Source organism: Magallana gigas, chromosome 8 (genome assembly GCF_963853765.1).
Source record: "Magallana gigas chromosome 8, xbMagGiga1.1, whole genome shotgun sequence".
Lineage (NCBI taxonomy): Eukaryota > Metazoa > Mollusca > Bivalvia > Ostreida > Ostreidae > Magallana > Magallana gigas.
This window is the reverse complement of record NC_088860.1, coordinates 20,268,454-20,403,230: the sequence shown is the minus strand read 5'-3', so window position 1 is coordinate 20,403,230 and position 134,777 is coordinate 20,268,454. Positions and strand designations below refer to the sequence as shown.

The window sequence follows — 134,777 nt, the reverse complement described above, 5'->3', positions numbered from 1 at the left end:
AATGTTTTTGTTTTTTTGTTTTGTTTTGTTGTTTTTTTGTGTTTTTTTTTTTTGGGGGGGGGGGTTAATACGCTGTAGAATGAAGTTTGGTTTATATTCGAATATAAATTTGGGTCAAAAGGTATACCAGTGAATATTTGGCGAATCATTCGATGAAGGCAAATAAGTTATAGTTATTTGTGTCTTACAACAATTTGATATATAGAGTAGCAAGAAAGTTTCGGTTCGTAATTTTTAGATAAGAGATCCAACCAAGAGATTTGCATGGTTTTGTTCTTTAACTCTCAGTAAAACCATATTATTTATTGTAGGTTTTAAAACTTGATTAAAGTGCATAATAATGCATGAACAAGTTAAAACTTATTTTGATATTTAATTTATTTGTATAAGGAAAGGTAAATATTAATTGCTTATTATTTACAAAGCAAACTACTATAGTATTAGTCATTTTCGTAGCAGGTGGTTCTCAGTTTTTAGCTAAAACTCGATTTGAATGGTCTAATGAATTAAAATATTGCCCTACGAACTTACAGAATATGCTAGGGCTTTTGAGAAAAACGCCAAAGTTTTCTCTGGTGGCATGGATAAAGTCGAAATCATTGATTACTATAATATGTGGGATGACTATGAAAAGGTATGTACATGTTTCGTTTTGAGATAGATACTTTTTCAAACTCATTTATAAATCAAAAAGTAACAAGTATTTACTCTTGTTACACTGTTACAAAGCTTTTTGTCACATGAGAAAATTATCTTTTGTCAATATTTTTTCAGTCAAGCTTAAATATTTAATTTACATTTTAAAAACTTTAATTTAATTGAACTTTAAGATGATATTGATTATCAAAGAATAATGTGATGACAGTGATATATTTAAAAGTTTGAATATCTACACGGAGTGGGAAAAAGTATCTATTTGCAGCTGTAACTAACAGCTCTTTGTTGTCGTGGTCATGTCGAGGATTTTTTTTTTACTTTCTTTTGTATTGAATAATCTGCGTAGACATGTATGAAAAAATAACGAATAGTTCTCGATTGATCACATAAATATTATTGAAAACTCACAACTGCATTTGAGGAAACATACATTTCAATTTCATATAATTCAAACAGAAAGAAAATTCTCTCGTAGCAAACTAGCTGGATATGAAGAAATTGGTTTAGTCAATGATATAATCTGTTTGATTTAATTAATTAGAATTAGAAATATTGTATTGAATAAACCTTATTGTCATAAATATTTAAACTATCCAATCTTTTGTGATATCAACACATTTAGTACCGTTTAATGGTCTTTTGCTAATACGTTATGAATATCACATTTAGATAGCAATTACTTATAATTGATGATGTCTTTATAATATTCTAATTGGCCTATATGTTTACCTAGAGGCTCCCTCAATGAATTCCTATGCACCTTTTGAAATCTCCTATATTATTGCTTGAAAACAGCTACCTTAACAACTGGGTCAAAAGCGTTAACAAACATTTAAGTTCTCCACACTACAAACCAATAATTTATCGTTTTTCATTTTCCCATTCAGTTAGTGTTATTTCGTTAGTAATCGAAATATGCATCATCTTTTTTAAACTGCTTTAACCTTGTATTTCGATAGCGTCCAATGCTTGCATAGATTTTGATAAGGTCTCAACATACAGATAACATCTGAACTACTTTCATTCAGTATTTTGAGGGATAACGTCATCTCGGCCGATCAGATTTTGGTATATAAGTAGTTGTGTATAAAGATCAAATATGATTATGTGATTATTTTAAAGATTCTCTGTGACGAGACTTTTTTCTCTCTAAATACTAAGCTTCGTGTAACACAATAGATCACGTGTCCAAAGTAATGATTTGGCACAAAGAGAACTGTAGGTAGAATATGAAGCTGGCAAGATAGCAAGGGATATTTTAAATTGAAAATTAAAATTCATGGCGATAGGCAAACACGAATTGCATGAATATGAACCACCAACTTTTCTTCATTTTTTCCAAGCCGCTTTTACCAAAAAAATATTCGCTACTTATAATCATTATATTTATATTCAGATAACTAGATACTAGCTGGGTATTTTAAAATAATGTTTTATTTCTTAAACGCTCTTTAAAACCTTGAAATAACATTGTTTCATTTCAGTTTCTAGTATGTAGTCTATGTTACAATGGTATCAGTAGTCTGTAACCATTCGCTACGCAGTTGGATAACTAAGGTAATAAAACTTTTCTTTCCTTTTTATTACTAGGACCTACAGCATTACTACAATGGCCCTGCTTATGCCGCTGAGGCCATTGACCGGAGCTTTCCGAGCAACAAGGACAAGGTTCTGATCCTGGATGTGGCAGCTGGGACAGGATTAGTGGGAGAAGAGGTCAGTCATAATTAAATATTTACATATTCTCTGTTAATACCTGTATGCATTAATTTCATGTATATGCTACATGGAAATCAATGAACTTCGTGCTAAGATGAAACCGATCTTAACCTCAATGATATATAAAGAACAATTATTTCACATTGATAATCACACTGTGGTCACAATTTTGCTGGTAAAATAGCTAGATATAATTGTAATTTACGAGTGTACATTATTAACACAAAAATCTTTTAATAAATTATAAATAGTTTGGGATGTATTTACAGTCTTTTTTATTACTTGCTTTTGGCAAACGATTCATATGTTAAAATATTGTTATTTATCTATCATTTAATCTTCAATATAATTTTTTTTTTCATCTATGAAAATTTAGTTGCTGAAACGAGGTTTTAAAGAATTACATGCTTTGGATCCAAGTGAGAGTATGCTCATAAAAGCAAAAAAGAAGAATGTCTACAAGAAGTTTTTGTGCGAGTTTGTAAACCCTGAGCCATCTCCAACAGTTGAAAATGGTCAGTGGTATAACTGAAAAAATATAAACCAGACATGACTTTTTATCTAATTAAATACATTTCATCTCGTAATCTGATCTGTTCTCTTTCAATTTTCAAAAATGACGAACTTTGAATACTTTCTGAATAATAATGTTATAAAAATTAGATACTTACCATTGCGTGGTTTGTTCGGGAGGATTCGGATGTGGACACATCCCTGCGGGTGCCCTGAAAGAAATGATACGAATAACTAAACCTGGTAATTCTTTGACTCAGTTTATTTTATTTACTTTATAATTTTTACGCCATCATACGGTTAATAAGTATACATTTTTAGTTAGACTGATGTTTAATGAATCTTTTGGCGTCATTGTTGGCACATGGTATCAAAATGTCCAAATTGACAACAGACGTATGCTTACTTTACAAATTATTTCATATCTTGTAAGATCAACTGGTCATTATCAAGTACAAGTTATATTTCCTTCTCTCGATACAACGTCTAAGGCATTTAGATTTGCATGATGTAAAAAGATACGGAGTCTGACCTTTACTATGATGGGGACCGTGGAATCTGAGGCTAACCTAGGTGATATGTCAAGAGTTTATTTGATTTTTATCTCCTTTTGTTTGCACTTCGTATGGTTGTTGAGGAATTGCGATATTTTTTTTATCATACTTATCTTTCTCGGTTGTTGAGGCTGAATTAAGGTGATATTGCAAGAGTTTATTTCACACATCTTTTCATTTTTTGTTTTCAGGAGGTATGATTGTTGTAGTCATGCGAGAGGAATACCTTCACATCCCCGAACACAGCGACAGTCTGGAACCCCTCATGAAACAACTTCAGAACGAGGGACTCTGGATGTGCATAGAGAGGTCGGTCGTTCACAAGTACTTCTGCGACAAGGACGGCGTCATATTCCGGTACAGGGTACTTGATCGTCAATTATGAGAACCACATGACATCGCTATCTAATAAATTACCGAATTCGTGGAAATGAGACAAAACAAAACCAAAGTGCACGTTTGGGTTTTTAACGCATACATGAGCTCTGTGAAAAAATGTACTAACCTTCATCTTTATAATTTCGATCTATAAACTATGGATTGGGGTTTTTCATAAAAATTTTTATAGTTTCATCTTTTTTGATGGAATAATCATCAGAAAAAATAACTACATATGTAGGTTTTAGGAAAACGCCACGTGTTATCAACTAGCATGGGAATGCAGTAACAGCCCATTACTTTGTCTTCGTGTACATGCACCTTTTGCTCTAAATATTAAGATGTAAAACTTGAATAAGGGTTTTCAACAGCATTATCACAGATATTAACTTATTTAAACAATATCAAGTGCTAAACACAATGTACTCAGATATATTTTTAAAACAAAATGTTAATGTAATGCATTTATTCACTTGTTCTTTTAACACGTGTGATAAGAGAAAATTCAGACGACACATCGATGTAGAACGTACAGTTTAACTGTTAAGATTGGATTGATTTTGATATAAAATCGCTTCATATAGACATTTTGAACTCTGTATACAGGGAAATATTCGCCCCTCTTTATTTTTGGTTCTTTTCGCCCTCGTTGTCAGCGGGCGAATTTAAGACTAGGCGATTTCCTATGTCTCAAACTATTTTTCTTTATTTCCAACTTTGTTGGGGCAAATTCAACAATGGGTAAAACCGTTTACAAGTGAAAAAGGGCGAAAATAACATGGAGCAAAAAAAAACCCTGTATACAGTAGTAAGATATTCCAAAAACTAAGATCAATTCTGACTGATTTTTTTATTTATTTGTGTATTAATTTGCTTTCTGTGCATGGGATAATTAGCATTCACGACCGTAGGTAGACTGCGAGCCCCGGTAGCTTTCACACGTCTAAAAATTTAGCCCCACCCTCATCTGAGATTCACAACCCGGTAAAATAGTTTGCCTTTAAAGGGACTTGGACACGATTTTAAATCAAAATTTCTTTTTCTTTTTAGCTCACCTGAGCTGAAAGCTCAAGTGAGCTATTCTGATTACATTTTGTCTGTGGTCCGTCTGTTTGTCCGTCTGTCCGTCTGTAAACTTTTCACATTTTCAACATCTTCTCAAGAACCACTGGGCCAATTTCAACCAAACTTGGCACAAAGCATCCTTAGCCTAAGGAAATTCAAAGTTGTGAAAATTAAGGACCACGCCCTTTTGCAAAGGGAGATAATTAGGAATTTATGAAAATTTTCGAGAATTTTTTTAAAATCTTCTTCTCATGAACCATAAGACCAGGAAAGCTGAAACTTGTGTGAAATCATCCTTAGGTAATGTAGATACAAAATTGTGAAAATCATGACGCCCGGGGGTAGAGTGGGGCCACAATTGGGGGTCGAAGTTTTACATAGGAATATATAGAGTAAATCTTTAAAAATCTTCTTCTCAGAAACTAATCAGCCAGCAAAGCTGACATTTGTGTTGAAGCATCCTCAGGTAGTGTAGATTCAAAGTTGTGAAAATCATGACCGCCGGGGGTAGGGTGGGGCCACAATGGGGGGTCGAAGTTGAACATACCGGTATGAATATATAGAGTAAATCTTCAAAAATCTTCTTCTCAGAAACTAATCAGTCAGCAAAGCTGAATCTTGTGTGGAAGCATCCTCAGGTAGTGTAAATTCAAAGTAGTGAAAATCATGAGCCCCAGAGGTAGGGTGGGGCCACAATGGGGGGTCGAAGTTTAACATATGAATATATAGAGTAAATCTTTAAAAATCTTCTTCTCAGAAACTAATCAGCCAGCAAAGCTGAATCTTGTGTGGAAGCATCCTCAGGTAGTGTAAATTCAAAGTAGTGAAAATCATGACCCCTGGGGGTAGGGTGGGGCCACAATGGGGGTCGAATTTTAACATATGAATACATATAGTAAATCTTTAAAAATCTTTTCAGAAACTAATCGGCCAGGAAAGCTGACACTTGAGTGAAAGCATCCTCAGGTAGTGTAAGTTCAAAGTAGTGAAAATCATGACCCCCGGGGGTAGGGTGGGGCCACAATGGGGGGTTGAAGTCTAACATAGGAATAAATAGAGTAAAGCTTTAAAAATCTTCTTCTCAGAAACTAATCAGCCGGCAAAGCTTAATCTTCTGCGGAAGCATCCTCAGGTAGTGTACATTCAAAGTTGTGAAAATAATAACTACTGGGGGTAGGGTGGGTCAACAATGGGGGGTCGAAGTTGAACATATGAATATATAGAGTAAACCTTTAAAAATCTTCTTCTCAGACACTAATCAGCCAGGAATGCTGAATCTTGTGTGAAAGCATTCTCAGGTAGTGTAAATTCAAAGTAGTGAAAATCATGACCCCCGGAGGTAGGGTGGGGCCACAATGGGGGGTCGAAGTTTTACATAGGAATATACAGAGTAAATCTTTAAAAATCTTCTTCTCATGAACCATAAGACCAGGAAAGCTGAAACTTGTATGAAAGCATCCTCAGGTGGTGTAGATACAAAGTTGTGAAAATCATGACCGCCGGGGGTAGGGTGGGGCCACAATGGGGGGTTGAAGTTTAACATAGGAATATATAGAGTAAATCTTTAAAAATCTTCTTCTTAGAAACTAATCAGCCAGCAAAGCTGAATCTTGTGTGGAAGCATCCTCAGGTAGTGTAGATTCAAAGTTGTGAAAATCATGACCCCCGGGGGTAGGGTGGGGCCACAATGGGGGGGGGGTCGAAGTTTAACATATGAATATATTTGTTGAAATAGCATTCACAGTGTTTGTTTAAATGTATCTCTGATAGCTTTTAAAGATCTGCAGCTATGAATATTATTTACCATTATGTTCCATTAAAATTTATGATCAAATGTATAGCTGTCTTGTTTTGTATTTTCATCAAAAGGGCATTTTACGTTCAGAAATTCAGTGCAGATTGTTAGATCGCATTATTTTTTAATGGAATTCTGAATATAACAGTCAACACATATCTGCATACTGCTTGGTGCTTAATTATGACCTACTTTTCAGTAAATCTTTAAAAAATCTTCAGAAACGCTGAATCTTGTGTGGAAGCATCCTCAGGTAGTGTAGATTCAGAGTTGTGAAAATCATGGGGTCGAAGTTTTACATAGGAATATATAGAGTAAATCTTTAAAAATCTTCTTCTCAGAAACTAATCAGCCAGCAAAGCTGAAACTTGTGTGAAGGCATTCTCAGGTAGTGTAGATACAAAGTTGTGAAAATCATGACCCCCGGGGGTAGGGTGGGGCTACAATGGGGGGTCAAAATTTTACATAGGAATATACAGAGTAAATCTTTAAAAATCTTCTTCTCAGAAACTAATCAGCCAGATGATTCTTTAAAATTGTTAAAACTTTGGCCCCAGGACAATTCTTTGGCCTCACAAGAAGGTTCAGAGTTTGATGTACGTTTATATCCCATATATATGGGGTTAAGGATCTTTTTGAGAACTGCAATACTCTCTAAAATGGATTTTATTTATACAGGATCTACATGTATTATTGTACATTGTCCAGATAGTTTGTATTATGACTCCATTAAGCTGATTTTATCATAACTATTGTTCCTCAGGTGAGCGATGTGGCCCATGGGCCTCTTGTTTCATGTATAATATGGTTAACCTGCTCGTGTTGAATGATTGACCAAAATTTGAATGTTGAAAGTCAAGTTATAGGAGAGATACACAGGTAAGAAATCATTGTTATGTAAACAAGACTCGAGTCTTATATTTGTTTACAAATAATGTAAAGTATGGAATTACCATTTTTTTTTACCAAATGACTCATGGCAAACAAGGTCAACTGATCCAATGGGTTCACAGATAATATGATAAACAGAAAAAAGCAACATTTGATCGTGACTTATACTAATAAAACACATATGTAAACCAGAACAAAGCTCGAATTTATTTTGTTTACAAAACAAAGATTTTCAAACGCTATAATGCCTATAACTCAATATTTGACTTTCACATTTTGACAAAGCATTAAAAGTACCCATATTAACCATTTTAAACATTAAAATTGGTAAAAATAAAATTTTGTATTCGGAGCTCAAATCGTGTCCAAGTCCCTTTAAGTAAAATATAAAGTAAAATACTAGTAAGTGAAAAAATCTGCCATATGTAATTTCCATTTACGAAAAACACCAAAATAAGATAGGATTTGCTTTGACTTCCTCGATCAATTCATTTATTAAAATTTCTAAAACGAACATGGGTACAACACCATTCGTAAGGATCAGTGAGTGAAAATCTCGAATGTCGAATCGTGTACCTGCAAAGAAAAGGAATGCAGAAAATATTGTACATTATACTTCTATAATGCTTAGTTCAATTGAAATCATGTCATACAGACCATGAGCAAGAAATGTTGACATGTACAGTACTTTCAATTTTGAAAAGAACAGAATATAGAAATAGTAAATACAGCAAAAATATAAAAGTAAAGTGTCATAATTCTGTTTCTGCTTTTTCAAAAGGTCCTTCATCTTGATATCTCCAATTTTGTATGCGCAAGCTTGTCCGGCCACGTGATAAACCTGTTAAACTCCATTTCCATAGCCTCAAAGGAGTACGCGGTGTAATTTACATATAGCGTATAGTCAACTGTTCTCTGCTTATTTCAACTAAAATAAAAGATCAACATGCCATTTCATATTTTATAGGAAACTTCTATTTTTTGGACCTTAGAAACAAATCAATTTTACTTAAAGCAATACAACCACGTATCAACCACAGGTACACAGGCTCGACGTATCCCAGCGCTACAGCGACCCATTCTGAAGAAGGGATTATTAATGAAAAGGGAATAATTTTCAACAAATCGAGTGTTTAAAATACAATAAATTGTTACAGTATTTCTGTTATGTGACAAGCAACTTATAACTCATAATGAATTTTGTATAATCCTATTTTTACTCTAAGATACTAAAATTATAGTGCCCATCTCTTAAAAAAACAAAATTTGGTAATATATGTAAAATCTTGGGAAGACTAGGTGGTCAAAATATTAACCGTTTTTGGATATGATTTTTTAGGCTAAAAACTATTGTATAGTAAAGAAAAACTCCATACAATTAAGCTTTAACATTTGAACATTTTTCTATATCTTTAAACTATACTCTTCTTCTAATGGAGATTCCAATAGTCTAAAAATGACCCCGACCATAATATCTTGATAAGGGTTAACGCAGCAAAAATCCCTTTTCAAATAGTTTGCTAACTCTTGTTTTTTAACAATCTTTATCTTTACCTCATAGTAAGCAGAGTAAAAAAGAAACCATACAAGAACGTCATAAAAGGACAAAAGTGTGTGTCGTCTGTGGTCTGGGAGATCTGCCATCATAGCGTAACAGTGCTGAATCATTACAATACCTTTGTCGAAGTCAATCTCAAAAATAGATTCATGCTAAAAAATTTAAACTGTTGGTATTTGTATAAAAATAATAGTATTATAAAAAAAAAACTCACATGTATATTAAAAGGTTTTTTTTTAATTACACTTACACAATATAGTTTGTTTAAGGATTATTTATATTGATAATAACTTTGATCGTGAGATTAATGTTTACAATGCTTGAATTAGACATTTTGAATAGGCAATCAAAATTTGAGTGTCATTTGTTGAGTTATACGCGAGTTACAGAGCTTACAATTTTTCGCTATGTAAACAAAGCTTTTGTTTACATTGTGAATGTTGAGGTAAAACTTCCAGTTTTAAACCTAAAATGAATGTATTAATCGTAAGGAACTGTTTATTTTTGCTTAAAATGAGTAAGAAAACAGACAAATCAGCTTGAAAATTTTTTTTTACTGGTATATTGAACAAAGACAGGGCACGTGCCTTGTCTACATGAAGAAGAATTTTGAGCCCTGTATCTTGCTCAAAAATCATCGACTGGCACCCAAATTTTATTTATTCATTAGAAATGCATTCAGAAAGCATTGTTAATAATATAAACAGAAAAATAAAATTTGACCAAAATCGTGACCATGCCCCTTTAAAAAAAACGACGATAACTTTTGGTTGATTTTTTCGAAAACGATCTTTTGTACTCACCAACAATTTTTTTCTTGCCAAAAAACCTACGTGATCGATATTTAGGTTATCATAACTACATATAAATGGTATCATTCCAGTTTCAAACAAATTATTATATATACAATATATACTTACAAAATCATTGCACGAAGGAAATCTTGGGGTTGTTGACAAGGTTATTAAGGAATTCTTTAACTGTTCCGTTATGATTACATGTAAGCCGTTCTCTGAAAGAGAAAGGCATCTTAGTTTGATAATTCATGGTATGAAATGTACTTTTCCCCTACTTCAATCGTCATGTACACAGCGCTTGAAGTCTCCTTTCTCTTATTCAAGGTCTGCAAGAATTAAAATGACAAAAGTGAGGAATAACTTAGAAATGTGATATCTATATGTGAAAGTGGATGCGGTATAGCGTGGCGTGAGGAAGTAGAAGTAAAATAATATCGATACTGAGGAATATATATTCTTCAGCCCTACTAATGTACAACTAAAGTGCCTCAAAAAGACTAGGCACAACAAACGAATTTTTTAATATCTCTTATTTACCTATTCGGAAGCACTCAAAACATCTACATGTAACTCAATTTTTAACATTATCATCCCGATATATATATATTTTTTTGCAATGCAGAACCTCCGAAATCCTTTTAATTTAACGAAGTTTTTCAACCTGACGCAATAAAGGGGTTGTTTTAAAACAAAATTCCTGAGGTTTTTTTACCTTCTTGTGAATAAATGTAGTTTTGATGTAATGTTATAAATGAATATTAAAATATTTAGCAAAGTTTTGATGCAATTGTATAAATAAATATTAAAATATTTAGCAAATTATTATTATTTTAAAACAAATAAATGAGATTTACAAAAAAATAACTTATGCCATATCTAAGCACTCTGGATTTTGCCAAAGAGTTGCTGAATGGAGAATAAAAATTAGCTATCATAGATTCCATAAGGAGCTGCTGTATTATATCCTAAACGCCAGTCTGCAGGAAGGAAATTATTCATTGATAAAAAGTTTTAAAAAATAGTCATAAATCTTAAACAGATTTTATATATAAGGTATGCAGAAGGTTGTTCGAGGTATTGCTGTTTTAAATAAATAAGTTTGCAATTAAATACTTCAAGATCGTACTACTTTGTGTGCCTAATTTGTAGCTTTAAAATATTTTTAAAATATATAGATGCATTTGTTTCAATGACTTACTATGGAAATATTATGGTATGTTCTGTTCGTCTAATGGCCTCTCGAAAGCTTTTCTTTACTTCTTCCAGCTAAAAATTATGCTAACCTTCAAGCAATATTCAGAATCGATTGATAGAAGGGTGGAAAACGGCCGAATTGTACACAACCTGATGTGGTATAGCATTCAGTCTGGCAGTATAGTTTTCAAAATCCCCTCTGGAGTTGGTCGATGCTTTAACAGGTCGGGTACACTACCTTATATGGATAGCATTATTTAACATGTGACAATATTTGCGTCAACCAGATTCTCCAATCCATTGAATGAGTCGCAAAGCAAGACGGTGTACTACGTGTTTACGTTTCAACAGACACACGTGGTTTTTGTCTGTTTTATACACAATATTTAATTGCTTGCCGGAAAAATTGTACAACTTGATTTTTACTTAAGAAGGTAAAAAAGGAAAGATTACGTACCGTATACTTTGTTTCATGCTCACATTGAAAAATACTGTTGTTTTAGTTTATCAATTGCTGCTTCAAAAGTCAATCAGTATCAAAAGACTGGCAAACATACGCATACAAGTACAAACAGATTTTGATAAGAAAAAACTGCATAATTGTTTATTGGTGACTTAATCAGTGTACACCAGAAATAAATACAGGTAACTGTACATTTTTAACGTACGTAAATAGCCATGATAATAGAAATGCACAAATATACAAATACAGAAGTACAATTAAGTTATATACATATAGCATGTAGTATGTTGTACGCTTGGCAGTCTGATGATGTCCCTGAAGAAACTTCAATGCGAATTCTACTAATGTTGTCCCAAACCCGGGGTATCACGTGAAAAACGTACTCACTGCTTCTAATTCAATAGGACGTACCTCTCTTTTGAACTTTGACAATGGGGTATTCAAATAGGTTGATATAAGGCCTCATAGGCAATGTTTTTTAAATGTGAGCATAGAAATGAGAGATCAGACATTATTTTCCATATTTATTTCATAAATTCTAAAAAAATAATTGAAAGTGAGTTTCCAAACGACGATTCAAAATGGTATATATTTTCAATACGCTTTGTGTACACTGAAACTTGTAGTAGCCCACAATGCCTTGCAACTCATTCATCTGATTGGTCTGTCGATGAAAGTGATAGCTAAATTAGTATGCAAATTTATGCCGAAATCTAGTGGTCTCAAACTGTTTAAGAGCACTTACATTTAGCTGTGCTCCTTCCAGAATATCCATTGGATTACGGGCCCCGTATCTCGATCAATATATTTTCAAAAATTTATTAAACATTCTTCCATATTTGTAATAAACTATTTTATTGTGTATTTTTAGGAGGACATGAAAACATTGAGATGTAAAAAGTGCAATTAAACATGTTCTTATAACTTTTGAAACTTTTTTTTTATGTTAAAAAACTAAGATGTTGAGTCAAGGTGATGGTTTAGATTTTATCTTACATTATTAGAGGATTCAAAATCTGTTTACTTATGCCACACTTTGGGGTTTAAAATGACTATTCATGTAGTCAGGATCCGCCTACTTGCCATATTTGGAATAAGATATCTTGTCAATGTTTATCACTGACGTCACAGCAAGTATAAAAGCAAGTGCTTGCAGTCAATCTACCTTTGCATTCTCAGTTTGAGTGCGTCTAGACGTATCGGTATACATAGAGATTATATCTGAAAACGATTGCTTTTTTTGTTTTGTTTTTATTATAATTAGAAATTAACACTACATTGAAATTATTGAATTTAATTGATTTTGTTAGTTGCAGAGTAAATAGTAATTTTTTTAATTGATTAAAAGAATGCGTTCCATTCATTTACTTTGTTTTTCACATGCCTATTTTTTATTACAAAAGAAGAACACACAACCCAAAGGTGCATCGGGATGTAATATACAGCTAGTGCAGTCATCTTTGGGAACAAGACGAGGACAAAACCAAATTATAATTTTCATATATTCAATAGAAACAAAATTTACTTGTGCATGTTGTGTTAATATTTGTGTCTATTTGTCATATGATTGTAATGATATCGATGTTATGCCAGTGGAGACTTGTTTTTGATTTGTCTTGTTAAGTGGATCAAAGTCAGCAAAGGTAGCGTACAAAGGCTGCTATATAAACCTGGTTACTGACGCCGTGACCTCATTTTTTTTTTTAATTTACTTTTGAAAAGTCCCTGTTTGTCCAGAATCGAATGCTGCAACTGAAGATATTCATTGTTCAATGCTATTCTTCATTAATTAGTTAAGATATGTCAGATGCTAAAATGATTTAGATTAGTGTGAGGTGTGCATTTTTAGCAAAATTTGTTTTTGCGACGCGAATCAGTGGTTTAAATATTAGGACACTGAGAGATATGGATGTACAGTTGATACCAAAAATGAAAAGACAAAATCAGTGTACGAATTGCACAATTCAAACTTTTAAATCTAGGGACAAAAATGTAGTTTTGTTGACTTTGTATTCTTTGAAAACAATAGTTTGGAAATAACTCGTTATTATGATACATGTATTTGGTGTAATACTATTAGTTTTGTATATGTTGGAGTTTCTCTTCATATTTACATGTATAAATAAGGGTTGGATTGATTTGCACTTTGCAGAAAGAAAACGTTAAGTGTGACTTTAAAAATAGATATTGAATGCTCAAAGATATGATTATAGAGCGAAAACGACGGTTAAACGCATGGTACTTGTAAAGTACTTAGGAAGACACCAAGCGTAAGATAGTAGTATACTACGTCCTTTCACATCATCAAAAGACAGTCATTACTCAATATATCCAAAATATTTCCTCTCTGTTTACTTTGAAGAAAAAAAAATAAAATGAGACGTTATGTTCTAGAACTTTATACAAGCTGTTGTAGTAGTTGCTTTTGGTATTACACTGTATCGATACAATCTGCATATAAGGAGCTCTCACTCCCCGCTGGTGTCACTGCTGACTGGTACTCAGACAAAATGGGTAAATAGCTTTTTCGATGTTCAATGTTTTAATAATTTTTCATTATGTTTTACAACTTTTTGTTGAAAATGATCTTATTATTAAGAATATGGTTTTTTTTTTCAATTTTTTTGTAAATTTTTTTGTTATTTTTCTATAAGAAAAAAATGAATGTGAAAAGATTACTGCTTCTGACATTACTTTTTCATGCAATATATTTTCGATATTATGTCATAATTGCAGTTACTATCAATACTTTTATTGTAATTAGTATTATTTGAGAAACAATGTCATGTGATATTAAAACTGATGATCTAAATGAGATTGTCAATATCTAATAATATTAAATTTTCACGACCCGATAAAAATCAATTTTACTTTATACCAAGAAATGTTTCAAATTTTGAAACCTCTGTATAAATATGTATAAATGAAAATACCGGATTTCAATATAAGATCTTTTAAGGGAAAAGAAATCGATCATTCGCTGGCCATAGATGAGTTTATTTAAAGATTGGGAAGTATTATTTCTAGTGTTTTCTTAAATATTCTTACGTCAAGATGCTTGATTGTTTTTTTTTAATCACAAAACCTTGGCCCATTTTCTGTATGTAATTTACTAGCTTGTCTCAAATCTAGGACTACAATCTTCGTTTCCTTCACGTTCACATTTGTGTCGAGTTTTACAGGTGTGCAACACTGCTGTTTTGTTTAGAATGTTTTTGGGGGTTTTTTTTTTGGAGGGGGGGGGGGTTGGTATCTAAAATAAGTTCTGGTTTAAATTTGTAACATTATTTGGGGTCAAAAGAGACACGAGTGACTGTTTTAAGAAATATGCAATGACGACAAATAAGCTATAAATAGTTGTGTGTTAATCTAAACTCTCATATATAGAGTTGCAAGTAAGTTATTTTTGTTCATAATTGTTAGATGAGAGATCCCATCAAAGCAATTTGCAGATTTTTTGTTTTTCAGCTCTAAGTTAAATCAAATTATTTATTGTAGGTTTTAAAACTTGATTGGAGTGCCTAATAATACATAAACAACTCAACTTATTTTGATAATTCATTCATTTGTATAAGAAACCGTAAATATTATTTGCCTTTTATTTGCAGAACAAACTTCTAATATAATGTTTATATGCCATGATTAACAATCGTTTTCATGGCAGATGGTTCTCAGTTTTAGCTAAAACTCGAATTGAAAAGTCTATGGATTAAAAAAATGCCCTGCAAATTTACAGAAAACACAGAAGATGCAAGGGCTTTTCAGACAAACGCCAAAGTTTTTTCTGGTGGCATGGACAAAGTGCAAATCATTGATTACTATAATATGTGGAATGACTATGAAAAGGTACGTACAGTTTTCGTTTTAAGATGGATGCATTTCAAGCTCAATTATAAATGCAATAAAATAAAACATTTACCCTTGTTACACTGTTACAAACTTAAAACTCTTTGTCAAATTGGCAATTATCTTTTATCAATATTTTTGTAAAGTCAAGCTTAAATATTTGAATTTACATTTAAAAAACTTTTTGAAAATTTTTGCGGATAATGACTCACAAAGTGTAATGTGATGATAGCAATATATCTAAAAGTTTGAATATTTTTATCACTTTTGCTACAAGGAGTGAGAAAAGGTATCTACTTGCATTTGTAACTAACAGTTCTTTGTTGATCATATCGTGTATTGTTATTAAATTTTCTCTTGTAATCTACGTATACATTTAAGGAAAATAACGAAAAGCATTAATATCAATGAAACTCATAGCTTTGTTTAAGGAAACATAATTGTCAATTTCATAAAATGCAAACAGACAGAAAATTCTTTCCTACCCAACTAGCTGCATATGAAGAAATTTAATTTGACTCTGCTGTAGTATAATCAATTATAATTAGAAACTTTATAATGAATAAACCTTGTTAACATATATACTTAAACTATCAAATCGTTTTGGGGGATGTCAGCACATTGAGTACCGTTTAATGGTTTTTTGTTAATACTTTAGCAGATGGATATCAATATTTAGATAGCAATCACTAATGGTCACGGATGCTGACTAGATAATAATCTATTGGGGTCCACATGTTTACTCAGAAGCTCCCTTAACTAATTTTTATGCATCATTTAAAATCTATTCTAAGATTGCTAGTCAACAGCTACCTAAACAGTAAATGAATGTATGGGTCAAAAGCGTTTGCAAACAAGGTTCTCCACATGACAAAACAATAACTTATTGTGTTTCATTTTCTCATTCATTTAGTGTTATTTCCTTAGATATCGAAATATGCATCATTTCCTTTTAAAAACCTGTTTAGAAATTAGATGCTTGTAGCTTTGTATTTCGAGCGCGTTCAATTATATACAGGTAACATCTTTTTTATACCGTTGTTATTGGGAAATGTAACCTCGTCGTATCTTTGTTGGTATATTCCCTGACTCATTTCAAGTTATTGCATAAAGGACAGCAACTATAAACCGAATATGGGCATGCTAATATTTTGGTAGATCCTCCGTAATATGACGTTTGTCTAAATAAACGGTTTGGCATTTTAATAAAACTGCAAGTAGAACATATAGCTGGCGAAATTGCATAAGATAATTTATAATTGGATTGAAATTCTTTGGCAAGATGTACACACGAATTATATGAAATTGAACTACTAGAACCACCTACATATACTATTCATTTTTAAACAACTTTTTACATAGAAAAAAATATTCGCTACTAATAATCATTATATTCATATTCAGATAACCAGATACTATTAAAGCTTTTTATTAAAATGGTTTTATTTTTAAGCGCTCTTTAAAACCTTGTTGTTTCATTTAGCATCTAGTTATCACTAGCTACTCTCTCTCTCTCTCTCTCTCTCTCTCTCTCTCTCTCTCTCTCTCTCTCTCTCTCTCTCTCTCGTAGCTACATGTAATTCTTAACAGTCAGTTAAATTTCCCTATCAGACGCAGTTGGATACTTCAGGTCTAAAACTTTTCTTCTTTATGCCTCCTAGGACCTTCAGCCCGGGCGTTACAATGGCCCGGCTTACGCTGCTGAGGCCATTGACCGGAGCTTTCCGAGCAACAAGGATAAGGTTCTGATCCTAGACGTAGCAGCTGGGACTGGATTAGTAGGAGAAGAGGTTAGTCAAAGCATTAGTTTCATGTACATGCTACATGGAAATCGTCGAACTTTATGTTAAGATTAAACGAATCTTAATAATAATGATAGATAAAGAACAGTAACTGTTGTTTCTCATGGATAGTTACATTATCTATATCGTTACAACTTGGCTGGCAAAGATTACTACAGATCATAGCAGTTTACAATTATATATATTTATTAACATTATAAATCTTTCAATAAAGAATAAAAATATTGGAATGTAATTACACTTATTTTATTGGTTTTGATAAATGATTTTATATTAAAAAAAATGCTTTTTGTCTCTATCAGTTGATCTTCACTATTATTATTTTTTATCTCTAAAAACTTAGTTGGTAAAACGAGGGTTCAAAGAAATACATGCTTTGGATCCAAGTGAGAGTATGCTAATGAAAGCAAAGAAGAAGAATGTCTACAAGAAGCTTTTGTGCGAGTTTGTAAATCCTGAGCCATCTCCAACAATTGAAAATGGTCAGTGGCTTAACTGAAACCAGACATGATAACGTATTTCTTAACTAAGGAAAATACGTTGTATCTTGTTATTTGATCTTTATTTTTAAATACAAACATGTCTTCAATTTTTAATACCTTATACATAATATTTTTTTAATTAGATGCATACCATTGCGTGGTTTGCTCAGGAGGATTCGGAAGTGGACACATTCCTGCAGGTGCTCTGAGAGAAATGATACGAATAACTAAACCAGGTAATTCTGAGACACATCTTATCTTAACTACTTAATAAATCTACGCAATCATATTCTTTGTAGGTTTATTTTTTCTGCTGTTGTTTAATGACTATTTTGGCGTTGTTTTTTGCACTGGAATCAAAATGTCTAAAATGAAAAAAGACGTATGCATACTTCAAAGATTATTATACATCTCTGTTAGATCAACTGGTCATTATCAAGTATATTAAGTTAAAGTCCCTTCTTTCGATGCAACGTCTTATGCATTAAGATTTGCATGATATAAAAAAAATAAGGAGTGCGACCTTTTACTACGATAGGGACTGAGGTGAAATTGCAAGAGTTTAATTCACACATCTTTTTCTTGTTTTGTACTCAGGTGGAATGATTGTTGTAGTCATGCGAGAAGAGTACCTTAACATCCCCGAATACAGCGACAGTCTGGAACCCCTCATGAAACAACTTCAGAACGAGGGACTCTGGATGTGCATAGAGAGGTCGGTCGTTCACAAGTACTTCTGCGACAAGCACGGCGTCATATTCCGGTACAGGGTACTCCATCGCCATTTATGAGAACCACGTGACATCACTATCCAATGAATTACTGAATTCGTGTGCAATGAGATAAATAAAACACAGAGTGCACGTTTGGGTTTTCAACGCATCGCAGAGCTATGTGAACAAAATATTTAATGTACAAACCTTCGTCTGTAATATTCTAATCTAAAAATTATGAAAGGGGGGTTTTCCCATCATTTAATATTTTTGTTGATAATAATTTTATCATTTTTGATGGAATAATCGTCAGAAAACTAAGTTTTAGAAAAAGGTCCCATTTTATCAAGTTCTGGTTGGGTTGTAACCATATTGAGACTAACATGGGGTTGTGGTAACAGCCCATGACTTTGTCTTCCTGCACATGCACCTTCTGCTCTAAATATTAAGATGGAAATCGGCGTACTTGAATAAGGGTTTTCAAAAGCGTCATCACAGGGGTAAACACTTAATTACTCATGGATTAAATCAGGGAAGTATGTACTATATTGTTATTTATATCAAATAAATACTAATATTGTTGATATTTGTATACAGAGTGTAACATTTTTATCACTGACATTGGTATTTGTATTTAAAATCATTGCTTTTCTTAATAAAGTCTTTACACGCAATATTCAAGCTTTTGATTTTGTAATCAGAACTGTTCTTTTTATATTACATTCCAATAAACCAAAAACAAATGTCAAAATTTTAAAATTGTTATATTGGGTGAAGTCGCATAAATCACCCTCGAGATTAACAAAAACTCAATGACATCAATATAAAATAGGCAGTTGATCTTCAAATTCTTTATTCAATTTCCTTCCGTCTTAATTTCTTCTAATAAAAAAACAATTCACAAATCAATACATCAAATGACCTGATTGTCATGGTAAACTATACATTTATGTCAACAACAGGAAAAAATCGTCTCAAATCTTGAGATGCTTTGGTGAATCTTTACATTATAAATCTTAAACGGATATGTTTTACATCTTTCAGAGATATTTGAAACAATACTCATTCTTAAATCAAAATTAATATGCATTCTTTCCATAAATTTAATTCACTGATAAAACAATATACTCATATCACATCCATAAATAGAAACATTTTATCAAAACAAATTTCGGTTATTCAAGAAATATGCCTGCAAATGATAAAATGATGATAATGAAATCCAATACATCATATATTCATAATTTTCTTACGGTGTAAAATAGTCTGTATTGACCAAAATTACAATCTCAATAAATGTAGAACAGATCAAGTTTAATTTTGAGTACAAAATTTTCAGTTGTATATAAGTTGCTTCAGAAAAACGCAAGAGCATAGATAAAATCATAGTCATTAAGTTATTAAGGTCATATTGTATCCATTTGAGTATTTTTCATTTGATTTCCAATAAAAATGTTGATAAAATACAGGGAAAAATAATACATCTAATTGAAATCCACTTAAAGGTTCTTTAGATTAAAAAACATTTCAAACAAAAACATCATTCGAAAATTAAAGCCTTTACATTTTGCTTCATATAAGAATTGAACGAATAACAGAGAGTCAAACTATGTATGAACTCTTTAACTATGCCTGCAAATACTGCTTTCACAAAGAAAATTAGTCTTACACTACCAGTTAAATAAAATGTCACTGCGTAGAGTCAGATTAGCAATTTTGAAGTAATCCTTCAATTGCTCATCTGAAATTCTTTAAAAAAAAATATTAACAGACACAACAGTCTCATTTTGAAGGATGTATCCAAGAAAATGTGGTAATCTTTTTTTGTCTATGTGTCACACAGGTATTTAGTCAGGCAATATTTCACATTTCATAAAAATTGCATGAAAAAGTTAGTAAAAATTGATATATGAGAATTATACATCATGTCACTTTAAAACAATCCATTTCTGGCGATCTGCTACCAAAATACAGCTCATTTAACAATGACAGGAAAGGCACTGCAATAAATAAATACTCATGATATTTTACAAAATATATATATATCTAAATAAATCAGCTCAAATTGAAAAAAACGTGGTATCAGAGAGCTGCATTGTATAATTCAAGTATCATCTATAAGGTCTATGAAAATAAAGTTCATAATATTGCTGTTCTTATTGCAAAACTAAAAATTATTATATATGGCCAGATCTTGAAGATACAAAAATAAATAGTCAAAGAGTGATAAATTCCATACACATGCAGAGCAAATATTTATATAAAGAGAATTTTGCTTGGGTAAATTTTTAAAATAGCAGAACAAATATTGACAAAGACGGTGATACAAAGGAATGTCAATACATTTTCGTTTTGTGTGTATATTTTTGCATATGTGCCATGCTGAGCAATATCGTATCCATACAAAGAAAGTGACAGTGAAAAAACAACGGAAAAATAGACATGAAATGCAATAGAGTTACCTCCCTTGACAAATATCTTACTTGAGTAATCTCTATGATGTCAAGAAAAGGTTTCTCTATGTGATTAAAAAAATCAACAATTACCAGATCTGAATTCTAAAAAAAAGTACATAAAGAGTACCAGAAATTGAGTACTACGAGCAAATTTACAACGTCCATTTTCTACGATGCAATGCTTAACAAGAGAAATGGTTGAACACGTGACTGTCATGGATACGGTAGTTTTTACAGCTACAGACCACACCACACATGTACAATACTGTACAGTAAAGATGCCTGACCTGTCATGTGACTTTCATGTCATGTGACTGTCAGAGTACAATATACTACACAGTACTGAGTTAGTCTCATTCGGACCTTTTTTTCCATAAATTCCTAAGTAACACTCAATATCTACTAAAATATACCAATTAATGTTCAGGTATCATAAGCTATTTAAAATACATCATTTTTGGAGACAGATTGTATTACTATCACAATGTTTTCGGTATTGATGCAATATCATTCTTTTAGAATTTGATCTACATTTATGTTGTACACTAGTAAAACAATCATGCTTGAACAATGCAGAGAACCTTGATATTTACTAACTTAAAACAGTACATTTACAAAGCAATAAGAATATATTCACGCATTAAAACTTCTAAATTTATTTTAAATTTATTGGTTGAAAAGAAATACATTAAATTCGTTCATAAAATTCATAAAATCGTTACAATATTTATAGGTAAAAGTTGGTTACACATTTTGTAAAATGTAAAATAAATAAAGATTTCTCATTTTGATTGATATGAAAATAAACAAAATAAAATATGTTTGTACCTCAAACACAAAAGCTAGGTAAAAATATAATGAATAAAATATCAAGATATTATGCTAATTAAATGATGCATCAGAAAATATACCAGTATATCGGATAACATTGAAATTAGTTGTGTCACTATTCATTCATTTAACACATCATGAAGGATTCAAGGGCCAAAAGACCAAACTTTTCACACAACAAATACATGTTATAACAAGCCCTAGAAACATGAATTTTTAGTTCTTCTTGACCAATTTCCTCCTATTTTCATTATAAAATGTCAACCTAAAGAAATGTGGATAAGGAAAAGGTACACTACTTTCTTTTAATCTTGAGTTCTTTTTATGAGCAAGTTCTATTGCAGATAATATTTTGTGGGGTTTTTTTAAAAATAATTTCAAGTAGGATATGTATTAGTTATGTTACAATAACAATATGAAATGTCATGTTGATAAACAAATTGCAGGATCATAAAGGATATGTAATATGGATAAGTCACACAAGTTTATAAAAAAAGAAAAAAATAATAAGTTTTTGTATTTTTAGTATTATCATTATTTGTAAAGCAAATGAAAAGCTTTAGAGTAGCAACATAAAAGAGATATGCAGACAATCTTGTTTTTCAAAACCCAGAACTTTTTGTTTCATAGCACATTTATATAAAACTTCAGTGGACTTAAAAGTGCTAGATTTACCAGATCAGAGAGAGTGTATATTGTAAAACAGTACAAATGATGGATTTCTTCTATATCACCTATAAACATAATTTGGCACATTCAAGCAAACGATACAGAGAAAAATAAAAAAAACATTCAATAAAGCTGTGTTTACAAAATTAACCATTAATTAAAAATCCTTGTCAATTCTACGTATATGATTTCAGGAAAAAATAATACATTGATGAACATTACAAGGAAACATTCTTCTTTACTTTATATGCCAGACAAGTTCCTTTTGGAACAATATTAGTACGCAGGAAAAGTCTAGCATGCTGAAATGTATCGTTTATAAATATAAATAAGTTGCTACTTCAACAAAACAACACACTCTATACGCATAACAACACTTCAACATATCTTAAAAATATTTTCAAAAAAATCTTTTTTTTTTGGATTTTCACCCTGTGTCTCCAGATATTTTTAATCTCAAATTGAAAAACATATGTTTTAACAAAAACAATCATTGCCTAATCAGCCCTGTTATTTTTTGTTTACAATAAGTGACTTCCTGAATCTTCCAGAAAACAAGTTTTTTGATTATTTCAATCATTGTACCAATGTACCAGTTCTTCCTTCCCATTGACAAAAAGGCTCGACATGGATTTCTCGATCGCCGATACTTTTCCCAGGTAACTATCCAGCATACTTCAAAAATGTTTTTTTCTATAGAAAGAGTTCATCCTTTGAGTGCATGAAAAGAAAAATGATGCTTAAGCCTGGATCAGAAATCGGCAAAGTTTTCGAGGTCAGCTGCAGAGACTGGGGGTGCATCTTTCCAACCGTCCTCGGGGTACTCTTCAAAATTGTGGGTATCCCCCGAGTGACTGACCTTGGGAATGATGGGGGGCTACAAAAGAAATGAATATGTTTTAAACATCTGCAAGACCAAAACTACTGTCAAATCTATATTTTAATAAGAATAAAAATCCATGTAAAATTGTGATATAAACCCTAGGGAGATTTTAAAACCTGGTTTTCATTTTTCTGAAAGTTATGAACTAAAGATGGTTCTTGTCAAAGTATTTGTTTGAATAATATTTCACTTAATTAATTGTTTCATTTTTTTATATTGAGAGTTGTGACTGAATTTTTAAAAACATGTCAAATAAACACCAACTGTTTGACTGCACCATCAATAAAGATAAAACTTTTTTGTAAACATCCCTTCACTACAGTTGTATAATTCAATGTTTGTATGTGAATGCCTCAGCATTAGATATATTTGATTTGCATTCGACTTTCATGCAGATATTCCTAACTTATTTACACAGACTGCATTCTCAAGATACCCTTGTGAAAAAAGCATAATAAAACTGTCATTATGTATGTGAAACATGCAGTCAAATTCAATCCATCTTCTATATTTTATGCATAAAGTGCATTGTTTTGCCTTTGATGATCACCAGATATGCTCCAATGAATTACTGACAAATTTTTTAACCCCTGAAGAAAAATCTTCAAGGAGATAGTACCTATCAATGCATGCTTGTGATATTTTTTACAAAGGAGGCAAAAGTAAAGAAATGTTTGTAGAATTTTTTATTCAATATACAAAATGTGTATATGTATATGTTTCCTATGAAAATGCTTCACTTAAGAAAGATGGAATACCAATCCAGATTACGAGGGTAGATACATGCATCATACATCACTTTTTGACACCTCAGATTTTGAGCATTAAATTTGTTTGTACATTAAATTTGTTTGTAGATTCCAACAACAACTGTATGTGCTCTTGAATTTGATTTTTTTTTTGTGGGGGAAGGTAAATAATAAGTCTGAATGGCATCATATAATTGTCAATGCAATTCGGAGAAGATCATATTTTAGCCTGGAGATTTACGATTGACAGCAACCTGATTTTCCCATAATCCCAAAGACTGTAAAACTTTGGAGTTCAATCTGATCTACTGAAAAGGTGTGGGTAGCACTTAGTATATAAATTCTCCATTGTTTTTATTGATATTTCTTTCAATTCAAAATCCAGTGTAAACCCAGACCTAAATTATTTGCAATCTTCATTATGTTCACTATTTCAGAAAAAGAAGAAGTTATCTTGGTGATGTTAAATCAATATATTTAAAAGCTTTAATGAAAAAGCTCCTGATGGCACTTCCATGTCTGTAACAAAATTCTATTTCCAAATCTATCGTTTTGCAATGATGCATATCTTTTATAATAAAATAGGAGCCTGCATACACAGATATACACTAGAGCAACATATTTCATTCTTTTTACCTCTTTCTCTTATCATTAGTTTATACTGGTTGATAATTTAAATTAAGATCTTTAGTCTACAAAAATTTTCTAACTGCATTGATAATGTATTTTATTATAAGTTTTCACCTTTTTTCTGCCTGTCAAAACATTTCAAAAATGCTTTTCCAATGTGAAAGAATGATAACTACTGTTTTAACTAATAAGCAAGGTTATGCAGACAATTTGAAAACCAGTACTGCACATTCGTGCAATACAATTACAATTAGTCTGCACAGCCTGATGCAAGACTTTATAAAAGACTGATGGTATACAAAAATGAGAATTCAATCTTTATTCCAATATATGTGCTACTCTAAACATACTATAATATTTACAATCCAAATAATTTTTGCTTGTAAAGTGTGTTGAAAACTACGGCAGTTATAACACTGTAATGCACACAGGGTACTCAAAGGTTAAAATGACGAGTTTTATTATGACGTCACAAACGTTGAACGCTGTTAACTGCAACGTCACAAGTGAAAATCAAAGTTAATGCTTGCAGCTGTTACTGTGACTCTTCCATTAATATGAACTTACCCTTAGGATAAGATAGGAATTTTAAGGTATAAATTACATTTGCAGACAAGGCATGAAGTTAAAATAGTGTAAATATAAGCATTAAATCATGAATTTTTGAAGTATACAGTCTCATAACTGCAGCGATGTTTGCATACAAATTTTCATAACGCACCAACGGGCGTTACTCAATTTGTAAGCACACACCGCTGCAGTTATAAGACTGTAAACTTAAAAAATTATGATTCAATGCTATAATATTACATTTGGCCGTGTATTCTGATTCGCGTTTTTGGTGGATATCTTATCAATTAAGTACATCAGTAAATGTCTGGTGCAATATGTATATTAAGAATTGGTGCATCCAGAAAAATTTTATTTAAATCCATGCACGCCAACTTGTTGAAAAATCAATTTCTGCCAAAAAATATCATACATGCCAAATATAATACGTTTACAGTACAGTATTTTATTGTTTAAGGTTACTTGTACTCATTTCTAATGTTCAGGTTTGACTAGTGTTTTGAAACATGAATGTCATAGATTTCCTTGTCAATGCAAACAGGAGAGAAATATACACACTGATTATGAACATTTGATTAACAAATCACTGCTTTAATGTGTGAGCTTTGATTTCTCTGTCTGTTATTGATTTTTTTCTGCAATTTTCAATTTTCTATTCTTTTCTCTTTTTTTTTTTTGGGCGGGGGGGGGGGGGGGGGGGGGGGGGGGTGATGATGATGAGTAAGCAACAACTACACTTTTTGAAGCCAGACTAGTCTTGAAGTGCAGTGGATAAAAATCCTTTTAATCATAGATTAAGAAGAACATCTCCAGCTGTCCTATATTGGAGACAACATGAAAACTTACATTCAGTTTGAGTAAGGGAACATCCTCCCAGATGACGCCTTTAAACCACTTGTGCTTCTTCACGTCCTCTGAACCGTTCTGTAAAAAATACAGGGGAAAAAATTGTAAACACAATTAATTCTACCACAAAACATACACACATCAAAGACCGAGGCCTGTATTTACTTCTTTGGAAATAGAAAACAATGTATGTTTGAATACCACAGCAATTATACTGCATCTAAGAAGTAATCCATTTTCTTTAATCTCTGCAAGTTTTCTTACTTTTTAAAAAGGGAATGGATAATCCATAAACTACATTATATTGGTATACAAAGGGCTGCAAGCGATTTGATAATTACAGATGTTACGGAACTACATGGGGTGAAATCTATGTAGGCCTTGTTTACAATCAAAGAGTGCATTTTAAATGGAGATTGGCAGTAGATATAAAAAAGAAAAGAAGAAAAGAGCTTTATATATAGTCGATTTCATTTATACCAAATCTACTTGACTTCAAAGACAAAAATTTCCCATACTTTTTTTTTTTTACTTGTACTCAACACTCAGAAGAAAGTAATATATTGAATTAACCCAGTTTTTGCTATCAAACTATCAACATGCATGCAAACAACATCTTTAAACCTGTGTACTTTCTTTCATTTATAAATAGTGCATTCTAAACGACTTGCACTATTCCATGGAGCCACATTAATCTGGACATCTTCGTTCCGGATCAAATTGTCCGCATTCATGAAGAATCCCAACAAATAAATCATGAATGTTGTGACTAAAATTAGAATACTTCTCCCCTTTTTTAAATTTGTTCCCTTTTGAAAATTGTTCAGAGGGTGTCAGAAACATGGGTCTTAATTCATTGTTCAAAGAAACATATCTAAAAATTAGATCCAAATTAACCTTTAAAAGATCTACATTCCACAAAAATCGGACCTCGCAAATTTAAATCATTCCACTGAATTGAGATCCCGATTATAAGTGACTGGATTATTGGTATTAATTAAACCACACTACATATGATCCAGTTTTACTTATAACCATTTGTATTACCCCCATAAGATAAGGATATGCTTAATTTGTTATACCTTTGTGAATATTTTCTATGTAAAAATTACAACGAATAAACATGCTATTCTATCTAACCCTGCAATTGTTTCCATGCCCATGGTGAATAGTCATCGAAACTATTCACTGGCGACATTCGATTTTCTTCCTTTTTAAACTCAGAACACCTCTAATGTATTCTATCGCTACATTAAATTCAAACTCCAATAACTCTAATTTGTTTATCATCAAGAAATTCTGCATCGCCGACAAATAAAGTTTTCATCGGTATAATAAAATACCTATTTACTTACTATTGGGACGATAGCAAGTTTATAATCCCCCTCGACAGCAACAATTTCGCTTTGCCGTCTTAGGGGACAATAAACTTGCTATCATCCTCATAGCCAGTAAATACGTATATAATATGAACATATGATACTGATGTGAATGGAAATTTGGAAATTTTCCACCATGCAGTGGTATGGTACTTTACACTAAATTAATCCACAAGTAAAAGAATTTTGTCCATAAAACTATACAAGAAAACTGACCAAACTATACATCTTTAATTGATATCATGGAAATGATAGCCATGTATGTATAGTTTACACCATGGGCTTCTGCTAATGAACAAATTTTGGAAATACGTGTACTAGTGCATCCATGCATTTGCAATATCTAACTTCATTTGGTACATTCACTTATATGCAATAAACCCCTCGATAAGAATGCGTTTATGTATCACTTGGTCACAAAGCAGGTATGTTGCTTGATATGCACTCAAGTCATAAATACACATCCTAATGCAATTGTGATAGGTACAGAGAAACTCTTTACTTCATGAGGCGTCCCTGTCTCCCAGTTCTGATAATTTATTTGTTTATGTTTTTGTTTGATATGATCGTTAGTAAGAGCTGTTATTCTATGATTCAGTACATGCTTTACTGAGACACGCTGTTTACCTTCATATTTCCCAATCTTCTTGTTCTATCCTGTACCAGTAACTTCTTTATCAGATCCCTGTTATGAGAAAAACAAACTCATTACATGTAATCAACTGTGGTGGGTAAAGTTAATGCTCAGAGAGGGATAAACAGGATGTGTAGGATAATACAGCATTATAAAGCATTCCCTCATCAGCATGGGAAGTATAATCCCATATCATCAGTATCAACATGCTGTACAGTGACCTCGATCCTAATTTGACCTTAAAGATTTGACCTTGACCTTTTGATCATGATCCACTACAGAGCTCTATACTTGCAAGTTCAAGTATTTTAAATCAAGGTATGTGTGTAAGTTATGATAGAGAGAGGAAACCCAGAGAGAAAGCTAGAAAGATGAAAAGACATACTATATTTTCAATATATTGTCACAAGCTACAAAATATTAACATTTTACACCTGTTATGTCTTTAAAAAAGGGAGGGAAAATACATGTAAATTAATGGTATGATATTTATTTCCTGATAAAAAAGTAACAAACTCACAAACTAATTTTTAATGGTTACAAACATTTTGTTCTGTATCTTGTAAATATTTACGGTTTAATAAATGCCCTATAGCCTTTACATTATGACCTTTCTTTGTCTGAGCTTTCATTGTATTGCATAAATTAGGTGTAAAGGGGATTATCCCCGGATTATGGATCATTAGGGAAAGAGAGAGTCAGAGAGCTGCACAGGGAGAAAGCGTATACATTCTGCAGATTCACCCTGCCGCAGAGATTACAGACTTATAGCCTACAATTTCTATTTATGGCTTTGGCTTCGTGCCAATTTGTTTGCACCTTTTTCAGGTGAGGATTAACGTTTGAGACATCCCTCCCAACAGGGAACAGTGGTGATTAAGGCTTTTAATGATGTTCTTAATTAGTGCTAAACACTAAATCTTCTCCTAGATCCCTCAGTCTCTGCTTACACACCTCTTCTTGTGTAGGGTATTAACAGGACAAGATAAAGCAAGATAAATCATATTCCATACCACACTTCATCATAAAAGCATATTAAAAATCTTGCTGAATGTCTAGAGTTGCATCTTTTAATGCTTATAGGGGCCAATGGGAAATGGTCTCTAACATACTTTGTCTATACATCATTTTTTACTTTTGCATATAACTAATTTATGCACCTACATGTACAGTATAATGAATGGAAGCTTGAGATGCACATGAGTGTATTAAGTTCCAATGATTAGTTTTACAGCCTTCAAATCACTATCTTTCTTTCAAAATAGACTTATTAAAAGAAAAAAGTTTGCTGTTCAGAAATTAGGGGAAAATTTTTTGGTTCTGATAAAAATCTCACATTTAGTGTTTATTTCAAAAGCTTTTTTTCAGACATGGGCATTTTCCCCAAAAAACATTTGAAACGAACACAAGTAAAGAAAAATTATTTAAATCTAGTTTCATCATATTTCTAATGAAATGTTACTTTATACAGTAACTTTTTAAAAGGGTCTTAAGTATACTTGTATATTCATAATGTTCATCTCATTCATACTACTGAATGAGTCTTCAGATAAAATATAAAAATTTTAAACTGACATTTCATAAAACAAATTACATTTAATCACTTGATCAAAATATATTACATTTTTAGAACTTGATGATACATGTTTGCTCACAAAAAAAAATACACTAAATACACTTGTCATAAAATTTGAATTGGAAATAAGCTAAGTGCATGACCGTACATCAATCAATTTTACAAATAAACTTTAAATTTTCTTAATTAAATATCAGCATTTTAACAGAAACACAAATTCAATCTGAGGGCACACTCAAAACAAAAAAATTGCTGTAGATCTTAAATACGCATTAAAAAATGCACATGCCAAATGAATTTAAAACTTTTCACAAAAAAATAACTTTTTTAAAATAAAAAAAATGCTCTCAAGCAGGTGCATAGTGCTTATCAGACACAGGGAATCACAACGGGAAAAGTTAATATTGATTTCAAGGCGAAGTCTTGAGAAAGTTGTGCTTGCTGCAATGAATGCAAAGTCATCAGAGTTGATTTAGGAATATAGGTTATATTGGTATATTGATCGGGTATTGATTATATTAAACAGGGCCCTACTTGTTAAATCTGGTTTCCCTTTTCATCTATTCCAATAGTTGTTTTTTGTTGTTTTTTGGGGGGTTTTTTGTGTCTTCTTTAGTGGGATTATTTATAATTTTCTTATTTTTTTTTTTCAAGAGTTAATCTACTGCACTATACTCATACAAAAACTTTCCAAAAGAAAAGTGTCTACAGTATTTTTAAAAAATTGGAAGCAATTAACATCTCATTGACAATTTTTTGCTTTTCTAAGGTAAAAAAAAAAGACAAGCAACCTTGCAACATATACTCTCCCGTTAAAACCCCACATCCCAAGTTGACCCTTGTTTTCAGACTTATCTGTTTTATGCAATTGTTCCTAAAATTCAAGATATGAGTTTTGTGATAAATTCACACATTTTTACTGCCAAATATAACTACTTACTTTGCCACTGGATCTATATGCTTTGGCCACTCTAAACGACCTTCGATGATTTTTTCATAAATTCTAAAGGCATTGTCATCAAACCAGGGAGGATATCTGAAGAAAAGGAAAAAAAAATAATGAAAGAGGAATGCACAACGACTTAATTTAAAAGAGTCAAGGTCATTACTAATGTAACCAAAGACCCAAACTTCTGCCTTAGCCCTTTGGCTTTTCAAGTAATATATTGTTTTACAGGAAATACAGGTTCACATCAGTATTTTTGGATTTTCTATCGAATAAATTCATAAAGATTTAAGTAATTTCTAAAAACAAAAAGACACAATGGTAATTCATTATAAAGATCTTTAAGAATTACATGTTAATGATATTTGAAAAAAGTAAATGACATTGCAAGTATAAACAAATTTGCTTGGTTCCCTTACCCCACCAACATTTCATAAATGAGGATGCCTAGCGACCACCAGTCTACGGCCTTGTTGTGACCCTTGCTCTGGATAATTTCTGGGGCCAGGTACTCTGGTGTCCCACAAAGTGTCCACGTCCTGAAATAAATATTTTAGAATAAGTTGATAAAAAAGTTTCCAAAAAATGGTAACAAATAATACTGTCAATTCCTATTTGAACGCGAGGAATTAACATCCGCGTAATTTTAAAAGCTCACTTTTACTTTTTGGACATATGTAAACTACACGAAACTATGATTAAAATCGGCATTCGCATTTTAAAGTTCTCGCAATTTGAAGGATAACGGCTGAATCAAGAAATTAAGTATTCGCATAAAATAAGGAATTTACAGTATAATGTACGTATCAAAATAATATCAGTGTCCATGCGGAGTCCTTTCATGGCCACGGGACTCCCACGACCACCAGTGGACTCAAGGCCCTGACATTATGATGATGTATATAATAATAAGAAAAGAATAAGAGAAAATTCCTCAGATTTCCAATTGACAGATTCATGAAGCTCATCTCAGTCCTTCATGATAATCATTTGTTGGCATGAAGCATTGTAGTTCATGTGCTTCCAACATGAAGTAATCAAATCTCCATATTTTTTGACATAGTTTTCCGTTCTCACCATCATTTTTTTAGAGACACTGTCTGAACTTCATGTGCGCTAATTAAATTGTATATTTTGTTGTCAAGGATGATATTGTACAATAACACAAAAAATCTATATAGGATCATATACAAGTTGACTGTTCATGAGAATGTGTAAGAACATTTCATTTTCCATAAAAAATTTATTGTGAAAATCAATGGAAATTCATTTATTCACGACCAATAGTTTTAAATCATCAAGCTTGAAATAAACACACAGATGGATACTTTGTCAGTTTGTGTTCAATGATTTTTATCTATAATATTTATTAGTAGCCCTACTAAAAACATCAGCATCATTTTGGGCTGATACCTGTAATCTCATCCACTTCTTTTTCTCCCAAGCTTCATCCTGATCGTCACTTTATACCCATCATTTTACAAACAACATAATTGATTCCACTTGATGCAGAATGTAATGCCATACTTACTCTTACACTTTTTTTTAACAAAAACCAAAAAAAAAACATTAAGATTTTATCTTGTGATTTGTAACAGTTATAGATGCTGCAAATTACCAGTTAAGTCAATAAACTTTGACAGAGCACTAAAGATCCTAATTGACTCCGCCTTTGTAATGAAATTGCTGATCCAAATTTTTTTTTTTAACAGACTTAAAGGTCAATGCGACTATTAAAATGATTATTATGGCTCTCATCATCAGGCCAATGAACTCTCTCAGCTTCTCTTATGTAGCGTGAAATCGACCAAAAAGTCTATTATTGGGGGCAGCTGCCTCCCAAGTTTTAAGGCTAGAGACAAAGGGGGGAGTAATTGAAGAGTTATCTGTAAAGAGGGTCTTTAACATTCAATGTACTCCTGTATAGCCATTAACATATTTATCTTGAATGATTTATTGTCGTTGAGTTTTTCACCTTTATGAACTGGTGGAAATGTCAAGTTTTAGAATGCGTATAAAATTGTACATGCACTTGACATACATTTTTATAGAGTTGTTATTTAGTTGACGTATTTTGCAAACTTTTTCTAAATTATCCAAGTCTTCACCTATGAAATATGGAATTTTTATATTTCAAAATATCATTTTTCTTAAACTTTTATACAGATGAATAAAATGCATGGATATACAGTTGGTTCCTTGGTTTTTTGTTTTTTGAAGGCAGCTAGGGAGGAGTTGCTGGGTTTTTATAACTTGAAGCCGAGTTTCGGCAAAAATATTTTCTTTTTTTGCTTGTTGGAATTTTAATTAGCGATTTGTCTGCATGTGTCAACAGGGGATCCTACACTCAGGAATGAAGAGAAGCTGTAGGTGGGCAAGTCTAGGAGGAGGATTAAGATAGACGAATACATCAAAGGCATCTGACTCCTCTCTCCCATGCCTGTGTGGTATTTATGCAATATACCCTCCGAAATAAATAACCTAGTGAATACGTCCTGTCCTAGGAATTAACCTTCTTCATCCCCTTTAATCTTGAAAACTATTTCCAACATCAAGTGCATTAATTTAGACATATCTACCTATAGTGTAATAGAATTCTTAAATATTTAAAATTTCCATTTATTAATTTTTTTTTCAATCAAATAAAAAAACTTGAAAAGGTGATAAGGAATTATAACTTTAAATGCTGTTTAAGTATTTTGTCAAAGTTTGAATTTCTTATTTAGCTTGACTTTCACTTTCATCAATATTATTACTTTGAACATGCTGAATGTTAAACCTTTTACATGGATTTTTGAAACAGACTATAACTTTCATTTTTACAACATCATTCTACCTATCTACAAAATTGACATTTCCAATCATTCAAAAAGGAAATCTTTCAATAAGAAATATGCCACTCTAAAATCCAAAGAAATAAATATGAATTCCTCAAGTTTTTGAGACTTTATTGTACATTTTTCTATAAGCCTATGATTAAAAAGATTTGAGAATTTCTATGACTGTTAAATAAATATGTTTAAATACAACAATGCCAAATTTTTTTTTAATGTGTCAGTAGTTTAATTTTGTCAGCAGTTTGATACTATCTAAATTTGAATCAGTTGAGTTGATAATAAGTCCTGAAGAAGCACTAGTATTATAGAGGACTGACAATGGGCTTTAAAAAAGAATTTGAAATGACAGGTCTTTGAACAATGGAACGAGGGCACAGTTCAAGCACTTATCATGCCAAACAATTTGCTGTCTTCCAATGGCGTTTTATCTGGAGGGGGCCGAGGGACCCAAGCGTTTTGTCTGAGGTCAGAACCAAATTTATTGGAACCAAAGAACTACTGAATTAAAAGTCTATGTGTTAATGTCTGTTCAGCATGATTCAAGTTTGTACGTCTGTTTACTCAGAATTTATCCTCGTGTGTATACAGTTCAGGGGTTTGCATTGCAATACAGTCGACAGAATCCTTTATTCAGAGTCGCATTCAATAAAGCATAGAAATCGCTATGCTTCACATTGAATTTATTTTTACCTCCAAAATTTGCATGTCCTATAACTATAGTCTGACTTGTTTTTTTCCACCCGAGTCAACGTTCCGGAGGACTAAGTGATATTGTAAATATTTCTTCCTGAAGTGTTTTTGTCTCCTAAATTAGCTTTAAATTGTCATAAAAATATCTTCCACTGTTTGCAAATTGTCCTTATAGCTTTAAACTCAGAGTTACTTCATGTATGAATGTCAGTGTATGTAAATATGTTAACCAGCAAAAGTCTCACAAAATTGCATAACATCATTGGGGAGGAGGCATATATAGGATTAAATAAAACAAATATTTCTTTTTCGCTATGTGATAATAATGACAGAACATAAAACTTTCCTTCTACCGATAAGGATTAAATTTATTTTCAGTTGGACAACCCCATTGAATTCAACAGGAAAACTTCCTTCCATTTTTTCTAAAACACAAAATATTAATAAGGAAACTCCACCATGCAATTCATATGTTCGTGTAAAATAATATATCATTATATCAACCTATTGAAAAGATGAAGGCAGTTTTAAGGGTCGTGTGAATATTTTGTGTTTGTTCTAGAAGATTTCACTATCTCTGACAGGATTGGCCCCCACCCCACCCAACTCTTTGCACTTGACCTTACATCCCTATGTATAAAATTTTCAGTAAACAAACCCCACACATCTTCTTTTTGAACAATACTTAAAATCATAAGATGATATTATTCAGATAAATTGACTCTACCAATCCCCACCCACCCCCAATAACCCCCCCCCCCCCCCCAAAAAAAAAATAAGCCTATTCAATCTGTTTAAACGATTTCTGTACCAACATATTTTTCTATAATCCTGTGTCCTTAAAACATTATGATATGTCTATCTGAGAAATGAATTTGATACCTACTTAATACTTAAAAACATTACTGGCTTATGGAAGTTATCAACTTCATCTAATATTACATTACAACATACAGTATAAAATCTAGAGAGTATTTAACACTACAGATTACATGTAACCCTACATACTCATGCTCAATCATCCTTTTCAACTTCAGTATATAGCCAAATAGATCTACATATAGAACTTTGATACACTCAATTTTGATCTCAGTGTAATTTTTACAATGGAATGTATCATATAATATATATATACAGTAAAACTCGTTTAGTATGAACACGGATATTACGAATTCACAGATATAGCGAAGTCATCTTGGATCCCCAGCTATGTAAATTCAATGAATTTCTTATACGGTTATAACGAATTACGGATATAACGAAGTAATTTCTTAGGTCCCAGTGACTTCGTTATAACCGAGTTTTGCTGTATAGTAAAAAAATCATACTGAGATCAAAAGTAAGCTCATCTTAGTTCTAAGGCCACGAGGCCTGCAGTCATACTGTACATGTACTTTAGCTACACCTCCCTACAACTAGATGGCCTTATATCTTCAACAATGTAGAGTTTCAAAGTTGATTTTCTTAATAGAAATTACTGGGTCCAAATTTTTTTGAATTGTTCGAAACTGGTAACCTCAATCTGTGCTGCCATTTGCCTAACCAAAGAGAGGCTTTCTCAGTATATACAGTAAAACACGCTTACAACGAAGTGCTGAGGACGGGCGATTTTACTTCGTTATAAACATAATTCGTTATTACCGTCAAGTTTACCACATGTTATAAAGTCTCGGGGAATGAAAATCACTTCGCTGTAAGCGTCAATTCATTGTGTTTGCTATAACTGTGTTTTACTGTATATATATACTCTTGTAAAATGAAATTTATACAGTAGAACTTGGTCATCTACAACATTACTATCTCCGATACCATGGATATGTCGAAGTGAGTTGTTCAATGTCTCAACACCATTTCTGAATGTACTCTAACCTGTATATATCTCAAATCCTCTGATTTTTTGGAATTTTTTATATCTTGGCTCGCCAAGTTTGAGACAATAGCTTTGACTGTACTTGTACTGTGGAATCACATTGTTCGTGGGGTACCCATGTTCATGGCTTTCATGGGTAACCCTTAGGCTACAATTTACATCCCTACGAATGTATATACAAGCATTTGTTTAATACTCATTGAAATTATCATGAACTTTCTAACAATGAAATTACGTCCCCACGAATCCTGACAATTTGGGCTACCCACGAACATTGACCCCCATGAATAATAATGATTCCGCAGTTTGTATTTATAAAAATTCTTTAACAGATTCATTGACAAATTACCTGTCCTCCAGCTTCTTGGCAAATCCAAAGTCTGTGATTTTGATATGTCCATTGCGATCCAGAAGTAGATTTTCTGGTTTTAAGTCCCTATACACTATATGTTTACCATGAAGATAGTCTAAAGCTGACACAATTTCACAAGAATAAAAGTTTGCTGTGCTATTTGTAAACCGGCCGTGATTTCTTAGATATGAGAACAGTTCTCCCCCAGGTACATATTCCAATAACATGTATAAAAATTTGTCGTCATGATACGCCCATTGCCTACAAAAAAATGTAAAAATATACAGAATTATGTGTACATATATCATGAAATTATAAAATCAGCAGAAATACACTGGAATTCATCAAATACATTGTACATGATAGAAAAGTGAACTGATCTCATTTTTCAGTGAACCTCATATATATATTTCATCATTATATCCTTTAATAAATATTATATTCTTTAATATATATAATATAATTATATAAATTTAAAAGATGTTTCTGAAAATGCATAAGATATCTCTTGCAGAGTCTTAAAAATTTGCCACCTAAAATCGGGATGAATTCACATAGGAATGAAAGTTACATAAACATCTAATTTTTCATTTTTTCTGGTAAGATTGGAAGCAAGGCAAAATTCTGAAGCAGAAATGTTCTGAGCAATATTTAAAAAAGTTTTTTTTTATTCCTGTCATATTCTTTCTTCCTCTAGTTGATACATGTATCGATATACATGTATGTAATAGCATTGTATGAATGTTTCAATGCTAATGAAGGATACAGCATGATTTTTCCATCCTTTTATCACACTAATCAATTCTTGAAGTTTTCCTCATTCTTGCTTCCTTATTCAATAGTGTTTGTCATATTTTTATTAATAATTTATTTTTGACCAAGCCCTCCTAAAGCTGGCAAATCTTTAATTTAAAAAAAAAACATCCCTATACTTTATGATCAACAGCATTATATAAATAAAAGAAAATCTAGTAATTCAAAAAGGAACTAATTTCCTTTAATATTGCAGCTGTAGCACTTTGTCTCGTAACTTTTTCTTTCTCTCTCTACAAAGGACGATAAAAATCTGACAGTCAAAAAAACCCATAAAGAATATATTTATCATGTTTTAATATTTTTTCTTTTATTCTTAAATTCTGCGTGTCTGCAAGCTCTGTGGAAAAAATCTCCTTGATCTAGAACCACTTTGAAACGGGATTCTGCAAATTTGTTCATGGTTGAGAAGGTTTTCCCTCATGCTGATCTTATAGATGTACGCAATTACATTTTATTCTGTACTAAATCAAGATGAAATGATGTAATAATACGAGCGTGTAGATTTACGAACTTGTCTGCAATCTCACCTTTTACCATCAAAAGAGATTTAACAACACAGATTTTGTGCTTGCATCAAGCACATAAATTTCTTACATATTACATTGTGTGTGTGTTAAATTGATATATTTATATATATCTACGGGAAGTTTCTACTCACTGAGCAGAAATTAAAAAAAAATTAACTACCAACTGCAGTGTAATAAAAGTAGGCCCTTTGTCAGAAGAGAAATCTTAAACATTCACACTACGCATTTAATTGAATTATCACAGAAATCTAAATATCTATCGAATATCAATAGTTTTTTCTTTCCTTCAATTGAACACAGATGTGATAGATCAAGATTCTCCAGTGGTTATCCAAAACCTTAACGACAAAAAAAAAAAAGGCCCAAAACATGCATACAAGCCATAGCGCAGAAAAATATTATCAAGGTATTTAAATTTCATGAAATATTTTTGGCAGGGGGAAAGACCTTTTCTCTCTTTACTGATCCTCAACATAGCCCTTTCTCTTTGAATACACAATCTTCTTTTTGAAACGGGTTAAGCTCAATACAATACTGAAGGAAACTTGACAATGATGTAACCTATTGATGAGCATGGAGTCTTATCTTACTTGGAGAGGGATTTAACAAATTTTTCTTCACTACTGTGTCCTTTATTTTTCCTTCTCTTGGGCTAACTGAGAGACCAAGAGTAGGCTATAATAATCATTTTTGAAAACAACATCAAAATATCAAACGATACATAATGAACATAGAGGCCAAAAAAAATTGACATGCAAAAATCTTATGAGTGTAATAATTAAAAACTCCCATTTTCAGTTGATAAAGAATATTATATTTCTAAAGCTATAAATAAAACACGAGTAATTGTTTTTATCTGAACATCTGTGGAGGGGGGAAGTTTGTGACCTTCGACACTGTTTATAAACAAATCGTACGAATACCGCTCTTAGAATAAGATATATATTTATACGGCATTCTTCTTATTCTGTATACAAATGCACTCACATATTAACAATGAAAGGACAGGATACTGCTGCCAGGATCTCTTTCTCGTTCTTGACATGTTCGATTTGCTTCAGGCGAATCACCAGAGCAATTTGTAGGACCTTTAGCGCATGGTAGTCCTTGGTTTCTTTGTTCCGACACAGAACTACCCGACCAAATGTACCCGTACCTGTCAAGATTAAAAGAAGAAACATTAATTATTAAATTAATATTTTATTGATTCAGGGAATGCAACCCTTGATCATTTAAAAAAATAAAAATTTTCGTTGAATAAAGTTCACATTAAACTTTGGACTAAAAATATACATGTATTAACAGTACCGGTACTTGAAAGTTCTTAGAAAAAAATTTAAATTGTCTGTATACCTCAAGAGAGGTACCAATATATAAACAAATTATGGAAAACAAAATTGATATCAAGCATAAAGATTTTAGAATAAATATTTGATTATTTTGAAAAACCTATATTTCACTGGGAAGCATTTGCATGCAGTCGTATTTATTTATTCATGTGTCATAATAGCTAGATGCTAACTGGTATATACTTTATAAGCAGTTATTTTTTAAACTATCAGCAATTATCCCATCCATCCTGCATTAATTCCAATACAAAAATAAAGTATCTAAATATAGCCAATATTTTTTAGTTATCTTTAAGAACTTGTTTGCATTATGTACATCATGCAGATCTAGGCCTTAGGGAACCCCCCCCACCCTCCCCCCCCTTTCAAAAATTTCGTAAAATTTTCCAAAAAAATATGTTTCGGACCCTCCACCCCCACCCCAACAAACTCAAATATCCCTTGAAACCCCATCGGAAAAATTTCTGGATCCACACATCATATGAAAACTCCTGATATCTCAGAAGACCACACTGAGTTCTATATTGACAATGGAGTACAAAGACAAATTAAAATCAGCTTACTGATTTCAATTATCACACTGACAACATAGTCATTACTGTTGTTAATAGCTAATACATGTACAACAATTTAGCAACATGTAACACAACTTACAAAAGTATGTAGATAATTTAAAATTATAGGTACACCAAAGTCAAAGCACTGATAGTTGCAAAATCTGCAGGTTTTGCACATTTATTGTCCAGAAACATGGATGACATGTAATTCTAAAAGGAATGAGCAATTACACCAACTCAAGCATGTAGCACTTAGGAGAAGAAAAAAAAACTATCAAATGAAATGTGTACAAACAACATTATGCCTGCAGCTTGCATAGTACGGTAGAATATATGACTGATACACTCTCAGAAAATTAATGGATTGCTTCATGAATCAGCAGGAATCCCTGTCTTTGTGGCATGAACCGATGTGCTGGCAAAATAGACGAATATATAAAAATAACCCCTGTTGATAAGAAAGTTGACTTGCTTTGACACCTGACTTGTTTTGGAAGCACTGAACCTCTATAGTTTCTTGACTTCCGCAGCTATAAGCATCATCAGCTTCCCCAGAAAACTAAGGGAGATGGCTAAACTAAAGGATTCCAGTGTCATTGTCAGAAAAATCAAAGTCCTGATAATGCACTATGCATGTGACTACATTTCATTGTGACACTATATTCTAAGGTAGAAGTCAATGATATATTGATGCAAACTGTCATAGAAAATGGTCTCAACACAAGTTTGATGAAAATTAATACTTCAGGAAGTGATGCCAGATTGAATTGGTACAGACAATGCCTATATGCACACCAGCAATACTATAAATTCCTTATTATATGTGAGTGCGTAATTCAACAATTCAATCGTTTTGAATCAAAATGCGACAATATAAAATCGGGAATACTAAATATTTATTATTTAGTTTATATCTGTCTCAAAAATAAAAGCTAGATTTTAAACTTGTGAGTAGTGCTTCCCTCGATCTTACACATATATTAATTCCTTGTGTTTAATTAGGAATCATGACAAACAGGGGAAAAAATGGTCATTATCGAAAACAGCAGATGAAAGTCCTATTTAATCTAACAATGGGTCATAAGAGCTTAAGCATTGTTATATATATATATATATAAATATATGCCAAGAAAAAACTGATTGTGACATACAGCTCAGTTTGGTTATGCCCTAAATCTTTTCACCATGGAAACACTGTGCTTAATTGATTACTTGATTAATAGGGACAGTAATGGTGGTATCATAAGAGAAGAATTAAGGGACAATCAAGGAAGCCTGAATGCAGTCTGTTGGAATCCAATGACAATTCATTTTATCATCTTGTTTTTTCCAAGAACATTTAACTAATTTATCTTGAAATCATTAGAATTCATGGTAGGTGGCTCAATTTTCAAAACTTTTGCAAGCACTCTGTGTAAGAGATAAAATTTTTGTAGGTTCCATTGATGAATTTGCTTAGATTTACATCCTCAATGAAATTGGCAATTTACTGCAGTCTTGGCCCAACCCATTGAGCCCAAAGGAAACTATTCAAACTAAGATAATAAACTGTCTTTATTAATATTTCTCTTGTCCTATAGATGCTTCACATTAAATAAGGTACCAACTGGCCTTACAGCTTTCAGGCAGAAGCTTAAATTGTAAAATTGTTAACAGATGACACTTGGCAACAGACAAGATCAATGGCAATATTCTTTGTGATTCAGATAGCCCAAAAATGGAAACCCAAGAATATAATTGAACTCCATGAATAGAATGATTTTGAAATTCTCTTTTTCCAATGTGTGCAACATATGATATAATTTCTCCTTGACTTTGAGTTCTAGAAGCACAGCTTTCAAATGCCACAGTTTAAATGTACTAAATGGTACTGCAACATTCAAGTCAAATTGAATACCATTTATTGTCCCCAAACAAATACAAAGATCATTTCACAATGTGGGGAAAAGGATGATAACTACAATCCAGTGTCAACTGGGTTTTCTCTGTGCTTTTAGACTTTGGCATTTGTTATTTCCTCCACAAGTTGGCAGTTGAAAATGGTCAAAGAACCTAATGTTGTAACCAATCCTGCAAGGATATACTTTCAGAACTCTAAAACCACAAAACTGCAATCAATATGCGTTTTGGTGCAGACATTTATATGAACTAGGCCTGTGTTTTATTTTCAAGGTTACTGGAAAAAAAGAAGAAAAAAAAATGTATAGCCAGCAGAGAGCTGAACTAAAGAAGAAAAAACAACTTTGTGGCCCACAGTTTCCAGTCATTAAAAGTAATGAATACTTCACAGGGACATTAAATTGAATCATGGCATATCATTAATATTGCCTTTCCTATCCAAAAAACAACAATCTATTGACAACTTAATAGCTGATAGCAACCAGAAATTGGACACGAAGATATCAATTAAACGAGGATTAAACTTGACAACTCACAATCAGGGCCAATACAAGAAAGAAAAAAATGCCAATATCCAGCTATAAATTTTAATGCTCCAAAAATAATTTGAAGAAAAAAAATCTATAGTATATCAATAGGTTTATCAACAAGCTGCCCTGTGCTATCTTTCCTCTCTTAAGTGCAGATATAGAAGATGTTGAATGAAGTATTTATGCCTTTTCTCTCTGTGTGAATATACATTTTTTTATTTTAAACAAATTGTTCTTTGTGGGTATCTGTGTATAGAAATGATTTCCTGATTTCTACATACGCTTACACTAACAGCGGCGTTCAGGGTCAATAGAAGTATTCACACAAGATCCTCAGGGCGTTTTTTGAAAAATTTTAAAAAGGCTTCTCGGTGACGTCATTAGGGACTGAAATACAGAGCCATACCTATATCATGACAAAGCACTCTATGAAAAAAAAAATAAGTCAACAGAGATTCATTTTACTCTCAAATAATGTACTGCGATATTATACGTATTTATATCACGGGGGAGGATAGGCTTTGAATAGAAATTGAAGACGCCTCATTCTAAACCATTAATAACGGATTAAATGAGTTTAGGGGTTTTGTTACCAAGATATAGCTTACTGGATCGATTGTTAAATAGATCGTTAAATAGACGTTTCATACTGCAACTGTATTTAAACCCAAACAAGTTTTGACAACAACCTCAGAGACAACATCAGCAAAATTGGTCACAGACTGTAACTTTGTCTCAAAAAAATATTGTTTACGATTAGTTATAAACCTGTTATCTCAACAACAATATATAGTCTTAAACTTGTACTAGTGATCCCGGATGCCTCTCGATCATCACTATCAAATTTTAGATTTATTTACGTCTTGTTTTCATGGGCAAAACATCATGAATCTACCCCGGGTATGCAAAAATCCAATTTAATTATATAGCCTTCACTGTCAAGCCGTTAAAATGTAAAATTAACAATTCATAAAATAGCATCCACCAATTTTTATTTTTTTGGGGCGGGGGGGGGGGGGGGGGGGGGGGGGGGGATTTATACAAGGATAAGAGAACGTTACTTGAAAAGTTGACAAGATCTACTTGTACAAGCAAAATTTATAATGAAATTCAAAATCAATAGGTTACCGGTAATTTAATTGCAAGCCCATAATTTGGGCTTTTACAATATTTAATTTTATCTTAATCATATATATCTTGACTGTTTATGCTCTCTCTCTCTCTCTCTCTCTCTGAGATAACAATGATTATCATATGAATTAGTGATCCTGATCCTGATACAAGTCTCTAGTGATGCCTGACCCCCCCCCCCCCCAACCCCTCACCCAAACAAATGACCTATAAACTTTATAACAACTCATCTCTCTATTGTTCTGACATAGTGTAACACATTGCTTTGAGGGATTGTGGACTTGCAAATAAATGTATACCCTTGCATATGTGTATGACAACTTGATGTGTGTTATATCAAATGTACCTCCCATTGTAACTTACTATCCTTACTTAACAGTACAATATTTATATATTTCATCCATTATTTGTTATAATAATGTTGTTTTATTGTTTAAATGCATATGCCCCCCGAGGGCCCTTGATTGGTGAATAAACATATTGTATCGTTAAATGTCATTGTGTACTATATGTACTAAGGAACCAAACAATAGCTTATATAATTCCTACAGAATCATCTGAAAGTATGAAAAGTATGTGTTATTATATATATATGTATATGTATATATATATTTAAAAAAACTATAATGGATCAGACTTCTTGGTATTCTAGCTGTGTGAGACTAATGTGTTCAAATATTGCTTGCTTCATTTGTGTGACCATTTCTCTCATTAGGTGCATTCTTTGTTCACCGAAATAGATTGCTCATAAATACAAAATAATAAATACCATCTGTCTATGTTGAAAGAAATCTGAATGTGTATTCAAACGTATATGCTTAACCCCTGTCAGATGGGTGCAGAGAGAAGGTTTTGGGGAAGCAATGACGTCATGTCATAAGATGTATATATTCTTTTATTACACGCTCTGGGTCGTAATGGTGTGAAACAATTAATGTAGCTTCATGTCATAATAAATTTACGTTGTCATAAAATATAAGTACAGCTTTTGGTACTGGAATGCCATGAAAGCCAATTCAGTTGTATATGGATCGTCAAAATATTTAGTTACCCGAGTATTAAAAACTTGGAAGAATTATCTAAAGTTTTTAATCAAGTGAACCATGTAATTACTGTAATTGCGTGTTGTGACCTACATGTATATATACCGTAACTAAAGCAAGTTTAGACTCCCGAGTTCATTCCGTCTTTGCTGTATAACTAAAGAATTTCTAAGGTGTCTCAAATTCAAAAAGGTGTGAAACAAGATTATGAAATGTTTAACCACTGGGAATAAGAGACCAAATTAAACCTGTTTATGAATTATGAGCTCCCATTTAATGCTTGGATTGGGTACAATTTATTCGTAATCCACATGGCAGTCCTATTAAAAATCCTTAAATCATTCCTGGAGTTTGAAAAGTAAAAAAAGTGATAGAAACGTCAACTGGGGAATTAAGAATTCATTCAAATAAATTTCTCATATATACATGCAATTATTTATATTGCTCAATTTAATGCATCATCGTTTTTGAAAATTACAGAATGAAAAAGACTGGCAGTGACGTAATATGCTCAGTCTAAAGAATACCACCGCATTCTGATTTCATTTGCCTTTTAGGAGCCACCCATTGACTCTCCACCCAAGCAATATTGACCATCCTCATCAATGCCCAATATCCCTCTTGGAATTTTAAAACTGAAATTTAATAACAGTGTCTTTGTCATGTAGCTATATGCAGATCCTGTAGACTCATTGAAGTAGGTATTTCTTTAACAAATTCCTACATTTCATGGTTATATATAAACTTGTTTATGTTCAAACATGCCATTTTAACCCTGTTCCCAGGTGTAAGTAAAAACTAAAGTCTTTAAATATATAACAGTTGTCTGACACTGAACATACATTAAGCATTATACACTATAGCCAATCCTTTCCCAATTATAAGCTTCATATGGTAGCTAATCCCTGAGCTGCAGTTATCATTGTATATTACAAATGTACTTCTAATGATTTGTAATCTAAATCTGTTGCTTTTATGAATGGCAAAATTTGCTGCATATCTAAAATATATATCAAAATCAAATGTGGGCTATTTATAATACTTCTATAATATGTACTTTTATTTTTTGTAGAATGAATAATATTTTGTCAAGACTTATACAATAAATATTTAGAGCAATGAAGTAAATTACTGTAAAGTACGCACTTTTTTTCAGCCAAAATTAGATCGAAAGTACTAATTGAAAGTTCCTAAGTCTTATCCACTCCAATTTTCCCCATTTATTGCTGAAATGTCTAAGATGGTCAATGCATGATATTTTAAATGAAAAAAAACCTTGAAATCTGCCAAGAGTGCAGGGGGGGTGTGACCTGTTAATATCTATCTGACCTTTGCTTCGTCTGCTGCTTATGATAAGCTCGGACAGATTACGAAAAACCAGAGTTATAAATGGAAGCCAAACGTCAGCGAGATGAGTTCGGTGTCTCGTTAGCTCGGCAAAACACGACTAAAATTAGCCCAATGTGCGGAGTTAAGGGGTGCAGGCACTACCTCTGGTAGTGACCCCTAGCTGCAACAGAATGACTCATACTCATCTGCAAAAACCAGCTCACCTCTGTGTGTACGTATGTGTGTTGGCTCTATGTTATTGCTTTAATCTCCTCGATAGCGATTTTTCAGACTCCATCTTCATACCCATCTATTATTATCATCTAACTTGGGGGGGGGGGTATATCTCTCAAGCACTTTTTGATACCAAACAATTAAATATTTACAAATATACAGGAGCCGATTTATAATCTATCGCAAGAATATAACCGACTAATCGTATTTTTATGGTGCCCTCTTTCAAATAAATCTCACAGATAACAGGAATAGGAACATTATAGCTCATGCCAACCTGATCTTTTGATCAATAAAAGTCTATAATTATTCTTATTTATTACTTCTACATTTCGATCTTTTTGATGTATCTGGCTTTGAAAATTATTGGACACATGTCAAGGTATTGAAGAGTCAAAAAATATATAGCTTAAGAATCATGGCCTCTACAACTGGACTTATATCAGTCTGGGAATTACCATAATAAAATACTCTGGCAAGTAAAGCATTGGTTTCTGACAAACGACATGCAGGATTTAACTGACGCAAAATGCATATTGCAAAGTGTTTTCGGGTAGGAAACACTTTGGCCCTGACCTTTGTCAAAGTATAACTGCACACGTATTGCAAAAGAGCCATGCAACTGCAATATTTTCGTTTAAATCCTTTAATTCTTTTAGTACAGGTACACTGTCCTGTGTCCCCCCAGGGGCTCAATTAAAAGTTATTAAGTAAAGAGGTAGATTTTAATAAGTCTTTAAAAATCAAAAAGTGGTGTTTTTTTTATAGATATATACCTTACTTATTGTATTGTAAACTAAAGAGAAACTGATTCTTAAAAAAATGTCATGCCAATATTGCTATATATATATATATATATATATATATATATATATATATATATATATACTGTGCACATTGTAACTTAGATATCTGCATGATGTAGAGTACTGTACAAAATAATATGACTATAAAATTATACAAGGTATAAAATTCATTTTTGAGAGCATTAAATAACGGAGGCATTGTATGTAAGAGCCAGAAAATTCTTGTTTCTTTTGGTTTCATTTCTTATTTTTAAAAGTGTTTAAATACTATTGAACTGGTGAGAATTTTAAACAAACAATTATTCAGACCTTCATAGATATATTTAAATATCTCTTACTACTGCACGTCATTATTTAAATATGCTTCATTGTTACCAACACTGCCTATACTTCCGAACAAAGGACGTCGGTCAAACAAACCTCTAAAACATTGTTTTCTATTATACAGAGGGTAGCTGTACTGCCGTAAAAAAAAATACATATATCTCTGGTCTTTAACTCAGCATTGATCACCAAACTGTCATGTGGGTAACATACATTCTCTTAACTATGGTGTCCCAAAGCTATGGCATTCTTGCCAACCTTTTTTCATAGAATAGAGTGTCGTGATCAGTGTGCAAGAACATACGATAGTTTTGCTGGGTTTTTTTTTAAACTACTGTGTCAATAATATTACTGATTCATAAGTTTGAAAAAGCAAATTATACATTCAATGTATTACATTTGTTTGTATAATGCTTTAATTGAACTCTCATAATATCGACTAATCAAAAACATTCATTAAACGGTCATTTGAAATCTGAACATGATGAATGAGATTTTGTAAACTACCAGTGATTTAGTATCCTTCATCCTTCATATCTGACCTCAGAGAGAGAGAGAGAGAGAGAGAGAGAGAGAGAGAGAGAGAGAGAGAGAGAGAGTCTGATACATTTTTACTCTTGAATCTTTGGTCTTGGTGAGGGGAAAACTAAGAGGTTCAATTAAAGCACATTACTTTCTTAAAAAGTTCATCATGTATGCATATGTTCTAAACCAAAATATTATGGCTTTTGATAAGTAAATATTTCTTTAAGCAATGCATGTATAAAGTGCAAAGAATGAACTTTCTGATCTGATCATGTCTAGACTTTTCCTAGGTCTAAGTGGTCTATCATTAATTAATTAAAAGCACAGGAGGGGGGGGAGGGCTTAAAAAGAAAGAAAAACATTTTAAACCCATGAAAACAGTCACAATAGGAAAGAGGTGTAAACAAGTATTGACAGAGATATTTTTAATTGCATAATCAGTATGAGTGTGCGTAAAATAGAAAGTTACCACCAGCTGACACAGTTGAATCCTAATTAATAGATGCTTTAAGCATGCTGGAGCTTGATAATTAAATACAGTTTTAAATCAATAATTAGAGGTGGAAATCATCATATTTTCTGAACTTGATTTTGTTTTTTGTTTACTTTCAGTAACATTTTTTGTATCAATGAGGTACCTTGAATGCATGTATACTCTCTCTCTCTCTCTCTCTCTCTCTCTCTCTCTCTCTCTCTCTCTCTCTCTCTCTCTCTCTCAAATCAAATCATGTTTTTGAACCCTTTGTAAAAATAAGTGTATACTATGGAAAATAGGAGGGATAATTCTTCAGTATAATATATGTAAAGTGTGAATTTTCCCTGTTTTAAAGAAAATTAATAGAACAGATTTTTTAAAACTATATGGGATCATGTTTAACAAGGAAAAAGGAAAACCTGTCACAACTCAATTTAAGCATAATAATAAAATCAGAAAATATATATCTATATATCTTTTAAAGCACACCTTAAACCTAATATATATATATATATATATACTAAAAATCAATTTTCGAATTTTTTGGAAATTCTTAGATCCACCCCCTACAACATCACAAACATGGCCCGTTGCTGATGCGATAAGTCCAACTTACCAACTGTGCTGAGAAGTTCAAAATTGTTTATATTAGGGGAAGATTTCCCGTCACTTTCTGTCAGATCCTTTTTAGAGGAAGAATTTCGCATTCGCACTTTGGAAACTTTAGCAGACGCCATTTCCACACTAAATCCCTAAAGCCGGAGTTGACAATATCCAAATTCAGTCGAAGTTTTTCCAAGTCCAGAAGAGAATGAATATCGAGTTTTCCATCCGAAAAAAAGAGCAAAAAAATCAACACTTCAAGCCATAAGTTATTAAGTCCTTAACACATCTAGCCTAAGTGAAAAAACTAATGATAATTCCATAATCTCCGGTCATTCGATCCTTCGTTTGGTAGTATGAACACGAAACTGCACCTAATCCTAACTCGGTACTCGCGTAAATGTTTTGATCGCGATAGGAACGAAGAGTGACCTCCCTTGGCAAAGATTATAGTCTGTTTCAAATATTGCATGAATGTATTCGAGGTATAGAATAGGGTACTTTTTATATCCTATAACCAGGCACTATAACCAGGATGTGCGCATGCGTGAACCAACTTTCCATCGGGATCGGTAAACGATTGGGAGGAAATTCGAAAGCTATTTGGAGGAACTTCGAACTGATATATGTGCAATTTAAAAATGCGATTTTTATATGAAAAATATGATCAGAAGTGATAAAAATGTTATGTACATTAGATTTTACACCAAAAAATTAAATAACTAATTGAGAGAACAATCAAAATCAATGTTACAGGAAAACAACAGGCACTTAGCATCGGGGGGGGGGGGGGGTTGGAATAGGGGCAGGGACAGGGGGACGGGACTGCCCCCCTCCAGCACACGTTTTCTCGCAGCAAATATTTTTCTTGAATTTACATATAAAAAAGTAAATTAACATACAGTTGCACCCCCCCCCCATGTTTTTGGGACCATGTAAAATTTGAAATGAAAGAGAGGAAATAAACTGTGAAATTGAAGTTAAAGGTACACTTAGCCCCCTACCCCCACGGATTAGGATTTTCAATTATTTAAAAAGTATTTTTGAGTTGGGGTTTTTTTCAAGGCAAGATTGGATGAGTTTGCCCTCAACCCACTTTGCTACGATGCTAGGTGCCTGAACAAAATATCATGGTTTCATTACATACATGTATGCTAGTATAAAGACTTTATGTAAACCAATATTATCTCGTGCATTGTTCCTTTCACCAGGTTCTACAAACGCCTTAGTCCAAAATAAATAAAAAAATCCAAGACTAGGAGGGGAAAAAGGAGAAATCTATTTTCCTTTTTTTTTACTCAGGACCTATTTTGTTGGGGGGGGGATTTGGGGTGAACAGGTCACTGACCCCTTGTAGATCTACCCATGACCTATCACCAGGGTCTGTATACACATAACCAGGGTCAGTATACCCATCACCATGGTCTCCATACCTATCACCAGGGTCAGAGTACGTATCACCAGAGTCTGTGTGCCTATCACCAGAGTCTGTATACTCATAATCAGGGCCAGTATGTCCATCACCAGGGTCTCCATACCTATCACCAGGGTCAGAGTACGTATCACCAGAGTTTGTGTGCCCATAACCAGGGTCTCCATACCTATCACCAGGGTCAGAGTACGTATCACCAGAATCTGTGTGCCCATCACCACTGTCTGTACACCCGTAATCAGGGCCAGTATACCCATCACCAGGGTCTCCATACCTATCACCAGGGTCAGAGTACGTATCACCAGAATCAGCGTGCCCATCACCAGGGTCTGTACACCCATAACCAGGGCCAGTATACCCATCACCAGGGTCTTCATACCTATCACCAGGGTCAGAGTGCGTATCACCAGAGCCGGTCTGTGTGCCCATCACCAGAGTCTGTACACCCATAACCAGGGTCAGTATACCCATCACCAGGGTCTCCATACCTATCACCAGGGTCAGAGTACGTCTCACCAGAATCTGTGTGCCTATCACCAGGGTCTGTACACTCATGACCAGGGTCAGTATACCCATCACCAGGGTCTCCAGGGTCAATGTACGTATCACCAGAGTCTGTGTGCCCATCACCAGGGTCTGTACACTCATGACCAGGGTTAGTATACCCATCATCAGGGTCTCCATAGCTATCACCAGGGTCGGTGTACGTATCACCAGAGTCTGTGTGCCCATCACCAGGGTCTGTACGCCCATAACCAGGGTCAGTATACCCATCACCAGGGTCTCCACACCTATCACCAGGGACAGAGTACGTATCACCAGAGTCTCTGTGCCTATCACCAGGGTCTGTATACCCATAACCAGGGTCAGTATACCCATCACCAAGGTCTCCATACCTATCACCAGGGTCATTATATCCATCATTAGTGTTTGTGTGCCCAACAACGGGGTCTGTACACCCATCACCAGGGTCAGTATACCAATCACCCGGGTCTGTACACCCATAACCAGGGTCAGTATACCCATCACAATGGTCTTCATATCTATCACCAGGGTCAGAGTGCGTATCACCAGAGTCCCATAACCAGGGTCAGTATACCCATCACCAGGGTATGTACACCCATAACCAGGGTCAGTATACCCATCACCAGGGTCTCCATACCTATCACCAGGGTCAGAGTACGTATCACCAGAGTCTGTGTGCCTATCACCAGGGTCTGTACACCCATGACCAGGGTCAGTATACCCATCACCAGGGTCTCCAGGGTCAATGTACGTATCACCAGAGTCTGTGTGCCAGTCACCAGAGTCTGTACACTCATGACCAGGGTTAGTATACCCATCATCAGGGTCTCCATAGCTATCACCAGGGTCAGTGTACGTATCACCAGAGTCTGTGTGCCCATCACCAGGGTCTGTACGCCCATGACCAGGGTCCGTTTACCCATCACCAGGGTCTCCAGGGTCAATGTACGTATCACCAGAGTCTGTGTGTCAGTCACCAGAGTCTGTACACTCATGACCAGGGTTAGTATACCCATCATCAGGGTCTCCATAGCTATCACCAGGGTCAGTGTACGTATCACCAGAGTCTGTGTGCCCATCACCAGGGTCTTTACGCCCATAACCAGGGTAAGTATACCCATCACCAGGGTCTCCATACCTATCACCAGGGACAGAGTACGTATCACCAGAGTCTCTGTGCCTATCACCAGGTTCTGTACACCCATAACCAGGGGCAGTATACCCATCACCAAGGTCTCCATACCTATCACCAGGGTCATTATATCCATCACTAGTGTTTGTGTGCCCAACAACGGGGTCTGTACACCCATCACCAGGGTCAGTGTACCAATCACCCGGGTCTGTACACCCATAACCAGGGTCAGTATACCCATCACCAGGGTCTTTATATCTATCACCAGGTTCAAAGTACGTATCACCAGAGTCTGTGTGTCAGTCACAAGAGTCTGTACACTCATGACCAGGGTTAGTATACCCATCATCAGGGTCTCAATACCTATCACCAGGGTCAGTGTACGTATCACCAGAGTCTGTGTGCCCATCACCAGGGTCTGTACGCCCATAACCAGGGTCAGTATACCCATCACCAGGGTCTCCATACCTATCACCAGGGACAGAGTACGTATCACCAGAGTCTCTGTGCCTATCACCAGGGTCTGTACACCCATAACCAAGGCCAGTATACCCATCACCAGGGTCTCCATACCTATCACCAGGGTCATTATATCCATCACTAGTGTTTGTGTGCCCAACAACGGGGTCTGTACACCCATCACCAGGGTCAGTATACCCATCACCAGGGTCTTCATATCTATCACCAGGTTCAGAGTGCGTATCACCAGAGTCCCATAACCAGGGTCAGTATACCAATCACCAGGGTATGTACACCCATAACCAGGGTCAGTATACCCATCACCAGGGTCTCCATACCTATCACCAGGGTCAGAGTACGTATCACCAGAGTCTGTGTGCTCATCACCAGGGTCTGTACATCCGTAGCCAAAGTCAGTATACCCATCACCAAGGTCTCAATACCTATCACCAGGGTCAGAGTACGTATCACCAGAATCTGTGTGCCCATCACCAGAGTCTGTACACCCATAACCAGGGCCGGTATACCCATCATCAGGGTCTCCATACCTATCACCAGGGTCAGAGTACGTATCACCAGAGTTTGTGTGCCCATCACCAGGGTCTGTACACCCATAACCAGGGTCAGTATACCCATCACCAGAGTCTCCATACCTATCACCAGGGTCAGCGTGCGTATCACCAGAGTCTGTGTGCCCATCACCAGGGTCTGTACACCCATAACCAGGGTTAGTATACCCATCACCAGGGTCTCCATACCTATCACTAGGGTCAGAGTACGTATCACCAGAGTCTGTGTGCCCATCACCAGGGTCTGTACGCCAATAACCAGGGTCGGTATACCCATCACCAGGGTATGTACACCCATAACCAGGGTCAGTATACCCATCACCAGGGTATGTACACCCATAACCAGGGTCAGCATACCCATCACCAGGGTCTCACTACCTATCACCAGGGTCAGAGTACGTATCACCAGAGTGTGTGTGCTCATGAGCAGGGTCTGTACATCCGTAGCCAAAGTCAGTATACCCATCACCAGGGTCTCAATACCTATCACCAGGGTCATAATGCCTATCACCAGAGTCAGAGTACGTATCACCAGAACTGTAAACATATCACCTGGGTCATTATACCTTTTAGTAGGGTCAGTGTTCGTAGTACTAAGGTCTGTGTGCCCATTATCATGGTCTGTATATTCATAACAAAGGTCAGTTTACCCTTCACCAGGGTCTTAATACTTTTCACCAGGATAGTGTACGCATCAATAGGGTCTGTGTGCCCATCACCAGGGTCAGTATACCTAACACAACAGTCAGTGCACTTATCATTAGGGTTTGTATATCCATTACCTGAGTCAGGTAATACTGACCCTGTTGATAAGTAGAGTGACCCTGGTGATAGGTATACTGATCCTGGTGAAGATTACACATACCTTGGTGATACGTACACTCATGATCCTTGTGATAGGTATACTGATGGTGATGGTTATACTTACCCTGGTTATAGATTTTGAGATTCTGGTGTTACGTATGCTGACCTTATAATATCTACACTTTTGTGTATACCCACTCTGGTATGGATACATACTGACCCCTGTGATTGGCTACAGACCCTTGTGATACGTACACTGACTCTGTCGATAGGTATACTGACCCTGGTGATAGAGAATGTGATAGATATACTGGTGATAAATGTACTGACTCTTGTGATAGGTATACTGACCTTGGAGATGGGCCCTCAGACCCACGGATGCGTACACTGACACGGCCGTTAGGTAAACTAACTCTGGTGATAGGTAATAGGTACAGTTATCCTAGTGAAAGTCTACTGATCAAAGTAATGGATGTACAAACCCTGATGATAAGTGCACTGACTGTTGTGATAGATATACTGACCCTAATGATGGGCACACAGACCCTATTGATTCGTAAACTATTCCTGGTGATAAGTATTTAGACCCTGGTGATGGGCATACTGGCCCTGGTTATGGGTGTACAGACTCTGGTGATGGGCACACAGACTCTGGTGATACGTACTCTGACCCTGGTGATTGGTATGATGACCCTGGTGATGGGTATACTGACACTGGTTATGGGTGTATAGACTCTGGTGATGGGCACACAGACTCTGGTCATACGTACTCTGACCCTGGTGATACGTATGGAGACCCTGGTGATGGGTATACTGACCCTGGTTATGGGTGTACAGACTCTGGTGACTGACACACAGACTCTGGTGATACGTACTTTGACCCTGGAGACCCTGGTGATGTGTAACTGACCCTGGTAATGTGTATACAGACCCTGGTGATAGGTCATGGATAGATCTTCAAGGGGTCAGTGACATGTTCACCCCTTATACCCCCCCCCCCAAACAAAATAGCTCCTGAGTAAAAGAAAAAAAAATATAGATTTCACCCTCTCCCCCTCCTTGTCTTGGATTTTTTATTGTTGGTTATGTGTATACTGACACTTTTGATGGGCACACAGACTCTGGTGATACGTACACTGACCCTGGTGATAGCTATGGAGACCCTGATGATGGGTATTCTAACCCTGGTCATGAGTGTACAGACTCTGGTGACAGACACACAGACTCTGGTGATACGTACTCTGACCCTGGAGACCCTGGTGATGGGTATACTGACCCTGGTCATGGGTGTACTGACCCTGGTGATGGGCACACAGACTCTGGTGATACGTACTCTGACCCTGGTGATAGGTATGGAGACCCTGGTGATGGGTATACTGACCCTGGTTATTGGTGTACAGACTCTGGTGATGGGCACACAGACTCTGGTGATACGTACTCTGACCCTGGTGATAGGTATGGAGACCCTGGTGATGGGTATACTGGCCCTGGTTATGGGTGTACAGACCCTGGTGATGGGCACACAAACTCTGGTGACATGTACTCTGACCCTGGTGATAGATATGGAGACCCTGGTGATGGGTATACTGGCCCTGGTTATGGGTGTACAGACTCTGGTGATGGGCACACAGACTCTGGTGATACGTACTCTGACCCTGGTGATAGGTATGGAGACCCTGGTGATGGGTAAACTGGCCCTGTTATGGGTATCCAGACCCTGGTGATGGGCACACAGACTCTGGTGATACGTACGCTGACCCTGGTGATAGGTATGAAGACCCTGGTGATGGGTATACTGGCCCTGGTAATGGGTATACAGACTCTGGTGAAGGGCACACAGACTCTGGTCATACGTACTCTGACCCTGGTGATAGGTATGGAGACCCTGGTGATAGGTATACTGACCTTGGTTATGGGTGTACAGACTCTGGTGATGGGCACACAGACTCTGGTGATACGTACTCTGACCCTGGTGATAGGTATGGAGACCCTGGTGATGGGTATACCTCTGGTGATACGTACGCTGACCCTGGTGATAGGTATGAAGACCCTGTTGATGGATATACTGGCCCTGGTTATGGGTGTACAGACTCTGGTGAAGGGCACACAGACTCTGGTGATACGTACTCTGACCCTGGTGATAGGTATGGAGACCCTGGTGATGGGTATACTGACCCTGGTTATGGGTATACAGACCCTGGTGATGGACACACAAACTCTAGTGACACGTACTCTGTCCCTGGTGATAGGTATGGAGACCCTGGTGATGGGTATACTGACCCTGGTTATGGGTGTACAGACTCTGGTGATGGGCACACAGACTCTGGTGATACGTACTTTGACCCTGGTGATAGGTATGGAGACCCTGGTGATGGGTATACTGACCCTGGTTATGGGTATCCAGACCCTGGTGATTGGCACACAAACTCTGGTGACACGTACTCTGACCCTGGTGATAGGTATGAAGACCCTGGTGATGGATATACTGGCCCTGGTTATGGGTGTACAGACTCTGGTGAAGGGCACACAGACTCTGGTGATACGTACTCTGACCCTGGTGATAGGTATGGAGACCCTGGTGATGGGTATACTGACCCTGGTTATGGGTATACAGACCCTGGTGATGGACACACAAACTCTGGTGACACGTACTCTGTCCCTGGTGATAGGTATGGAGACCCTGGTGATGGGTATACTGGCCCTGGTTATGGGTGTACAGACTCTGGTGATGGGCACACAGACTCTGGTGATACGTACTCTGACCCTGGTGATAGGTATGGAGACCCTGGTGATGGGTATACTGACCCTGGTTATGGGTGTACAGACTCTGGTGATGGGCACACAGACTCTGGTGATACGTACTCTGACCCTGGTGATAGGTATTTAGACCCTGGTGATGGGTATACTGACCCTGGTTATGGGTATCCAGACCCTGGTGATGGGCACACAAACTCCGGTGACACGTTCTCTGACCCTGGTGATAGGTATGGAGACCCTGGTGATGGGTATACTGGCCCTGGTTATGGGTGTACTGACTCTGGTGATGGGCACACAGACTCTGGTGATACGTACTCTGACCCTGGTGATAGGTATGGAGACCCTGGTGATGGGTATACTGACCCACCCTGGTTATGGGTGTACAGACTCTGGTGATGGGCACACAGACTCTGGTGATACGTACTCTGACCCTGGTGATAGGTATTTAGACCCTAGTGATGGGTATACTGGCCCTGGTTATGGGTGTACAGACTCTGGTGAAGGGCACACAGACTCTGGTGATACGTACTCTGACCCTGGTGATAGGTATGGAGACCATGTGATGGGTATACTGGCCCTGGTTATGGGTGTACAGACTCTGGTGAAGGGCACACAGACTCTGGTGATACGTTCTCTGACCCTGATGATTGGTATGATGACCCTGGTGATGGGTATACTGACTCTGGTTATGGGTGTACAGACTCTGATGATGGGCACACAGACTCTGGTGATACGTACTCTGACCCTGGTGATAGGTATGGAGACCCTGGTGATGGGTATACTAGCCCTGGTTATGGGTGTACAGACTCTGGTGATGGGCACACAGACTCTGGTGATACGTACTCTGACCCTGGAGACCATGATGATGGGTATACTGACCCTGGTTATGTGTATGCAGACCCTGGTGATAGGTCATGGGTAGATCTTCAAGGGGTCAGTGACCTGTTCACCCCTAATACCCCCCCCCCCCCAACAAAATAGCTCCTGAGTAAAAAAAAGAAAAGGAAAATAGATTTCTTCTTTCTTCCCCTCCTAGTCTTGGATTTTTTATTTATTTTGGACTAAGGCGTTTGTAGAACCTGGTGAATGGAACAATGCACGAGATAATATTGGTTTACATAAAGTCTTTATACTAGCATACATGTATGTAATGAAACCATAATATTTTGTTCAGGCACCTAGCATTGTAGCAAAGTGGGTTGAGGGCAGACTCATCCAATCTTGCCTTGAAAAAAAAAACCCAACTCAAAAATACTTTTTAAATAATTGAAAATCCTAATCCGTGGGGGTAGGGGGCTAAGTGTACCTTTAACTTCAATTTCACAGTTTATTTCCTCTCTTTCATTTCAAATTTTACATGGTCCCAAAAACATTGGGGGGTGCAACTGTATGTTAATTTACTTTTTTATAAGTTAATTCAAGAAAAATATTTGCTGCAAGAAAACGTGTGCTGGAGGGGGGCAGTCCCGTCCCCCTGTCCCTGCCCCCATTCCAACCCCCCCCCCCTTCCGATGCTAAGTGCCTGTTGTTTTCCTGTAACATTGATTTTGATTGTTCTCTCAATTATTTATTTAATTTTTTGGTGTAAAATCTAATGTACATAACATTTTTATCACTTCTGATCATATTTTTCATATAAAAATCGCATTTTTAAATTGCACATATATCAGTTCGAAGTTCCTCCAAATAGCTTTCGAATTTCCTCCCAATCGTTTACCGATCCCGATGGAAAATTGGTTCACGCATGCGCACATCCTGGTTATAGTGCCTGGTTATAGGATATAAAAAGTACCCTATTCTATACCTCTGTATTCAGCTAGTGGCTGTGTGTGGGGGAGGGGGGTGTTCTGAACAGCTTTGATAAAAAGCACAGCATTTAACGAAGGCTGGGTGGTTGTGGCCACTTTTAGAGTGTCTTTATCTCCTTTAGAAGAATAGCACTCTTTATAAAGATATAGAAAACACTCAAATTTAAAAGCTAAAATTTATGGATTTTTCTCTTCTTGACTTAATAGAATTTAATAATTAATAACTCAAAACAAATCATATCTTTAAATTTGAGTACCGGTAGATCTAATGGTTTATTTTGTAGACCACTCAGCCTCCCTAATTTATAAGATTTGTTGTAGGCCACACCAATTATTTTTTTTTTCGTCGGACCAGTGAAAAGGGGTAAGAGCGAGCGATTAAATAACAAAATAATATTTGGTTTCCAAAAGTTTTAGGTGGTACATAACTAAATTTTTGCGGACAGTTATATTTTTTCTTCCTGTTTCTGACATACGAAAAATAGAGCGGAAATAGAACAGAAAACATGGCAGAATTTCCCTGGAAATTAATAATAATATTATTTGTTGAATATTATTTAAATACGCTGAGCGCATGGGGTCCGACGAACAAGAAATTATATTGGTGTGGCCCTATGGTTTCGACCTACACTGTTGTAGGTCTATGGAAAAGTACAGTTCTTACGATAAAATATTTTAAAATTATAATTCACACAAAAAAAGATGGAAAGAAATCTTTGGTTATTTACATATATTTTGAAAATATTTGCGTTAGTCAAAATATATACATAGATACTAGTATTTATTTATTTTTTGGTTTTGTTATTTTTTGCGGCTTTTTACTACACATTCTACTGAAAACAGCCTTTCATCGAAGTATATCAACGCACTTTTAGACCGGTTTTTCTTTAAAATTCAACCATCCACTTCTTCAAGATACGTTGTTTTGGGACTTGCTCCACAAAAGACGTATTTTAGCCATACAAATTCATCATGTTTTTGTTTAAAATACCAAATTTCACAAAAAGGGGGGGGGGGGTCACTTCAATAAATGTTAACGTGCAATATACATGTACAATGTAGTATGCTTTAATCAATGTGAATTAGTCTCTTCAAAATCAAACTAAACAACACTTCTTTTTGAAATAAGGTTTGTTTCAGGTAATTTTGATTTTGGAATATACGGAAATAAATTTGTATGTGTGGGCCGAAAAGGAAAAGTGGGTCGGGAGGTCTGGGCATCAGTCCTCGAAAGTCATTTACTTTATATATAATAAAGTACGAAAATAGCCCCCCCCCCCCCCCCCCCCGGACAGCAACGAAATAAACACATGTTAACAAATGGATAGACATACGGATATTCTATATGTTACAGCGTTTTAACCATATCCTAATGCATCTAAATGATTTTGAACACATGAGTTTGGCTTGAGTTAAATTCTATCCAAGTTCAACACAATAATCTAGTGATTTTGTTCAATGGCTTGCATGCATAGGCGTCGGAACCGGGGGGCTGGGGGGGGGGGGCTAGCCCCCTTTTATTTGCAAAGTGCAAAGTGAGATCTAACCATTAGTAACATAGCATCAGGGAGGGTCCAGACCCCCCCCCCCCCTTTTTTTCTCGCAGCAAACAAAACTGTTCCTTAATCTACCTTAAAAAGATTGAATTATTAATAGTGATATTGATAATTGGAGCCAAAGGTATACTAGCCCCCCCCCCCCCCCCCCCCACCTCCTCCAACGGATTAGGATTTTCATGATTTGGGAATAAGGGTTTTTTTTTTGGTTACTTTTTGTTCTTCCTGTCAAGATTTCTGATGATTAGTCAAGCCCCCCCCCCCCCCCTTTCAATTTTGCTTCCGACGCCACTGACATTCATGTAGATGTAGATTGCTCAATGACTTAGATTGTTTAATGACTTAGATTTGTGTTTCTCAGAACAAGCCAAAAGCAGGGATATAAATATGTACTAACTTTAGGCACGTAGCATGCATCGGGGGGGGGGGGGGGGGTGTGGCGGGGGGGGGGGGGGGGGCTGCAAAGATTTTCCTTAAATTTATGTACAAAAAAAAATTTTGAAATTGAAGTTAAAGAAAAACTACCCCTCCCCCACGGATTAGGATTTTCAGAATGTTGGAAAGTCAATGAAACGTGCCTGAACTTCGTTTAATTGTGAAACTGAACACGAGCACATATATGACGTGTTATATTATACAATTATTTAATGCTTGAGCAGTCAATAGACCAGAATATTTTACCCGAGGTGCAGGGAACAGCTCAGTATGATCTATTGCCCGAGGCCAACGGCCGAGGGCAATAGATCATACTGAGCTGTTCACTGCACCAAGGGAAAAAATTCTGGTCTATTGACTGTTCAAGCATTAAATAATTGTTTTATTACCTAATTCCTTTTTTAGTTTTCGGGGTTTACAATTTATATAAAGCTTTAAAACTGTTGATTATTTGATACTCCATTTTGATAACATTGAATTTGGTTTCATCAAGTACTAAAAACAACGTCCAAGTAAAGGAATATACATTCCCTGAGAAATATCGAAAGGATGTAACATTAACATACCCGCGTTCTGAAATACGTTGCCGGTCCAATAGATCGCAGTCTATTGACCGGCAGTTCAAAATAGACTCAAATATTTAATTTGTAATAAAACAGCAAAATTCCTTTTATTAGGTAATAAATATATATATGACTGCCATCACAAGAAAAACTAGCCTATAGGGCCCTTATCGATTTTTGACGCCACAATAGGACTCAGGAAACGACATAAAAGATTCGGCATTGTATCAATGCAGTTTTAAAAAAAAAATTCTGCGTCTGTATACACTAGTATTAGATATATAAAGGTATATATTTTTATTATGAGAAAAATATATAACGTCAGGTGCCCGTGAAATTGAACTATCAAATGCATTTGAATTTAAAAAGAGGGAGAGGTAACTGTTGAACAAGAGGGGTCAATGGGTGAAAATTGGTATTCGAAACTTTATATATAATCTTTATATATATTAGTATAGATTACTTGAAGATTAGAATAAAAAGCCAACACAGTTTTCTATCTACATGTACATTTATCAAATACGTTAACTTATCAGGCCTTTATATACAAATTTGTACAAAAACAAACCGTGAATTCTTGCGAGAAAATAAAAGGTTTCAAGTTTTTTTGATTGGGCACAAAAGTAAAATTTGTGGTGGCATGGCAAAAGGGAAAGAACTCGTTTAAAAATAAGGCGGGAATTATAAGGTTAAAGGTCATGGTGGTTGTATACCCCTGAGAGAGAAGATGGCCGACGATCAGATACAGTTTGAAACGTTATTAAACACGCTATTAAATCCAGAAAATGAGATTCGGACAAAAGCTGAGGTAATGTACTTGACTTATATCCGATTATTTGAGTTGAAAGACAAGATGTTCGTTTCATTTTAGTGCCCGACTTTCGCGTGCTACATACCACGTGGAAATGAATGGGGGACATGTCACTAAAGAATGACACATGGAGATGTGAATTTCACCTAGTTTTTGTGTAACGTTGTAATTATTATGGTGCTGCTAGGTATAAGGGATCATATTTCATACACTTTATTCATCATTAAACAATACAACACTTGTGTTCGTTATAAAAGAATTCTTTTATGCACTTCCGGTCAGACCTACCCCCCCCCCCCTTCCTCACAACCATGCTGCACATAGCACAAATCGTACCATAATTAAACAGATATTAATTAAAACACACTAAGTTAAAGGAAATGATGGAAATAGATGACATAATGTTTCGTTTAATCGACACGAAGATTTCTTTTTAATTAAGTTATCATTGCTACAGTACATTATTCTTACCCTTAATTATAAATAAATGTGAAATGAAGCATTTCAGCTGAAGTGATATGCTGTTAGGTGTTCGGTTTGTGAAAGAATATACATGTTACGGTTGTTTCATCATTTATCACTTTCATAATTACAGCTTTGTTAATGTTTAGGTGGTTATTAAACCTTTTCCATTCATCAGCTGTTGCTTGTTTTTTCAATTTTCTTGCTATGTAAATTATTAATGGATCAGGTGCACATGCAAGCTGTCTTTTCTTACTTAAAAAAAAATTCAAAGATAATATTTAATCACTTCCAATTTCGGCAATCCCCTGAGTTTGACTTTCAAAACACTTGTGTAAATAAAATTCAATTTATATTTAGAATGCCCAGCTAAAAATATGATGTTTTATATTTATTTCCAGGAAGCATATGATGGCGTACCAGCTGTATCAAAGTTGCCATATTTAGTCACTGCCTTGAAGAACAGAAACTTGTCTGTTGAGGTACTTGGGTTATTCAGATGAATGTACTTATACTGGTGCCAGATTTTAACCAAAGTGTTAAATATATATATTATAGGTAGTTTTTTTTTAACTTCATAAGAACAACTCATTTATATATGCTAACCAGTGAAACAGAGCTTGTCAATGTAAGTTCAGAACACAAGTAAAATCAAACTACTTTTGATATTTGACATGATACTGTTATATTTTCTGTGATTTATTGAAAAATATATATATTGTCTGAATAGGTATTATTTCTGTGTTTTAATAAATATCAGTTATTGTATTGGGGAAAGGGGTAAATCACATCAAATTTATATTCTGTCACCAATAGGGAACTTATCAATTAATTATCCTTTAAGATTCCTAAATTAATATTGTGTTTCGAGCTGTGATGCAATCTTACATGTCATGTAGCATGCCATAGGAATACATTGTGTTATAGAAAAAAGATTGAAGCAAATACCTTGTACATGTTCAGACAAAATAAAACTCATTTGAATATTTAATGTTTTCAACTTCTTGGGAAATTTTAGATTTATAGTTCTTACTGTTGGTTCATGTTCAGGTCAGGACACTTGCGCCTGTGCTGCTACGGCGTTTATTTGCAAACAATTTCGAAGAGTTTTGGCCCCAGGTTCCAGCAAACATCCAGAATGCAGTCAAAGAGCAGATCTTGGTTCTTATCCAAGAAGAGGACACGCCAGCAGTCCGCAAAAAAATCTGTGATGCCGCAGCCGAACTGGCCAGAAATCTGATCGGTAGGCTACTTGTGGTGGTTAAATGTATCTTGTACGGTAATGAAGTTGTTGGTTCTAATGAATCTATGATGTTATCACTATTAATGGCACTTATTTGACATATATAGGCCCTGCAAACAAAGTTTGATGGATTTATAAGAATCATTGTGTTCATCTGTCAGTCCCACTATGTACCTGGTCCATAAGTTTTTAGAAAGGAAACGTTTGAATGAGTCTTTGCAATAAGATTGCCAATGAAATCAAATTTTATTTTAACCTGAAAAGAAGTCATTTGACCAAGGGGCATCCTTTCCTTGCATTTGCCGTTAAAAAGGCTCATCATGGGTTAAAGTTGTAGTTTTGTTAATATTGAAAACACTAAGTCTTATACTAGGGAATTTAAAAAAAAAAAAAGCTAAGAAAGAGTATTTCGATTCAATATAATGCTTCCTGTCTTGTACATTGTACAGTGACAAGAAAATAAATAAACGAGTAAAAAGCACTTACTGTGAAATTGATGAAAACCTTTGTTTCTTTGAAGATGATGAAGACAACATGACATGGCCAGAGGTTCTGAAGTACATGTTTGAGTGTGCTAATTCCCCAGACTCAGGACTCAGGAGTTGTGCTCTCCATATATTTGGGTAAGCTTTAGGGAGGAAAAAATAAGAATGAGAACAGACGTTTGTTTTCTTTATCATACATACTCCTGTACATTTAAGCTAAAACTGTTTATCAAACACATAATATATTCTTATAAATTTTTTTGACGTTTAATTTGATCACTATTTAACAAAAACTTTATTTGCATTTTCTTCTTTTAGCCAAGTTCCTGGGATATTTGGCAACCAACAAGCTCACTACTTAGATGTCATCAAACAAATGTTGTCGAGGTGTTTGAATGACACTGAGAATCCCGAGGTGCAAGCCGAGGCAGTGAAAGCCATGACAGCTTTCCTGTCAGCTAATGACAACTCTCCTCAACTCATGGGGCAGTTCAAAGATCTAATCCCACCCATGATACAAGTAAGAGGGGGTGTCATGCATGTACCGGTAGATTCTTCTAAGCCATAATCCAGTTTTTGAAAAATTTTCTTGTTTCAAAATTATTGGGTCAAGTTTTTATGATTAAGATTTGATTTTTGCAGTTGATAAATGTTAGCCTGAGTGCACAGGAAGATGATAGTCTGCTCAAGTGCTTGATTGAACTGGCTGAAAACGTTCCAAAAGTTATAAGGCCCCACATGGAAACGGTCTTTCCGTTTTGTCTGAAGGCAAGTTTCACATCTTCAACATTTGAGATTTTACATGTATTGTTTAGGCGTAGCAGAATGCATTTGATTTTTTTTTTAGAAACTTCATATGATATCAGTTGATAGGGATGGCACACAATTTTCTACTACCATTTGAAGCTTGACATATCAAAATGTAATGGTAATCGTCTCCATTGTCACTGTTGCATAAAGTACAGAATCTTTTGTATCTCAGTAAATTTACTAAACATTGTTCCATAAGCCTGTCTCAGTAATTTTTAATATTTCTTTCTAATTTCATTGTCTGTCTACTTGTAGGTGGTTTCGGACTGCAGTCTGGATGACTCGTGGAGACAGCTGGGTCTGGAAGTGATTGTCACCTTGTCAGAGACTGCACCTGCAATGGTCCGCAAAAATGCAAAGTTCATGCCTCTATTAGGTACATAGAAAAAAATCCAGTCAAGATTATGCCTCTATTAGTGATATAGAAAAAAGCACCCAGTCAAGTGTGTGATTTTGTGAGATATCAAGAAAAAATGTACAGTCAAGTTTATGACTGTTAATTATATTGAAAACAACCTGTCAAGTTTAGGCCTATATTTGGTATGTATCATGAGATATTATCAGACATTAATGATTATGAATCTTTTGACAGTACCCCAGGTTTTGGCCATGATGGTTGATTTAGAAGAGGAGCCTGATTGGTCGATGCAAGATGAACCTGAGGAAGAGGACACAGATAGGTATGACCACTATTTAACTTTCACACAATACTGTAAATTCCTTATTAAATGTGAGGAATTAATATCCACGTAGAATCGTGAGAAGCAGTCCTCCTGGATTTTAAAATCTTGCTCTTATTTTTCAGACATTTTTAAGCTATATAAAATCTTAACAAAAATTGGTGCTCGCCATTTTATATTCTCACGATTTGATGTAAAACAGGGGAATCGTGGAATTTAGTACTTGTGTAAAGTAAGGAATTTACAGTATTTATACTTGAAGGAGGAATACAATAACATGGAGCTCTATCTAGATCAGTTTATGCTCAAAAAACTCGCTAGAATTTTGATGTGAAATAAGAGCCAGTATAAATTTTGTTTCTAGCAACGCGATAGCATCAGAGAGTGCCTTAGACAGGATGGCTTGTGCTTTGGGAGGGAAGACTATGCTGCCACACATCTTGTCCAATGTGCCCCAGATGTTGCAAAACAGTCAGTATTTATTGTACTTTGTTGTAGTATGTTGAATTGCTTAAATTTTGACACCACCTGTTTGGTTCCAAACAATGCTTCAGTTTCGTTCTGGTGAAAAAATGTTTGTTTTCTTCCTTGAATAAATTTTTGGTTGAATTATGATTAATGACGTCTAAATTGCTATGCATTTTATTTGGACTTTTAATTGTTCCTGTAAATATTTAGTTACTAAAGAATGTGCATTAGTAAATAAAATGTTACTAACACAGTGTTTGATGGTTACAGATGACTGGCGGTACAGACACGCAGCATTGATGGCCATATCAGCCTGTGGGGAGGGCTGCCACCAACAGATGGAGACCATGCTAGGAAATGTGCTGGAGGCCATCTTACCATTTCTTAAAGACCCAGTAAGATGCTAATCAAAAGTAATGGCTCATGGGGCAATTCAAGTGGAATCAGCTGACATTTGATTTCTGTCTTTTTTTAAAAGTTCCTTTTGTGATAAGATTAATTGCATTTTTTGTTACTTTTACATCCCTTAGATCAAAGTATGCATATTTAAAATGACCATAGCCTGACTGAATTTGAAAAGAGAGTTTTAAGAAAAGTGTTCTTTTTATATTACAGCACCCAAGAGTTCGGTATGCAGCCTGTAATGCCCTAGGACAGATGTGTACGGACTTTGGTCCCCTCTTCCAGAAAAAATTCCATGAAAAAGTATATTCTAATTTCATTCTCTCTCTTTCTTTTTCCTCTCTTTCTCTCTCTGAGATTGAATATCATCATCAGCTACAGAAGAATCGCCATCTGTTCTCTGATTCTGTGTCTCTCTCATTGTGGAAATCTCCCTATTTTCAGTTAGTTCCAAGTTTACTACAAATTTTGGACGACAACAGCAATCCTCGAGTTCAGGCCCATGGTGCAGCAGCCTTGGTAAACTTCAGTGAAGAATGTCCAAAAGTGATCTTATCACAATACCTGGACGTCATCATCCTCAAATTGGAGGAGGTTCTCAACAGTAAATTCAAAGAAGCAAGTATTTCAAGTTTAATTAAAATGAATCAAAGTACAATGGATTTTATTATATCAACTAAGTTTATTGAGAGATGATGATTTTGGTCTGAAAAGGTGTGATTGGAATTTTGGTTGAATTATTTTATAGCTGATGGAGAAAGGAACAAAGATGGTATTGGAGCAGATAGTGACTACCTTAGCATCAGTGGCTGACACTGCAGAGGAGAAGTTTATTTCCCACTATGACCGCTTCATGCCCTGCCTGAAGTACATTGTACAGAACGCCGTCCAACAAGAGTTACGGTTACTGAGGGGCAAAACCATTGAGTGTATCAGTTTGATAGGACTGGCAGTTGGAAAAGAAAAGGTGAGTTATTCTATTTCAGAGTTCAGAGAAAATTTGTGATTTTTCCTGGTCTACAGACCTTCATGCATTGTCAACTCTTTGATAGATGAGTTGTGAATTTGAATGGGGGGATATTTTGGGGTTTTTTGGAAAGGTAAAAATGATGATGAGGTTGATGTTTTTTCTCTTCAGTTTTTACAAGACTGCAGTGATGTGATGCAGCTTCTCCTGAAACACCAGACTTCACCTGATGAATTGGCAGATGATGACCCTCAGGTAATATTTGAACCCAGTGCTGTAAGAACCCCTGTAGGATGTTTACAGTTGATACACTCTGAAAAAGCTAAGAAAGCTCTTAAAAAGTAATTTTGCATGGAATTTCCAACAAAGATATTGTAGATGTAAGAAAGTGATACAAACATGTTCCTGCTTCTGCATACTTTTAATTATGCTGCACAATACATGTACTTTTCTTACAAGCAAGTGAAAGAATATTTGTGTTGTAGCTTTCCTACCTTATCTCTGCCTGGGCCAGAATGTGTAAAATCTTAGGGAAGGACTTCCAGCAGTATCTGCCTATTGTTATGGGACCTGTTCTTAAAGCGGCATCACTCAAACCAGAAGTCGCCTTGTTGGACAGTAAGTGAATACAATACAGTACAGATAAGATTCTAACTGTATCAATGGGAAAATTCGCTCTTCTGCTTTGATCGGATGAATAAAGTTGTTATTAAGTGAAATAAGGTGTAGATATAAAATCTTTTATTCTATGTGATGTGAAATTGTGTGTTTACTTCAACACTTTTGTGTGTCATAAATGCTTTTACTGTATTTTAAATGCCAAAAATTTCAGTGTTTTGCTGAAGGAAATTTAACTTTAAACAAACTTCAAAAGGGAACATCACATATTTTACAGGTGATGAAATCAAAGACATGGAGAGTGACACAGAGTGGCAGTTTGTAACTGTTGGTGACCAGGTAACTTCCATGCCTTGTTGACCATTCACTGTTTCTCTTAACTCTTTACTAATCTGAACCATGTGAAGGAATTCTTGTCTTCAACTTGTGCTTTCTGACAGTTTCAATTTGCTATGTTTAATTTTCTGTTGTCGTAATTCTCTTCTCTAGCAAAGTTTTGGAATAAGAACAGCTGGTCTGGAAGAGAAGGCTACCGCCTGTCAGATGTTGGTGTGTTATGCTCGCGAATTGAAGGAAGGCTTTGCCGAATATGCAGAGGAGGTGGTCAAAATCATGGTTCCATTGCTCAAGTTCTACTTCCATGATGGTATGAAAATGATATTTTGTTGAAAAGCATTTTACACATTGAATGCTGTATTTCTATTGGTGCTTCTTTTTTCATGTGCATGTAATATATTTCCTTGCTAAGTATGCTGTTCAGCGGAAATTTGAATGTAGAAATAGGCAGATCATTTTTGAAAAGATGTGGAATGGTTCATTATTTCTGTAGCTGGATTAGCTGTATGAAGTCTAAACTGATATTCAAATGCACTTCATGAAATCATGAGTCTTTTCTCTCTAGATATCAGGATAGCTGCATCAGAAAGTTTGCCTTACCTGATCGAATGTGCTAAGATCAGAGGAGACCAGTACGTGGCTGAGATGTGGCAGTTTATATGTCCCAGTCTTCTGAAAGCCATCGAGATCGAACCAGAAAACACCGTGCTACCCGAGCACATGAACTCATTAGCAAAGGTATGGATGCTCATGGAATACTCAAGTCGTAAGTTAAAGTATTTTCTGCAAGATGTTCACATCGGTTTTAGATGCCTTGATGTATGATGCATACCTTTAGCACACTTGAAGGCATGTCTTTATGAAACTTCCCCATTTGCTAGATAGTATCTGACATTTTGGCATCTTTAAATTTGATTATTTGACATTTATGTGTAATGCATAGTACATTTCAACAAAGTTGTATTTTGTAATGTAAGAGAGTTTATGCACAATTCATAATATTTTTGAACAAATATTTTACATATTAAAGGTACTTATAAAAAGACAGCATGCTAAAACTTTCAGATTAAAATTGAAATTATAAGCACATTGTTGCATTTGATGAAGATTGTCTTAATGCATTGCAATTTGTATGTTACACTTTAAGTATTTTATTAAATGAGCCATTACAAATAAGATTGTGTGGTTATTTCTATAGTGTATTGAGAAGTTAGGCCGGGGCTGTTTGTCAACAGAGAACCTACAACACCTAATGCAACTGATGGACAAACAGCTGCAGACACACTTCAAGAGACAGGAGGATAGACAGGGTAATGTCTTGCTCAGAAATGTCCATCCCCAATCCCAGATGACCTGGTATCATAGAGCATCAATCCCAAATTACTCAGAATTATTAAATGCCAATCTCAGATATCTCAATGTTATTGAATGTCAATCCAAGATAACTCAAAATCACTCAGAATTATTAAATGCCAATCTCAGATAACTCAAAGTTATTTGATGTCTATCCAAGATAACTCAGAATCGTTAAATGTCAATCCCACATACCATGAGATCATTGAATGTTGATCCCAGATACTTCAGGGTCATTGAAAACTTGTATAGACTGATGACAAAATGGCTTGTGTTCTTTAATCTTAGAAAAACGAAGAGATGAAGACTATGATGAAGATGTTGAAGAGACTTTACTAGATGAGGTAAATTTCTTCTGTATAGGGACACTTTTGATAAGTTATGTAAGTCATAATGCCAAATGAATGATGCATACCATTAGCACATTTGAAGGCTCTGTCTTCATGAAACTTCCCCATTTGCTAGATAGTATCTGACATTTGGCACATATGAGAAACAAGTGAATTATCACAGCCACACTGAGATAGCTCTCCATCACGAAGGTTTTTTACCACGATTTAAAAGGAATTCTTCGGACGTACAGTATATTTTTGCACACATTTTACATCTGGTTATATCAGTAAGTTTTGTAAGATTCATTTTGTTAATATCTTAAACCTCATCATAATCTCCGATCGCATTCTTTAACGTTTTAGAGAAAATCACCAGACTAAAACGCTTCAAATACTGCTGAACGCTGCTTGTATATCATCATAAATGTACTCGCGATAATCTCAAAATCCTTAGCTCTTTTGAATTTGGGCTTTGTCCTTATATCAATAGCCATAACTAGTTTGTATTTAGTGTCCAAAGATGTAAGGTTTTCCTTTTCCTTGGGGTTTCCATATTACGTCTAGCCTTTTATCAATAGCCATAACTAGTTTGTATTTAGTGTCCGAAGATATAAGGTTTTCCTTTTCCTTGGAGTTTCCATATTACATCTAGCCGCAATACATTCATATACTTAAAACAAAAAATTCAACAGTGAATAAATTTTACTTTTTAAAAGAAGTATAAAAACACTCATGATGAGAACTTATCAATTCACACCTTTGTATATCAAACGGTCAGTTTGGCATAATAACTGTCACCAACCGTGACGACAGCCGCCAAGGAGTACTTCAATATAACCGTTATAAAACAACTAATTATCACCTATGGGGACCGATCAGTGGCTTCAATATAAGCGATATTTCAAAATAGCCGATTTCATTATAGCCGTAAAATCAGTGCAAAGAAAATGAGAGGCAAATACTGGGGATTTATTTCTATTTCAAAATAAGCGGAATTTCAATATAAGTGGAGTAAGCTGTAGATGAAAAGTAGATTGGTGCTCATTGGAAGAAATTATTTACATATTGACTGGTGACAGACATCTTCTGTGGTGAAGAAATGAAGATTAGTGCAATCTACTTCCAAATTATTCTTTCTTTTTATTCTTGCAGTATTTTTTAAAATGCAATGCTCTCTTGCAAGGGTGTTTTTCCCCCAATTTTGCAGTGCTGTTTATTTTTTTTGTTGCAAAAATAAAAATAACCTGAAATATGATGAATTATTTTTTCAATTGCGCATTGAGAAATGTTAACCATGAAATTATCATGTGATGATTCTGACTCAGGGATTACATTATATGTTTTTGTTCAAAAAGAATATCAGGATTTCGATGCATTTCAGTCTGTTTTGAATGCATGCATTATGGTACATCTACTCTGTACATACATTTAAACTATTTCGCTTTTGTAATCAAGATTTCCTACTTTTAAAAAATTTCGAATTATGATGAAAATGAACACAATTTCAACAAACCAAGTTGTGCTAAATGAGACATAGATTGGCTATGAACTTGCCATTAATGTAAAGAAAACTTACATTGATAATTTCCATATTTTTTATAGTTCAAACTAATTGATGTTGTGATTGCGATTTATAGTTACTGGCGTTCATTAACATGCCTTGTGTTTAGAATTCAGGTATTGAATTTATTCATCATTAGCTTTGACAGGTGTACATTTCAACATAGCAGGGATCAACATTAAAGATAGCCTGCTAGCCAGGGAATAAATTGAATTAAAACACTGCTGTGATGTCATTCCTTTGTTCCCACAGTCTAAAATTTCACCCTTGACAGTCAGATATCAGTGAGCTAAAAATCAGACCGTTACAGTACTGATATCCTTAAAAATCGAACTGTCTCGGATAAACCAACAATGAAATTTAATGGCAGTGTTTTAAGTACTATATATGCCTTTAACACTTCTGTGTAAAAAAATATCAGGCAGTTCTCGGCCCTAATTGGCCTCGAAACACTCTGATATTTTTTCATGCAGAACTGTTTTCAGCATATATCCATTACTGATTTGGATCAGTTTCTTTACATGTTTTGCATGTTTTGATTTGAATGATTTTGGCTCAGACAAGTTTTTATCCGGTTACACAATTGCATGTTCGATTCTGTAAATCCATCTTTTTAATCATTGTACATGTAAGAATAGGGATTGTGAGCCAGTGTAATCTATTTTTTCCAACTGAGCCTCTGTGTATAATCTTTAATGAATGATAGAGACAAGCCCATTAAGGTACATTTTGATGACAAAGAGGTTTATGCAAATCGCTTCACAGGTGAATAATACATGTAGTTTGTTCACAGCATACATGCATGGCTTCATTGTATATTTGGGATATATTCAGCAGTTTCTTTTTTTAAAAGATTTGTTATTTACAAGTAAAATACACATACATATTCATTTTAATACTAATTCCTTAGTTGTGTCAAATAGCCTGAGATATGATGAATTATTATTTCAATTGCGCATTGAGAAATGTGAACGATGAAATAATTACGTGATGATTCTGAGAATGGGCATATTGACACAAATTATGTATGTTGCTATACATGTGTATCGCTAATCAATTAATATAAAGTTGTTTTTGTGTTCATTTCATAGGATGACGAGGATGTGTATATACTGAGCAAGATTTCTGATACTGTCCACTCCCTCTTTGGAACGCACAAAGAAGAATTTCTGCCAATGTTTGAACAACTTCTCCACCATTTTGTCAAGTTACTGGTAAGAATACACATTGGGTGCATTAAAAAAGTATCATGTCCAGAAAATATGATTCCTAATACAAGAACCAGACAGGCAATCATTTTTACAAGTTTGGTGCAGACATGTATAAACCACATTTTAGCTCCCATATCCATGTCTTCTGTTCATAGGAAGTATTAATATTAGTTTTCATGCCTATTATATTTTCAAAATACATGAGTCATGCAAGGAACCACTTAGCTGCAGATCTGTAGCTCTCTGGTTGAAAAAATTCGGATAGACAAACCAGAGAGCTACAGTTCCAAGCGTTGTAAAAACCTCTGATTTACGCCGCCGTTTTTGTGTCGCTCGCTTCGGGAATTATATCCGACTTTAAAAGCATTCAACCGCCTAAAAAATTGGATTTATTAATTAAACATATAGTTTACCCTAACTCTGCTAACTTTGTTTTCCTTTCAATGGTTCACAACGGCCATCCTTCGCCTTGGAATGTCATCGTTTTAAAAAACTCGCCTTATGACAACCATGTTTACCTAGTAGCGAGATCTCGGGTGCGTCGATTTACCCAAATGGACCCAAATGGCGATTTAAGTGGAAAACAATTATAATAAAATCCTCATAATTTAGGGAAATTTGGAAAAATAAAAGCAGAAGCTCCATAACAATAATTAAAATTATTTTAAAAAGTTGTTTTATTTTTATATAATATATATATATTTATATTATTTGAATATACATGTAATTACATACATTATATACTTTTACAAATCGACATAAAATGCTCATCTTTTTTTTTCAAAAACAATTTTTAAAGATATACTGAAATAATTTTAATTATTGTTTTGGACCTTCGGCTTTTATTTTTCCAAATTTCCCTAAATTATGAGGATTTTATTATAATTGTTTTCCGCTTGAATCGCCATTTGGGTCGCCTTTTGGGTCTTTATTTTTCTTAATAACGGCTAACAACCCCATGAAATGACTAAAACAAGTGATAATATTAGTAATAAGGATTTTATTATAATTGTTTTCCACTTTAATCGCCATTTGGGTCCATTTGGGTAAATCGACGCACCCGAGATCTCGCTACTAGGTAAACATGGTTGTCATAAGGCGAGTTTTTTAAAACGATGACATTCCAAGGCGAAGGATGGCCGTTGTGAACCATTGAAAGGAAAACAAAGTTAGCAGAGTTAGGGTAAACTATATGTTTTATTAATAAATCCAATTTTTTAGGCGGTTGAATGCTTTTAAAATCGGATATAATTCCCGAAGCGAGCGACACAAAAACGGCGGCGTAAATCAGAGGTTTTTACAACGCTTGGAACTGTAGCTCTCTGGTTTGTCTATCCGAATTTTTTCAACCAGAGAGCTACAGATCTGCAGCTAGGAACCACTGTATTTGCATCAAAAGTATTTAAAAAAATTTTATGGGAATTGCAATTAGATAATCAAAAGTTGCAAAAGATTTCTAAGTATGTTTTACTGACAGTGTTCAATATTTCATGAAGCCCTGAAATTCTCCTTTCTCTTACAATCATAGCAAGGGGAATTCCTCTAGGAAAGCATTGTACAAATACTTCTGTGGTTCAAGACAATATGGTGCAAAATAAAATTGAAATAATATATCTTTATGCATTAGTTTACTAAGAATGTGCTGCAGTAAAAGAAGTATATTTATGTCTCAAAACATGACAATCCCTGTATTTAAGTGTCTTTAAAATTCTGCTGTGCCTTAATAACAAGATGTATTTAAAAAGTGTACATATACTAACGTTGTGTAATATTACAGTCTGCGGAGCGACCGGCTCCAGACAAGCAGTGGGGACTATGTATCTGGGACGATGTGTTGGAGCACTGCGGACCTGTAAGTAATGGTGATATTTCAAATTCTTAATGCATGGGGTTATATATCTTTTATACGTTAAGCTGCTCTCTAACGCAATTTCTTGTATAGTTGGAATTGAATTCATCAAAGTTCAATTTACCATTATTCGTACGTTCTTAAAATTTACGTGGATTCATCTAAATAAGTATTGTCCCTTGTCATTTCAGCATTCTGTGAAGTATCAGGAGTACTTCCTGAAGAGCATGCTGGGATACGTGTGTGACACCCAGCCAGAGATCAGACAGGCCGCAGCCTATGGGGTGGGCGTGATGGCCCAGTTTGGCACAGAGTTATACGCTGCCACTTGTGCCGGTAATTACCCTTTGTGCCAATTTGATATTAGTAGCAGTGAGAATGGTGTTTCTAGACACGCTTTTCTGAAGAAATCAAATTGACTAAGATCATTACTATAACCCTCTCTCCAAGTTGAGTCACTGAGGATGAAGAGCTTTAGTGACAACTCATTATTTTGTGTTTTAACAGTGATAAAATAATTCTTTAATATTAATCTGCAGTGATTTTTCTACACCAAATTTGGGTCCGAATATCGGCCCTTTCCCCTAGCAAAAATTTCCGATTTTTCCCAATTTGATCTTGGTTTTTTTTCCCAATGAAAAATGAGTAAAATATTTACGTTGTTGTTCTTATTGACTTGAATTTTTCTCGTACGACTTATCTACAATTAAACGCAATGAATCTCCGTCATTCAGACTCTTCAATAATGAAAATACAGGTGCTATATGATGCGTATAAAAGACCAAGACAACACACCTGGTTCAGGGTGTTATTCATTTAATCGGTCTGAAATCATGTAGCATAATGCATAATATTATATTAAACGACTTCGCAAAATGGATACAACTGGTCTGACAAAAATCTCGAAAGTCCAAATACAAGCACAGGTATAACTATTCAAAGCGTCTGTCAAGATATTGTCTTGAGAGACTGTTTTCCTCTGATATATCATCTTTACCTGTGCTTGTATATGGACTTACAAAAAAAAATTCATACATTTGTAATGAGGGGATTTTCGCTTTTGTGAAATATTATCACCAAAAAAAAAAAGAAATAGGCTCACTGAACAAAACAAATTTGTTATTTTTATAGCAGATTTATTAAAAGGTTATAAATCTCTTGTATATACTGTATTTTACAATCAATAAGATTTAAAAACAATATTATCAATTTTTCCCAAAATTGTGAAAATGTTGCTGATTTTTCCCAAATGTAAAGGTCCAGGCCCCATTTGAAAAATGTAGAAAAATCACTGAATCTGTATAATTGAGTCTATGAAGGTACATTGATATTTAACAAACACTCTAGACATTATAGCACTAAATCAGTGTTGGTTCAGTCTAAGAACACTAAAGTCAATGACATTCCTGAATTTTTACATAATATATTTCTTTTCATTTACAGAGGCATTGCCATTGCTTGTTAAAGTGATCCAGGACCCTGAATCTCGAGCTGAGGAGAATATCAACCCCACAGAGAATGCCATCTCGGCCGTCACCAAGATCTGTAAATACAACAGCAGCCAGATCAACCTCAATGAGGTGCTTCCTCTCTGGTTCAGCTGGCTGCCTGTGTGGGAGGATGAGGATGAGGCGGTCCATATCTACAACTATCTCTGTGATCTTATTGAGGGGTAAGTGCTCACTCCTTTCAGCAATGCACTCTCATTGCTTAGATGAAAATTTTCAATGGCAAAACTTTGCCTGGATTTCATTTTTTTCTGCTTTGATGCCATCAATCTTTCCCTTTGTTATATAGTTGATCAGGCACTAACAAGTAATGTGTGTAAGATTGCTTAGACTGCATACAAACTTAAAAGTTGCACTGAGTTTAATCTTTTCAAGCCAAGATGCTTATAGAAACCTGGGCTTAATGCCTGAAATTTGAATCGGCAACCTTTCAGTAACTATCCTAAGGCGTATGACTACATCACTTTGCCCGTACAAACTTTACAAGCTTAGAACTAGAAAGAAGAATAAATGTAGATAAAATTAATAAATGGAACTCCTTGAATTGAACAGAAACCATCCATTGATACTGGGCACCAACAATGAGAACCTGCCGCGGGTAATCAGCATCATTGGGGAAGCCCTGAGTCGTGAGGCGGTGGACAAGGAGAGTGACTGTTTTCCTCGAATGTTGAACATTGTCCGGCAACTCCAAGTAAGTACCGTACACTGTAACAATTCAATGCTGTTTAAATGCCGGCTTGTAAAGTACAGAGGGTTACATTATGGACAGTTTCTGTTTAAATGCTGTTGGTTAAAAATCTCTGGAATAGATTTAGCTATGAATGAGTTCTTCTCTTTGTTTATTTGCTTAAAAAAAGATGATTAAATTGCATTTAATTTTTGATTTTTTTAATAAAGGGAAACCAGGAGTTATTCCATGCCTGTATACAACAGCTATCAGACGAACAGAAAGAAGCACTGTCGAACGCTCTGTCTAATGGTTGACCCTCTACAAACATTAGTTGCTATCCCAGACTTCAAAACTTTATAGTGGTGTGTGACAAAACATGAAGAGTTTGTGTGATCCAGCTTGGATGATCTGCTTCGCTTTTTAACATTGCTGAAGACCAGGGCTTTCATAAAAAACATTCAGGATTCAATCCTACAAACTAACTCTGTGCAATTGTTATGGATGCTGTGCATGTGTGAGAATGAGAGAGAGATGGGGAGAGAGAGAAAGAGGAGAGGGAGAGAGGAACCCATGAATACTGCGTGAGCTTGGGCAAACCAAAGGTCGGACTTTCTGCTTCCAATGGAGTGCAAACTCACCAAACTAGGAATTTCAACAGATTTCAAAACCCACTTTTAATATAAATAGTTTACCCATTTGTAAAAACTTGAATTGTAGATAAAAATTTGGAAGTATTTGAAATATTGTGTGAAATCAGTCTTGCTGTAGTATTGTATACTCCAATTCTATACATCTGCATTGACTTGGAGCATCTTCAGATTGCAGAAAAAATATCTGCTGTATTTTTGTTTTTTGATTGTTTGACCATTAAAATTTTGAAGGATTTTTTATTAAATTTAATGATGTTTCAAATGGAGTACTTTTTAAAATGTTCTTTTAAATACATGTACAATCGATGGTACAACCTGATGTGAAATATACATATATAATACATCCTTCCTTATTGTTCAATGATCCTATTTACGGTATAGAAAAGAGGAAACTCAAAAGGATAAAAAACAATTATTTTTTATATAAAGTGAATGTCGGGGTCAACATTTTGCATGCTGTAATTATTTAAATTTGTTTTGGAAAGTTTTTATCTGCAGTAAAGCAAAATTGATTTAAGATTATTCAGAGGGATGATGAGCCATATGGAAATTAAAAAAAAGAAAAGGATGTAGAATCAATTAATTTGGTAAAGTGTTAGATCTTTCAAATCATGAACATTTAAAAAGAATTGCTTGTAGATTTTAGTTTCATAGTGAAGGGTATACTTGTGAATTATTTTTTCTGTCTGTATATCTGATAAAAAAAACTAAAGGGTTGTGATACTGTTATTGTAGGTAGCAAAATGTGCTTGTAAAATTAAGTTTGAACACTAGCTGTTAATATTTCTTTTTTTTCATACTTGAATGTTACAGAATTAATTCATTGAAGTGCTTTTCTTAAGAGTAATTTGTTCATTTGTATAATAATGAACTCAGCCTTATCTCATTGATATTTTTTTTTCATTCACGAAAGAAAATGTGGTTTGTTAATGAATATGATGAACACTGCTTATTGTTGTTGTTAAGTTTGGCCTTTTTCCTCCTTAGTATTACTATATCTATTATGTTAAACACTCCTTAACACTTCTCTTGTGTGAGAAAAAGCACAACCGCAGTATTAGTGTCAATAAAATCATCATTGAAATGAAATTATATTATGGGAGGAAAAAGACGCTGCATGTCCATCCCATTGTTTTCTCCATCTTTTGGAGATATTTTAAAGTATGAGCATTTAACAAACTAGAGTTTGAATTAGGCATACCGAGATACCTCATGTAGTTGCATTGAATGAGATTTCATAGGTAATACTGATAGTCATTGTCAATGGGGGAAAACTTACTCTTTAATACTATTTACACATACTGCGAGTCATTTGCTTTATTTGACATGTTGAATTCTACATAAAATGACATAATTATAGATTTGAGGGTTGTTATCTTAGAATTTTATGATAGAGGTATCTACCAATTAGTGTCCATTTGTGTAAATTAGACACTTGAAGATTGCAGTGGCAGATATTATGCAATGGGCATTAAAAGATGTTAAAATGTATTCTGCTGTTGATTTTTATGCAACCCCAAAACTGTATTTGTATGAATCAAAGGGCATATTTAGTGGAGATGTTGGACAACAAATTCTTTCCACACAATTAAGCTTGGATTAGATGTCAATAATGCCTCCTTCAGCACAAGTTTGATCACCAGTATGCAGTACGAAAATTAGTACAACTAGTGGCTGCAGTCATTTCACTGTCAGCGGTGGTAAGGCTCCTTAATGACTGTGATCTGTTTGATGAATAGGTGACTCCTCTCCCAGCACAGGCTAGTGCTAGTGACCAGGTGCACACCAGCACATAGCAAGTACAGGGGAAGGACTGTAGATCTAGAGATGCAGAAAGTGTCTCAAGGCTGGTGTTGCATGGACTGTGCTCCCATCTCGGCACAGGCTAGTGCTAGTGCATGATGGAGACTAGCACAGTCCTTGAAACAAGACGTTTGCAGACAATCTGAGCCATTACAGATGCTAGAAAAAGTTGTTTGTTAACATAAGGATGCATATGTCCTCCTGCATTAATATTTCACTTGAAATGAAATGGAATTTAAAGAATAGAAATTGGCTTGTGTACTCATATTAGCATTAACAGTTTTAAAAAATAGAGCAGTTGTTATTTATAGAAAATGGACGGTGAAATAGATTAATCCAATATTTTCTATAATAGAAAAATACATGAGTTTCATGTTTTATAATTATTCAACAAAAAAGTTGACTTTATTGTTAAAAACAACATTTCAAGAGTTATTTATCATGGATTATATTTTCATGCTTGTCGATCACATCTCAACAGTCTATGTGAAAACCAGTTTGAACCGGTTTTGCAAAATAGCTGTTCTTGCTGTTACTTAATCACTCCCTCCGTGATCTGCACTTTATATCGATTTATTTAAGTAAACAATTGATTTCTTCAGTAAGGGAATGTAAATATAAGCATTAAATGATTTATTTTTGACGTCGTCGTGTCAATAACTGCCGTCAGGTGAGCAAACAAATTATCATAACGCGCTAACGCGCGTTATTCAATTTGTCTGCTCACCTGACGGCAGTTATTGACACGCTATTGACACGACGACGTCAAAAATAAATCATTCAATGCTATAATAAGACTGCTAGTTTTCCTAATACCCGGGATCTCTGGCAGTTGTTAAAGATTATTTTTGTTGAAGTGAACTCAACAAACAAAACACTTTTTAGGATTTTTTTTATCCTATTTATTCAGTGATATTATACCAATATAATCTCATGTAGCAAGTTTGTTGGTCGATGTGTTGATTTTTTCACGGTGTATATCTCCATTCATAGTAGGGAAAACTTTCAAAGTCAGATGACGTTACGGTTTCTTTTGACCAAATATTTACTCATGGTCTTTTTTTTCAGGCTTTTTGATATCCAGAGCACACAGTTTTGTACCACCTCAATATCGTATTACATGTAATCATAACTAATAAAGGCATGTATAACTTTTGGCATATTATATGCATCGTGTATTTTCACAGTCTGTATCGGGTTTTCCCCAAATTTGACTCTTTACTTTTTTAACAGTAAGGTTGTCTTCTGTATTCATTATATTCAATGAAAACTAAATGATTTAGAATTCTGTTTAACTTAACAATGCTGGTATATCTCTTTATAATTCAGTATATAGATTTATAACGCAACGCCCAATTTGAAGTTTAAATACTACATTGTTTTAGGCAAAACTTTTAGAAATATGATTTTGCTTTCAATGAACATTGAGATATTAAAAAATGGACCAGTTTTTCTATCGTTTTCTGAATACATGGTAATTTCATAATGCCTTTTATTTTGCTGTATGATATAATACTTTAAAGATGCTTTATAATATTGAGGTTATCAGACTAAGCTCTTGAAATATAATAGACTTTATTTTTTGAATGGCTATTTTGCCTAATGCAATTTTTATGGGTTCGTGGGACCGTTTTTCGTACAGTTAAAAGAATAATAAGAATTTTATTTTATCATTGATTTTAGAATACAAAAATTGAACTATGATTAAATTATAAACGGGTTGACGGGCAGCAGATAATGATAAAATAATGTGAAGTTAAGTATCTATCATGATAGATAAATGTAATTACAATGTTATACTTAATCCATTAATTTAGCTGTAAAAACTTATTACGAATAAACACCGTCTTTATTTTGCATATTATTTCAAATATGAGTTATTTTTTATCCTTAATTATGCGAAGAGAAATATATCAATCATACTATCTGTTATTTATGGTGGCATATCTCTGCCCCTTGTGTGCAAGTTATTTTTCAATTAATTATGTCGACATGCAAGATAGATATGTTGATTTGCAAGAAGGTTATGTCAACATGCATTATAACTATGTTGACATGCAAGAAATACAATCAAATAAGAGTTATAAAAAATCTCATATATCGCCAACATGTGACATCCAAGAGGCTAGATACGCTACCTACTGATGCCAACATGCAACTTATTTATGTTAACATGCAACTTCTTTATGTCGACATGCAACTTATTTATGTCGACATGCAACTTAGTTATGTTAACATGCAAGATAAATATGTTGACATGCAACATATTTATGTCGACATGCAACTTAGTTATGTTGACATACAACTTATAAGTTGCATGTCAACATATTCATCTCGCATGTAAACATAACTAAGTTGCATGTCAACATATTCACCTCGCATTTCAACATAAAAAAGGTGCATGTTGACATTAATAAGTTGCATGTCGACATAAATAAGTTGCATGTTGACATAAATAAGTTGCATGTCAGCATATTTATCTTGCATGTTAACATAAATAAGTTGCATGTCGACATAAAAAGGTACCATCTAGTATCTTGGATGTCACAGGTGGGCGATTTTTGAGATTTTTGGAGATTTTGTATAATTCTTCCAATTCCAGTTTTCTTGCATGTCAACATAATTATGTTGCATGTTAACATAATTATCTTGCATGTCAACATATTTATCTTGCATGTCGACATACTTGATAGAAAAATAACTTGCACACAAGGAGCAGAGATATGCTACCATAGTTATTGTCTATTTAAAGGTGATTTTCAAAGAGAAAATATGCCCATCTTCCCGCAGGAGAAACCTTACCATATAGTAGTATTCCGTATATTTGTATCACTATGATTGTGGTTACCTGTACACCAGCTCTATGGAAAAAAAAAAAATAAAACTTTAAACCTTCCTCTTTATTGATTTTATTTCTCGATTTTTAACAGTATAAAAATTTGCAATCGTCGACATTTTTCATAGAGACTGAATGCTAAAATGAGTAAAAAAAAACAAGTTGTTTTTTTTAATTTCAATTTGTTCACTGCGTGACTTAAAAGTTACACAATCAGATAAGATCCAGGTAAAAGTATTCAACCAAATCACCCCTACCCTCTTTAAATACATCGGGTGGGACAGCAATTGTCATTCTGAATCCGATTCTCAGCAATGTCTGTTCTGATTTTCGCCTAATTCGTAGCTGGTGCTCTGGCTCAGATGGAGTTTCTCAGTGTAAGTTTTAAATAACGCTACTTCCATTTTTCAGATGTTTATACCAAATTGCAATTTGTTAAGTTTATTTTAACGAAAATGCTTAACTTTGTTAATTTCTTGTTTATTAGGAACTCAATGTTCGAAGGCGTGACGTCAGACCATCTGCTACTAACATGCTTAAATTGGTAATCTTTTTAACCATAACGTACTGCTTACTAATAGTAATTGATTAATAATGAAGTCCTCTTGTGAAAAAGAAATTGAGCTGAATTTAAATCAAAAGTGATTATGCACATGCACACAATATTCACATTTTATGTTTAGGATTATCCGATGATGGTTGAAGTTTGTCTATTTTAGAAATGAAGTGCCGAACTGGCTGGTTATGCCTGGACTCATGCAGAGACATGTGTATTTGGCCACAATATACCAACATCGCCAAATTTTTCTCGGGTTGGACAAACAATTGCCTACCATTCAAGTAATGTTTCTGTTTTTGAGTTTCTATTCAACTTTACATTTTTAAATACAGTGAGGTTGCCTTTAACGAATCGTCTCCGTTAACGAATCACTTTCAGATAAACAATTCTGTATTTTTCTATTAAAGGTTCAAAACTTAACTTAACATATCCTGTCATGTAGAGTTATTCTTGTTTTGATAATTTATCATGAAATTATTAAATTTTATCTCGTTTTATGTCGTAATTTCTAAACAAACATGAACAAGCTTTTTGAAGACGCAGACAAAAAGCATGCGTGCAGCTGACTACTTTCACTTTTCGGTTAAGCTCTGATGTGAACGGCTCGTTGTATGTAAGCATATTTGGTACAGATGTTTAGTAAAATTATCTGTCTACAAGCACTGAAAGCGTCAAACATTTTCTTAATCAGAGAATAATTATATTAGCTATAATGTTGTGGGTAGTCAGGGTTCCAATAACGAATCACCGAGATGCGGGGATCATTGAGGGATAATGTCAAAATTAATTGATACCGCTACGATTATTTGCACATCTGCTTCAATAAAAAAAACCCAGAAACAACAATAAAAGATTTTAAAAACACATCTCATTCCCATTTTCTAAAACATTTTTCCATTCGATTATGATTTCAACCATATTTTGGTTTCCCCAATTCCCTGTATTAATACGGATATTTATTTATTTAAAAACCCATGCCTTACAAATTAAAGTTATACGTATTCGATGTCATTTAGTAGTTTATTTCCTAAAAATATTATTTTCCTTGAACATGGATCTAGTTTGCAGATTCACTATACTTTTTTATTTTTGTTTTAAAAATATTTCATAAGTACAATCGATCGCTGATTCCATACATGTACAGGTCATGGAAAACATTTATTTTCCTTGAACACCCATCCAATTTGCACATTCAGTCATTCACTATACATTTCTAGATATGTTTTAAAATATTTTATAGTACAAATGATCACCGATTCAAAACGTCTGTCTTCCCGGTATTTGTTCTTCCATTTCTTTCGGTGGAGGTTTCTTCGTTTTTTATTGCTGGATGTCAATACTGGGTCCTGTTTTTGTTTTTTGGTTGTTTTTTGGTTGCTTAACTATACAATCACTATTCACTAAACACATCTCTAGGCAATTTTGTGTATTTTAATTTGTTTACTTTAAAATCGCCCTTGGATATGTTTCTAGATTTTTTAAAACCCTTTTTTATAATTAGTTACCGTGTGTATATATTCAAACTTCAACCTTTCTAACGTACGTGCTAAAAAATCTTTAAAAATTCGGAATGGCTAATTTTTTTTGAATAAATAAAAAAAAATGCAGAAATTTAAATTCATTTTTTTCTTCTTTTTTTTTTTTTCTTAAATTTTTTATTCGATGAATTATTTTCCTCACGATATCCTTCAAGTTTCTATATGTTTATTTATTTATTTTTTAACTGTCGTTGCGGCGCATCAAAAATTTTTTGATGTAGTACATATATATTATAAAAACCCAATCTGATACAATCAATGTCGACAATTAATTTCAATTCAAATAACTTAAACCCGTTGCGACACAAACTTCATCATTCTGTGAGTTCTATGAACTGAATAACGTCACTTGTCTATGTCTTGGCAAACCCTCGTACATGTCGTATTTCGGTTTTTAGCTCACCTGAACCGAAGGTTCAAGTGAGCTTTTCTGATCACCCGTTGTCCGTCGTCCGTCCGTCCGTCCGTCCGTCTGTCTGTCTGTCCGTCCGTCTGTAAACTTTTCACATTTTCAACTTCTTCTCAAAAACCACTGGGCCAAATTTAACCAAATTTGGTACAAAGCATCCTTATGGAAAGGGGGTTATAAATTGTAAAAATAAAGGGCACAGCCCTTTTCAAAAGGGAGATAATTGCGAAACAGTAAGTATAGGGCGCATGTCTTTAAAAATCTTCTTCTCAACAACCACTGCACCAGAAATGCCAATATTTACACAAAAGCTTGTGTATATAGTGAAGATTCTAAATTGTAAAAATCGTGACCCTCGGACCAAAACTGGGGCCCCAGGCGGGGTTCAAAGTTTAACATAGAAATACATAGGAAAATGTTTTAAAAATCTTCTTCTCAAGAACCACTGCACCAGAAATGCCAATATTTACACAAAAGCTTGTATATATAGTGAAGATTCTAAATTGTAAAAATCATGACCCTCGGACCAAAACTGGGGCCCCAGGCGGGGTTCAAAGTTTAACATAGAAATACATAGGAAAATGTTTTAAAAATCTTCTTCTCAAGAACCACTGCACCAGAAATGCCAATATTTACACAAACGGTTGTATATATAGTGAAGATTCTAAATTGTAAAAATCGTGACCCTCGGACCAAAACTGGGGCCCCAGGCAGGGTTCAAAGTTTAACATAGAAATACATAGGAAAATTTTTAAAAAATCTTCTTCTCAAGAACCACTGCACCAGAAATGCCAATATTTACACATAAGTTTATATACATAGTGAAGATTCTAAATTGTAAAAATCGTGACCCTCGGACCAAAACTGGGGCCCCAGGCGGGGTTCAAATTTAACATAGATATACCTTAGGAAAATGTTTAAAAAATCTTCTTCTCAAGAACCACTGCACCAGAAATGCCAATATTTACACAAAAGCTTGTATGTATAATGAAGATTCTAAATTGTAGAAATCGTGACCCTCAAATCAAAACTGCAGCCCCAGGCGGGGTTCAAAGTTTAACATAGAACTACATATGAAAAATGTTTAAAAATTTTCTTCTCAAAAACCACTTCACCAAAAATGCCAATACATACACAAACGGTTGTATATATAGTGAAGATTGTAAAAATCGTGACCTCTGAACAAAAAGTGGGGCCCCAGTAGGGGTTTAGATTTTAACATATATAGGAAAATGTTTTAAAATCTTCTTCTCAAGAAATAGAGTGCAACTGTTGGGAATATTACTATGCATACATGTACATCCTTAAATAATGTAGATTCAAAAAATTGTAACTCCCGGACAATTGATGGGCACCAAGAGGGGTTCAAAATTTAAACATTTTAAAAAACATAAAGGAAAAGTATAAAAATTTTCTTCTCAAGAACTACAATGTTTTAGTTTGTGGAATTTCTATGCCTTCGCTCATGTAGATTCCTAATTGGTAAAATCGTGACCCCCGGACCAATACTGGGGCCCCAAGATGGGGTCAAAGTTTATTATAGAAATATAAAGGTAACGTTAAAATATCTTCTTCTCGAGAACTACAATGCCTCAGTTTGTGAGATTACTATCATGCATACAACCTTGGATAATGAAGGTTCGACAGTTTTAAAATAGTGACCCCTGGACTAATACTAGGCACCCAAGATGGGTTTAAAGTTAAATGTAGAAGTACCGGTATATATGGAAAATGTTTAAAAATCTTCTTTTCGAGAACTACAATGCATCAATTTGTCAGATAACTACGTAAGCACCCTCAAATAGTGTAGATTCGAAATTATAAAAGCTGTGACCTCAATCTAATACTGGGGCCCCAAGAGGTGTTCAAAGTTTAGCATAGAAATATATAGGGAAAATGCTGAAAAATCTTTTTCTAGGGAACTATAATGCTTCATCTTGTGAGATAGCTATGCAAGCATCCTTAAATAATGTAGATTCCAAATAATTAAAACTTTAGCCTTGGACTAATACTGTGGCCCCAAGAGGGGTTCAAAGTTTAACATAGAAAGATATATTGAAAATGTTTTTAAAAAGTTTTTTCTCGAGAACTATAATGCTACAGTTTGTGAGATTATTATGCAAGGATCCTCAAATTGTGTAAACTCTAATGTAGTGGAACCAAGAGTTATCTTTCTTGATGTTCTGTACAGTCTGAGAGTTATTTCTCTTGAAGTGGAACTCTGCTACGTTCAGTTTTTCAGGTTGTGTACGTGCGGTCCTACCGCAGTGCTACACATTTTCATTCCTATGTTACTGTTTATGTTGTTCAAGCCAACCATAAACCTCGGACCATAACTGGGTCCCCAGAAAGGGGTTCAATGTTTAAAATAGAAAAAGCATATGCTACGAAATGTAATGTTACAAGGAACTGCTGTTCAGGTGAGCGATGTGGCCCATGGGCCTCTTGTTTCTCGATCCATTTACATGCCATTGTATAATTCTTTGTAATTTCATAAAAAGATGTTCATATACACGTATCTCATAAAATTAACAATATTGATGACTTACAATGACTAAAAACTAAATGATCAAAGTTTACAAATCATGCAGTCATTTTTTTACCATTGATTCATTGTTATTTTTTCATGAATTGTCGGTTTCAATAGAATGAACACTTAACTCAAAATGAAAAAAAATATTAGCCTTTCCATTTTTCTTATTCATGCTTTAAAGCATATTTAAACTTAAAAAAAATATTTCGACACTGTCCCTAACAAAAAATTATCAGCTGTATATCACGTGATTCGGTAATGGAGAAAATGATCCGCTAAAGGAGAAAACATCGTTCATCAAAATACAGCGATACTTTTTGTTTAATCATTGGTTGTTGGGAAAGAAATATATGATGTTATGAGTCAAGTATGGTACAATAAAACAATGTTGTATTATGAATTTAACTCGGGCTTGGTTACGTACTGTCAACGCGAATTTACTTAGTGATTCGTTAAAGGCGACCTCACTGTACCTGTTTGGGGTGGTAACAGTTGAAATTGAAACCCGGGAGAAAACTATTGACGACTGAAGCGAAGTAGAGGTTGACAATGGTTTTCGAGCGGTGTTAATTTCAACTGTTCCCATCCCAAACAGGCACTATTTATTTTATTTTACTGAATGTCTTAATTTTTTAAGAAAATTTTACTGCTTTTATTTAAGAAGTGAAGATAATAATTTTTCTATTGATCGACGTATCAAAGAAAAAATTGACCGGAAAACTACGCGCATTGATGAAAAAGTTTTCCGGTCAATTTTTTCTTTGATACGTCGATCAATAGAAAAATTATTATCTTCATTTCTTATCATTTAATATAACAATTTCAAATAAAAAAAATGTGAAGTGTCATTGATCAAAAATGTAAATAATGAAAATGAAGCGGCGCGTATGAATACAAAACAACAACAGCAACAATATTCAAAATGGATGCGCCTTCAGCTGATGCAGAGCTATTGAACTTAATTTAATGGATTAAACACAAATAGCGAGTTAAAATTTGAACCATCTGAATGTAAAACAAAAGGAAAATACATGCGATAGCTTGTGATATTATTCACTGTGCAGAAAAATTCGTTATAAAACTAGTTTTCATGTGAGATCGGTGGAAAATGCAACTGGACATGGCCATCCAAGGAGAGGCGATCGTGGACGAAAATGGTTGATATGTCGACAAAGAATAGTATGTATAAGCGACTTTTGTAAACGTTGTGGTAACTATAAAGCCAGTGATTTACTTAAATGGTAAACTAGTATCTGCCACATGGAATGCGCCGAAGGAGTTGATGCATTGTACTCATAACGATGCTTATTCGAATTCTGAATTTCTGATGACCGATCATGTAGGGTACTGTGTAAATTTAAAAATCTTCGTTACCAAATTTGAACAGCAGTGTTACCGTGAAAGTGTATGGGCCTATATATTCGTTATAATTATCCTGGAAAAAGAACAGCCAGCCTCGCAGTAATGTTGATTGATCTCAAGCAGACGAAATCGTGAGAAGACGCTTAATTTTCTATTTCGTGAATAAGATATTGTGTTTTGTTTATTTTTGAAGGTTAGACTTTCAAGTTTTTATGTTTATAAAGTTGTATTTTGTTTGCTGACAATAAAACAGACACAACTTTACACTTTGTTGACAGTGTTTATTTTGGAAATTCCCGTTCTATAAATAGTGTTAGATCAGAACAGTTGAGAAAAGTAGATCCGGTAAAAAATTTAATTGATGCAGGTATCAAAGAAATTTTTCGACCAATCAGAAGCGCCGATATCTCATCAAACGAATAAATATTAAATGATATATAAACGATGTGAATGCTGCGTGAATGCTACGTCGAACCGTACGCGCATAATTTACGCGCATGTATCAATCCGTTGGTTGTGTTACCCGTTGACAAGTGTGTTGTTAACACTGAGGGTAATTAGAACGGATTATCAACTGCGTCTTAACCAATCAGATTTCAGTATTCATCATGAGCGTATAATTATATAAAGTGAATTATAATTGTGACATGGAACTATAGGCCTACTTATATCCCAAAATTGCTTGTCAACTTAAATTTCAGTATGCTTTACGAAATAACTGAAATCATTCAACTTTATAAATCTGAATACAAAATGGTAAATAAATTTTGTAGACCCTGTTTCTTCTGGAGAAACCGTTGACTTGTGGAACAGTGAAAAAAGTGACTACAATTTCGATTCCAACACTTGCAACACAAATATGCATTCTTGCCTTAATTATAAACAGGTATAGTTAATAACCGAGAATCAAAACCCCAAATTATTTCTAGATCAAGAGCATTTCGATTTTCATTTCCTTTAATGCATGCTTTGTGCAATACATATATGTAATAAAGATTACAGATAATATTTCATTTAAACTTCTGCTAGGTCAATTGGGCTAACACGGAATATGTCGGATGTGCAACAGTTCAATGTCCAGGATTTTCCCACCGCGTCTGCAACTACGGGGAAGGGTACTGTTGAAATGCATCATGAGTATCTTTTTTAATCTTTCTTGTAATCGAAGAGGTCAATAAAGATTACACATTGGTTCTGCAAAACTTATGATGTGAGAAATGAAATAACAAGCTTTAAAGATTACTCGTGCAGTTTATGGTTTAATTTGAAAACGGTTTATCACAAACTTTGAGTTATATTTTCCTTTTTATGAACGTTAAGTGACAGTTTTAACTATTGTCATTTGCTCTTTATATTATCCTAATATGCATTAACTCATCGTTATCTATTTTTCTCAAAGAGGCAACATCAATAATGCAAGACCATACAAGAAAGGGGCATCCTGCAGCCAGTGCCCATTAGGGTTCTCTTGTAACAATAACCTCTGTGTATAAAAAGGTGATTCATTCTATCTATCTATCTATCTATCTATCTATCTATCTATCTATCTATCTATCTGTCTGTCTTTTCCTCCGTTCGTCTGTCTGTCGAGCAATGTATTTCTGTCCACATAATGTCAAAATTTGTCTTTTGCAGTGGTCCTGACGGAATTGAGTTTCTTTTATCATCTGAAATGTATTTCATCTTTTTGATTAAAATCGGCATTTTTGAAAACTACATTTGTTTTTGTGGTTTTCTATGCGTGAGAAAGTTTAAAAAAAAGATCATTTATAAAACCGTAATATTATATATATATATATATATATATATATATATATATATATATATATATATATATATATATATATATATATGTGTGTATATGTGTGTGTGTCAAAATTTCTAACACCTCACTTTTTATATTCTATGCCAATTAAACAAAACATCAAGTCGTTGCAACAATCGTTTGCTGTATGCTCAACTGTTAATTTAAAAAAGGTTTAAATTGAGTCAGTAATTACTCGACCAGTTCTCTACCTTTAACTGCTTATAAAAAAACTGAGATACGGCGCTTGGCTGCCCAAGAACCAATCAATTGGCGTGGTCTAAGCAGAGTGGGGTTCACGAAGGTTTGTTTCCTTTCAGATGCAAGTTCTCGAAATATTATAAAAAGATAAACAAAAGTTTTTATACAGATCAGATTGATTATACATAAATGTTGCATTTTGATCTAAATATTCTTTACAATTGTAAGCAACATTTAGATCAAAATAACAACATTTATATACGTTATGTGTCAATATTTTGAAAAGTGCTTATGATAGCAAAGAGGACAACAGAACAAATTGTGGTTTCATTTGCAGACGAAGGCATCAATTCAGTAAAAATCGGAGTTTCAAGGATATGTGAATTCGTAATCATTGATACCATCAATACATTGATTAACAGGATATTGAATTTCGATAAATAATTCATTTCGTTGAAAAAATCCAAAACTCATCCACGAAAATTGGTATTCAACGAATATGAATCCACACTTCCACAGCATCAGGTTCTGATAATCATTGACTCATAAATTTTATAAAAGGAAAACAAACTGGGAAATAGAAATATGTTTATGCTTTGTTATCGAGTTTACTAAATAAAAATCAAGATACTCTATTATTTTTTTTTTCATTTTATTTTACAAAAAGATATTTGCATTAATATAATGGTTTTCGTTCCATGAATTTGAAACAATTTCCATATTGTTGTAACATGTAACTTTTTTATCTGCATTGGTGGTTCAGGCAAAGATACATGTAACAAAAATGTCAGTCTCAAATCCTATATATGATGACTCGGCTATTTCTTTACTCTAATGTACTGATGTACATAAATAGCGATTTAGTAACTGTTACTTACTCATTACAATCAATTAATTAAGAGGGCTCAATAACCGTAACTCTTTTCCGTTTGTTTGTTCATTTCTTGTATCTAGAGATGTAATGAGACATTGGTGTTTTAGCACAGGCTAGTGGTTATGACATTGTCCACTTAATTCCTCATCTATTCGATGCTTCTTGTCGACAAAAAAAATAGCAAGTCCATATTGGTATATCATCACAAGTAGTTCTAATAATTTTATCCATTAGGTATTAAGCAATGTTTAAGCTATTCAAACTCGTTTGTTTCCTTGCATAAAAAGTTGTAGTTCCGGGAAAGGCTAGAATTTATGGCTTCATCAACTAGTTTCATTCTGTATATACTGAGGGCGGGAGAAAAAAGTGTAACGGTGAAAGATTGTGCGTTCGGTAACTTCAAAGGGATGTAACTAAGGAGACTAGAGTGGACTCTCCCAGAATGCTGGTTACCCCTTTGACGGGTGGAACGACCCAATCTTATATAAGGACGCGCTGAGAGTTTCTCAGGGAGAACTCGTCTAGCAGCAGAAGAGACAAGACATCCAAGAAGAAGAAGAAGAAGCGAAAGAGAGAGCAAGAGCAAGGGTCGAAGTGAGTGGCACCAGTGGGTAGAGAAGCCGAGAGGAATTGTGGTGGGGTACCAGGAGAAGTAATCCTGAATAAGGGTGAAATGACCTGGTACTCCACGAACACAATAAGAACTCTGACAAGTAACACGGTGCAGGGTGCCCGGCTCTAGGACACGTACACACACCTCGCCTTACATTGATTATTTTGTTTTAAATCCAATCATTCATACTCAGGCAGAGTAAAGGAAAATTATTAATATATATAATACCCTATTCCCTTGAAAAGAACTCAGTAGATAACACGTTACATTTTGGTGGCAGCCGGTCATGGGATAGGGTAAATTTGATCGTTTGATTTTTGATAAATTAATCATTGTGTTTGAAATTTTTGTTTTTGTGTGTGGTTAACGTAGTTTTGTGACTTGGTGTAGCTGGTGACTGAGTGCAGTTGGTAACCGAGTATAGTTTTGGTACCGTGTATTGATACCGAGTGAAGTAAAGTTACCAGGTCGCATTGAAAGTTACTTTGTTCTGAGCACAAAGATACTGTGGCTGAATAAAGGGTACTGTGTTCTGTGCACCGGGCTACTGTATACAGAATTGAAGGTACGGAGTTAATAAAAGTATCTTAAAGAGCACTTGGTTCCCGTGAACAAGGTACAAGGAACTGTGATCAGTTTGAGACATTAGGTGAATCAGTACACATTTAAATATGGATGTTGAGCAGGAGTTGTTAGCAGATCTTGAGAAGATTGATGCGGAGAGACAAAGATTGAAAGAAAAGTTGCAGATGATGATGCATAAGCAATCTCCTGCCAAGGTGACCAAGTCATCTCCGGTGAGTGACTTGAGTTATACAGATGCAGGTGCACAAAGACCGCAAGATGATACCATAGCGGAGTTGAACAGACGATATTTGCATGGAAGTCCAAGTTATGAATTATATGGACCAGATGAAAAGGGTGCACGTCCAAAAGTTAGAGCATATGATCTATGTGAAGATATGTCTACACTGCGGTTTACGGAGGGAGATAAGGAATTCTACCAAAGGACTTCAACACCTGGTGTCCATTTCTCGTCGCCAGAAACCAGAAGCACGTCTACACCGACAAGCGTTACTTGGAGCTTGGCTAAGGACAGTTACACAATGCCTAGTATACCAAGGGCTTGGGGTCCTAATGTCACACCTATGAAAAATGAAATGATTGATAATCAGCAGTTTGGAAAAACTGTGATGAAGCCAGCTACTTTCGATGGCACTGGTTCGTGGATCGATTATAGAGCGCATTTTGAGGCATGTGGTAACATAAATATGTGGAATGACAGACAAAAGGGCCTTTACCTTGCTGCATCTCTGCGAGGACAAGCTCAAACGGTGTTGGGGAATATGCGTCAAGACAATGCATGCGCTTATAGGAACCTTTGTGAAGCGTTAGAGGCAAGGTTCGCACCAGCAAACCAAATAGAATTGTACAGGGCTATGTTAAAAGAGAAGCGCCAAAAATTAACTGAAACATTGCCTGAACTAGGTGAGAGCATAAGACGTCTGACACATTTAGCTTACCCTAGTGCACCATGTGACGTCACAGAAATGATAGCCAAGGATCAATTCGTTGATGCGCTCACTGACTTTGACATGAGATTAAGAATTCAACAGTCAAGACCTAAGTCGCTAAATGAGGCTATACGGCTCGCCGTAGAGATAGAGGCATTTTGTAGGGCTGAGCGACAAAGACGCGACTTAAGCTACGCAAGGGGAGCCTCTGGAGAAAAACCAGATACACAAGAAACTAATGTCAGAGGTGAGTTCAAAGAACTGAGAGATGAACTAAGGGCATCTCTTCGAGAACTTGAGCTCAAGATAGGTGCTTTAACAGATAGCAAGTCAAACACGACAACTACAAACACGATGAACACTGACGGTTCACAGAGTAAAGGCAGTTTTCCTTACAAGTGTCATAATTGTGGTACAAGAGGACACAGGGCAAGAGATTGTTTTGCTCAGAAAAGGGCAGGTTGTGGTCAATGCATGTCTCAGAGGCAGAAGAGGATATCGAGTCAATCTGAAGATGAAACTGAAAATACATTGAAACAACATAGTCCTATACCAGGTTCAAGCTTCCTTACTCAGACTCGCATCGATGTTCAGTCAGGTCTATTTGTAAAAGTAACCGTGAATGGTATACTCTGTAACTTTTTAGTTGACACAGGAGCTAGTTTGACAATTCTTTCTCATAGTGTTTATGAAAATATTACAAAATACAAGGGAAATGCACTTGCTCCAAGTACCCAGAGCATCATACTAGCTGATGGTGCACTGTTACAGGCTAAAGGAAAATGTAATCTTCGGATTAACATTGGTAACTCGGAATGTGAATTTACGACTGTAGTAGCAGACATCAATACTGATGGAATTTTGGGTTTGGATTTCTTGAAGAAGAATAGATGTTTGGTGGACGTCGCATCAGCTAAGATGTATATCGAAGAATCAGAACATGAGCTGCAACTGAAGGGACATTTGGGGTGTTTCAATGTCAGCTTGAAAGAAACTGTATGTCCACCACCTCGCACTGAGATGATATGTCCAGACCCGTGGTCATTACCCACTACAGAACTACAAAAGCGAGAACATCTTATCACGTGTGCGACAGAAGACTTGAGGAAGCGGCGATTTGAATGCAGTCAGTGTGACAAAGCCTTTGCCAAATCTTCACTTCTCGTTCGACACCAGAAAAGAGTCCACTGTTCGAAAGACACGGTAAACGCACCAGAGACATCCAGTAGTTTTATGAATATTGTCATCACAGAGTCAGATGATGACCAAGAATGGCTTGAAGACCCTGGTGACCTTATCTATGAGCCTAACATTGAATCCGGCAGGACCATTCGCAAGAAGACGTCTCCTTCACTGCCTGGAGTCAAACGCAAGGCACCCGAGCAAACACCAGACAAAGAAACGCCTACCTCATCAAGTGTGAGTGCAGAGACAACTGGACATCAAGAGGCGCCCTTGATTTCATTCCATTGTCCCTGCTGCAAGACACAAGCTACCACAAATGACGCTAGCACACAGACAGATGGGAGCAGTCACCAAAGAACAGTGCGAGTTATCAGAAGATATCAGAAAGACGGAGAAAGTGTTGAGAGATTCGAGGAGGACATTTGGAACGAATGAGCCTGTGTTGAAGAATGTAATGTGACGAGGAAACATTATTTTAAAATGATGGTCTATATTGTTAGTGCTCTTGTTTGTTTTGATAATTTTGTTATCTATGGGGAAGGAAAGATATTCCTGTTTAAAGACACTTGATTTTTACCCCATTGTTATTTTTGTATTAAAATCAATCACTTTAAAAAAAAAAATATGTTAATAAAGAGAAAAATTCTTTGTTCTCTAATCATTGGACATGCGGGACGCATGTATATCGAGGCGTGTGTAGTGTAACGGTGAAAGATTGTGCGTTCGGTAACTTCAAAGGGATGTAACTAAGGAGACTAGAGTGGACTCTCCCAGAATGCTGGTTACCCCTTTGACGGGTGGAACGACCCAATCTTATATAAGGACGCGCTGAGAGTTTCTCAGGGAGAACTCGTCTAGCAGCAGAAGAGACAAGACGTCCAAGAAGAAGAAGAAGAAGAAGCGAAAGAGAGAGAAAGAGCAAGGGTCGAAGTGAGTGGCACCAGTGGGTAGAGAAGTCGAGAGGAATTGTAGTGGGGTACCAGGAGAAGTAATCCTGAATAAGGGTGAAATGACCTGGTACTCCACGAACACAATAAGAACTCTGACAAGTAACACGGTGCAGGGTGCCCGGCTCTAGGACACGTACACACACCTCGCCTTACATTGATTATTTTGTTTTAAATCCAATCATTCATACTCAGGCAGAGTAAAGGAAAATTATTAATATATATAATACCCTATTCCCTTGAAAAGAACTCAGTAGATAACTCAGTGTAGTGTAGTGCTCACTACATCATCCCATGACGACATAACAAGTCCTGCGATATCAAAACTCGGTTCTTTTTGCAACTTTGTAAGGAGAAAAATTTGGCTGAGTGATCGAGTGTATGATTTCTTTGAATGAGCCTATAACGATACATATTATATGTGTTACCAAAACCTTTACCAAAACCTTCATAAGTTTTTAAGTTTTTCTTTAAAAACAAATTGGAATATAGTGAGAGAGTGGTGTCCCTCCAAAGGCTAGTGCTTATGGTTTTTTTCACATGAGCACATAGCAAGTACTGGGTTACCGAAACTTTCTTTCATCTGTGTAATAATTCCTTAAAATTCAAATTAGGTTTTAGTGAGAAACTTGTGTTTCAGTACAGAATTGTCATTATGATAGCATAAAACAATTTCTTCTAGTTCACAACGCCTGTAATTTTTTGTAAAAAAAAAAATGAAAAAAAAAATTAAATTTTGCTATAAAAATGTACTTGTAAAAATTGATAATTATTATTTCGTTTAATTTCGTTTATTAGTAAAATTAAACGTTGACAAAACAATTTTTTTTTTTTAATTATGCAAAGAAATTAATATGTTGTGAAAGAGATTTTAGTGTCCCAGCACAGGCTAGTGCTTATTATTTCATTTCATGAGCACATAGCAAGTTCTAGGACATCAAAACTCTTAAAGCGCAAACCGGCTCAAGTTCAGTTCATGCGCGTATAGCAAATTTATTGATACTAGTACCATAACTCTTTTCCATTTGTAGTTAATTTTTCAGCACAGTGGGATGTAATAAGAGATTGTTGTTGTCCCAGCACAGGCTAGTGCTTATAATTTTATCTAATGAACACATAGCAAGTTCTAGGTGACCACAACTCTTTCATATCTGTGAGTAATCCTGTGTGTCAAATAAAGTACAATATTATTAATAATAGTAACAATCCAGTCAGGCTGTGCTTCCCAGATGAATTGAATCCATCTCATAAGCTCATAACAAATTCACAATGGTCATTTTTCCCTTACTGTAATTATGTGTTGTCAAAAAAAACCCAGAAAGATGCGAAAGGAGATTTGTGTGTCCAGCACGAGTAATGTAGTGTAATGTTACAATTAGCATTTGGCATAGTCAAAGTTTGTCAATTTTTTTTTATTTTAAACAAATTTCCTTGCAAAAAGAAGTTTTATCAGAATTGATATACCAGGAAAGCCTGTAGTTGTAGCGGCTCCAACTTTTTTTTTAGAATTCTGCAAGTTTTTCTTGGAGGCAAGGAAAGACGCAATAAAAAATTGATGTCCCAGCACAGGCTAGTGCTTATGATTACTTCCTTTAAGCACACAGCAAGTTCTAGGTTGTCAAAACTCTTCTTTTAGATACGTACCCATCAAAATAAAACTGCGTCCTAGCATATATAGAGCACATGATTTCATTCCATGACACAGGGCAAGTTCTGGGCTACCAAAACTGTCTTCATTTCTGAAAGTCCTTTTGCAAACAAATAAGGATAATGTGAGAAAGTGATGTCCCAGCACAGGCTAGTGCTTATGGTTTTCTCACATGAGCGCATAGCAAGTTCTAGGTTACCAAATATCTCTCTTTTACCCCGCTAGTGCTTATAAATTTATCCCATGAGCACATAGCAAGTTCTAGGCTACCAAAACTGTCTTCATTTCTGAAAGTCCTTTTGCAAACAAATAAGGATAAAGTGAGAAAGTGATGCCCCAGCACAGGCTAGTGCTTATGGTTTTCTCACATGAGCGCATAGCAAGTTCTAGGTTACCAACTATCTCTCTTTTACCCCGCTAGTGCTTATAAATTTATCCCATGAGCGCATAACAAGTTCTAGGTTATCAAAAACTCTTGTTCGCCTTTGCGATTCATAATGAACGATACATTGATAATGAATGTTTCAGTCGAGCATAGGTGAAAAACAAATACGTTCAGAAGCTGTAAGTTATTGATGTCCCAGCACAGGCTAGTGCTTATGATTTCATTTCATGAGCGCATAGCACGTTCTAGGCTGTCAAAACTCTTCTCGTTTGCAATAACGTCATAAGATTGAACAAGTATAGAGTGTATGACTTAATACTATGAGCATCCAGCAGGTCTTGGGTTACCACAGATGTCATCGTTTTTGGCAAGCAAATAAGAATAAAATGAACGATTGATGTCCCAGCACAGGCTAGTGCTTATGGGCTTTTCTAGTTCTATGTTACCAAATCTCTTTCTTTTACCTCTGTCATAATTCCTTGTTGTAAATTAAGTTTCGTTGAGAGATTGGTATCTGCATATAATTCCGTTCAAGATACTTAAGTTTTCAGTGATTAAAATTCTCGTCAATTATTAGTCATAAATCCATTTCATTGGCTCCTTGCAAATTCTAGGTTGTCAAAACTTCTTAATTCATTTTAAGTAACTTGTAGACAAATATGATCGGATGACCTACGCGTGTCCCAGCACATGCTAGTGCTCCTGATTTCATTTTATGAACACAACGCATGTTCTAGGTTACAAAAACTCTTTTTTCATTTGCAAAAAAAAAAAATATAGAGAGGGATTGGTATCCCAGCACAGGCTAGTGCTTATAAATTTATCCCATGAGCACATAGCAAGTTCTAGGTTACCAAAAACTCTTGTTCATCTTCGCGATTCATAATTAATGATACATTGATAAAGTATAATGTTTCAGTTGAGCATGTTCTAAATATTCGGAATGATTTCGTCTAGCTATTACAAAACGAGCTCTATGGGTGTTTTTTGTGTTTTGTTTTTTTGGGGTTTTTTTTTTGTTTCTCTAAGTATTTTTGTAAGCGAAAAATAAATAAGTTCAGAAGCAGTAAGATATTGATGTCCCAGCACAAGCTAGTGCTTAAGATTTCATCTTATAAGCACACAGCAAGTTCTAGGTGGTCAAAACTCTTCTCGTTTGCAATAAACGTCATAAAATCAAAAGAAGTCTAGAGTGTATGACTTCATACTATGAGCATCCAACAAGTCTTGGGTTACCAAAGAAGTCATCATTTCTTCAAGTGTTTTGGCAAGCAAATAAGAATAAAGTGAAAGAGTGGTGTCCCATCACAGGCTAGTGCTTATGATTGCTTCCCATGAGCGCATAGCAAGTTATAGGTAACCAAAACTTTCTTTTTCATCTCTGTACTTATTCCTTGTTTTGTTGCAATGAGAGTAAGTGTCCCAGCACATGCTAGTGCTAATGAATTCGTTTGATCAGCACAAAGCAAGTTCTAGGTAACCAAAACTCTTACTTCAACGAAAAATGAGAGATGGGTATCCCATCACATCACATTGCTGATCTCATGAGCACATGGCAAGCTTTCAGTAACCAATAGTTAAAAATTAGTACTCTTTTATATGTATGTATAGAAAAGGAAGTTCTGTTACCAATACTTAGTACTCTTTTCTATGTATAAAAAAGGAAGTTCTGTGTCGTCGATTTTTTTAATCTTAGGCAAAAACAAGATGTACAAGTTGCTTCGACTGCGCATGCCCGGCATGTAAGGAGGGTTTTTTTAACGTGCACCCTAAGAGTGAAATTTTTAGTGAAATAGTAGATGAAATAGTGGAAAAGACTTGTGAAAAATTATAACAAAACCAATATCCGGTGTTTGTTCGTGTTGTGACTGTGGACAGTAAATCAGTAAGTGTTTTATTTGGTCTTAAATCAACAAAGGAGATCTGTTTGTTTACCTGTTTACCTGTTTGAGCTGTATTCACTGATCTACATACATGAGTAATAACGCTACCCAGAGTTTAGATAATAGGAAAAGACACCGAGTATCTGATTCAGCAAATATGGAATCGGAAACGGAAACGGAGACTCCTCCTCCAAAGGACAAAATTGAAGAATTTCAAATTAGGGATATTTTCCAAGGAATTACCAATATCCAAAATACCCTTGGGGGCTTCATGTTAAGAATGGATGCACAAGGTCGACATCTAGATGAATTAACGAACGATATCCGAGGTAAGCATGGAATGCAAGAACAGGTGGAATTGGTGCAGGAACAAGCGAATGATACCTTATATACCGTTACGGAACTCGGAAGTAATCAAGAGAAAATGCTACGGGAGCTAAGTAGACTAAGAGACTATGTGATCAAACTGGAATTCCGTGTAAATTCCCAAGAAAAACAGATCCTAGAACTAAAAGCCCGTTCTCTTGAAAATAACATTATCATTAACGGAATTAATGAACATGATCCGGAAAGAGGGAACGACGAAAACCTGGCAAAAATAATACAAAACGTTTTTGAAAAGGAACTGGAAATGGATAAGGAGTCTGTTGGAAACATGCATATTAAGGCCCTATATAGAATGGGTGACAGAGACGCAAGAAGAAAATTTCCTAGACCGGTGTGTATCCAGTTTGCTGACAAAATTTACAAAGATATGGTGATGAGGAAGATCCCGGTACTCCGCAGTAAAAAGTCGCCCATCAGAATAGCCAGCCACCAGCCAGAGGAGCTGAGGGAAAAACGCAGGAAACTGTTTGATATACAACAGAAGTACGCTGCCAAAAATGTGGACACGAAAATCAAGGGAGACAAGTTGGTTTTTACAAGGAGCGGCAACATATACAGAGACAAACTGGGCCAACGTCCATCCGCTGACGAGGTCATCTCAGGTGAAGAAATCAAAAGTCCAATCTCTGCGGGTAAACAAATAGAGGACAACGGTAATCGGTTCACCGCCCACGCTACACCGACCGAATCTCTCAAGCAGGTCAGAGGAGCTCTCATCGATAACATGCGTGTCCCTACAGTGTCAAGTGCGAGCCACAATGTGTTTGCCTATCGATTTAAGAGTAACGACGGAACCATTCACGAGGGGGCGGACGACGACGGAGAACATGGGGCAGGGAGAGCCTTGCTGAGATCCCTTGTCGACAATGAACATCTAAATGTAACTGTCGTAGTATCAAGATGGTATGGAAGCAAAATAGGTGCGCGCAGATTCGTTCATATAAAGGATGTCGGATTGAGCGCAGTGAAAAACATCAATACTGACTCCGGGTAAACAATAGTGGTGGCGAAGAACAAAATACGGTATTTCCCTGTGTAACTTAATGACCATTTTCCTCTTATGGATATATAATATATATATTTAAAAAGAGACTTTTTTTTACTTTATTGTTCTCACAATTGTATGACCTTTTTCATGATTACCTTCAATCTACCTGATTTGTAAATTTTCTATGATTTTTCCATTTTTTTCTGCATTTTTCCCTATTTTATTCTGTTTAAAGTGTTATTAATAATGCGCTATCGTCCGCCAATTTTCTTTCATTGTGTATGTTACGCCGGAATTTCTCAGTGTACAATTCGGGTTTTATATTTATTATCAGCAGAGTCGTATCCGGTTTAACAGCTGGGAATCAGAGAATGGATCTTTTCTCTGTTCTTTTCCGTTTTTCCCCCTTTTTTGTTTTTATATAAAGTCACAACATTTTGACAACACCTGAGAGATATGCGTGCGTTATCCTTTAAAGAGTAAGTGTTACTTTTAGACGTGATTTTGTTCTTTATTACATGCTTATGTACATGAGTCGGGAGGATGTAATTATGCGTTTAATTTTACAAATAATAAGTAATTCTCCAATTGAATTACATCCTCACAATTAACTTCTAAACATAACTGTACATGAGGATAAGCACTGCTGTCTCTTCAAACGTCCCTATTTTAAAGCTAATATTACAATCTTTTTTTCATATATGTGTATAACCAAGTACAGGGTCATGTTAAAAACTAGTTAAAATAAACTACCATGCATTTGCCAGTCTGCGCAATATGTACCTTTTCTAATATGCACAGCCTTTTATTTTCAATAGGGAACATAATATCCCTCTCTTCTCTCTATCGGGGCATGATATTTGTTATGTATTTTGTGTTTGACAATGGTTAAATTAACAGATGATTATATGACCAACCAACTGAAAATCATCTCTGTAAATTGTCAAGGACTAGGGGATAAAAGAAAGTGTCAAGATGTTTTAATGAATTTAAAACTGAAAAAATATAATGTTTATTTTATTCAAGATACACATTTTACAACTGAAGAAGAAAATTATATAGAAACAATGTGGGGTCATGAGGTCTTTTTTAGTTCATATAAGTCAAATTCAAGGGGAATTGCAATTCTCTTTAATGATAATTGTGAAGTTAAAGTACATAAAAATTACAGAGATGAAAATGGAAATTATCTTATTTTAGAGGCTACAATCGACAACCTACAATTTTTACTAGTCAACTTATATGGCCCAAATTCTGATACCCCAGAGTTTTATTCCCAATTGTTAGGAAAGATAGAAGAAATTTACTCAGGCCAATATGTTATAATAGGTGGGGATTTTAACTTAGTATTGAATCAAGACCTAGATACAATGAACTATAAAAGAATAAATAATCCTAAGGCACAAGTAGAAGTTCATAAACTCATGGAGACTCTTGACTTAATTGATATTTTTAGAGAAAATACTCCCACATTAAGAAGATACACCTGGAGAAAGAGAAACCCAATTAAACAGGGAAGACTTGATTTTTTTTTGATCTCACAATCTTTTTTATCTCTGGCTCCACAAATAAAGTTTGAAAATAGTTATCGATCAGACCATTCACCAGTAGTATTAATTTTTAAAACAAATGAATTTAAGAGGGGTAAAGGTTTTTGGAAATTTAATAATTCACTACTAACAGACAAGGATTATGTTAAACTAATTAAGGAAAAGATTTGCGAGGTTAAGCTACAATATGCCTGTTTAGTCTATAATAGAGAATTAATCCCAGAGATAGACAATGACATAATATCTTTTACAATAAATGACCAAATATTTCTAGACATCTTGTTAATGGAAATAAGAGGAAAAACAATCTCATACTCTACTTTTAAGAAGAAAAATGCAAGTAAGCGAGAATCACAATTAGAAAAAGAAATACTAATTCTGGAACAAAACTTAGGAGAACAATCCTTGCCTGATATTACCAGTAAACAAAATGAACTTGAGAATATTAGAAAAGAAAGGCTTAAAGGACAGTGTTTACGGTCAAGAAGCAAATGGATAGAGGAAGGTGAAAAGCCTTCTAAGTACTTTACTTCTTTAGAATCTAAAAACTTTATCAATAAGCAAATACCAAAACTAGTGCAAGAAGACGAAACAATAATATATGATCAAGATGAAATTTTAAATGAAACAAAAAACTTCTATGAGAAGCTGTATAGTAAAAAAACACAGGAAGCTGGAGAAAATTTTGTTAAAGAAAAAATAAATCAGTTTGACTTTCCAAAATTAGATACTAAGGAATTGCAATGCATTGAAGGCCCATTAATTAAAACAGAAGTATTAAACTTTCTTAAAAAAATGAAGAATGATAAAAGTCCTGGACCGGATGGTTTCTCTAGCGAGTTTTTTAAATTTTTTTGGAAAGACTTGGGTTCCTTTATAACACGGGCAATAAATAACTCATATGAATTGTTAAACTTTTCAGAAACTAATAAATTAGGAATTATTACCTGTATTCCCAAAGAAGGAAAACCTAAGCAATATTTAAAAAATTGGCGCCCAATAAGTCTATTAAATGTTGTCTATAAATTAGCCTCTGGATGTATAGCTGAACGATTAAAAAAAGTCTTAGACAAACTAATCAGTAGTGACCAAACAGGATTTTTAAAGGGGAGATTCATAGGAGAAAATATTAGACTAGTGTATGATTTAATGAACTATACTGAACAAAACCAAATACCAGGATTATTAATGTTGATAGACTTTGAAAAAGCATTTGATTCCATATCTTGGAGATTTATTTACCAGACCCTTGATCTATTTAATTTTGGTGATTCAATTAAAGATTGGGTAAAAACTTTCTATAGTGGAATCAAGTCATGTGTTATTCAAAATGGGATAGCGTCAGATTATTTTTACCCTCAAAGGGGCTGTAGACAGGGTGACCCAATTTCACCATATCTTTTTCTTTTATTTGCAGAAGTTTTAGGGATTCTTATAAGAAATAACAAAGATATTAAAGGTATAATTATAGAAGGAGAAGAATATAAACTTTCACAGTATGCAGATGATACTACTCTGTTTTCAGATGGATCCCCAGAATCATTAGATGGAATTCTAAGAGAACTAGATTTTTTTGCTGACTTATCAGGACTAAAAATAAATTTTTCTAAAACAAAACTTGTTTGGATTGGGAGTAAAAAATTTTCTAAAGAGGTTTTTCATCATTCAAGATGGAAGTTAGAATGGGGAAATAACACTTTTGACTTGTTAGGAATTAAATTCTCCATAAATCTTACTGAAATGATTGATTTAAATTACAACCCAATATTTCAAAAAATTCAAAGTACTTTGAAACAATGGAAACGCAGAAAACTAACACCTTTTGGACGATTAGTGGTTTTGAAAAATTTAATTATTCCAAAATTTAACCACCTTATTCTTACCTTACCAAATCCCAACAATGAAATGTTAAAGGAAATTGATAAAGAACTATATTATTTCCTATGGGGTGGCAAAGTCCACAAAATAAAAAAAAATATTGTCATCCAAGATTATAGACTGGGGGGATTGAAAATGATTGATTACTCTGATTTTACACTTGCTTTGAAATCAAGTTGGATTCGTAGACTCCTCACATCAAAATCCAAGTGGGTTAATTTATTAGAAGCTCAAATGAAAATAAAAATAAATAACTTATGGATAAAGGGCTCGGATTATGTACTTAAACACAGTAAAAGTATAGGTAACAAATTTTGGTCAGAGGTGTTCCTAAGTTACATAAAAATAAGTGAGACAATCTCCCAAAACACCAATCCACTTTTTGAACACATATGGTATAACCCAAGGGTAAAGATAAACAAGGAAAGTATATTTTTAAGAAGTTTTTTTAATGCTGGTTTTGTTTGCATCATTGACCTTTTTGATATAGATGGTGACTTTAGAAGTTTTGAATCTTTAATTGAACTTGGTATTAAGACTAACTTTGTTGAATATAATGGTCTAAAAAAGAGTATATTAAAACGAATAGGTGAATGCAATATAAAAGAAATTAAACCAACAGTTGGACCATATATCCCAAACACATTATCCATATTCTACAAAAATAGAAAAGGATGTAAAGATATGTATAATATATTGATAAGGGAAAAGAGGGTCCAAAATAAAGCAATACTAAAATGGGAAGAGAATGACACAATATTTAATGAGAATGATTGGTATAAAATATTTGAACTTCCTTTTAAGACAACCCAAGAATCTAAATTCCATTGGTTACAATTCCAAATTTTACACAGGATATTACCAACAAATTATTACTTGCATAAGCTTAAACTTATTGAATCCCCTAAATGTTCTTTTTGTAAACAAGATTCTGAAACAATCGGCCATCTTTTTGTGGAATGCCCATTTGTAAAAGAACTATGGAGTGACATTGAAGAGTTATTTTTAAGAAACTACAGGGTGTCCCTAATGTTTGATAAGCAAAGTATACTTTTTGGTAAATATAAAAACTACCATATGTATAGAATACAAAACCTTTTAAGTTATATTGTAAAACAGTATATTTTCACTTGTAGACTTAAAACTTACCCAACTTTAAATGTGTTGGAACTCAAAAGGAAAATTGAAAACAGGCTTCTTGTGGAAAAATATTTACTTTTAAAGAACTGTGAATTTGAAAAATTTGAGAGACACTTGGAGAATATTATTGAAAGAATTTAGCAAGTCTTTACTATATCCCCAACTATTTGTTAAAAGAATGTATGATGCTTTTATAAAATATCTAAATAAATCTTTTTGATAAGCAAACCCTGATAGACAGCTATGCTGCAAAGCAACCATTGCCCCGTCAGCTTTTTTCTCTCCGCCTTCTTTTCTCTCATAAATAAATATATGTACATGTACATGCTAAATATTATGTTCATGCTGGTGTTTGTGTATATTATAATCACATATTGGAAAATCCTTAAATTTAGAGCTGTCAATTTATAAGTTGGTGTGCATGTTATATTTTTTATTTGCTTTTCTTCTTTTGTTTCTTTTGTTTGTGTTTATATGCATATTATTTCACTCAATGTTTTCTGTCCTTTCTCACCCCCACTAAAAACATAAAAAACAAACTTTCACACCATTGTGAACTATTATATATCTATTCTTGCATGTATATTGTATGTAAAAAAATGTTGAGATTCCAAAAGAAATGTATTATGTAAGAAAGCTGTGAAAGTCATGAATAAAAAACATAAATAAAAAAAAAAAAAAAAAAAAAAAAACAAAAAAAAAAAAACAAGATGTAAAATGAGACATTGGTGTCCCATCACACACTTATGTATATTGTTTTATTATAATTATATGCTATGAGCACAGAGCAAGATTTGGGTTGCCTAATGTTTTGTTCGTTTCCCTAAGTATGCCTTAAAATCAAAGTAAGATGGAAATGAAGAAGAGTTCTGTGCGAGCAAAACAATGTTATGGTTTGTTTTTGTTGGCCAAACACATAGGAAAGAGAGATTGTTGTCCAAGCCAAGTTAGAACTAATGATAGCAAATTGTCAGTTGTCAAAAAAAAATTTGTTTGAGATTTTCACTCACAGAGAGGAATTTACGTGATTGGATATCATAACTCCTTTTTTTTTGGCATGACGCTGTGTGAATTTAAGTAAATTATAAAACAACATTCAAGTTTTTCTGCATTGATATCTTTAGGAAATTAGAGTAGAATTTTGGTAGGGACGTTCTCCGCCAGTCTGAGTTAATTGTTGCAAAGCTAATAAAATAGGCTAATTATAGTTACGTGCACAACACACATTTGTCTTTGAAAATATTTATACGTGAAAAGTTAGATAGCATCTCTTAGCGGGAATAGCATTATTAATTGAGATATCTCAATATGTAATTTATAAATTTAAATACATTATATAATAAACTTACTTGTTCTTTAAGACTCTCCTTGAAGACTGACCACAGCTGTTGATATATCTTGGTAATGGTGCATTTCTATATATATAGGTTGTTTTCTTCTTGTTGACAGATAGTACTTTTCCTCAAAGCAGACTCTTTAATTGGGAACAATTAAATCTAGATAACACATACCAACTAATAGGTGTTTGTAATAACGGTAAAGAACCCCAAGGCTCTTATATTTAATAACCCGTATCACAACCACAGGAGATTTATGGAATTTTAATAATTGTACAAAGACTCATCACTTAGTGTCAAGTGCAATTATTTATTTATTATTTATTTAATTATACCGAAATTTTGGTTGTCTTTTTTTTTATTGTAACTATTCGAATAACTATTTAAAAAAAAGAAAAAAAAAGTTTGGTTCTTATCTTTTTTATACTCTGTTTTTTTTTCTTTATATATAAATTGTTATTTATGAAGATTTTCTCAATGAAGAAAAAATATAAAATATTCTTAAATAATAATCATAAACTCAAATAGATTTTTTCCACTAACATTGGGTATTCCATAAGAAAATGGTTTATTAATGTGAAACAGAAATAAATAAATTATACAAATATCCCACAAGAGAAATTTGCCCACTGTTTTTCCATATACAGTATCCACATCCTGATTATTTACTGTACATCAGAAGATTCGTTTTTGAAAAACCAATCAACAAATAAAACAAATATATATAAATTCACCCATCTTTATTTTATAAATTGTCACATTCCTTTTGATAATCAGATCATTTTTATGCATAGTGTATTAAGATATTTATATCCGATTCAACAACACACCCTCTGTTAACAGTAAATAAAACTCCATTAATGTATTGTTTATACACATACACAGCACTATAAACATGCATCTCAAATAATTCAACTAAGTTAACCTATAAAAAAAAACAGTCCAGCTGTTCACATGGGACATGAATAAATTTCACTCATAAATACATGTACATAATTTCACACTCGATCATAAAATATTGCAACAGTTCTTGAAAATATTATTTCTCTGACCGCTGGAATGAAGCACTAACTCAACTTCTGGCTTTTTTTCAACAACGTAGGACAAAATTTTTCTTATTGTAACTCATAGTCATACAAAATAGCCATACCTTTACCATAAATCCTTTGAAGAGCAGACTTTGAATAATTATACTGTAAGAGAACCAGAGTTGTTGTTCTTTGAAAGAAAATATAAAATTGGAAAAAAAATTCCTTGCTTTTCACTGTTTCTCTCTAAGTGATGTACAAATTTAGTATATAGTGATTATACATGGAAAATTACGGTAATGCACAGGGACTGGTCATGAACTTTTGGTCTTCTAACTTTCTGAACACCCCTATCATAAATATTAATTATACTGTAAAACATAGTAAGAAGACCAAAAGTTCGTGATGAGCTCCTGTGGGTGATGCTAAAAAGAATTGCATATGAAAAAAGATTAAAGCCACCATTATATGTCTAAAACTTTGAAGAAATCTCATTTGGCACAATGAAATGTGAGTGGAATAACTGATCTATATTAAAATAATGCTGTGAATATTGAATAGTATTGGCTGGAAAGATTTGTACACTACATGTACCATATACATGTATCTATTAATTTCACTACCAACTTGCAGCCTTAGGCTTTGTTTTAAATACATAGATGTTAGGATGATACATATAACGTTTTCAAAGACTGAATTTTGCTATACATACACAATGTAGAAAATGCAATGTAAAAATATATAGGGCCTGAAAAAAATGTTGAGGAAGTTACAGCATTCAGTAAAGATCCTTTTCTGCTGATAACACAAAATGTTCATTAATTCAGCATTCCAAGAATGCTTGAAGCAATTTTGTAATTATAAATCCTCTGCTCTAAGCTTATTGAACAAAACAGTTTTGTAATACAATAAATAAATTAATAATGCATTTTTCTGAAAATATATGACAAACTGCATCATTTCTCTCCATTTGCTGGAAGATCAATAGATCAATACAGAAATATCACAAGGTGGGGTGGGGTCTTGTCTATGTCATCAAGATATGGAATTCATTGACTTCAGAAAAGCTCTCCTCCAATTAAAATGGAGCACAGACTTCATTTCTGGCACTAGGTGGAATTTTGAAGGTAAAGCTGGGTCTCATACTTCGCAAATATTGACCAACAAGTAACATCACACTCCGAAAGATTATCTTCTTCCTCAAATGAAACAACATTACACTGTTGAACAGTTCACTAGAATGTCTGAACATGTTAAGAGATGGTTCAGTTGAAGAGGAGATCCTTATAACAATTCAGCAGGCTGACGATACTGGTGCAGTAGTTTGTGGTTGTTCGAACCACCTTCAGTCTGTCAGCACGCTCAAAGTTAGACTTGACCATTTCGTAGTACTCCCCATCACTTAGAGTCAGAGATTTTAGATGGGGGCACCGCAACCTGTAAAAATAGATGCAAAGTTTTAGAAAAATGTACTTCTTATAGCTATAAATATTTGAGTTGACACATTAATGTTTGTAAGTATCAATTTTTCTGTGAATTGTTTAAAATTAGAAAGTTTATTGGGGGAAAGGGGTGTCCAAATAATTTATAGCAAATAAGCAATTGAGTTTTTGAAATTCACAAAGGATCCTTAATTATTTCAAAATCAGAACTTTGTCTTATGCATGTATATTCTACTATTGTAGAAAGGAGAGAGAGAGAGAATCTTAATTGGAGTCTTAGAGAAGAAAAGACGGAAAAACAAATATTATATTCCATCTTAATAGTACCTAACCAATCTATAAAGCCTCACCTGATGTGATCCACAAACTTGTTGCTCTTGTCGCTGAATCGGATTGTGTCTGGATCCCACTGGATCTCCAGTCTCTCCAGTCGGGAGCAGTTCTGTGCAAAGCCCTCTATCACCTGATCAATGTGCACCTTGCTCTGGATCCGGAGAAACCATCCATTGGCAGTTCCCAGTACACAGATTCTGTAACAAAAAATCAACATTCATCTTCCAGAATGGGTACGGATTTCAATTTTTTTCCAGTGATTAACATGCTGGGCTTGGAAAACTAATTTTTTGTGCAACTGTAATTCAAAATTCCATGTGTAAAAGTTTGATTTCACATTGTTCTCCAAACTGATAATGGAAGCAGTTGAAATATCTACCCGTAAGAAGTAGTGATAAGGTTCAATGTTAGATCCTATGACCTTTTGACCCCCCAGAAAAGTGGTTGGCCAACCCCAAATGAGAAAAATCAATCCAGTGTGCACGTCTAGATATGCAGGCCTATCATATCCTAGAGTTTTGTACAATTCTAATCAGCCATCTCCGAGAAATGCGACGGACAAGTTCAGAGCGGGAAAGAAGAAGAAAAAGAAGAAGAAGAAACCGTACAAAAACAATGTCTCCAAACTTCGTTTGGGAGACTTAATAAAGGGAGATAACTTTAAAAACTTTGAAATCACTAGTAGGGTAATCTTTACACTTCCATGTACATACAAGTAATAGAAATTGAAATATGGTAGATTAAATTTTTTGCTAACTTGATAGCATTCTGAACTTCATTGTGTATTTCTGTTTTGCACTAGGTCATTTTTGAAAAGTTCAATTGATATTTGTATTTGCTATTCATTCTGCATTAATATTCACCAACAATCAAACATTGCATTCAGTTTTCACTCTGCAATTGCTCATTTTTTGTCCAGCATTAAATTTGCTCATAGTTCAAGTGGATGAGTAGAAAATTTCAGGGACTGCAGTTTGATGTAACAACACCAAACCTGTTTTCCCCCACCCCCTATCCCTCACAATCTTTTCTTTCTGCTTTTTATCCATTTTTTGTTTTTTACATTTTCTTTGCTTTTAAAAACATTTTAAAAATGTAGTATCCATGTGTTATTAACCATTAAAAAAAACAGGGATGGGTAAATACTGTTGCAAAAGGACTTAATAATTGCGCAATCAAACCTGTCTTTTTATTTTATCCAGAAAAAGGCTTTTTATTTCCCAGTTACCTGAGAATAGAATCTAAATGTCAATATATCAGCATCTCTGAAAACCTAACTAAAGCCTTAACACAATGTAGCCCATCCCTATAGAATAAAGAAGGAGAAAAGACAAACATTATGGACAATTTCATGGCAATTTTATGTCATTGCAGCGATTAATTTACATTTATTTGGAGAACTTTTACTCCCAAAATAACCTGCAATTAACAATTCAATAGCAACGGCAAACCCTGGAAAACATCATTTTTGGAGGCTACAAATGCTAGAAATAGAAAAAAAAACGTCTCCTCTGATGACAAGGGATTTCCAGTTCTGACATAAAATAAGCCATCTGAATTAATTCCAGACTTGCATTAGAGAGAGGGAGAAAAAAAATCTCTGGCAATATAAAAAGAGATTTTATCGGCAAAGAAATTGTACTTAATTTGACTCGGCAAAATCTTGCTATATGTTTGTACTCAGCGGATGCTATTCATCACAAAGCGATCAACCACAGTGGTACATACAGGGAGAAATCTCCTTATTAATGATCAATAGGTACATCATAATCACAAGGGCATCTGATTCTGCTCTCTCGTAGTCTGCTACTCTCAAAGCATCATCTTCATAAAAGACAAAATATGAGAATCAATGCCTGCTGATTTACAGGCTTTTCTACATGATGCTGCTCAATAATTTAATTATAAGGAATAGACTTAAGGGTAAAATACTAAGAATTGAGAGGGTAAAAAAAGGAGGGAAAAATCAATTCTTAATCACATGAAATAGGTTTGAGGAATTTCTTCTTCAGATTTTGACAATGCCATTTCTAAAGTCAATTACAAAATTTAAGTGAGCACAAATATCTCAAATTTTTTTCCAATTAAAACTTTAACTTTCCCCAAGAAAATTCCTTAAAAAAACTATCATTGAAAAAAAACTGCAATATGATGTTAGATAGAAATGAAGATTTTAAGTAATTTTTTTTTGATTTGCTGACATGCATTTAGAGACAATAATGGTGACCATGTAGGCATACATATTGAACAATGTTCACGGTAATGAGCTCTTATCCCTGTTCTGGCTCCAAATCAAGTGCCAAACTAATAATTACTGTACGCTGTTTGTAAAAGCTGGCTTCTTCAAGTAGAAAAGCAGATATTGCTCTTCAAAGAACTCACTGATTTCATAATAGATAGCTAAAAGGCAAAAACAAACCAAAGGGATGATTTTATTAGCATTGAGAGTAAGCAATTTGTTTCACTCATAATTCATTATATTACAAGGTCTTTTTCTTCTAGAGAAGAGGGCAGAAAAAAAGGAAGTGTATGAAATTGCTTATAATGCGTATATCAGTGATTGATTTGCAATTTGCGTGTGGAAAATTCAGCAACTGCAGATTCAAAACATTGGAACATATAACACATCTGCCTAATGCAATATCAGAGAATTCACATGCTCTTGGAGTATTTCATCACACAGAGAAAAAAAAGAAAATGAACTGTTTTGATACAAAATGCAGCTCACATGGTGTGTCCCTAGTTCCCAGATATTTTAGCAGACATTTATCTTTAACCTTTTGACTCTGAGTGAGATATAATTCAGTGTATGGGATATTTCCAAGATTTTCATTCTGAAATTTGAACTGTGACATTTTTTTGTTTATTAATAATGTCAGTATCATTTGCTTCAAAAGAAATGTCTTTCCCCTGGTATATCCTAAACTAACATATATATATATTTTTAAAAGCTTCTGATACTAAAAGCAAATCCTCTAATAAGTTTCCAAGGAGAATATATCAATTTTAGCAGAATGAATAATTATTTTAAGGTAAAGGAATATTGGTTAGGAGTAGATCTTGGGAACAGAATTTTTTTAAACGAAAACCTGATACACCAAAGCTTCATTTTCTATTTGCAAACCTTATATGTGGCTCTTAGTATTACCGTAATGTAAAAACAAATATATATAATTTTTGTAAGGGAGTATCTGTAGTTATTTCTTTTATAGTTCTAAAAGTGTGTTTTGAACGGCAAAATCTCAAGGACATTAATGGCATACAAAGTTTGGTTTACATTATTCATGGTTCCGATGGTTGTTTTAAACTCTCCCATAAATAAAATATACTGGTACTTATTTTGTGACAACAGTACATGTACCTAATGCTAGTGAGGAATCCAATGACATTAAGCCAGAAATTCTCGGTAAGTTTGGGTTTCCCGCAACACATGAGTCCTGTCAGATGGTGTCCGTGAGATTGCAGGAACTGGTAGATGGCGTTCTCAGACAGGGCATGGGTGTGGCTAATGTCCAAGGCCTTCAGATTGTTGAATTTTCCTTTCTGTGACAAATGATCCAAAATCTGAAACAAACATGTATTGTCCATTAACTGGACTTTTAGAAAGGTGGTACATATGGAGTTAAAGTGATAACAAATGAACTTGGGGTAGAGGGGAAATAGAGAGAAAGAGATTTAACAGTTCTTAATTTCAAGGTCACAGAGAAGGTCAATATCAAATGTTATATTGAAAAGGTCATGGGGGATGAACATTCTGATGAAAGATTTTAAGCATAATTTATTGATAATTAATCTTCCATAGATTGAGGCGAAGGACATACCCTATCTGAGAAAAATTCACAATATCCTAATGCTAGATAGGTGAAGCCTGGCATGCGCAGAAGAATGTTCTCTAGACACTCCGTTGAGAGTTCGGTCGAAGTCAGGTCTAGTTCAGAGATAATGGAGGTCTCCCAGGGAACAGCCATCATGTGATGATCTTCCACCCCTGTAACCAGATCAGCAAAAGTGTCAACTGGAACTTGTTATTCAAACACAAGTGTCATTTTGTAATTGCTATATGCACTCATTTTCAGAAGTTATAATAAAGCCTCATGGAAAATTCATAAGTAGCAAATTAAAGGCAGAATCCTCATGGAAAAAAATTACTGATTTACAAATATCAGTTCATTTTGCAAAATGAGTTGGTTTTACTAATATTACATATTTTATGTAACAAGGGTTCTTCAGCAATATACCGTTACGTTTCTCACCCAAACACATTCTAACCTATAGCAGGTCACATAAAATAAAACTTCATTCTATTGGTATATATAAAAGTAGATTTTTGCGTAAAACTCACACGTCTTGTAATTTTTCATGTTGGTTAATAATAATTGTATAGATCAGATACAATCTTTTCAAGCTATTCAAAATCAATTGTTTCTTGTTTTTTATCAAATCAAATGTCTATGTAAAAATGTCGAATATCTAATGAAGAATTAATATCTTTTTAACGGTACCAGTATGTTGCAATAGAAGAGTTTTGAGCTTCTTGCATCGTTGCACCAAGGACTTGAAGGAGGACCCCTTGACCCGGAGACAGAAGTTGAGGGCCAGAGTCTCTATGTGGATACAGTTGGAGGTGAGCAACTCGATGTGCGAGTCATCAATGAAGGTGATGCCGTACATATTGACTATCCTGAGGTTGGGCGTGTGGGCCTTAATCTTCCCGATGTTGATAACTTCATAGATGTCCTCCTCAGCCTCCATTGACATTTCAAAAGTACCTGCAATCATTACATCAGAGTTAAATTGTGGATAAAATTGTACCTGAAATAAATTTTTTTGTTCTCTTACAAAAATGTCCAGTTATAAAAAAAATATTTTGTCAGATTTTACGTCGTACATTATTAGTTTGTGTACTGAAATTGATTGATCTTTATTTCAAACAGTTTAAAGTACTTTAAATGTCCTTAAATGATCATTAAAACAGCATTTTTCATGATTGTAAAACAATTTTAAAAGTGCTCTTTATGCAGTTTTAAATGAATTTTCAGTGGGTTGTAGCACAGCTAGGTCTTCCAAAATACTTTTAATCAAACATGTTTTTCAAGATATATCAATTATGTATGTCTGAACAGCTGTTCTTAAATTTTCTAGGTGCAAATTCTAAAAGTACATAAAAATACACTCTTGCAATAAAAAATTGATTCACCTGCTCAGGTTTAAACTAGCTGTTATCAACAAAGTGCAACCAAAAACAAATAAAATTGCGTGAAGCTCAATTACAAAGCTACCAAAAGTACACAGGTGTATTGTCAGGTAATACTGTTAGTTAACATAGTTCATGTATATTGTATATCTAGTGCACAAACCAATAATTGGATAGTTAAATACACCTAATGCTGCAGGTATTAACCTACAAAAAAGATGTTATAATCAGCAGCATGAGAGCTCTAGTGTAAGGAGTGAGTGTGTGTGTGTATACAGTGTTTGTCCCTCTGTTGCTAACTGCTTTCTCCCTGGCAGCCTCCAGATCTTGAGCATTCTATGTTGTATCATGTCTAATGATAATAACTCCAACAGCTGCTGCAAATCAGTGTTGTACCTTCTACAGCCTCATCAAAAGTTCTCATGGAGGCTTCACAGCTAGGACTACGCTTGTCTTTGCATCTGAAATTTTTTTCATCTTTCTCAATAACTGTTTTTGCAGTGCAATGTATTGCTAAGCACCATGTAATCACTGCTTTATTTTTTTCCCTGCTTGAGCAGCATTTGCTTGTAAGTAAATAAATACAATATTTATTGTACGCCTGGATTATAGAATTTCACTTCTAAATTCTTTACTTTTTCTTTTTGCCTCAGACCATTTGTCTGTTTAAACACAATTAGAGGATCACTTAAGATACATATGCGCTGCAAAAATTTTGGTCCTCGATTTCTGGTGAAATTCTTGCAGTACATGTATAGAGCACCAAAATTACCCAACATTCTCCAAAGTTCCTTAATAATATTCATTAGTTTTGCAATGGTCGAATATCATTGACATTTTGTACAGAGATGCCAATCAGAACCCACCATGCTGGCTCAAAAGGTATATGGGACCTTTAGCTGCTTTGTATGTAGACAGTTTAGGGATTAGACTAAATGGGAGTTCCTAATTTAGACAATGAGGACAAGAACAGTTAGGGATTGCATGGTGTTTTGTCCAATCATAACTACAACAGTCTGGACCAAGAGATAAATCCCAATCTACAGCAGCAATCAAACTTTGAACACAATAATCATGCAGCTCTCTCTCTGCTGGCTAGTCTACGTTGCTGCAAGTACTGTAGATTCCTTATTTTACGCGAGTACTTAATTCCGCGATTCAACTGTTTTCCATCAAATCACAAGAAAATAAAATCGCAAATGTTGAATTTTGTTCATAGTTTAATGTGTTTACATATGTTCAAAAATTAAAAGTGAGATTTTAAATTTTGCAAGATATGTGCTTCTCGCAATTTAACGCGGATATTAATTTATTGCATTTAATTAGGAATCTATAGTAACAACCATTCCATTCTTTTATACTGTATTATGATACTTGCAGTTCACAAATTACTTAGATATATATGTAGCTCTGACCTAGCTCATAACCATTGCAATTTATGTGCAGACATGTGGCACAGATTACTTTGGGTTCATATAAGAATGTAGTTGATTGTTAATTGCTACCTACATGGCAGCTTTGTGTAATTACAGGTGAGGAATGACCATAGTATGGAGATAATGTGTTGTACATTGCATAAAACACAACTCAATCAGTGAAAATTTGATGGCTTTTGCATCCACTGGTAAACTGTATCTATGCAGCCTCATAATTGCTACATGTACATATGTATATTGATTATACTGGAATGTCTTGTTTCACATGTTAAAATTGGAGTTTAAATATGAATTACTGGTAATGCATAAGACACAAGAGCAGCAATATATTTTGTGTGATAATGACAGGAGGTCAGTTCAATAGACTTTTCAGACTTTGAGCAGCAATTAAAATATGTCTGGGATAAAGACAAACTTTTCAGACTTTGAGTTGTATATATAATACAGTAAAATAGCATAAATGGGAAAAAGAGTTATGCTACAGGACATCAGAGATGATAATCCCCCCCCTTTTTTTTTTCAGAGAACGCAGAATATCTAAGCTCTTTACAAATTCTTTTTTGTTTGCATGAACCAATATCATATCTGACTGCAGATGGCAATGCCGTGAATTAAAGTTGCATGAGGATCCAGTATATTCTCAAGTTGAAACTTTTGAAAATCCATATACCAGTATTCTCTTAGCTCAATTACCAGCTGATTTCGATCAGCATCCACAAGTTTTTTGTAGTTTGTCAGCTGGAGTCATTTATAAAGTTCATCAAGCCAAGAATAGTAAATAAATGTGTGATATTCTATTTATAAACCCATGACTGATATAAACAGACAAACTCCGCTTCATCTTTTTTCTACAGCTCTAATACCTATTGTTAGATAATGATGCCAGCAACGTGATTATAAAAATCATTTTCAATTTTCGAATTTTATTTTTTTTAAATCCATTTACCATGTACTTTCTCTCAAAAATAGTAAATGCATGTGTGAAATATCTTTATAAAACTCAGAACCATTTATTTAGACCTAACACTTACTGTTAGGACTTTTCCATTTTTCAAAAAATGATGCCAGCACACCATAAAATCATTTTCAATTTTCAAATTTTATCTTTATATTCCATTTCCTCTAAAGTTAGCAAAAGCTGTTTTTTGACAATGTCCAGCTGTGTGTAGGGAGGTACCAAACCTTCTATTTCTGGTGAAAACAATAATACGCCACGATTGTGCCCCACAAATATAATCATACAATTTATAGCATTCATTTCTAATTCAGTGATTAGATTCAGCTGCTCTCATTATTTCAATGACCAATCATGTAATTCCGAGTCTCTAAATCATTCCAGATTCAGTGTTTCAGGACATTTGCTTTGCTTCATACTCAACCTAGTTTCTAATTTTGCAGTCGGATGCATCCACTGTGGCATCCGTAGAAGTGTAGGAAATCAAAGTAATTAATTGCTTTTTTTCTTTTTTGTACAATCTTCCACTTAAACACAATATTGTCAGGGTTCTTAGTTTTCAAGAGAAGAATCTTGAATTTAGCTATTACAAATAACTTACACATCTCCCTCACAACACTAAAAAAAAAAATTAAAAATTGGAGGCTAGCAGTTTGTGGTTAGTTGATTTGATTTGAACATATTTTATTATGCATAATAATATTCTCATAATAGGATTGGGCAGCAGGCAAAGCCTATTTAAGCCTTCTCCACTAGGTACAAGGTAGTCATATGTATAAAATACAAGAATTGTGGAGTTAAATGATACAATTAAGAATACATGATTTTTTTGTGTAGCAAAGTGAACAAAAGAAAAAAAAAGAGGGAAAAAAAAGATAAAATTGACAAAACCGGTTATAACAAAAGTAGAACAGAATTTGTGGTTAGTTAGAGGTAATACCACCAGTTCAGAGTGTTTGGCAAGGAATTACATGTATAACCTAGCTTATCTAATTAAAAAAAGAAACATTAACAAACTTCAGGGGAGGGGAAATTAACATGATGATCAAAGTCAACCTTTTTTTAGCAATCTTAAGAATCAGAACTATTACATCTTTCAAATTAAATACAGGGTCTGCTAACATCATTATCAATTTTTTAATCAACTGGAAGAATTTGTGAACATGAAAAACATGACCGATAATGAATTCTGAAGCGATTGGAAAGCTTGCATTTAACGTAGCCTATAATGTAAATGCAAGATTTCCAATCCCTGTTACAGATAACTATACTATGACAACCGATATACAGAAAAAAAATAATTCTTGTACTAGCTCTCTAAGCAATATTAAAGGGTATAAATTTTGGCAGTCATATTTTTGACAAGAGTTCAATCTTTGGTGGGCCAACATATATGGTCTGACATAAGGGTATTGTCTATTCCTCCTTGATTACTGGTCCATCCATCCTTGACCTAAAAGGCTTGAACATGTTCACTACATGAACCGGGTAATGATCAAAGGACCCTAAAACAGACTTCTTAAATCAAATATTTATCTTTGCTAGCCCAGGGTTACAGTACCAGTTGCCCTTTCCCTATATTTGCATACTTTTCAACATGCTACAGAAGAGAGGAGAAGAATAAAAAAAAAACTGTATAGGAATTACAGATGACACTTTAAAGAGGTAGAATTTCTAAGTTGACCAGAAGCAGCCTTGACCAAAGCTGCAAAACTGTAAGCCTAGGGAATGGTTGACAGGCAACAGAGCTACAATTCTTACATGCCAAAAAAAAAAAGAAAATAACACTGAAAGAACTATGTGCAGTATTATGCATTTTTTGTCCCTAAAATTTAGGTTTTTTAAAGACCTCAAAAAATAAGGTGTAAGATAGTTGAAATCAAATTGGAATAAAAGTGTGTAAAAGGTTTTCACTGCAGTGACGTCATAAAATAGAAATGACGTCATGAAAATTGTCTTATTTTGATAAATTGATATTTGTAGCAAAAATATGGGTGTTTTCCAATTGTTTTTCGACTGGGAAACATCGAGCACAGGCTTGCTCAAATGCAATTTTTTAGTATGATGAATACATAATTATATATAGGAAGAAAAACATACGTTAAAATCGTACTTGAGCAGACCTGCGCTCTATACTTCCGAATGCAAAATTTTGAAATTTTTTTTTTTACATTATTTCCATTTTTTTGCAAAATTGTGGGAATTGGGCCATTTATGTGACGTCATAGATAAACAGCGAATGAGAAATGATGACTAAAATCAAGCTTAAAGTGATAGGCATCCTCTGTACAATGATTTATGGAGATTTGATTTTTATACAACACTATATATTTAAAGATTGGTTAAAATTAAGGGCAGATATATTTAACCATACCAGATATAGTCCTTTACACCACAAAATAATGAGCTCTGGTTTTGGACATATTAACCTTTTTTGTGAATATACACATGCATTTACTTGATGCCAAAAAGTTTGTAGACATTTTTCTATTGAATTTACTTGTTTACTTGCCCAACAGACCCTAGCTCACCAACACTGAAAAATGCAGAGTTATAAAATTTATATGCAGATTAAGAGTCACCATTTACTTTAAGGTTCTGGTGAGGGTCGCTGTTTGAAGAATTTCAAAGGCATGTAAATTAAGTAACAACATCTGCAGGTACCATGCCCACAGAGCTATCTGCAACCAATTTCAGTATTCAGGTACCAAAATCAAACTACAGGTAATTCATTTTTCAATCTCTATAAATATCTGAGTCACAAAACAATCTAGTTAGCCTCTGAGCATTTGTATTCTGCAAATAATAATACAAAAAACCTTCTAGGTGTTTATTCAGTGGTTTAATTTCCTTGCAGCCTGAGTTCTTCTTATTTGTTATTGCACAGTGCATTTTATCAATAAGTGGATGTCAATTCCTTCAGACTAATTGTCCATGTAATGCAAGCAAATGTTCTCGACAGATTTGCCGTATTTTCGATTCCCCCTAAAATTGTTGTCTTAGTCTACAATCGATGTACAAGGCATCAGAGCAGTGTGATTGGATACATATGCGATTTGTTACAATGTTGCCCAACATTTGGGATATTTCTGGAGCATCTTAATGGCTATCCTAATCAAGCATTACGTCACGTCATTGTTTTTAACTAATCTATAATGAAAAAGGATTTTTCTATTTCTATCTGTTCCCTGAAATCTTGTTTTCAACAAAAGCTCTGCTTGGTGCATTTGATCTTTTTGTCTCTAGAAAAGTACATCTATGTTTTACTATATTCATTCCCTTTTTTTCCTTGACCTGAAAGCCATGCAGTGCAAATGCAATGTATTTGTGAAGTTATTTCAATGTAATTCAATACGTGTAATTTTATACTTGGTGAAGCTTTAATTCATTTAATATCCATTCATATTTTTAATGATGATCTATTTTCTGCTGTTTTTCAATTATTCTATTACTTGAAACAAATTAAACAATTATAGTGTGTTATAAAAAAATTAAATTGACAAAAAGTGTCGACTTATGCAAATTAAAAAACCAAGCATTTTCTTAATATTTTAATTAGCAAAAAAAAAACCAAGTTGGATATATGGCCCATATGTATGTTTTAATGAATCAGAAATAGCTTATAATTTATCTTCTCCCTCTACCCATTTCTTGCACTTTAAGGGTTGAACAAATGTTGAATGTAAGGGACAATCATTTTTTCTGATAAAAAATTCTTGAAATGGATAATTTTTTAAGAAAATCAAAAGAAAACTTTATACAAGGAGAGAGTTTGAAGAAATACAATTGGTAATTAAGATCCCAAAATTTGTGTCAGTGTTCTGTGGGGTATTCACCCTTCGCTTACCTATCAGATGGAGAACTTCCAAGGAGGACAGACAACTGTAGATCCTCCTCATAAACCCCTCCAAGAAAATCACCTCCGACAGACATATACACAGACTCCGGAGGTTACACGGAAAGGCATTGAGATCATTGAAGTCATGCAACTGCATGGCATTGGCAAAGTCTAATGTCATGTAAGCTAGATTCGGACACTTGTTTGCAAGGTCATGTAAAACGGGCGATGTTATAAGCTCGCACGGAAGCTCGATGTACTTCATGGTGGCTCCAAACCTTATTCCTATCAGGGTAAGCAAAGCGTCCATGTTGTGCACGTGTAGTCCCCCGTATTCTGGCCTCAGCGAGACGCTCTTCCATAATCGAGGATCGTAGGCCAGCAGCCGCCATTTTTTACACACGCGGGCTACTTTTCCTAGCTCTTGGTGCTTCAGAAACGAAAAGATGTGAAGCAGAAGTTTGTCTGGTAACTTGTGGATTGTCAAACTCTGAAGTAGATTAAAAAGAATTAAATTTTTTGTTAACAAAGTATGTATTGCATACAGCAAACATTATTTTACATTGGTTTTGTTATGATTCATGCATATACATGTAGGTCACATCCTCCCCCCCCCCATCACCCCCCCCCCCCCCCCTTTAATCTTGCATGGATCGTGCATCTTGGCATACTCAAATTAAGGGCTAAAAAGGCTTTACTGCTGAATCTGAAGCTATCCAAAATGTCAGCAATTAGCACAAGACTTAATTAAAATATGTGCTTATATACAGAAACTTCGATAGCCTTTCAGTGGGGAGCCTTTTGGTGATAATGAGCACACTAAAGAATCCTATTTCTGAATTTCAGTTTTTCTTCCACGTTTACTTAGAAATCATCCAATCAGTTTAGCTGTACATTTGAAATTTGAAACAGACCAATAACTCTCCATGATTGTATCATTAATCTTTGTTAGGGTATAAAAAAACTTCAGAATATCATAACATGTACCAACATAATTAACTTATTTTCTATAAAATTCAATAATCTAGTGCATCACAGTGTAATATAAATTTGATTTACCAGCACGAATGAAAAAACTGAGAGTTGAAGAAGCATATGTGCGTATAATCTTGCATGGCTTTCATTCTCACTCATGGTGCCATTCAATTTCCAATTATTATCCCAGCCCCATCTCATCAAGTGCAGCCTCAGATATGCTGAAGATAATATATCTTTTACACCACTGGGGTCAATGAAGGGAAAGATATGAATGGACATTCCGGGAAATCAATAATTAAAAAAAATCGCCACAGTCAGCACCTTCAAATAAAAACCGCAGGATGTTTTCTGCACTACTATATATCAAATACAGAGTGAAATGCACTGCAGTGGAAAAAGAAGAAATGAATCAATATACTGAGCTACCTGACTTGGGTGTTTTTTTCTTTCTATCTCTTTTTGCATGCTGGCTTTATCTCTACCTTAAAATCAATTTATCAGACTTTCAGGTCTGGAAGATTAGCAATCAATTCCCTTCGTGGTGGCATGTGGAAGAATAAAAATCTTTCAAAAATTTAAGAACCACAATGGTAAGGTCAAGATGATAAAGATTTTTATTTTTTTTGGTTTCATTATACACCAGCCGGTTTATTTATCTGTTTTGTCTTGAAAACACCATGCACAATAGCTGGATTAACCATATGATATCAAAAGATGTTTAACATTATCAAAATGGTTTTATCATTAACACTAAATCCTCTGGTATTTGAAGCGCTTTTGACCTCAACAAAGATTAAGTACCTAAAAAGCTTTATCAATTTAAAAAGCCATTATCTTATCCCACCTTTGCTAATCTGTTTGTATTACATATATAAACAATAACAGGAATTCTCATTATAAAAACAACTGAAGATAATCTAATTGTATTGAACAGGGCTGCCTAAGAAAGTTTCGGCAATGAAATTCTTTACTACTGATGGAGAGAAAAATGAGAAAGGGGGAATTACATGGACATATACGGAACAATGACAACAAAATTGTTTTCAAGTTACTACAACAACATTAAGAACCAATATATATATATGAATAATATGCCAAAAAAAAAAATTATATAAATTTTCATAACTTATTTTTAAAACTACAACAACAAAACTAAAAGAAAATTAACTTTTAAAAAATGCTTAAAGTTTTTGTTTATTTTTTAAAAAATCCAAATGAACTATTTCCAGGAGAAATGAAGCTACTGAGGAACTGATAAATTCATGCTAGGAGAAAAATAATTAACCTATGAAGGGTTATTAAACTACGGTTTATACCCACCGGGTAAATATACCAATAATCTGATTTATTAGTGGCAGTTGCAATCTGAGTCGCATCCTGAGCAACATCGAATATATCCATTGCATAAAAATTAAGGCAGAAAAACTGTTTAATAGTTTCATCTACCAATACTTTCGTCACTCATCATAAAAACTTTCGACACCTTGCTTAAATATAGAAGAGCGCTCGCCAACTGTGTATTCAGTTGTACACACGTTTGATCTCTGACTCCGCTCAAGATAGAGCACCGATTGATAAATATTACATCCACTTTTCCCGCGAGCTGTCGAGTGACGTCAAAGTGAAATTCGAAACTACGAACTATCAGATAATTTATGGTAAAGATAAGGTCAGGAATGATATGGAAGATGAATTTTATATAGATTTACCCATGCCAATCATATCTTTAAACGTTTTCCAATTGTTTTTTTCATGTCGGAATAGTGAATACGAAACTGCGAAACGAGGTTTGACTTTTTAAAGGTGAAGGCTGAATGCAGACAACACGTAAACAATGTAGGCTACCTATAATCATTTGGACTCTTGGCCTTGTAATCTTGCGTACACGATGGCTATATATCAGCTGCCGTTGACAGTCATCTTTATCACTGAACTAGTGATACCGCTAGCAGATGGAGAAATACATAGAACGACTTTAAAAACTGGTGCACCTAATCGTTTCTCACAAGACGTGGCAAGTGAAACTCGATCCGCGATGTCGGATCCTGCGGCTGAGAGAACGTTTTATGAAGTGTTGTTCTTTTCTCTTGGCGGCGCTGTACTCGTTGGCCTTAGTGGTGTATTTCCACTTCTTGTCATACCGATAGAAGCTGGTCCTGCATTGAAACATGGGGGTAAGTGTTGGAAGACATCTCGTATCATCTCGAATTATCTCTGCTGAAGTAGCTGCAATTTAGCTAATAGTTGCCTCATATTGCTACCCACATTGAATAAATTGTCTCCAACTGTACGATTTATCCTTCTTGTATCAGGAAATGTCCAAATCCTCATACTTTTTACAATTTATACATTTATTTGTTAGAGTCCACATACAAATGTTGCAAAAACTAATTATATTAAATTCAATTTGGGAACCCTTGAACTCTTATTATTTTAGTAAATGAAGAAGGGTGGTTTACCTTGTCCCTGCAAAATTGCAAACTGACAAAAATGTCTTAAAACCAACTTTGTACTAATTTCAATTATGTCCAATATTTGGAATATATAATACATTGTACTCATAGTAAGTTGGATTTTAATTTCATTTTATTCAGGTTAATATATCACAGAATGTCATGATTACATATATGAAATATTACAGATAGAAAAAAGAGAGTATTTAAATGAGCATATAGGGAAATGGAAAAGAATATGAATGACATAATGTTCTAAAGTTTATACTACATTGTGTAATTTTACTTATGTAAAGGAAAAACATTGTATGTCCATGTTGGTATGATATTAATTCATAAGCAGGTTGAATTTTTTTTCTTCAGAAATAAAGATTTTAGATTTGGAAGCCTTTCATTTATTAATCATGGTTATTTCTTGGTACTTTACACTTCAGATAGATTGTGCATTCATGCATTGTTGTATTTGGCTTTAGGATATTCCTGGTTTGATGGTTTTTGGGGTTGTATATACATGTACATATAAACTTATTCAGTATTATGTAACATAGGTAGCAACACTTCTTGTATCCACAAAAATAATACCTATTATTTCATATGATGATTTATTGGCCCCAAGACATAAATGGTAACAGACCACGGAATGGTGTATATCAAGATATATATATCTCATTGACAAGTTTAAAAATAAAATCAGGTGTTATTTTTATAACTGTTAGTGAACAGCAGGTGTTTGAATTGTAAATTCATTTATGATAATTCATATAAAAATTACTGCACATTCAGGCTAATTGGTATTTTCAGTTGAGACTATAAAAAAATATTTAAAAGTTCAGACTAGGTAGGTTATCCTTAAATAAAAATGTTACATATGGCATGGGTTGTTTTTATTTAAATATTTTTTAGGGTACTCCATTTCTCTGGATAGGTAGTGTTTATCAATTCAGGTTTAAGAAATGGATTATGGATACAGTTCACATAAAAGAAAATCCGGTTTGCTGTCACAATATAGTCACATTGACAGCTATTCGCTTGTTGTCTCAGGAATTGAACTTACAAGTTTCCAGAGAGTTACAAGGTTACTTGAGAACTTACTTTGTTGAAAATTATAGTATAGGCATCATGCAAAGGTTGGTGCAGATACTCTATCTGTTTACTTAGTTTAAAAATTCAAATTATTACATCTTTCAATGTTTTATAGTACACATATTACTGTATTATTTGATATTTTGCATGTTTTAAAATAACATCTATGTTTTAAGACAAACATATGAAACTAGGCTTTTCTTTCTTTTTTTTTCCTGAGATGTTGATAAAAAATTTAGTCACAAATCACCAAAATTTAGGGATAAAGCGTCAATGGCTTGAGTGTTTAAAATATACATGTAGTAACGGTGCTGCGTGTAGACAATAAGATTTACCGTACATTAATACTGGCTAATGGTGTTATTTCTTCCATCTATTATTGTTTAAAAACAAAACAAGTCCAAAACATATTATATGTACCTGTAATTTACATATAAACAGATATCGAGGTGATGTCTCAGATTTAGATTGTAAATCCGACACATCAGCTTGCAATTGATATCAGAAATTTGTTAATAAAAACATTTTTAGATTGCTGTTTATGACCATGCATTACTGTTCAATTTTTAAAAATTTTCAAATTAGATTTTTAAATGTGGTGTACATTTATGGTCAGTAATATCTCAGGGGTAATTACTGAATGTTTGATTATATACATGTGTTTCATTTTCATCTCATTGAACAGTAGGTAACATGAGTGAAGTTGAATACCATGTGAAAAATATTTTTATTACCTTATCCTTATGGATTTTCTATCCAACATGCAATTTTTTGATGTTTACTTTATTTAATTTATAGCTTTGTTGCACTTTATGCATTATAATTTGGATAAAACAAAATGATTAATTAAACAAAGTTGTATGATATGAAAATGTTTCATAGATCTGAATTGTAAATGCCAATAGAAATTACATGTCATTGTTTTGATGTTATATTAACTCAAGTCTTCAGTTTTTGATTACCAGGTAATGATCATCACAAACATTCAAAAATCTCTCTCTCTCTGTCTCCCTCTCTCTCGTCTGTTTCTTTTCTTTCTCTCTCTTTTAAAAACTCACTCAATTAGTGTAGGCTTGAATGAACTTCCTTGTATAAAACATCAATTGTTTTCAAGGACAAAGACATACAGCTATTGACGTATGGTCATATAGTAAATAGCCCTACCTTTCTCGAGCAATATCCTTAAGCAAATTAACCAACCAAATTTGATATTTCATCTTCCTCCATGTTTTATCTATTGTTGCTCTTAAAATACAATTTTTGATAAGAAAGTACTGCAACCACTATCAAATTACATTCAAATAACTATGACAAGAGATTCAGATGATGTCCTTATCAGTTCTTTTTATGTACCAGTGTATTTTGAATTCAGATGAAGTAAATCTTACTCAGTAGTTCTAGAACTGACTCAGCTGTTTTGAAATACTTTGTGATTGACAGTCTAGTGTCATTAGTAATCGTTCCCTGTGATTTACTGCTAACTTTTATTATAGGACACAGTTTTTATACCTCACATAAAATCATAAAGATGTTTCGAATCATTTAATTATGATTGCAAAACTTACCGACGTATAGGGAGACTTAAAATCACGGAAACTTTCCTGAACTTTCAATGATGTCATGTTGCAATGGAAATGAACACTACTCGCTAATTAGATTATCCAATATACCCATGTATATCCAAAGGAAGACTCTTCGCAGCTGCTAATGAAAAGTTATCACCACGGAAACTCGATCTCAAACCTCTGTCATTATCAGTTTTCAAAAAACTCAGAATTGCATGTTTTATAACTGAAATGCCAGTCTTAAAAAATGATAATTCTTCCTTTCACTGACAAGTCGACTCTGTAAATTGCATAAACCAGCTTGTCTCAATATCCCGGCAACAAATTTTTGTCTTCATCTCCAAGCATGAGCTGTATTCTTTATTGGAAAACGTCAAGGCTAAAGATGCGATGTGGCTTTTTAGTGATGTGGGTTTTGAACCCATGAATTAACCTGATTTTGCTAAGGCCCTCTCCCATGAGGTTCGAAAAAGACTCATGATATGCTACAAAAAGGACAATACATCTTCCCCAACAAATCTAATACACCTCCCCCAGCCAAATTTTTTCATGTGTTTGTGTGTATATGATATCGGTATACATTTTTCGTCTTTTAAGATGAATCCTTAGTTGACTTTATGTCCTAAACAATTAATGTTGACGAAGGGGGGTGTTTTGTTTACTGCATGTTGGAAGCTGCTGAACTCCGTCAGTGGAAGATGTTCACTGTGGTACAATATCTGATTGGTGATGCGCTGTCTTGTATGTACATACACGCTGACAGGCATGTGTTATCATTTATACAGTCAAATTGAGTGGGATGACTCAAAAAGCATCCTCAATGTCTGATGCAAGATAAATTAGATCTTACTTAAATTTAATGCTCTCTGTAAAGATTTTCAAGTATTCAAGTGCGATACTTGCTGAAAAACTTTTAAAAGAATGCAGCAAAATCAATACATTTTTCTCAGAAGTGATATGTCAGTTTATACATATTTTTATTTTGCAGTAATCTTAAAAAAAATATTTGATGATCAGAGAATTAAACTTGTATTAAAGGACAGTTTTGAATCAAATGTTAATATGTTAATGCTTTGATCATTATTAACCCCCCCCCCCCCTTTCCCCTTTCCTCTCCTTCCACTACCGGTATTTTCAACAATATGAATGATTGATGATATGATTGTTTGAATTGCCCAAATATGTTTCTTAATTAGCTTTCTTGAAAAACAAACTAGATCATAAGGCTTACCAACTTACACCAGGGTTGCACAAATGCTGCTATGAAGAGAGGAATACAACACCCCCCCTTCCCCCCAAAAAAATAATGCATAAGAGATGAGTGCAGTTGTCATGGTTAGTAAAGTTTAAATTGAATGAAAACCTAGAGTAGTATCTCTGTTGATAATGATGCAAAAAATGTTATCTTTGATGCAGTTGAGAGACAAAAAAATCTAACATCACTGTCTGGTATGTAAGATTTATACAGTTTCTATGAAATCAACAAAGTTGAATTTTATCACATCAAGTATTTGATTTATTTCTATCATATCTCCAAATACATGTAAATATATTGACTCATACAGTACTAATGATTCTAATCAGATAATATACCAGTAGCTCCCAAATTTAAGGACCTTTGTGAAACCATATAAATGCAGGGTGTCGAGAAAGAATTTGATAAGAGCTTGGGCTGGATTTAATCAGAATTGAATGATATTAAATCATAGAGTATTTATGAGAAAAACCATGCATGTGTACAATTCAGTTATATTCAGATCATCTCTCTCTCTCTCTCATTCTCTCTCTTGTTCTCTCTCTCTTTCTTTTGCATCTGTATGAGAACTATGTAACAGTAAACCACAGTAATGGAATTGTTTGATGATTGCGATTGGTCAACGTGAAAGAATTGTCAATAGGCTTTTATTTTACTGTTAGTGGGTTGAATTGTTAAGTACTGTTATGATGTGAAATAAGTATAAATTATTCAACTCGGATCTCAAGTGGAAAGTTTCCACTTCCATCAAATTCCTTTTGTGTGAAATATTACTATAGCCTAAGCTAGCTGAAAAGATTATGTCAGCCTGCTTTCGTTTAAATCGTGAATTATTTTGATGCAATCTCCCAGCATGTTGTTTATATCAATACACATGCATTCTGTATTCATGTCGAAGAATGCACACCCCCTCACCATTTAGCCAGTATTATATTTCTATTGACAAATATTTGATACACAGCATATTTAGAGAAAACAAATAACATGTGATCCTATTTACAAGTATATCTTCTAGTACTGTACACAATGATTTTTTTTCTGGAAGACCCACACCCTCCCAGAAGGATTGTATTAGCCCTAAACACCGTAAATTAGACAGTCATTAGTGCTGCTTTTTGACCTGTTCCCAAGTTTTTTCCCCCCTCCCTTCAAAGCTCTATAAATAGTACAATAGTAAAGAGGGGTTCCCCCCGACTTACCGACAGAGTCGCCTCGTGATGAGGCGAGTGGTGGTGGTGATGGTGAGGGTCCTCCTCTGTTGCCATGGTGAGGTGCATCTTGATATCAGGTCCCCTTTGGCCCTCGTGAGATTCCTCCAGTGAATTAATTGTTCACCTTCATTGATAGATTTTTTCTATAGTTACACCCTGTAGATAAAAGGAGCACACCTAATTTGGTGCAGTAGTGTAACAGGATCCCTCGATCAGCTGATTCTTGTCTACAGTGAGTTCTTCTAGCTGCGAGTTCCACACCAGGTTATTATACGGCTCCCTCTCTCTTCTCTCTCTCTCTTTTCCCTCTCCTCTCTTGTCTTTGTTCTTCGTCTTCTTTTCTGTCTCTTTTCTCTGTTCTTATCGGAGGCCTGGTTAGTATCTGCAACAATGATAAAACAGTTTTCACAATATTATTCTATGTTTGTATGTGTTTTATCTCTCAGCGGAATATTAAATATTAATGGCACTCTTCTTACTGGGCTTTTTTAGTGAGCCCCAACCTTCACAACTGAAATGGGCCTTTTGAGAGCGCTCAGAGTCTGGAACTATAGATAATGGGCCTAGCGTGGAATCCACCAGTAATTAAATGAAGAGCAAATTAATGATTCATTTGTTTGGGGGGATAAATGGTTCTAATTCTTTTCACTGATGAGAATCTATGGAGTTTGGGGGATTCGAAAAAAAAAAGGGAAAAACTAGAGACCAACTTGTTATTGAAGACTCTCAATGCCCATCAGTGTAATTTGATTTTGCCGAGAGAGAATTTATGGATGTCTAACTAGAAAAGCTAGAGTATAGCATAAAGATGCATAACATAACCAAAGTAAAGTGGTTTGGTTTACAACATTTCTCTGTTGTTCACAAAGCATACTGTTAATCATTAATAAACTAATATTTCACTACGAGGGCAGCAAATTGATGTTTGTAGAGGCCCTCTTCAAATTTCAGAAAAACATTTCTCTTTCTATTCTTTTTTAAGAGAGGTTTAGGGGTATTGTTCATGTTTTAAATTGACCATTTTTATTTTTTATAGAGGAAGAACAATGGTCTATTGGGAAATTCATTGTCTCATCTTATTTCTTGTCAAGATAAATAAGTAATCATCATAAAATAATCCAGTTGTACGAAAAATTTGATCATTTATTTTTTAAAATTTTTTTCTGAAATGGAAGAGGGGAGGGGGCGTGGCGTGTAGATGGAGGTCTAGACTGTCCCCCGTTTTCCACCCGTCTGTCTATCTGCACAAAATTTCAGGTTTTATCATTTTCACAAAACCAATATAAACCAAAGTTGATCAAATATAATAAAATCAAATTACATGTGTATATAGGACATGTATGATCAAATGCAGAGTTTTATAACTAGGCATTCTACTGGTTAAGGACAGAGAGTTACCGGTAATTGTTTGACCTGCACTGTACTTGCACTGTGCCAAGCATGTGGCCTATAGGTGTAATGTTACATATAGGTAGACTGATATTACAGGGGGGTTAGCTGTATATTGGTTTAGTGATACACGATTCTATCAATAAGATTACAGGTATCATTCTTACACAACTATACAAACATATATAAGTATTATAGGCGGTAACAGGCCGTATTTATCTTCACAGATATCTTTGTATCTTTGTATCTTTGGCTACATATTTTCCTTGATTCCTGGAGATAAAATAATCATCAAATGCAAGGATTTTAATTGAACAAAAAAAAAATTTACTTGTGCAATACTTTTTATACATACTTCATATTTTTAATAAATGCAACTCAAGTGGTTTGTGTGTGTGTGTATGAGGTCATGAGTTCAAGTCCAAATCATGATAGACTTTGTTAAATCGATATACATGCACATATAGTACAGTGATTGGAAATAAAAGTTAAAATAATGGCATATTCTTTGTTGAGTTTAACTTGTTATAGCATAATTGTTCAAATGCTGGTATAAAGGGATTATATGTTTTTTATATTGTTAAATTGCTCAGATTTTGAAACATTTTGTTCTATTTCAGCTGCTGCAAACAAGCTAAAGTTGCTGTTAAGTTTTGCTGTTGGAGGTCTCCTAGGAGATGTGTTTTTACATCTACTGCCCGAAGCATGGGCCACTGTGGATAAAGGTGAGTTTGCTTGACCCTTGGCCTATTCTAATACATCTCATCCACCTCCCAGATTTTTTTTCTTTTTCATTGAAATGGAAGAAGTTCTCACTGCTTAAGAATTAAAATTGCAACTGGGATATAATGGAAATACTTTAATTTAAATTTTTTTACTGGCCTTAATGATTGTTTTGCATTAATTTAATCAATGTTAAATCTCGATCCGTAAAGCAGATTCCAATTCAATAAAGAAATGCATAATATGATCATATTTACCACATGTTTATGGTCAAATATAAAAAATTTAAAAAAAGGACAAAATTTTGTACCTTACAGAAAGTAATTTACTTCAATATCTGTAGATTTACCTAATGCTAATCTACAGGTAACTCGTTATATTTACCACTACATTTCACTGAAAAATGCAAAGTAAAATTTAATGCGCAGATGTGAACCAACAATTCATTCATGTCAATAGTTATACAGATGTATCAAAGAGAAGATACGTAGTTTACATAGTTAACAGATGCAGAAAAATAGTAATGTTTCATTGATTATTGATAATTTAAATTGATTCGATAAGCTCAAATTAATAACCATGCACCAGGGGCTGTTAATAGAACAGCCATAATTCATTTGGGATCCAAAATAATATTTTAGGTTATAATAATTAAGTTTTTATACAACATTCTGTACAATATATTAGATTTAAATTTTGCATGGTCATTTGTTCTCGAAATAGTCATGCAGTTAGCTAGACACTGGGAAATTGCGTGGCATTTTTGATGAGTTTGCAGACCCATTTAGTATAAACTAAACATGTTTCTGAAATTGATAATTAAAGTTATGCAACATTTTCCCAAAAGACTGATGAATTTCTAAATGAATTTCCTTTTGTACATTTCGAGAAGATCAGATATATGTGTTTGCGAAATAATTTGTGTAGAGAAATAGAAATGAAAAAAAATGTAACGTACCTTTAGTATTGAGAAAAAGGCTTATCCTTTCTGAATATGGGCTAGCATTTTGCCACTTTAATGAAATCAATGGCATTTGTTTATGGAGAAAAGCAAACATCTGGGGATGACAAAGGTGGTCTCTTTGTTGATGCATTGATCAATGTTTTCATTGTCTGAGAAACATAATGAGAGCTAGAGGTGGAGGGAGGCGAGACAGAATATCCTCTTTCACAAATTTTATTGACCTTGAAATAATTGTTAATGGCCAATATGTATATCCCAATGGTTTTAGCAACTGCATGAACATAGAGGTTGAATGCTGCTACATACATGTATAGTTTTAACTTCTATAGTTTGTCACTGTCAGGATAGCTTTTCCGAGCATTCACAATGTCTAAAGGTTTTCTGATAATACACGTACATAGAAAAAAATATTTTCAGGTAAAATTGCAGGTATACTTTTCTATAAGAAATAAAGAGGAGGGGGTAGGCAACGCTTTGAATGATAATCTTTGGGCAATCTTTGGATAATCTTTAGACCAGAAATTTTTTAATGTTCCCTTAATTTTTCTCTTCAAAAATAGATGGTCAGCATAACCACAGTGGACACACGACGATTGGACTGTGGGTGTTAGCGGGGATACTTTCATTTCTCATCATTGAGAAGATTTTTGCAAAGGAAGGAGAATTTGAGCATGTACGTATTCATACATTCATAAATAAGTGAATTCGAATGGTTAATATTTCCATTCTTGTATACAAATGTGCATAAAACATAAAGCGGAAAATAATTTTAAAGGGAGTGTTTGTGTGGCGTATTGATTTTTAAAATGCTTAGGAGCAAGGAGACAATGTCAAAATCAACCAATTATTTGAAAAAGTGAGAATTAGAATATAATTAATTGATAGGGCTCTGAATAATTCACATTAGTTGCTAGCATTGCATAACATTTCCACAGGATAGGGTTGTAGTGGAACTCGTAATAATAGTTAAGACACAAGGAAATGTTATTTCTAAGCACGTTATGAAATATTTCAGATATCTTGTAGTTAAACCAACTAATTTTTATGTCTTTTTGGCATTTACTATATTATGGGTAAATTTACAGGATTTGAATGAAAAATTGAATTATGATACAATCTTTCGTCAAATACCCACGGGTGATCGCATCTTTTACTAAGTAAAAGTGGGTATCCGACGATGACAATCTTTTAGCTTTGAAGAATTGACTTATAGCTAGAGTACATGTGTTTTATCTGTCATTGTTGTACATATTATAGAGTTGTTTTTTTTAAGTTTGAGGGAGGGTTGAAGGAGGGGTTGGGGAAGAGATTTTGAATAATTATTACTATTAATTCTGTCATTTATAAACAGAGTTACCAATGCACATTACTTATAGTGCATTTGTGCAAATTGATTATGATTTCCTCTGTGCCATCAAACCAAAAATACCAGAATAAATGAGTGACCTATTTTAATTCTGTTCACTTTAGATGCATGACGACTGTGATTCCAGTAACGAAGAAGAAGAAGAGCAAGACCACAGCCAGAGCAAGAAGATAACTACAGATTTACCCAAAATAAACGGTTGTGATTTAAAACAAAGGACTAATGCATCAGATAGTGGCAAAAAAAATCGCAACAAAAAACAAAACTCTCAAGTTCAATCATCGCAAAAAGTTGCATCATCCACGCAGTGCACAGATTCCACGGAAGACAAGACGTCGAATATCAAGGTATATTGCGATAGCTGCAGCATTTTCTGATTCCATGCCAGTTAGAATTGATGAAGTGCTCTATGCATGGAATGTTATCATGTGTCGGCCATATGTTTTGACATGTTTTAATTCTTGTGTAGGTATATAAAAACAAAACAACTTGCGCACACTGCAAGAATTATTAAGTTTTTTTGCTGGTTTCATTATTTTTTGTTTCACCCAAATCTGTTTTAAACATCAAGTGCTATTTCATATTTTTTGCATGTACAATGTAAGTTGTAACAGGTGGGTTGTCAGCAAGATTGTAAATTTTTGCTGATACAGGATAAGTTGCTCAATGCTTAATACTAAGCTATGAATTTTAGGGATTAAAGGATGGAGGGGTAGGTTTAGATTATTATGTCCCCACTCTGTGGGCGCCGTATAGTGATCAGTCTGTTCGTCCGTACTTTCTTCCGTCTGCCCATCCGAGATCTCTTGTCCGCAGCATATTTTCTCTCCCCTTAGCTCAATCTTGCTCATACTTCACCCTCAGTGTGCCTTTGGGTAAAGGGTGTGCAGTGACCTTGAACCATGTTTTAGGTCTAAGGTGAAGGTCATAGTAGAATTTTTTTTTACAAATCTTGTCTGGAGCATATCTCCTCTTTCTTTGGCCCAATCTGGCTTATACTTCCTTTATAGAGGGCCTATGGTCAAAGGATACACAGTGACATAAAATGAAGTTTGTATGTCAAATTAAGGGTCAAGGTCATATCAGACCATACACAAATTCTTTTTTTAGAGTATACATACTCTCCACTTAGCCTTCTTTGTCTCATACTTTACATAAACAGAGCAGTTGAGAAAATATTGTGCAGTGACCTTGATCCAAGTTTCAAGGTCAAATGTGAAGTTCATAGCATAAATATA

At 34.4% G+C, this 134,777-nt stretch overlaps 6 protein-coding genes, 1 long non-coding RNA gene and 1 other non-coding gene across 10 annotated transcripts in view; 5 read left to right on the top strand and 3 right to left on the bottom strand.

The window, feature by feature from the left end:
• Window positions 1-3,795, bottom strand: part of LOC136270497 (uncharacterized) — an 8,990-nt gene extending 5,195 nt beyond the window's left edge. The window contains exons 1-2 of the long non-coding RNA XR_010708247.1: window positions 3,670-3,795; window positions 3,048-3,101 (exon numbers count right to left, since the gene is read on the bottom strand). This is a non-coding gene — a long non-coding RNA (uncharacterized lncRNA). The remainder of the gene's footprint in view (window positions 1-3,047; window positions 3,102-3,669) is intronic.
• LOC105346667 (methyltransferase-like protein 27) lies at window positions 495-4,039 on the top strand. The gene is made up of 5 exons (XM_011455364.4): window positions 495-634; window positions 2,248-2,373; window positions 2,753-2,891; window positions 3,040-3,132; window positions 3,635-4,039. Exons 1-5 carry the CDS (start codon window positions 581-583, stop codon window positions 3,826-3,828), a joined length of 606 nt encoding a protein of 201 aa, XP_011453666.4. The 5' UTR covers window positions 495-580; the 3' UTR covers window positions 3,829-4,039.
• A 9,885-nt stretch (window positions 4,040-13,924) lies between these two features.
• On the top strand, window positions 13,925-18,566 carry LOC105346646 (methyltransferase-like protein 27). Its single transcript, XM_011455318.4, has 6 exons — window positions 13,925-14,098; window positions 15,321-15,430; window positions 17,092-17,220; window positions 17,576-17,714; window positions 17,858-17,950; window positions 18,312-18,566. Exons 1-6 carry the CDS (start codon window positions 13,960-13,962, stop codon window positions 18,503-18,505), a joined length of 804 nt encoding a protein of 267 aa, XP_011453620.3. The 5' UTR covers window positions 13,925-13,959; the 3' UTR covers window positions 18,506-18,566.
• Window positions 18,567-20,046: 1,480 nt separating this feature from the next.
• Window positions 20,047-48,910, bottom strand: LOC105346669 (cAMP-dependent protein kinase catalytic subunit PRKX). The gene is made up of 8 exons (XM_034472467.2): window positions 48,507-48,910; window positions 38,676-38,844; window positions 36,343-36,606; window positions 31,016-31,135; window positions 30,591-30,686; window positions 28,068-28,125; window positions 26,062-26,139; window positions 20,047-23,260 (listed from the first exon to the last, which is right to left on the bottom strand). Exons 1-8 carry the CDS (start codon window positions 48,625-48,627, stop codon window positions 23,135-23,137), a joined length of 1,032 nt encoding a protein of 343 aa, XP_034328358.2. The 5' UTR covers window positions 48,628-48,910; the 3' UTR covers window positions 20,047-23,134.
• Window positions 48,911-61,221: 12,311 nt separating this feature from the next.
• Window positions 61,222-78,443, top strand: LOC105346647 (importin-5). Its single transcript, XM_011455319.4, has 26 exons — window positions 61,222-61,341; window positions 62,208-62,288; window positions 62,857-63,049; window positions 63,570-63,672; window positions 63,853-64,054; window positions 64,177-64,302; window positions 64,600-64,720; window positions 64,937-65,024; window positions 65,389-65,495; window positions 65,763-65,887; window positions 66,108-66,197; window positions 66,339-66,512; window positions 66,643-66,861; window positions 67,033-67,116; window positions 67,347-67,479; window positions 67,757-67,818; window positions 67,969-68,125; window positions 68,381-68,553; window positions 69,014-69,125; window positions 69,457-69,512; window positions 72,153-72,275; window positions 74,050-74,124; window positions 74,313-74,457; window positions 75,565-75,793; window positions 76,182-76,323; window positions 76,530-78,443. Exons 1-26 carry the CDS (start codon window positions 61,261-61,263, stop codon window positions 76,614-76,616), a joined length of 3,288 nt encoding a protein of 1,095 aa, XP_011453621.3. The 5' UTR covers window positions 61,222-61,260; the 3' UTR covers window positions 76,617-78,443.
• A 3,418-nt stretch (window positions 78,444-81,861) lies between these two features.
• On the top strand, window positions 81,862-89,708 carry LOC105346648 (uncharacterized). Its single transcript, XR_010708574.1, has 7 exons — window positions 81,862-81,968; window positions 82,079-82,135; window positions 82,311-82,431; window positions 88,766-88,878; window positions 89,022-89,107; window positions 89,392-89,489; window positions 89,628-89,708. It is a non-coding gene; the product is annotated as an uncharacterized protein (transcript).
• Window positions 89,709-107,051: 17,343 nt separating this feature from the next.
• Window positions 107,052-129,489, bottom strand: LOC105346649 (F-box/LRR-repeat protein fbxl-1). 3 transcript variants are annotated; one of them, XM_034474284.2, is made up of 7 exons: window positions 129,086-129,489; window positions 120,562-121,042; window positions 113,632-113,898; window positions 112,951-113,117; window positions 112,491-112,693; window positions 109,147-109,326; window positions 107,052-108,791 (listed from the first exon to the last, which is right to left on the bottom strand). In XM_034474284.2, exons 1-7 carry the CDS (start codon window positions 129,161-129,163, stop codon window positions 108,620-108,622), a joined length of 1,548 nt encoding a protein of 515 aa, XP_034330175.2. In that variant the 5' UTR covers window positions 129,164-129,489; the 3' UTR covers window positions 107,052-108,619. The 3 variants fall into 3 exon arrangements, with proteins under 3 accessions (XP_034330175.2, XP_034330176.2, XP_011453624.2); XM_034474285.2 differs by lacking the exon at window positions 129,086-129,489 and adding an exon at window positions 126,632-127,189; XM_011455322.4 differs by lacking the exon at window positions 129,086-129,489 and adding an exon at window positions 122,851-123,139.
• The window catches only part of LOC105328083 (zinc transporter ZIP13), a 19,265-nt gene continuing 7,810 nt past the window's right edge, over window positions 123,323-134,777 (top strand). Inside the window, exons 1-4 of the mRNA XM_034474286.2 lie at window positions 123,323-123,704; window positions 131,107-131,211; window positions 132,734-132,846; window positions 133,644-133,886. Of these exons, the coding sequence (XP_034330177.2) occupies window positions 123,419-123,704; window positions 131,107-131,211; window positions 132,734-132,846; window positions 133,644-133,886 (747 nt within the window). The 5' untranslated portion in view covers window positions 123,323-123,418. The remainder of the gene's footprint in view (window positions 123,705-131,106; window positions 131,212-132,733; window positions 132,847-133,643; window positions 133,887-134,777) is intronic.

Bases quoted from the DNA above. Each gene is read 5' to 3' on its own strand.
- LOC105346667 (XM_011455364.4), top strand. From the start codon at position 581: ATGGATAAAGTCGAAATCATTGATTACTATAATATGTGGGATGACTAT. The intron at 635-2,247 runs GTATGTACATGT...TTTTATTACTAG, and splicing joins TGTGGGATGACTATGAAAAG to GACCTACAGCATTACTACAA. The intron at 3,133-3,634 runs GTAATTCTTTGA...TTTTGTTTTCAG, and splicing joins GATACGAATAACTAAACCTG to GAGGTATGATTGTTGTAGTC.
- LOC105346646 (XM_011455318.4), top strand. From the start codon at position 13,960: ATGAGACGTTATGTTCTAGAACTTTATACAAGCTGTTGTAGTAGTTGC. The intron at 14,099-15,320 runs GTAAATAGCTTT...GCAAATTTACAG, and splicing joins CTGGTACTCAGACAAAATGG to AAAACACAGAAGATGCAAGG. The intron at 17,221-17,575 runs GTTAGTCAAAGC...CTAAAAACTTAG, and splicing joins CTGGATTAGTAGGAGAAGAG to TTGGTAAAACGAGGGTTCAA.
- LOC105346669 (XM_034472467.2), bottom strand. From the start codon at position 48,627: ATGGCGTCTGCTAAAGTTTCCAAAGTGCGAATGCGAAATTCTTCCTCT. The intron at 38,845-48,506 runs GTAAGTTGGACT...TAATCTTGACAG, and splicing joins TGAACTTCTCAGCACAGTTG to GTACGGGTACATTTGGTCGG. The intron at 31,136-36,342 runs GTAATTTGTCAA...TATTTATTTCAG, and splicing joins GCCAAGAAGCTGGAGGACAG to GACGTGGACACTTTGTGGGA.
- LOC105346647 (XM_011455319.4), top strand. From the start codon at position 61,261: ATGGCCGACGATCAGATACAGTTTGAAACGTTATTAAACACGCTATTA. The intron at 64,303-64,599 runs GCAAGTTTCACA...GTCTACTTGTAG, and splicing joins TCTTTCCGTTTTGTCTGAAG to GTGGTTTCGGACTGCAGTCT. The intron at 67,480-67,756 runs GTAAGTGAATAC...CATATTTTACAG, and splicing joins AGAAGTCGCCTTGTTGGACA to GTGATGAAATCAAAGACATG.
- LOC105346649 (XM_011455322.4), bottom strand. From the start codon at position 122,931: ATGGATATATTCGATGTTGCTCAGGATGCGACTCAGATTGCAACTGCC. The intron at 121,043-122,850 runs GTGGGTATAAAC...AATCTACTTCAG, and splicing joins ATTATTGGTATATTTACCCG to AGTTTGACAATCCACAAGTT. The intron at 113,899-120,561 runs GTAAGCGAAGGG...TAATGATTGCAG, and splicing joins GGAAGTTCTCCATCTGATAG to GTACTTTTGAAATGTCAATG.